General features: G+C 41.1%; 1 protein-coding gene across 2 annotated transcripts; it reads left to right on the forward strand.

Annotated features, from left to right (window-relative positions):
* The first annotated feature begins 8,366 nt into the window (after positions 1-8,366).
* Positions 8,367-71,634, forward strand: mlnr (motilin receptor). 2 transcript variants are annotated; one of them, XM_039746512.1, is made up of 4 exons: positions 8,367-8,567; positions 8,675-9,422; positions 32,269-32,440; positions 71,404-71,634. In XM_039746512.1, the coding sequence occupies exons 2-4, from the start codon at positions 8,696-8,698 to the stop codon at positions 71,420-71,422; spliced, it is 918 nt and encodes a 305-aa protein (XP_039602446.1). In that variant the 5' UTR covers positions 8,367-8,567; positions 8,675-8,695; the 3' UTR covers positions 71,423-71,634. The 2 variants fall into 2 exon arrangements, with proteins under 2 accessions (XP_039602446.1, XP_039602445.1); XM_039746511.1 differs by lacking the exon at positions 71,404-71,634 and having other exon boundaries at positions 32,269-32,586.
* Positions 71,635-144,179: the final 72,545 nt, after the last annotated feature.

Below are 144,179 nucleotides of genomic sequence, written 5' to 3' on the forward strand. Positions count from 1 at the left end.
GCCAGTCTCGACCACCATATGTATGGGTTTTGTTTTTTATATATCTGCATGTTTTCTCTGAGCACTTTGGTTGAGTACCACCTGATGTGAAGGTTACATTGATTGGCTGGTCTAAATTGTCCAACTTCGACTGTATCCTGGGGGTCAGCTGCCATCCTGTCCATGGTTGAGTCCTTCGATTCTCGTATGCAGCTAAACATGAACTAATTGAGTTCAGTAATTGAATGGTGAGAAGAAATCCAGGACAATTGTGTTCATAAGAATAACTTGGGAATGCTTTGAAGTCACTTTGGTTGTTTTGTTCAACGCCTCCTAACTCACCAGCTTGAGAAAATCCCCACATATGATATGCTGTCTGACTAGTTATCTATGACATCAAGCTTTTTGGAGTTCACCTCTATTTTTGGCCCTCTAGATCCGAAAACCCTCATTTTTAGACCATCTTTGGACCACATTTTCTGCTGGAAATGACACCCTTATGACAAAGAATAACCCAATATGAGTCTTCAGCAAAGCAGAAGAACTTGACGTTGTGTATGTCACATCAACCAACTCCAGGGGTTTACCCCCTAATGGGAGTGATGCTGGGGTTGCCTGCAGCTGGCATTGCTTCCTTGAACATGGGTCATCGATAATCATCTACCAAGATGGACTGGTGCATAACAAAGGCTGGTGTGAAAGCAGTGCATTGTTGCGTGGATTTACTTCACAATTAAGTGTCCAACAAAAAGAAGTGATGTGCAACATCTCCATACAAAAAGTCAAGAAATAATCCATGATAAAAAAACAAGTGTTCCATGAGAGTTAATATCAGTCTTCAATAAACCGATTCCTCAAACGTTAAAACCAGAAGGATAAAACTGTGTGCTTCCCTTTTACTTGAGCCTCGTTCTCTCTACACCCCTGCTCACCCACCTGGTACACTCAGTGAGAGCCAAGACCCCAGCAGGCTTGGTTATCCTTTAATATGATTGTTCTCCAGCCACCTCAGTCAGTCACCGAACAGGACACCCAATCTGTCTCCACCATCCTTCAGTGTCTGTAGGGTGATCTTCTTCAAAGCCCTTTTGGAATACCTGCTCCCAGAGCACCATCTTCTCGCTTCCCATGCATCCAACTCCTGACCACCATGCCTCCTATCCTCTGCACTGGCTCACTGCCAATCTCTGCTCTTCGAACCTTCAAGCTTGGCTTTTTCTACTTTGTGGGTGCAGATGCCTTGATGATGAGCCGCTGAACATTAATGAGGAAACTGGCTGAACTGATCGCATCCGCACATGAATGTACAATCAGCCAACTTCCCCGGTCAACACCTTAAGGCTGCTCAGTTTTGCTTCCCCACATATCCATATCCACACCCAGGAAACTTAAGCTGCTGCAGCGTTTTTTACTTTTAAAACCCTTCACTGCCACAGACCCCTTACTCACTTCACCACAATGGGAACGTGGGCGGTTAACATTATAGGCATGTGGAGTGTCATTGTATGCTATTTTGAGGTTACTGATCACAAATACAATAACAAATTTGATATTTGATTCCTTACTGGTGGTTCTAGCCCTCTAAGAATCACTCCTAGAAGATTAAAAATGATAAATGTCAAACATAACCTTGTGGGATATCGTTTGAGACTATTTCAAGGTCAACAATTACAAATTTAATGTTAGTTTTGGCATTTTTTCTATTGCAATTGAGGATATTTATACTTTCTTCTTTCGGCAGTTCCCATTAGCGGTCACCGCAGCGGATGATCTTCTTCCATATCTTCCTGTCCTCTATTTCTTGTTCTGTCACACCCATCACCTGCATGTCCTCTCTCATCACATCCATAAACCTCCTCTTAGGCCTTCCTCTTTTTCTCTTGCCTGGCAGCTCAATCCTTAACATCCTCCTCCCAGTATACCCAGCATCTCTCCTCTGCACATGTCCAAACCAACGCAATCTTGCCTCTCTGACTTTGTCTCCCAACTGTCCAACTTGAGCTGACCCTCTAATGTCCTCATTTCTAATCCTGACCATCCTTGTCACACCCAATGCAAATCTGAGCATCTCTAACTCTTCCACCTCCAGCTCTGTCTCCTGCTTTCTGGTCAGTGCCACCGTCTCCAACCCATATAACATAGCTGGTTTTACTACTGTCCTGTAGACCTTCCCTTTCACTCTTGCTGATATCAGTCTGTCACAAATTACTCCTGACACTCTTCTCCACCCATTCCACCCTGCCTGCACTCTCTTTTTCACCTCTCTTCCACACTCCATTATTCTGTACTGTTGATCCCAAGTATTTAAACTTCTCCACCTTCACCAACTCAACTCTCCACCTCCACCTTGAATGCATCCATCGCTCCTACCGCAGACCTCACCACCGTCACACTTCCCTCGTAGATATCCTGTACAACTCTTATGCACTTCTCTGCCACTCCCGACTTCCTCATACAACACCAAGCTCCTCTCTCCTCCCTCTGTCATATGCTTTCTCCAGGTCCACAAAGACGCAATGCAACTCCTTCTGGCCTTCTCTAAACATCTCCATTAACATCCACAGAGCAAACATTGCATCTGTGGTGCTCTTTCTTGGGATGAAACCATACTGCTGCTCACTAATCATCACCTCACTTCTTAACCTAGCTTCCACTACTCTTTCCCATAACTTCATACTGTGGCTCATCAGTTTTATTCCCCTGTAGTTACTGCAGTCCTGCACATCCCCCTTATTCTTAAAAATCAGCACCAGTACACTTCTTCTCCACTCCTCGGGCATCCTCTCAGTTTCCAAGATTCCATTAAACAATCTGGTTAAAAACACCACAGCCATCTCTGCTAAACATCTCCATGCTTCCACAGGTATGTCATCTGGACCAGCGGCCTTTCCATTTTTCATCCTTTCCATAGCTGTCCTTACTTCCTCCTTCCTGATTTACTATCTCCACATCATCCAACCTCTTCTCTCTCTCGCATTCTCTTTATTCATCAGCCTCTCAACGTACTTTGCACAACACACTCTCCTCACTTGTGAGTATGTTTCCATCTTTATCCTTTATCACCCTAACCTGCTGCACATCTTTCCCAGCTCGGTCCCTCTGTCTAGCCCACCGGTCCTTTTCTCCCTCCTTGGTGTCCAACCTCTCATTCAACTCATCATACTCCTTTTCTTTAGCCTTCGCCACCTCTCTCTTCACCTTGCACCTTATCTCCTTGTACTCTTGTCTACTTTCTGCATCTCTCTGACTATCCCATTTCTTCTTTGCCATCCTCTTCCTCTGTATACTCTCCTGTATTTCCTCATTCCACCACCAGGTTTCCTTTTCCTCCTTCCTCTTTCCAGATGTCATGTCAAGAACCCTTCTTGCTGTTACCCATACTACATCTGCTGTAGTTTCCCAGCTGCCTGGTAATTCTTCACTGTCACCCAGTGCCTGTCTCACCTCCTCCCTAAACCTTGCAGTCTTCCTTTTTCAGCTTCCACCATTTGATCTTTGGCTCTGCTCTCTCCTCCACTTCTTGACCATCCTACAGACCACCATCCTATGCTGTCTAACTTCACTTTTCCCTACCCTGAGCTTTTTCATTCCTATCCTTGACACCATACCTACCCATCACCTCCTCATCTCCTCTGTTCCCTTCACCAACATGCCCATTAAAATCCGCTCCAATCACCACTTTCTGTCCTTCGGGTACACTGTTCATCACTTCATCCAACTCACTCCAAAAATCTTCTTTCTCATCCATTGCACACCCAACTTGTGGTGCATATGCACTAACAACATTCATCATCACACCTCCAATTCTTAGCTTCATAATCATTACTCTGCCTGACACTCTTTTCACCTCTTGACATACTGTTCCTTCAGAATAACTTCTACCCCATTTCTCCTCTCATCCACACCATGATAGAACAATTTGAATCCACATCCAATCCACCTGGCCTTACTCCCCTTCCATTTAGCCTCTTGCACGCACAATATATAAACCTTCCTTCTCTCCATCATATCTGCTAACTCTCTTCCCTTACCAGTCATACTGCCAACATTTAGTTCATTTCAGTTCCACTCTCTTTACCTTCCTCCTCTCCTCCTACTTCCAGACACGTCTCCCCGTCTTCTTCTTCTCCTTCTTCGGCCAACAGTAGCCCAATTTGTGCCAGCTCCCTGTTGGCTAACAGTACTGGTCATTGTTAGTCCAGGGTGCGACCAATCCAGTTTGGAAATTTGTATTATTGTCCATATATTAATTTGGCAAAATTTTACACTTTACACGGATGCCCTTCCTGATGTAACTCACCCCATTTATCTGGGCTTGGGACCGGCGTGAAGAAACACACTGCCTTGTGCATCCCCTGTGGCTGGGCTGAGGATATTTAGACTTTAAAAAGTTAAGTAGAAATACAGGGGAGTAAAACCTGTGCCCACCCATGTTGTGAATCTTATCGTGTTAATAGAGACCGCACTAGGGGTTAAACCAGAGGTACGAGTCCACAACAGATGGGACATCAGTCTCTACCAGTACTCAGATTTCAAATATTTCAGGTGAAATTTGGGTCAATCCAGGTCTTCAACTCGATATGATTAAACAGCTTGTTTAAAACTGTACTGGCAGCTTTAGACTCTGGGCACAAACCAACTGTGGCAGTGGTGAGGTCCCTGAGCCCTATTGTTATGAAGTGCTTTGAATGACTTGTCCTCAGACACATTAAGAGCAACATCCCCACCTCCCTGGACCAATACCAGTTCACTTACAGGGCAAACCGGTCAACGGAGGACGCTGTCTCACTTGCCCTTTCACCCCTGGAGCAGAGGGACAGCTATGTGCGAATGCTGTTCATCGACTACAGCTCTGCTTCAACACCATCCCTTATCAACTTAAGCAACTTGGTGTGACAATGTGGGTTCTACTCCATGGCTCCCACATCCCTTTTGGGAGCCATCTTGAACCCGACCACGTCGGTAATGTAACCGGATAAGCTGGACAATGAGGACACCAAACAAAAGCAAGGGGAATGGTGCAAAAGTGCTTTTATTACAAAAACGAACAAAACAAATCCAAACAAAATCCCAAAATAAGTGCAGTGCTTCAAGATGTCAATAAATAATCCTTTAAAAACAGTGAAAATGTGGAGGTTAAAATCCAATAAATCCATAAAGACGAAGTTAAAACAATGGCTGGAAGCAGTCCTTTAAAAACAAAACCCGGTGTCTTCTTCAGCTGGCGGCTCCCCTGCTTCTTCCATCCGGTCTAGGCACCAGGGGAGTCACCCTACCTGCAGCGGACCTTCTTCTACTGGTCTGGTCCCCTTTCGGTCCCTGGCTCTGTAGGGCTCTGCCAGACCAGGACGCTCACGCTGGCACTTTCACCTCCCGAGCTTTTGACTCCCACGGCCTTACGCGGCAAGCTGTCCTCGATCGTGGTCACTCCTGCTCCTCCTCTGCAAAACTCAGTAGGAGTGACCCAATCCATCTGAACCAACCTCGGGTGCTGGCCAAACACCCTGCTATGGCTCAATTCCCAGCATGCCTTCCTTCTTACAGCGAACCTGCTCTCGCTCACTCGCTTACACCCACACTGGCTCTCAGCTTCCAGGTTCCCTTTCTTCCTCCTCTAACCTCTGTTCTTTCAATCTTTTTTTCTTCCCCCTGCACTCGCGCTTCTCCTATTTATAATGGGGACGTGGCACAGGTGTGGCGATTAGCAGCTCCCAGCATCAATTACGGATACGAACAATTCCCCACTTGTGCACTTAAGCGAGGAAACACCTGCACCAGGTTGCATCCAAGAACCGCTCCGGCCACACTACCACGCACCCTCTTTAAGCCACGAGTGCGGCGATTATTTATTTAAAAACTGTCCTTTTCTTTTAAGCCGCAGACCCGCTATACCATACTTGGGTCTCAACTCACACCTGTGTAACTTAATTTTAGATTTTGTCACTAACAGACCACAAACTGTGTACATGGGTAAGCATTTCTCTTCTTCAGTAACACTGAACACTGGGGTACCGCAGGGCTGTGTGCTGAGCCCTCTCCTTTACTCCCTCTTCACAAACGACTGCAAACCTACCCGTGATACTAGCATCATAATAAAGTTTGCAGATGACACCACAGTGTCAGGCAGTAAAGAAAACAAAGGAACTGATTCTGGACTTCATGAGACTGAACTACAGTGGTCATTATCCCATAAATATTAACGGTGAGAGGGTGGAGACAGTCCAGAGTTTTAGATTCTTGGGAGTCCACATCAGGCAGGAACTGTCATGGACAACAAACATGACAGCAATGGCCAGAAAGGTCTTCAGAGGCTTCACTTTCTGAGGAGCCTGAAGAAATCACAACTATCACAAGAGCTGCTGGTTAACTTCTAGAGGTGCACAGTAGAGTCTGTCATCATGTACTGCATTACAGTAGTGTGGTACTCTGGCTTCACCTCTGAGAACAAGAAGTCCTTCCAGTATCAGTATCATCAAAATGGCTCACACAATTACTGGTGCTCAGCTGGAAGATACGTATCTTCACCACCCACTGCAGCAAAAAAGTGAAGAACATTTGTAGGGATTTAAACCCACCCTGGCCATAGTAGGCAGGCGCTTCAGAGCCCTGCATGCCCGCACTACCAGGCTGAAGAACAGCTTTCACCCCAAAGCAATCAGCCTATTAAATGCACAGCCATTACTGCCCCTTCCTATTGTGGAAACCAGGGGCACTCCGGCTGCCCCAACCCAACACAACAGGCACATACCAAAGTGCAACCCGACACAAACGTTTGTTATTAGAGTGGGAAACGCTTTTCAGTCATCCCCACCTGCAGTGCTCAGTACACAGCCCAGTGAAACGCAGTCCGACGCACACAGTATTTTGTCTTCCCTCTCGCTCGCTCGCTCGTTCTCTCCTTCTGTCTTTACTCCTCCCGCCAAGCTTCCTGAATGGAGTGAGGCGGCTCCTGTTAAGCTGGTCCTGGGAGTGTTCCGAGTGGCTCGTTACTCAAACCTGAAATCACTCCCGGGTGGGATGAAAGCCCAACGTAGGGCTCTGCAGCTCCCCCTGGCGGCCCCCACGGAACGATGCAAAACTCCAATTCCCAGAGTGCTTTGCGGGAATCGGTGGTGCCACAGCTGCCCTCTGGCGTCCCGGGGAAGGTAGTGCCTTGTAGATACTCTCTTCCCCGATCCTTCCATCCATGTTGGTGTCCCAGCCAGGTAATGGCAGAGGACGCCACTGATTGAATTGAACTTGTGCATCTACCACACACAGTCACACACTTAGATGCGACCCATCTGGAACTCATGACCATCACATTGACGGTAACCTTCACTCTGACTTCATTTATTATTTATCTACTCGTATTTATTCCTACATGTACTCTTTGTATATCTGGCACTGTTCATAGTATCTGTGCTTCTCGTAGTTTAATGTTTGCTTAGTTTATTATCTACTCTTATATACTTTTATCCAAGGCATCGATAGGCTCGCTCCAATTGATATTTCATTGTACTGTTCAGGGACAATAAAGGCATCTTAACTAGGAAAATAAAAAAAAGAATTTGAAATATTTGATGCAACTAATTCTTGTTTATTATGTACATCCTCCACACTGGACTCCTTGCTCCATATACTCTCAGAATTACATAATATTACATAACACTGTATATATATTCTTCATTTTTTTGATTTTTTTTTCTTTTCTTTTTTCTCTTTTTTTTTCTTTCGTCCCACTGTGTACTGTAAGTAGATTGTTAGGATGACAATAAAGCTCTAATTGACTTGACGTACACCTCATGAAGTAAATCCGCACATTTCCTGCAGACTCCCCTAATTAGGCCGGCATACTGTACACTAATTCAGACTTTTTTCATTAGGGGGTCGAGAGAATAGAAGGGACTTGAAGCCCACCCAGGGGTTGGTTCCTGCTTCTCACCCAGTGCTGTCTACCTGGGATGTTAATACTGGACGTGGCAGGTCCAGTAAGTGGATGAATGATTTATTAAATGTGTGTGTGTGCCCTGCAACGGACTGGCATCCCACCCAGAGTTGGCTCCAGCTTTGTGCTCAGTGCCGCTGCGCTTTAAAAGATTTCTGATTTCAGTTCCAGTTGCTCTTCCTAGAAGTAAATCTTTTCTTGACAGCTCCTGACAAGTTAATCAGATCAAATTCGCCATCCGCTGAACGTGCTGCCCACTCAGGTCCTCAGGTAAGCTCTTGGTTCACGCCAGGCCGTCCCTCTTCATTAGTGCCCCTTTGTGCCAATTCCTTTCCTTCACACGGCAGATGAATTGCTGCTGTGAACAGTTAAGACAGCTCCGCTCCGCTCCGTTTCCTGTAAGTGTTTAATGAGTCGGCAGCGTCTTTTGGAAAGGAGACCCTCTATGCCCCCCCTCCCTCCACCCCCACCCCTCCAAAAGGGACGCCTGGTCTCTCTGAGCTTTTGAAAGCGCAGCTCTGTCTTTTGTTATCTCGCAGCGCGCAGGCGGGCACCGCAGACGAGGGGAGAGCAGCAGAGAGTCTCCGGCCGCTCACAAGCATGGATGTGTCGGCCAGCTGCGAATGAAGGGGTGATTCTTGGACCAGACAGGATATTAAAGGTGACCCCTGTAATTTCTTCTGTACTCTTCTTTTATGAAATTTCATGCAGTACTTCTTGCACTTTTTTCAGTTTTGGTTTAATCGTAAAACTAACCTTTTCTTTCAGATCTCCACCTAACCTCAGGCCATGGAGGAACACCAGGAGATGGCCAGCTGGGTCTCCTTGTTCCCCCTTTCAGCACTGATCCCCATCACCATCATCTGCATTCTGCTCTTCTGTGTTGGTGTCTGCGGGAACACCATGACGATTCTGATCATTCGGAGGTACAAGGACATGAAGACCACCACCAACCTCTACCTGTCGAGCATGGCCGTCTCTGACCTGATCATCCTGCTCTGCCTCCCCTTTGACCTCTACCGTCTCTGGAAGTATTACCCCTGGATTTTCGGCGAGGTTATTTGTCGACTCTTCCATTACATCAATGAGGGGTGCACGTATGCCACCATCCTGCACATCACGGCCCTGAGCATCGAGAGGTACCTGGCCATTTGCTTTCCTCTTAAGGCCAAAGTATTTGTAACCAGGCGGCGAGTGAAGTACGCCATAGTACTGCTGTGGACCTTGGCGCTCTCCTCTGCTGCTCCCATGCTTTTCCTTTTTGGAGTTCAGTTTGAAAATAGCACTCACCCAGATGCTGAACACAGAGAGTGCAAGTACACTGCGCACGCCCTCAGCTCCGGGCTCCTCGACACCATGATTTGGATGTCTACTCTCTACTTCATCATCCCCATGACCTGCTTAACTTTCTTGTATGGATCCATAGGCTGGAAACTGTGGAGGAGCAAGACTCAGGTTCAGGGTCCGCATGCTGCTAACCGGGAAAGATACCACAAGCAAACAGTCAAAATCCTGGGTAGGTAGATTTGCTTTATCTATTGGTGCTCAGCAAAAATGACCGTTGCAGGTAACGTAGCCACCTTCTTACTACGACAGTCACACAAAGCCCTGCTGGCAGTCGTCCATCCGGTCATGGAGCCCACTGGCTTAGAACCAAATAGAGTGAAGGGCAGACATGACCTGTGTTTGTAGCTCCAACCGGGAGCACGTCAGACCCCAGCTGGTGAAGTGAGGGCCAGCGGTCCGAGAGATCAAAATCAAATACACTCATGGGGGTCCTTCCATAACCTGAAGAGTAGACTGCACTGGGACGGGGCATCAGAACATCAGTGGGCCCAAAATAAAGTTAATTCAGAAAGAAATCTGCATCCGGGTCATCTGAAACTATGCTGACTAATACTGGCAGAACTGAATACAGTCATTTGAGATGATACCAGATCGGGCATAAGGTGCCAACCAACCCCAGGTGCCAGTGCACCACACTAGACCCAGTTAATTTGTGCAATGCCAGTTCATCACACTGGCAGCCACCACACTAGGAAAATAATTAGAAATGAATGGAAGTAAAAACTGTGTCTCTCCACACTCTGAATTGAATACAGTCATTTGAGATGATACTGGCAGCACTGGGCATAAGGTGCCAACCAACCCCAGGTGGGACGCCAGTGCACCACACTAGACAGATAGATTGAACCATTTCAGATAGATAGAATTACAGTATATAGGTGATAATACTGGCATCATTGGGCATAAGGTGCCAACCAACTCCAAGTGGCATCTCGGGCCACCACACTAGGAAAATAATTAGAAATGTGTGGCAATAAAAACTGTGCTTGTCCACACACTGAGCTGAATACAATCATTTGAGATGATATTGGCAGCATTGGGCATTAGGTGGCAACTGACTCCGGGTAGTACACCAATCCACCACACTAGAAAAATAATTAGAAATGTGTTGAAATGAAAGTTGTGTCTGTCAACACTGTGAACCTTATCGGTTAATCTGAGATAATACAGGCAGTATCGGGCTTAAGGTGCCAACCTACCCTGGGTTAGACGTCAGTCATGCATAGTGAGATAATACTTGCAGCACTGGGCATTATGTACCAGGAATACAGGGAAGTTAAAACTGTGCCCACCCATGTTGTTTTATTAGAGACTACACCCGGGGTGGGGAGGGGACAGATTTGTCAAAATCAAGGCACAAATCAGCAACAGAATGCATGTCAGTCTGTCCCACCCCTCAAAATTCATATAGTTTTGTCAAAATCTGTGCAAATCCATGTCTTGAGCCCAATATGATCAGAGTTATTTAAAACTTTACTGGCAGCATCTGACATTGGGGCACAAGCCGACTGTTGACTAGAAAAAAAAAACAATGAGAAATGCATGCAAATAACAGCTGTGCCCGTCTGTAGAGAGTCATTTAAGGGAAAACTGGCAGCATCGGCCATAAGGTGCAAACTGACTGACCGCGGATGGAACGCCAGCCAGTCATAATAATATAACAATAAAATAAAAAGAAATGCAAAGAAGTAAAAACTGTGTCCAACCATATTATTGTATTAATAGAGACTATACTTGGGGAGGGTCAGACCCAGATACCAGTCCAGAGCAGATGGACATCAGTTTCTCCCAGTGCTCGAATTTAAAATAATTTAGTTGAGATCGTGTCCATCCATGTTTTGAACCCGATGTGATTAAACACATTTTTAAAACGATACTGGCAGTTTTAGACACTGGGCACAAGATGAGGAAAAGTAATCACAGAAAACAAAAGAAATAAAAGCTCTCTAACCGTATTGGCAAATATTGAGGTAATGCTGGCAACAAGGGGCATTTGGTACCAACTAACCAGGGATGAGATGCCAGTCATATTGCATAAAATCAAATAAGCAGAACTACAGAGAAGTAAAAACAATGGCCCCCCATGTTGTGAACCTTATTGTGTTTCCATTTACTTATTTGACTGACGCCTTTCTCTGAGGTGACTTACAACGTTTCTGATACGATTGGTGACATTTCTTTTGGTTCTCCAATTGGACCGACAGGTGAAGTGACTTTCTCAGGGTCTCAAAGTGTCAGCAGTGGGGGGATTTGAAATGACAGCCTCAGGGTTTGAAGTCCAAAGTCTTAACCACTTAATAGAAAGTACACGGAGGTTGAGTACAAGGTACAAGTCAATAACAGATGGGGCACTTGGTGGCAGGATTGGCACTCCAGCCACCATGAAAACCTCCTACTGTTCCACTCCATAAAAATTAGTGTGGTGCTGAGGTGTCACCCATTGTACGAATGTGCTAGTATTATTATTTAAAATAATTTAGACCAAAAAAATAGTGTAAACGTGTTTGGAACCTGATATGATCAAGGAGTTATAACTTCAGACATCAGGAAACAATGACTCTGGACTAGGAAAAGTAAAAGAATTAGTAATGTGCAGAAATAAAAACTGTCCGTCCATAGCATTAGGTGCCAGCCGACTGTAAGTGGGATGCCAGTTCATCTAAGTGGACGGCAATGAAATTACAGTTATAGGGAAATGTGTCCATCCATTTACTGAACTCTTACATTTCATTAGGGTATTGTGTGCTGGCTGTGAGATGGATAAGCCTGGGTAAGGATGCCAGTCTATTGTAAGGGGAACACACACACCTCAAACAAACCTAAGGCCTTGATAAACCTAATATGTGTTTGGGATGTGGCATTGGCCTGGGTGACATTTAAAACCATCTCTCTAAAGTTGTGAGGCGGTAGCGTTTATCGTATATACTCACATATAAGTCGGGTCTTGAAGTCTGAAAAATCGATCATAAAATCAGACCCCGACTTAAAAGCCCGTTCAAAAATTCGACACTTAAATTTTTTTTTTTTTTACTTACATCTTCTTGCCTCCTCCAATCTCGCACTCGTTTCTCAGAGGCATTGAATTTTGCAGCAGCAGCACAGTTACCAATTTTTTTCGCCACTTCAATGACTTTTAATTTAAAACCAGCTTCGTATTTTCTTCTGATCGAACACTCCATCATAGATAAGGGATGCTCTTACGATAAAGGTGTATGAGGGTGTGAGATACAAAAAAACACAAAACAGTGCAAACGTCACTTCGGAAAAGTTTGGGTATTATGGTGTGGTCACGTAGATATAATACATAGTTAAAAAAAAAAAGGCAGTGTGCTCCGTGGTTACTGTCTCAGGTGGTCGTTAGCATATCATATTCTCTTGGACCAATAACGTGAGTTTTCTGCATTCGACTTATACGACTGACATAAAATATCTGAAATTATACGGTAAAGTCAAGCCCTGACTTATCCATGGGAGAACGTAAACGTGCGTATATAAGGTAAGTTTGACAAATGAGAGGAGACCATTCAACCCTTCAGGGTTATTGGTTTAGCTAATAGCTAAGCTGTCTCAATATCTCATCCAGATTCTTCTTAAGGCTTCTGCTTCAACTCCATAGCTCGGTCATTTGTTCCAGATTCCTACAACTCTTTGCGTAAAGAAGTGCTTCCTGGCTTCAGTAATAAATGTACTTCCCCTTAATTTCTGCAATGATTCACCAATAAGAATTCTGCTGCATCTACTTTGAGGATTTTGAAGGCCTGAATGAAGTCCCCACACATGAGGTCTCCTCTGCTTGAGACTAAACAGGCTTAACTCTGAATCTGTCACAGGAGGACACGTCCTTAAGTGCTGGGATGCTCCTCATTGTTCTCCTCTGCACTGCTTCAAGTGCTGCTATGTCTTTTTTGTATTATGTTGACCAGAACTGCACACAATAGTGCAGATGTGTCCTCACATGTGCATTATATAGTCCGAGCGTAACGTCCATCTGCTGTGACTCTATCTAAAGTCAGTAAAGCACAAAAACATCAGCATAAAACTTTAAATAATATGTTCATTATAACATGAAAAATTTGACAAAAGAGAGTCCATCAAGTCCGTTTGTTTAGCTAATAGCTAAGCTGTCCTGATATCTCCTCCAGATTCTTCTGAAAGGTTCTCAAGATTTCTGCTTCACCTCCATGTCTCGGTCATTTGTTCCAGACTCCCACAATTCTTTGTGTAAAGAAGAGCTTCCAGGCTTCAGTTCTAGATGTGCTTTCCCTCCATTTCCACTGGGGTCCTCAAGTACGTGATTCACTGTTAAATTGAAAAAACTTCTGTTATTCCATCAGTGGCAGACCTGTATGCATCTCGTGTCACTAACCATGTCAAAAGGATCACTATGCACTCATCTCACCCTGCTTGTCACTTATTCCACAAACTCCCGGTGCATACACACTATACTCTCACACTTTCACTTGCACATCATCATTTGCACATCTCCTCTATAATTGTTCTATTCTGCAACTTTGTTTGAAGTTTTTCTTTTTAACTTATGCTATTAATGTTATTTGTATGTAATGTTGTGTTCTGTTATAGGCAGCTCCAAATCTACCAAGTCAAATTCCTCTACATTAAGTTCTGATGAACTGGAAAAGGCTCTTCCTAACATTACAGTATTGCAAGGAAGTAGAGCTTAGTGACAACACGTGCCAGACTGTCACAGGGCACACTCATGATCACACCCAAAACTGAGTGTACTTATGACCACCAATTTGCCTTAAGTGTACATCTTTCCGATATGGGATCTATCCGACGTGGAAATGTATGTTAAGGAAGTGATTTAATTAGAGGTTGAATCCTGGTCTTTTGACACCTGTGAGACTTCTGCATTTTTCACTATGACTCTGTTATTATATCCACTAACCTCCATTTTTAGTGTCATAGTTTAGAATCATAAGGTGCAGAACAAAAGCAAACTCCGAATGGTAGGCCATCAGGGCACACTTACACACCCAAACTGGGCCATTTCATGCTACCCATCGACCAAACCTCCACCTCTTTAGGATGTCCAGCAGGAAACTGACAAGCACAGAGGGAGAACATGCAAACCCGACAGGCATGGTATCTAGTCCAGGGCATTGCAAGTTGTCAGGCTGCAGTACTAACTGAGGCCAGCCAAAGTGTAATAACCAGCTTAGCATTAGACCCGAGCATCACTTGGGCTGTAAAAATAGTACTAAAAGCATTAGTTCCAAGTGTCACTCAGGCAGCGGTATTGTCGCGTCTCATGCAAGACCGAGGTTTACTCGGGCTGTAAATGTGCCAACAGCGTTAGTCCTGAATGTTATTATGGGCAACAGTATAGGCGTGTCTTGTGTAAGTGTCAGACCTGAGAGTTACCTAGGCAAAGGTGTAGATGCGTCTTCTCCTAGCCTCATAATGGCATCTCATAAGAAGCAATGATGATGACGTGACTTTGCCTTCAGGCAGTGAAATTGAAACAGTCAGTGAAATCGAAAGTGATTCTGGGAATCCAAAAGTGACACTCACGTCACTCACACATGTGCAGTGTGCTCTTTATATTATAATAATAATATTATTATTATTATATTTTCTACAATACTGACTTTATACTTTTAGTGTTTTTCACATTTTACAGTAGAAAGGTGAGATTTAATAAAAATTTTATTTTTCAAGTCAAGAATATGCAATACTTTTTACATATCTTTTTGAGAAAGGATGTAATACTAAGGAGGTTAATACTTACAACATAAATAAGTGAATATAATGTTTTTCATGTGTTAAACATTCCCTACACTTTAAAGACATTTATCAACCTTACTGGCCTGCGGTCTTAAACTATGTTACCTCATAAGTTAACCTATTAATTCGTGCCGAGCACTCCATTTATTATGTTTTGGTCATCAAGTGCTTTAGTAGAAGCAGCCAGGCAAACAAACAAAGCAAAGTGAGAGCAAAGATGAGGGCTACCAAACCACATGAGCTGATTTAGTGATCCATGGCTCAGGAGACCAACAGACTTTATTGTCACCGTTGAACACTTTGGCCGTCCTCGGAGTGCTGGGGTCGCCGGCTCTGTGGGCCTTTCACTCTGTCCCTGTGTCTTCTTGGAATTAATTCTGAATCTGAAGTCTGTACACCTCTTAGGTCTACAAATGCGACCTCTGATGGGTGGTCCAGCTGGTGTGGACTCAAACCTACCCTCACTCTGGGTTAAGAAAATAAATGAAAGAATGGATACTAATAGGATGGTAGACATGTAAAAACTGGCATCCTGTCCATGGTTTATTCTTGCCCGCCCAAGATACTGCAGAATAGGCTTTCACTCCACGTGATCCTAAAATTGGTTTAGAATGTTTTTATTAGAAGGTTTTCCTGCTCATAAAGAACCAAAGACATATGAAATAAATGATCAAGTAGTGTGGCAGGAACCTTTAGATCTCTCCTTGATGATATTTTCAAGAAATTTGATGAATCAGATCGTCACTTTTGTTAGGCTGTGTGGCCTGTTCTTGTCCAAATTGTTCTTATGGTCTACTTAAGGAGAAGGGGAGGTTGAGAGCACGCACTGCTACAGCACGTTGCTGCACCCACCACATGACAAACCCCCTCAGGATCCCAAACTAGGGCCCAAAGACAATTATACAATGGGTGACACCTCAGCATCACACAAATTTTTATGGAGTGGAACAGTGGGAGGTTTTCATGGTGGCCGGAGTGCCAATCCTGCCACCAACTGCCAAGTTTTCCCTTTATGTTGGAGGCCCTGCTTGCAGGGCTGGATGAAGGTTAACGTCCTAAACAGGATGGAGCAACTGCAGGTTAAAGGCCTTACTCAAGGGCCCAATGGAGTGAAATCACTTCTAGCGTTTATGGGATTCGAACCGGCAACCTTCTGATTGCAGATCCCTAGCCTCAGAGCCACCTAATTAAGGATGTTGGTTAAATAGACGGACTGTTACAAATTTTAACACCCTGTTAAAATTCTTCAATTTTTTAAATACATTTTTCTTGTTGCTTTATTGTGGGTCTTTGAAAAACTTTTAACTTTAGGACTACTAATTCATCAGTGCTTTGTATTAATGATGAAGTTATGAACCAGTGGAATTTCTTTTATCATTCAATTTTGAGTGTGTCACATTGCCATTTTGTTACTGTGTTGCTAAGATGCGTGGCACTGTTGCCAGCGGTTGTCACCTAGAAGGTACCACATGCCATGTCATGCTTTATAACCCTACACTAAACTCAGTGCAGCGGCAGAGTCTAACCTCGTCCAAGTGCGCGTGAGAGTCCTCAGTGAGTAACGTAGTGTGATCATCAACTCTTAGCTCCTCTCTCGACTTCGTTTATTGTCTTGCTTTTGGTGGCATTGTGTTTCCTGCTGACTACATCCCACCAATCCCTCTTTTGTCTTTGTTCAGGGTTTAGCGGGTTCAGTTTAGGCTTTGTCTTCTGTGCCCACTGCTATGAACCATTGCTACAGTTTCTTTGACACACGTGCATCCCTCGACGCAAGTTAACCCTGTGCTAGTGGGTGACCACATCCCCTCGGCCAGCAGACAGTTCAGGAGGGTCTGCTTCAGCTAAAAAAGTAAGATGGGTGTTCCACATGCTGCAGTTGAACAGATTATCCTGGAGAATGTGTCTGGCACAATATGGACCGATGGATGAATAATAACTTCTGGATGCTTTATGGTTTGTTCTTGGCCTGAGAATTAATTTTGCAGGTGACGCTCTACAATGACGTGGAATAAGTAGAGTGGTGCTCTGTGAGGGGCTGGCATCCATTCAGTGTTGGTTCTGATGCTGTCTGCTTGTTCATACAAAATGTGATCAAACTGTGATGGAATAAATGGAACAAAACCATACGCATCAGTCATAAAAGCTTTATTTAGTAAATTGCTCAAGCAAGCTGAATACATGATAATTATAACAAATGAGACCTCACTTGGTCCATTGTAGCATCACTGAGGGCTGGGGGTCCATCATGGGATCGGTGGGCACAACCCTGGGGTGAATATTGGCCAATGATGGAGTTTAAGAGCACCACAGAGAAAACTATCAGATATCAGAGGTGGAAAATAATGAAGTACCATTACTTTGTTACTTTACGTATGTTTTAAGCTATTTGTACTTTACTTGAGTACTTTTACTTTTAACCCTTCTTCATTTTTAGATCTAATAGTATATTTTTTACTTCATTACAATTAAATAGTAAGTCCATGTTACTCGTTACACAGACCAAACAATTATAAATTCATAAAAGAGACCAATCAGGTATACAGTCGTGGCCAAAAGGTTTGAAAATGACACAAGTGTTGGTGTACTGAAGTAGAATTCCAAGCATTTCAGAAGTTTCAAAGGCTTTTATTGACAATTAAATGAAGTTTACGCAAAGAGTCAATATTTGCAGTGTTGGCCCTTCTTTCTTGTTCAAGACCTCTGCAATTTGCCGTGGCAGGTTGGCAATCAACTTCTGGGCCAAATCCTGATTGATGGCAGCCCATTCTTGTGTAATCAATGCTTGACGTTTATCAGAATTGGTGTTTTTTTTTTTGTTCACCCACTTCTTGAGGACTGACCACAAGTTCTCAATTACATTAAGGTCTGAGGAGTGTCCTGGCTGTGGGCCCAAAATGTGTTTCCCGAGCCGATTACTTATCATTTTTGCCCTATGGCTGGGTGCTCCATCATGCTGGAAAAGGCATTGTGGTTCACCAAACTGTTCTTGGATGGTTGGGAGAAGTTGCTCTTGGAGGATGGTTTGGTACCATCTCTCTCTCTTACTCTCTCTCTCTCTCTTTATATAAAATTTACGTCATCTTCAGTGAAGTATAATAAACACAATCTGTTTTGATTTTTTTACACGAATAAATAGAACTTTGTTTATCCTCAGGGGCATGTTTGGCTTTTTTTACATAAGCTCTTTAAATAAATACATAGAAAGATAGATATGAAAGGCACTATACAAGTGATACATAGATATAAAATGCACATTATAATAGATAGAAAGAAAAGCACTCGACAGTATAACAGATAGAAAAGACACTATATAACAGATAGATATGAAAGGCACTGTATGATAGATAGATAGATAGATATGTAAGGCACTATATAATAGATAGATATGTAAGGCACTGTATAGATAGATAGATATAGTAGGGCACTATACAGTATAACAGATAGAAAGGCACTATATAATAGATAGATATGTAAGGCACTGTATGATAGATAGATAGATATGTAAGGCACTATATAATAGATAGATATGTAAGGCACTGTATGATAGATAGATAGATATGAAAGGCACTATATGATAGATAGATATGTAAGGCACTGTATGATAGATAGATAGATGATGTAAGGCACTATATTAATATGATAAATAGATAGACATGAAAGGCTATATAATATAGATAGATGATAGATAGATAGACATGAAAGACACTATATAATAGATATGAGAGGCACTGTATGATAGATAGATAGATAGATAGAAGGGCACTATACAGTATAATAGATAGAAAGACACTATATGATAGATAGATAAATAGATAGAAAGACACTATATGATAGATAGATATGAGAGGCACTGTATGATAGACTGATAGATGAATACACACCAGAGTGACTAAAATGGAAGAAAATTAAAAGGAAAGAAAACTTCTGACTTGTGAATCCCAGTCACATTGAGGCATTATGCAATCGTATTGCTTGTTGGTATGAAGGAGCCCCCCCACTGTGTTTCTTGACTCACTTCTACTAAATAATTCAGCTGAAAGTCCTCAGTGTTGTGTCAGATGGAGGATGTGCAGCTTTGTTCATAATGACACTCAGTTTTGTTTTCATTCTCTTCTTTTCTACGACCTCCAGGGGGTCCAGAGTGTGTCCCTTAAAGGTGCCTGCCTTTTTAATTATCCTGCTGATTCGGTGGGCCTCTCCTTGATATGATGTTACGAGCCCAGCACACCACAGTGTTGAAGATCACACTGACCATCACAGAGTTGTAGAAGATGTGAAGGATGTCACTTCCCATACTAAAGGATCTCAGTCTTTTAAGGAAGAAGAGCCTGCTGTGCCATTTCTTCTATAATTCCTCTTTATTCTGAGACCCTTCCAACCTGTCACTGATATGGACCCCTAAGTACATGTAGGAGTTCACCACCTCTACATCCTCTTCCTGAACAGTGACCGGATTTATTGGCTGTCTGGTGTGGCGGAAGTCAATAGCCAGTTGTTACACTGTTTATGGCAAACTCGTCTCAGTCATCATAATCAAACATTTCCAATTTTTCTTTATTTGCTCGATGCAATTTCTTATGTAAGCAAAAAAAAAAAAATAGGAAAATGTCTTTTTGGACTATGTGATATTGTCTTTTGGCCCAGTGTTGCTAGACTGTTTCCGGGTAGCTTGGTCAGGCCCTTGAACTTCGCTCCTTTCTCTCCAGACCTTTGCACAGGTGCAGATCTTGCAAGTTCTGCTCTTTAAGTGCTTCAGTGGCTGCACCAGTGATGGTGTGGGGGTGTCGTATTGCAGGGGGTCACTGTTAATGCTATCAGTTATTTTATGTTTTACACGGAACACATTTCTTATCTCAGTGACTTAGCAGACTCTTTGACCATCCACTCTGAGTGAGGGAAAAAAAACAAACCTGTGGTTTAGCATTAAGTAGGCCAGGTGGGGTCCGAATTGTTCACCCCAAAAACTTCAGAAGCATAGCTTGACTGGCCAGTCCCAACATGACTGGGGTCTCCTGAAGCTCAGTGGAGTAACAGATTGCATTTGCACATGACGTCAGAAGAAAAGGTTTGTGGAGAGTGACTTGGATGGTGAGTGGGTTTAAACAAATAAAAAGTTGGCAGCTATTGTGTACAGCCCATGATAGAGTAAAAGATGAGAATAGCAACCTGGTAATCAAATGGATGTTTATTTGGGTTTTGAATTTTGAGATCAGAGGAAGCCTGTCGGGATCAGGCTTAAGATTTTTATTTATTTATTAATTTTCTTTCTACTATTTGTTCCTTGATCTTTAAAAATGATTTACATATAGAGTGGTCCAGATCTAATTGTGCAATTTTCATTACGCTATAACTTATTAAGTTTATTACATAGAAAATCACCCGAAAAAAATCCCGGACTATCGAGAAGTATGCGAACTGACGACATGAAGAATCGTCTTTGTGCCGAACTGGAATCGTCCCCACATAAACGAAAGTCATCCAGATGATCTGGGTCTGCATAATTAGATCTGGACCACCCTGTACAGTCCCTGGTATTTTGAAGGTCAAGGAAACTACTGATAATTATGGATGTTTTGCTTCCATGTATGAGTCACGTTCTTCCACTGCTCTGTGTTGTTTTACTTATGAGTGCCTCCATTTTGGGTTAGTTTGGATAACGGCCGCTATGCCATTGCTAGGCTTGATGACCAGGAGTGTGTGATGTGTGACGCCAAAGATCAGCGTCTTACACTTCCTTGTCGTCCAAGATTAGGATTCACAAATGAATAGCCTTTAGCATCTTCCTTATTGTTTATTTCGGAGTCTGAGTACCCTCTGTCTATGAATCACATATCCCATTTTTTTTGCTGAGGCTCACAACTTACTGCTCTGTCCTTTGACAAGGATTCTGGCTGCATGTCATGATCTTTGCTTATTTAAATTTAGTCTTCCCGTTTACAAACCCTACTTAATTTCAGATCTGTCTGTGTCATTTCCTGAATCCATTCTCTCTCTTTCTCAGATCTGTTGTGCAAGCAGTACAGAGATATCCGGAAAGTGTCTGCCTAAAGTATGTAGGTCATGTGCAGTTACAACATGTTATGGTCATTAAAACTCAGGAAATCTCAAAAGTGACGGCCAGGTGATGGGCATGTTGTTTCAATCTAACGAAAATGGTGTGAGACCTCCAAAACTAACCGTACGGGAGGCCAGGATTTTCACTGGTTAGCCCAGAAGAGACTCTCTCTACACCAAGATTCTGCCTACAGGCCCACAGTGGGGAAAACTGGATTATCAGTTTCAAAATATAAAGAGATATAACAAATATAAACAGATATTTCAAAATGTAGTGAGAAGCCCACCAAGGAGGAGGATGACCATAAACCCCAAGCTTGTGCACAAAAGATTTTATTTAACAAAATCAAAGAATACAGCAACATGCAAAAAAGGAGTGAATCTTAAGAGAAAAATTCCAAAAAATACATTCCGAATGGAAAATCCAAGAACAAGAGGAGAAAGTAATCAAAAACTAGAGAATCCAGCAGAAATGCAATGATTTCCTACTCCTGAGCCTCACCTCAGCAAACTTAAATAGCCATAAGGAGGGCTCAAGAGTGGTTTCCATCAAGGTGGGCCAAACACAATTACAAAATCATAGACAAACATAAGAGAAATTACATAAAAAAATGAAAAATAATCATTTATTCATTAATTGTCCACCGCGTATCTGAAGCCAGGTCGTGGAGAAGCAATGAGGCCCACATGTCCCCTTCCCCAGCCACACTTGCCAACTCATGCTGTATGAGGTAATATTGAAACTGATTTATTACTTATTTTTCATTAATAGATATTCAATTGCTAATTATTGAATACTACTCTATTTGATATACTTAAAAAATATTATGTTTAGGAAAATTTAACAACAGTTAGTCACAGACCCTCCGTCACTAATACACATCAGTCAACGCCATTTTCACATCAGTTGACTTTCAATGTGGTCTGTTTTTAACTCTTAGTGCTGTTAAAAACACATATTTTATGTCATTTAACTAACATATAATAAAAATAATAATAATACGTTTTATTTAAAATGTCTTAACACTCAAGTTCACCTTACAATTAAATTAAGCAACAGTAATGAGATATAAAAACAAAGAAGGCAGTAAAATCAAATAGCAATAAGGTACAAAGGTAATAGCAGGCAGTAACAGTGTTAAATTCACAATTGGTTTGCCAGTTTGATGGCAGTTTTAAAATGTGTTATTGAGTCGAGTTGACGGATTTGAGAGGGAAGAGAATTCCAGAGTTGAGGAGCACAACGAGAGGACGCTCGAGCTCCCATAGAACAGAGTTTGACGTGTCGGACAGAAAGTAGAGCTGCAGATGAGGATCTGAGTGAGTGAGAGGAGTGCAAGTCTGGAGGAGATCAGTGAGGTTTAGGGACGAGGGAGTTTGTGGAGAGCTTTAAATGTTAAGAGCGGTATTTAGTATTGTATTCTGTAGTTAACAGGGAGCCAGTGAAGTTGAGAGAGAATCAGTGTAATATGTTCAGTGGATTTAGAACAGCAGGTTATTATCCTGGCAGCAGAATTTTGAAGAAGTTGTAAGCGATGGATACGTTTTTGTGGGATGGCAGATAGAATATCCATCCATCCATTATCCAACCCGCTATATCCTAACCACAGGGGTTTGCTGGAGCCAATCCCAGCCAACACAGGGCACAAGGCAGGAAACAAACCCCAGGGCCAGAGAGAATAGCATTACATCAATCAATGCATGAGGTGACTACGCCAATAACCAATACTTCAGTACTGAGCTGTGTAAGAACAGGACGAAGTCTAGAAATGTTTTGGAGATGGAAGAAGGCAGTCCGAGAAACATTACTTATATAGGAAGAAAAGGAGAGGTTACTGTCTAGAATAACCTGGGAAGAAATGTTTGTGTTAATATTGTTAATTAAAATGGAAGGATGATTAACCTTAACAAGTATAGATTTAGAACCAAAGAGGAGCACCTCAGTTTTATTGCTATTTAATTGGAGAAAATTGTGAGTCATCCATGTCTTTATCTCTTGGAGATATGCCATAAGAGTATTTGGAGGGAAACCTGAAGTGGATTTAGTAGTTAGATCTAGCTGTATGTCATCAGCGTAACAATGAAATTTAATACCATGGTGTCAAAAGATATGACCTATTGGGAAGACATAAATGAGAAAAAGAAGCAGCCCCAAAACAGAACCCTGTGGAACTCCCTGAGTAACGACTGGATTCTCAGACTTAAAACTCTTTACTCAAACAAATTGCATCCTATCAGTGAGGTAGGAAGAAAACCACTGGAGATCAAGGCCACACACTCCAAAACTAGCTAGTCATTTCAAAAGTATCTGATAAGATATGGTGTCAAATGCGGAGCTGAGTTCAAGAAGTACAACAATTGATAAAAGTCCCATGTCAGCTGCCTGGAGAAGATCATTTGTGATTTTGACCAGGGCAGTTTCTGAGCTGTGTTTACATATGGAATTGCCTTTTGTTATCGCTGTTACTTTTGAATATGACTCATTGTTACAAAACTTTCATTTCTAAAAACATAACAACTTCCTCTTGGATGCAGTAAATTAAAAACGTGAAATGCTCCAAATTTCAAATCAGTCAGTCGCCAAACACACCTGAATATTACACCATGTCTACATTGTCAGTCTTGTTAGTAACTGAAAATCACATGATTGCACAGACTCTGAACAAGACAGCAGAGATTTTAAAAGAACATGAATAAGAGATGAGATGTGGTCGAAAAAACAGGCAACAGTCGTAGCCAGAAAAGACTGACGGTCAGGCGTCAAATTTTGAAAGCAAACCAAAAGCAAAGTCTACAAAACTAGAAAAATATTTGTCTGTAAAGAGGAAAAGAAACAATAGAATAAAGCAACACTTACCACACAGGAATGCTAATGTTGAATGTTCCAGAATAGAAAGTGCTACCCAGAGCTCCAGATAACATCACACATCACGTACTCTCGAGCAATTCTGAGAAGGAACGCTAGAAAACGGTGATGCCTGACTTATATATTGTGATGGATGTCCGGCAAGAGTTGCCGGCCCTCACCCCCAGGCCGCCAGGAGGAGCTCTCCGGACACCATGGACGTGCCCCGAGTTCCAGCAGGGCCTCATGGACTTTGTAGTTTTTATACACAGCCCTGCTGGATACCTTGGGGACCACAAGGAGTCGCTGTAGCGAGGCTCGTAGACTCTTATGTGCCCAATAACCTGAAAGTGCGTCCTGGTCACGTGAACGGGAGGAATGACGTACTTCCACGTTGAAGAGAAAGACTTTTACCCTGACCCGGAAGTGGTAAGGACTTGTGGACTGTAGGGCAGGAACACCTCCGGGTCATGGGGTATTAAAGGACTCTGGGAAAGCCCAGACACTGAGCTAAGTTGGGAGGCAGGCTGGCTAAGCGTCTAGGAGTTTGGAGGATTGGATTATTGTGTATTTAATTATTGGAGTATTTGGGAGTGGAGGGTGCTTTGTGCACTTATTATTATAATAAATCAATTATTTGGACTTTTATCTGGTATCTGATGTGTGGTCTGAGGGTACAAGGCTGCTAGAAAACCCTAATCTGTCACAATATATATATATATATAGTGGCGAGGGCTTACGCCTCCTCCAGACTACAAGGGGGTGACTGCCCTGGTGGATATGGGGACCACGGGATCAGAGCTGAGAAGCTCATCCCTATAGGGGCCTGTGGCCAAAGCCTGAGGAGCCCTGGCCCTCAGCACTTCTGCCACATCCAGAAGTGCTGGGGGGGAAGAAGACCAGGGACACCTGGAGTGCTTCCGGGTACGCAGCCGGTACTTCCGCCACACTTGGGATTGCCGGCGGAAGCTAATCGGGAGGCACCTGGAGCACGTCTGGGTGTGTTTAAAAGGGGCCGCCTCCCTCCATTCGATGGCTGGAGTCGGGAAGAAAGCAAGACGGAGCTCGGGAGGAGAGGAGTGGAGGCGGACCAGAGAAAGAGAGGCGTTGTGAGGCCTGGACTTTGGGGGTGTTTTGTGGTTGTGTGCTTCACCTTGTAAATAAACGTGTTGTGGTGCTTAAAAGATGTCTGCCTGTCTGTGTCCAGGCTGTGTTCCACAATATATATATTGATTAAAAATGACACTACAGTAAGTCCTACTTATTAAATATTGAATAAAGCAAGAAATAGACATGGAAATTATATTTCTCGAGGTCCAAAACCCAATATTCCTCATAAACATGTAATCATATTTCGTGAGGAAGCCAAAAAAAGTTTAAAAAATAGCTTATTATAACATACAATCATAGTTTGATTGTTTTGCACTGTTTCTGTTGATTTATGTTTTTAGGAGAATGTGCTTCGTCTAATTTAAACTTTAATAACTTAAAGGATAAACAATTTGGTCCCAGTGAGCAGTCGCTCAGGACTCTGCCTCCGTCTCTTTCACGTCTGCATAAAGACAAGATGGCTGCAAACCAAACCCTCCAAGTCGGTAAGAAATTTCCAATCAAGCAATTAGTGAAACAATTCATGTGATATGAAATATGCAGAGTTTTGTTTTGCAAAAAAGTTTTTGTCAAAAAAATGGTATTTCTCAAATAATGAAATTCATGCCATTCCTTGTCTGGGAGCGTTCGTCTTCCTGTGCTATTTCTGTATTACCTGCCTGTCAGTTAGTGTTTTAGTTCTCTCTGACTCATTTTCTGTCTTGTGTAGATATGCAGTTGGGCTGCTAAGCCCGCGTTGTGGTTGTTCTAGTAGTGTGATGCCCGCTTTGCCAATTATGATGACATTCTTGGCAGTCACAATCCTTAAGATGTGTTGGAGACAGGAGCAACACTTGGAGCGTGGATATCGTCACCCTTATCTGCAGAAATCAAGAGACACTAGGTGCTGGGTGCATGTTCCATTTGTTCACTTTCCCTGCAGAGTGGCAAAGTGTGCAGAAAACACAGTTTATTGTGGCTGGAAACAGATTGTCATAGGCAGGCTAAACGTCAGAGCACCAGTTGGGTGACCCCATTTAATATTAACAGAAATACAGCCGCATAGCTGCCAAATGAACACAAAACTATGGCTGTGTTTAGTTACAGAATCTTGTGGCTTGGGATTCACATGTCCTGTCCACCTCTTCCATCAGTCCCGGTCTGCTGCTTGGGTCCCTGGTTGCTTGGTTTTTATAGCACTAGCTCCAAAAGGGGTGGAGACTTCTACATGGCACGGGGAGGAGCTATTCATCTTCCTTCAATGCTACGGGGGAAACAGGTGATACTTTTAGTGTCAGCACCCCCTCTCGTCCCAGGATGGAATTACTTACCTCACCAGGGCCAGGAAGGTTCCCAGGTGTACAGGCACCAGTAATACATGGCTTGGTGTGCTTTTTGTGGAAATTATGTAGCTTGCCATATTTTTAAAATAAAGCACTGCATTCTTCTGCGGTGACGTGAATGAGGGTGATAAAATAGGATTGATTTGACGGAGTTGCAGTCGATTACTTGTGTAGCTGCCAATGAAATGGAGATAAACACAGAGGTGTGACCAGGGCTTTAGGGAGCAATATTCCATGCTTTATGATCCCCCAAAAAACAGAAAAAGTCTTAAAATTATTTTTTTAATTGCAGTTTCACAAATGTAATTTGATTCCTTTGCTCATTGCTATTCAGGTTCTCCATGTGAGGATGTGAAATTGAGGGGCGAAGCCATGAGTGACTTCTCACCAGCAAACATTTGGGAGCGTGTATGGGATTGGTCAGGGGAGAGAGTGACAGAGCCTGTGGCTGTGTAATATGAGGCCCACCCAGCTCACAAAGTTAGAGGGCCAGTAACTTATATAGATTTGACCGGTTCAGCCCAATAGGCCCCACTGGTTGGGGGGATTTCTTAACTACATGTCCAAATCCTGAGAAGCACCAGGGTCTTCTTGTATTTCGTCATTTATCATGGAGAGTGAGACCAGCAACCTTGCACAGGAACTTCATCTTGTACTCGTGATCTCAATGTTTTGGTCCCAGAGTTCAAGACCATAAGTGAAGATGGAAGCATAGACTGACCAGTAGATTTAGATGTACATTCCAAAGTGTTTGGTCTTCTATAACATTTACAAAGCCTCATGATTATTTTCGAACAAGCTTAGAGTTCACATCTATACTAGGCTGATTCCAGGATTACAGGCCTTTACAGTTTAAGTACAAGGAGACATGACTGAGTTGTTTCAAATTAATGAAGGGAATTAGCCCAGTGGATCAAGACGGTGACTTTAAAATGAGTTTATCAAGAACACAGGGACACAGTTGGAAACTTGTTAAGGGTAAATTTTACAAAACATTAGGAAGTTTTTCTTTACACAGAGAACCACAGACACATGGAATAAGTGACCAAGTAGTGTGCTAGACAGTAGGACTTTACGGACCTTCAAAACTCAACTTGATGTTATTTTGGAAGAATTAAGTGGATAGGACTGGCGAGCTTTGTTGGGCTGAATGGCCTGTTCTCGTCTAAATCTTTCTCATCTTTTAATGTTCAGACATTGCAAGTACTGTATGTGAGGAGCCAATGGCAAACCTGACAGCATCAGATACAGAGCGGGAGCCAGTCCTGAATGGGATGGCACCAACCCACAACCACTGATACCAGAGGCAGCTTAGAGTAAACTAGGCTGATTCTAGGACTACAGGCCTTCTCAGTTTGACACCTTCGAGGCAGATGTCAACATATCATAGAACGACATGTATGAGTGTCTTCACACAGCTGCTGTCCAATACACAAACGCATTCAGTGCTTCAGTCAGCTTATGCTGGTACACCACTTTTGTTTTTGATCTCCAGATCGCTTTCATCAATATCAGAGTCCGATTAAGCAATAATATACAAAACGTTGTCTACAGAGTATATTGCTTTGCACCTTCATTTTGCTCTTTCACCAGATCTGCCTTTAGCTCGGGCGGCCGGCAGCTTCTGTGCTGTGCATTCCTGCTGGCATCCGAATAAAATATTCAACCCTCAAAGAGTTAAGCAAAAGACATGATTGAGCTTTTTTAAATTATGAATTAGTGGAATTAGTCCACTGGATTGAGACGGTGACCTTAAAATGAGTTCATCCAGAACACGGTGACACAATTTCACACAAACATTACTTGTGCGTGACAGAGCACGTGTAAACACGCAGGTGTGGATTGCGGCCTTCAAAATGAGGAAGTTTTTATTCATACAGGGAACCATAGACACTTGGAATAAGCGACCAAGTAGCTAAACGGAAGGACTTTAGGGACTGTCAAAACTTGACTTGATGTTATTTTAGAAGAATTAAGTGGACAGGACTGGCGAGATTTCTATGAATAGCAGAAATAGTTCAGCCAAACATCCCAGTAAAAGAGAGCAATTACAATTTGATTAACAGAAACTATTCATAACAACAGAAGAACATGATCATTTAAATTAAGATAAGGTCAGTTGACAAAGGAGGCAAGGCAAACAATAAAAAAGCACTCTGTACTCCTCCTCGGTGAGATGAGCGACAGACATGCGTCAAATAGCATTCATTTTACGTGTGTTTATATGACAGTTGAAGAAAAGAGCACGTGTGAACACGCCGCTGTGGTTTAGTCTTTAGGGAGTAGTATTCCTGGCTTTTCAGACAAAAAATATCCTTAGACCCTCCAGAAATCTTTTCTAGTGAGACTGGGGGCTTTGTCCGCTGCTCGCTTCGCTCGCCAACCCCTGGCCCTGCGCTATGTGCTAGCCTCTTTGGATACAATACCTCTTCTTTAATTGGGAACTTGAAGTGAGGAATTTATAAGAGCTGAGAGAGCAGGAACTGTGTCTGTCAAAAGCGTTCACATGAATAAGATGTGAGTGGACCGTGGTCTTGTTTGAAAATGGTTGAGAGGAGGGTGTGACTTGAAGAAAATCTCATGGCCAAAGTCTCGTCTCGTGGGACTTGAAATTATCTCTTCAAAAAGTCTTGTCTCGTCGCAGGATTTTTTTTTTATATAATAGAGAGATTTCTGTTTCATGATTGCTGTCTTCGAAATGAATTTTTCATAAAACTGTACGTGAACTGAGACTTGCCTGTTTCGATCCTCACTACTGCCTGGCAGTGCAAAAGTGTCACTAAAGCTAGAAGACAACCAGAAGAACAGACAAGGCTCAGTGAGAGTTTCGATAGGCCGGGGATGGGCTCTTCAGCTTGGATTCAAACCCTGGGCAGATCTTTCTACAGCTTTAGTAAGCTGATTGTGAAATCGTGAAGCCACAGGTTTAATATTTACTGATTCATTGTGTGACCCTGAGTGAGCCTCTTAACAGGTCTGTGATCACTTTTCATTATTTTAAGGGGAGGTTGACTCTCTGGGAAGATAAAAAATGTCCTTCTTTTAGCTCTGGATCTCATAACGCTTGCCTTCCCGAGTCATGCGCCATTCAATTTAAAACAAACCAATAAAGAAGATCATTTTGCACTTTCAATTCCAGTGAGCCTTTTAGCATAAAGAGTACAGTAAGCAGATGAAAAATTAAGCTTACTGTACATTTGCTTAACGTCTTGTGATTTCAGGACTGGATGTTTGGATTTTTTATTTTAAACAGTGCTGCTCAACATCCGCCTTTTGCATTCATCATCCGAGATTATTACAGAGAGTTCCACCGTCCGGTTGTGTTCAGGAGCGGGAATGTTTTATTTCAGGATGTGCCGCACCGTACCAGAGGCAGTCTGCTTTGTTTTAGAGACCTGAGACCTCCAGTAGACACCCAGCACTTCATCTCAGGGTTACTGCGGCTCAGACATTCACGCTTTTCACATTCTGTACTGTTCTGCTGGGGTTGAAGTGATAATGGGGTGGCACAGGACTTGTGGGAGAAGTGATAAAACTCATGTCTGTATGGAAAGACGAAAACTTCTAAAGTGACCTTGTGCCCTGGGAAAGCATCCTGCATGAAGGTTTGGCTGTGTGACGAGTGTTACATCAAACATTAAAAGGGCTCTGGTCACCCGATGCAGGGTACAAGGCCATGCTGTCTTCTTTGTCATGGAAATGCTACTAAATATTAATGAGCATTCACTAGACTGCCAGGTTTTAAAAATGTGCTTTTTTATAAGTACTGTCTACACAGTAGTAGTAGTAGTAGTAGTTGTTACATTGTCACGCGTACAGAGAAATTATAACCTGCCTGTCTGACTGACATGAAACACATCACCACCTCGAGAAACAAGAATGTGTTAAAATACACAATTTAATGGAAAACACACATCTGCTTACCTGAGGTACTACTTACTCCTGATTCTCTATCACTTGTGCTATTTGATTCGGGTCCCTGTAGCCGTGTAGAAAAACTGAGCAGGTGTCCGCTAACTTTATAATGGCACCACCAGTCAGCTAGAAGTAGTCCTAGAAGTGCCTGGCATGTGGGCCACATGGGCATCATGTTGTGCTTGAACTGCTGGACTGCATCTGGAGGGTGCAAAAGGTTCATATGGAGCCCCAAACATGGATTTGATTAATAGATAAATATGGGAGGCACTTTATGACAGCTTGACAGATATGATAGGCACTGTAAAAAAGACAGATACTGTAGATATGAGAGACACTACTAGATAGACAGATACTGTAGATGGATATGAAAGGCACTATGTAACAGAGAGATAGGAAAGGTGCTATATAATAGATAGTTATGAAAATCACTATATGACAGACAGACAGATATGAAAATCACTACATAATAAACAGATAGATAGGAAAGGCATTAATTAATAGTTAGATACGATAAATACCATATGATAGATAGATAGATGGATATGAAAGGCATTATGTAACAGAGAGATAGGAAAGGTGCTATATAATAGATAGATAGTTATGAAAATCACTATATGAAAATCACTACATAATAGACAGATAGATATGAGAGAGAGAGAGAGAAAGGCTCTATATAATAGATATATATGAGAGACAGACAGACAGACAGACAGACAGACAGACAGACAGACAGACAGATAGATAGATAGATAGATGTGAAAATCACTACATAATAGACAGATAGATATGAGAGACACTACTAGTTAGATATGATGGATATGAAAGGCTCTATATAATAGATATATATATGAGAGATACAATATGATAGATAGATAAATAGGAAAGGCACTATATAATAGATAGACAGATATGAAAATCACTGTACAACAGATAGATAGCTACTGTAGATAGATAGATAGGAAAATCACTATGCAATAGACAGCTATGAGGGGAACTATATAAATGGTAGATAAACAGATACAAGAGGCACTCTATAATAGATTGATAGATCTAAAAGGCGCTGTATAATAGATAGATTAATAGATATGGAAGAAAGTAAATAATAGATATGAGAGCTACTATATAATAGACTGATGTGAAAGGCACTAAATAACACATATATAGAAGGAGAGATATGAAAGGCACCAACTAATGGATGTATAGATGGACAGATAGACAGACAGATAAATATATATGAGAGGCAATATATAACAGATTGGTATGAACAGCAAAATATATTAGACAGTAACGAAAGGGACTAAATATTAGATATATGGTGTAAGAGAAGAACAGGACAAATGTCAAGGGTTGGTATCCAGAGGTGAACCCCCTTTAACTGGCAGATCTAGCACCAAAAGGAAAAAAAACAAAAACGATGCTGTTTTCCAACACTGCCATGATGAATTGTGTGTTTTCGGACTGACTGGCTTCTTCTGCTGTAGTTGGCTCTTATACGTGTCCCTGGGCAGAAGAGGCAGAATTTGCGGGGGACTGGTGGGAGTGACATCAGATGTTTCTGGCATTGTTTCCTTCCTGATGTCATCCTACTTTTTATGACACATAAGTAGGATGAGGCCACATTCTAATGGCAGGTCGCAGGGGTTGATTTGCGCACACACACACCAACCTAATTAGGAATCTGCCAGCTGAGCTAAAGTGCACACATTTGGAGTACAGAGTAGCAGGAGGACATGCAGACTCCATTTGAACTTGTGGGTTCAAACCCTGGTACCGACACGCTGTGACCATGAGCAAGTCACTTCACCTTGTGAAAGAAATTTAACTTATTGTATCTCAAATTTTGTAAGTTACCTTTGATGTGGGCAACAGCCAAATAAGTATATGTAAATCTGCAATGACTGGACACAGGGGTCTCGCCAAGGGGGCTGCATGTGTGAGGCAGCAGTGCTAACCGCAGCACTCGACTCAGTCTAGTAAAATGGATGACGCTGTACTCATGTGCTCTTTTTGCCTTACAGCTGTTGTCGTCTTGGCCTTTGCCATCTGCTGGCTGCCCTTCCACATCGGCAGATACCTCTTCATGCACGTTCAGAGCTACTACGAGATGACACTGAGCCAGTATTTCAACATGGTGTCAATGCACCTCTTCTACCTGAGTGCTTCTATCAACCCTGTCCTTTACAACCTCATGTCCAAGAAATACCGAGCGGCCGCCTACCGGCTCCTTCTGCACAAGAAGTCCAGCAAGAGGGCTTTGTTTGGCACCCGGGAAGATCCTGAGGGTTTCACAGAGACCAGCACAGGGATATGAAGAAAAAAAAATAATAAAGTTAAAATTCTGTGAACACTTGTAAGATAAAAAAAGGACAAAAAAAAAATAATTTTAGACTTTGTGACTTTTTGACTTCTTTTTCTTATTGTTACTGACGTACTACTGAATTTAAAACATGAAGATCTAGCGGAAGGAGGACCTCAGGAAATGGGATGTGCTGCTGCAGGTAAGGGTCACCTCGTCCGGGGTTTTGTCACCTCATTGAAGTATTCATTTGTGGACGTACGTGAGGAATATTTAAAAGTAGATCTTCAGCCACCTCTAGGGCCTCAACTGGAGTCTGGTTGTGGCACAAACTTCTTTAACTTTATCAAAACCAGCGGACCACGCAGACCTACCGTCCTCAAATTAAAACCAAGTTCAAGATAAGGAGGTGTTGGCACTTGTTGTTTTCTTATAGATACTTGATCCTCTAGAAGTTGTAATGCATTTTATTACTTTCTCTTGAGAGCGCGAATTCTGAACACGTATTACCCAATCTTCTCGATTGTCGGTATATATTTTTCCATCTCTGTTCGGTGTCCTTGCTACTTCTTTCATTTCCTCCAGAAGTTACAATATGGTGGCTCATGTGAAGCTACCTGAAGTTGGGCTTGCGGGGAGCCTGCAAGTTAAGCGTAAAGGAGCTGTTTTGGCGGTTAGCTCTTTGTTTTGTGACACGCTTTGCCATAAACACATGAGCACAGGTCATTAATAAAATTGGATTTCCGATGACCAATAAATGTAATAATAGAAAGTTGCTTTTATAAACATGTTTTAGAAGGTAACGGAAGGAATCTTTCGAGTAGGGATTGTGTGACACAACACAACACAATCAACACAACACCTTCCGTAGAAAGAAAACTACACTCTCCGTCCGCGTAAGAACTCGCACACAATTCTCAGTTCTGATCAACTCTTTGACGATCTTCTCAGTTACTGGCATGCATTTCTCTGTCTTAATCTGTATTCCAGACTTGACGTTCAGCGGGTGACACTGCTCTTCTTCTTCTTAAAATTGTGTGTTCGTTGTCACGTCATCAGCCCCTGTGATTTGCTTGACACTCCACAGATGTGGCGGCTCCTCTTAAAACCAAACGACATGGAGGAAAGTAGATCACTTTGCCGTTATAAATATCACGACCACTAGTCATTTTGCTGAAGATGCTGCTACCTCAGATTTTTTACATTTTTAGAATATATCAAGTCCAAAGCTTTCATTGAAGTCTAAAGGCTCATTTATAGGCTACTTCTGCGTTAAGGCTATGCCTGCTATGTCGTCGAAAGCAGTTTATGTTTCGTTTCTACATCGCGCTCTGCTGCAGGCACCTGCTCGGACGTTAGTTATTGCTGTTTGTAGCACGCATGAAAAGTGAGTGATCCATTTCTTCATGCTTCACAGGAGAGAAAAACATAAAATACGAGCAGCCATTGCCCCGCAGAATTACCATTCCTCTTGCCAAACATTTTCCTCCGTAGGTGAACATATTTTTCCCTCACATTTTTCGACTTTTTCATACATTCACTGCCATCCAAATCATTGTTATCTGACGTTTTGCACCACAAATTGATTGCCATCTGATTGTCTATGTCAGTGGTGCCCAATGCGTCGATCGTGATCGACCGGTAGATCGTAAAGGTAATGCAGGTAGATCGTGTTGCATTAAAAAAATAAAAAATAAACGTTAGTCTATCGTATATCCTCCCTATTTGCCACTTGATTGACATACAGGACGGCCAGTCTGAGATCTCTTTTCTTGTAACACGATCAAACGCGCGAGCTACTGCAAAACACGGCCTGTGATCTCGTTAGCCTTCCAATTTATATCGACTAAAGAAAGGATTAAAAAAAATGTTTGGGAAGGGTATGGGCTGGATGAGGAATTGGAAGAGGATTTTTTTTTCTCACAATGTCGAAATCGAAGTGCGTTTGTCTGATCTGTCAGTCTATCATTGCTGTTCCAAAGAAGGAAAATGTGGAAAGGCACTTTCGAACTGTTCATAAAAACTACGAAACTGACGTCCTTCTGAAAAGCGATCAGAGAAAGAGAAGGGAGAGGGAACTAAAATCGCAGTTAATCAGACAGCCGTCATTTTTCACTCGGCTGAATTCAAAAGCTCCTTGACTGCATTATTTGACTTTACTTATTTATGCGAGTCAGCCTTTTCCCACATGAAGATTATTTAATCCAAATACTGTAGTGACCATAAATGTATTGAATTGTTATTGTGCCATAAAGGTTATTCAGTTATGCAAGGTACAACAACATACATTTTATGTATAAAGTATACTCAGTATGTGTATATATATATATATATATATATATATATATATATATATATATATATATATATATATATATATATATATATAAAATTTTTAATGTAGGTACTGTAGATCATTTCGACCTGGTCATTTTAAAAGCAGCTCGCAAGCCAAAAAAGTGTGGGCATCCCTGGTCTATGTAGTGTTGTGATGAGCCATCATAAAAATGTGTTGCAGTCGGGTGCAGGAATGTCAGTTCTGAGACATGAAGAAATTTTGGGGCACCAACCGGGTCGTCCCTTTAAGGATAAGGCAAAACCAAAAAAAAGATCCGTAAAATGCTCTTCAGCTTATGTCCCGTATGCAGGAAAACACAGAAAACTAAATGATAGGGTGGGCTGGATAGTCTCGTCACTTCTAGCAGAGCTCCGCCTGGCAGGTCGCTTGAGCCAGTAATGGCACCACCTTCAGAGACGCCCAGGGTTTAATGGCAGCTGGAACAGAAGGGGCGACTTCTCGGCCCTGTGGAGACAGAACGAGATGACAGTGTTAGTAGCAGCGCCCCCTCTTGTCTCAGCGGGTTATTACATATCTCGACTGAGCCTGCGAGGAGGTTCTTCAACAAGCATGTGTGGCAGGGCATATTTTCTAACTTGTTCAACAAAGTTTTCCTTGCAGAATTGCAGAAGACAAGTTGAAATGCATTACCCAGTTCCACCTAAGGAGCTATATTTCTTGATTCGCATTCTGAAACAAAATTTTAGTAACCCCAAAAATTTTGTCAAAAGTTAAATTGTGTGAGAAAAAAATTTCCACTATCTCATTCCACAATCATTCATCCAACCCGCTATATCCTAACTACAGGGTCACGGGGGTCTGCTGGAGCCAATCCCAGCCAACACAGGGCACAAAGCTGGAAACAAACTCCGGGCAGGGTGCCAGCCCACCTCAGGGCACACACACACACACACACCAAGCACACACGGTACAATTTAGAATCGCCAATGCACCTAACCTGCACGTCTTTGGACTGTGAGAGGAAATCCACGCAGACATGCAAACTCCACGCAGGGAGGACCCAGGAAGCGAACCCGGGTCTCCTAACTGCGAGGCAGCAGCGCTACCCACTGCGCCACCATGCCGCTTCCACAATGATGGCATACCACAAAAAATTGTCAGCTTAAGTGAAGTTTGTTTTTAACAATTTTAAAAAGTACTGTGCCTGCTTGTATGGTTCGAAATGGTCCAAACGTGAAAGTAAAAGCCACTTTGAAATGCCAAAAATTTAATCTAAACAAATCTGCTGAATTTCTGACATAAAAAGACACTCAGAAGTGATTTGTTTTATTTCACATTCTTCACACTATTTTTACAGAGGTAAGCGCTGATTCCAATTAAATCGTGGTTGACGTTTTGTGTAAATTAGGAAGTAAAATAACATGAAACCACACACATGTCTGAAGTGTTTAGTACGAGATATTGCCCTGCGGTTGGATATTTCATTAGTATAAAAGGACAGCTTTTTTAATCTAAATACTGAACTCCAGAATCACTCACAGAAGAAAAACAGCAATTGCGGCATTTTTAGTCATCAATGATGGGTTCTTGGCCACAGTCAACAACAATATTTATTTCTAAAGCACATTTTCATACAAACAATGTAGCTCAAAGTGCTTTACATGATGAAGAAAGAGAAAAAAGACAAAATAAATAATTAAATTTAGGGAAAACTAATTAACATAGAATAAAAGAAAGGTCCAATGGCCAGGGAGGACAGAAAAAAGAAAAAAACTGGAGAAAAAAAAAGAAAATCTGTAGGGGTTCTGAGGCCACGAGACCACCCAGCCAACTCTAGGCATTCTACCTAACATTAATGACCTCAATCAGTCCTCATGGTATTCAGGGTTCACATGGAAGAACTTGATGATGGCGGTCATGTGGACCTCTGGTCTTTAATCCATCATGTAGGGACGTCACGGTGCTTTGATCAGGTTGTGGGGACGCAGATCAACCACCATAGAAAACCAGAAAAAGAACAGAAGAGAAAGTAGGGGTTAGTACGGATTTTAGAGCCACCATAAATAATAATGATAATTAATTGAACATACAGAGCATCAGGATTAAACTAAGATGAAGCTAAGAGAAAGCCATGTTAAAGTAATGAGTTTTTATCAGTTTTTAAAGTGCTCCACTGTATTAGCCTGATGAATTTCTATCGGTCAGCTATTCCATATTTTAGGTGCATAACAGCAGATGGCCGCCCGCCTCACCACTTCTTTTAAGTTTAGCTCTTGGAATTCTAAGTAGACCCTCATTTGAAGATCTAAGGTTAGGATCTGGAGTGTAAGGTGAAAGACATTCGGAGATATAAGATGGAGCAGATTATTGAAGGCTTTGTAAGCCATAAGCAGTATTTTGAAGTCAGTTCTGAATGACACAGGTAACCAGTGTAGTGACATTAAAACTGAAGGGATGTGCTCGGATTTTCTTTTCCTAGTTAGGATTCTAGCAGCTCCATTCTGCACTTGTTTTTTTTGGGGGGTCCTGAGAGGAGTGCGTTACAGTAATCTAGTCACCTAAAAACAAACGTGTGAACTCATTTTTCAGGATCTTGCAAAGTTATAAGGGGTCTAATTTTTTGTTATATTTCTTAAGTGGAAAAAATGCTGTCCTAGTAATCTGATTAATATGTGATTTAAAATTCAGGTCAGAGTCAATAATTACCCCTAAATTCTTTACTTCCATCTTGACTTTTAATCCTAATAGATCAAGTTTATTTCTAATTCCCTCATTATGTCCATTTTTGCCAATTACTACAATTTCTGTTAGCTGTTAAATGATCATTTTCTTTCTTCGGTTTGAGCAGCACTTTAGAGCAACGCAACGCACATTCTGATTGGTCAGGTTTATCAGCTCCATGGGTCATACTGGAGGTCAGTCCAGTTACTTCTGGGTCAAACACGGCCACATTACTGATAACTAGAATATCTCGGTGAATAATTCCAAACAAAAGAGAATGTCTCCTTGTTTTATACTTGGTGGCGAAAATTGGTTATGCTTTGGGTCTTTAATTTCTGCTTTTTTACGCTGCCGTCGTGTTAACGTCTCCCAGTGTTTTAGTGCTCACAATAATCATTGGGAATTTGTCCTTATCATACATAGAATAATGAAAGTCACACTTGCATGAAATGAGCTACAGGAAACCACAACCTCGGGGTGAAAAGTTGCCACGGAAGGAGACAGGCAATGAAGTAAAGAGAGCGGCAGGTCATTTGTTGAAATGGCAGAATCTTACAAAAAATAGGCTGTTTTTTTATTTTTTTGTGAAAACGGTATCGATATTCAGTTTATTTATGCAATCTCTGTATGTGGATCAATACAAAAGAATATTCTGGGATTAAAAATGGACACATTTGGTGACTTTTAAGGCTTTTGTTTTCATATTTTTCACAACATTTTAAGCCCTTTGAACAGGTGTGGTATTTTTGAAAATATATAAAAGGTACTAAAAACACATTAATGCACTCCAAGATAAAATATAACAAGTTTGACTTGAAAAAATACAAAATTTATTGTTTAAGCCAGATTTTCGATCGACAGACATGGCAGTGCTGCTCTAATAGAGGCTCATCTTGCAGACGGCCTGCTGCAGCAGCTAAAGAACTCGACCTCAAAACCCCAAGGTCGCCAGTTCAATTCCGCCCTTCACTGTGACGCTAAGCAAATCGTGTCACCTGCCTGTGTCACCCTGCATGTAATGAATACCAGGCCAACCTTAGAAATCTCCTTGGGTAAAGGTGTCAGCCTGATGTAGACTAATACAGGTCAAGTAGAACATTTTAATTCTGCCATTAGCCATGGCTGTCCTCCACTGTCACATTCTTGATTTATGCTGTGGGGCACAGTGGGATCTTCTGAAGGTAAATTTAAATATGCTGGAAAAAAATATGGCATTATGACATTGAACCTTAAATATAGGGTGGCATGGTGGCGCAGTGGTAGCGCTGCTGCCTTGCAGTTAGGAGAATTGGGTTTGATTCCCGGGTCCTCCCTGCGTGAAGTTTGCATGTTCTCCCCGTGTCTGCATGGGTTTCCTCCCACAGTCCAAAGACTAAATTGTCCCTAGTGTGTGCTTGGTTTGTGTGTGTGTGCCCTGTGGTGGGCTGGCGCTCTGCCCTGGGATTTGATCCTGCCTTGTGCCCTGTGCTGAATGGGATTGGCTCCAGCAGACCCCCGTGATATAGCGGGTTGGACAATGACTGGCTGACTGACCTTAAACACACTGCCCGGTCCACCTGCAGATGCGAGGAGATCAGCTGATTATGATCTCAATCTTATGAACACAATTCAATGGCTGGAAATTCATTATACGGAAAAAGGTCTCAAAATACCTGGATTGAAAAGAAAAGAGCAGGTGCATTTATTTTATAGTGCCTTTCTGCACAGCATAGTCTGTCCATAGATGGGGAGCCATTGTGAATGCTACTTTATGTCAACAATCTGGTGAAGGCAGTTCAAATAAATGACATACGGTTGGAAATTCCAGACAGAGGTAGCCAGAGGCTGAGCTGATAAGGAAGCAGCAGGTGCACATTTGTGCCAAACAAGAAAGATGCAGTGGGTTTTGGTGCCTTCTGTAGTGAGAAGTACTGCAGGATGGTTCACGATTTACAGCATAACTAGAGCATCATTGTTTGCAAAAGGAACCACGCAGGTGGTGACTGAACCATCAGCAGATAGTGTAGTGTCTTAGGCATCAGGTCACATGATCAGCCACAACTTTGTAACAAAGTGCCTTAAACAGCTCGCCACTACTATATACCATCCTGTCACCTTCCATTTATATACAGTGATCCCTCGCTACATCGCGCTTTGACTTTCGCAGCTTCACTCTATCGCAGATTTTAAACGTAAGCATATCTAAATATATATCATGGGTTTTTCGCTGGTTCGCGGATTTCTGCGGACAGTGGGTCTTTTAATTTAGGTTACATGCTTCCTCAGTTTGTTTGCCCAGTTGATTTCATACAAGGGACGCTATTGGCGGATGGCTTAGAAGCTCCCCAATCAGAGCATGTATTACATATTAACTAAAACTCCTCAATGATATACGATGTGCTTCCCACGCGGTGCTTGATTGTTTGCTTTTCTCTGTCTCTCTAACTCTCTCTGACATTCTCTGTGCCTGACGGAGGGGCTGTGAGCAGAGGGGCTGTTTGCACAGAGGATATGGACGCTCCTCTAAAAAATGCTGCTTTATCGTGGTGCTTCGGCATACTTAAAAGCTCAAAAGCACGTATTGATTTTTTGATTGTTTGCTTTTCTCTCTCTCTCTCTCTCTGACATTCTCTGCTCCTGACGCCGCTCCTTTGAAGAGAAGATATGTTTGCATTCTTTTAATTGTGAGAAAGAACTGTCATCTCTGTCTTGTCATGGAGCACAGTTGAAACTTTTGACTAAAGGGTGTTATTTCATGTCTAGAGGGCTCTAATAATGTTAACAGTGTGGGAGAGTTTATAAGGGCTTAAAATATATAAAAATAACCATACAAACATATGGTTTCTACTTCGCGGATTTTCATCTATCGCGGGGGGTTCTGGAACGCAACCCCCGCAATCGAGGAGGGATTACTGTATAACATTCTTAAACCTGTTAAATCCGGTTCAAGCTTGCTGAGCACAATTTATATCCTGGTACCACAGGTGTCGATCCAGGATCACTCATGTAAACACACTTCCAGAACCGTTTTAGAGTCCACACACATGTGACAATAGAAGAACGTCACCAAATGGAAAGAACATGCAGACTCCACAAAGGATTCAAACCCAGGATGCTTGGTCCACGACGCAGCAGCACCAGCCACTGGCCCCTGTATAAATGCAGATGAAACACCGTCACGTGAAGCGGCTCAATCAGTGAGTTTAAGATGTGGACTGGGCCGGCAGCTTTCTCGATTATATACTTTGTGGGTGGAGCCCACCTAGGAGGCGGAGTCATCCTAACATTACGGCTACTAACTCCTCCTTCTGCCTTTATATTCAGTCAGGAAAGAGAGACCCGGCAGTGGAAGATTAAGCTTGTAAATTGGAGTTGTAAGTCTCGTTAGTTCTTTGAATTGTTTTTTTGTGATTTTCTCACTTTTTATTTCTTGGATTCTGCCTACTAATTCTGCACTGGGACTTTTAAGAAAATCATTTTCCCTTTTTTTTTTTTTTTTTCGCTCTATCAAGCATTCTGGCCTTATTTGCAGTTTTATGTACAGGCAAGTTAAACATACTGTCAAACAAAATGAATTTCTAAGATTACCATAAACAAATTGCAGCAGTATAAAATGGCCAATTAAAGAAGGACAATCCAGCAATGACCTGTCACCTCTTCCAGACCTGCGTCTGTCGACTCACAGACAGTCTGTGTCACTCGGCCGCTCGATCAGGATAAAGCAGTCATAGAAAACAGACGGGCAGAAATAAAATCTGACAGGACACAACAAGGTGACGTTGTAAGTGCTACGCCAGTGATGAGCCGGTAAGCCACAACTGTTATTCCAGCACGCGTTCTTAAGGCTCCAAATACTACGTCTCCGCCTCATTCATCTCTCAGTAAATCACATCAAACTCCACTTTCTTTTCTAGGAAGTACACAAAGTGAAGTGTGGACATTGTAAGGAGCTGGTGATTAACTGATCCTTCATTTTGTAAATGTTTATGTGGCATTCATGAGTTTAGCCAGTGCAGCACTGACACAGTAGACAGATTCATGTGTACGTCCAGAGATTGCACAATGTACACAGTACGGGTAAAACTTTAATAAGCTAGTTTCAGAACATTTTAAGTTTAAAATACTGCAGAAATCAATTGAAATAAAAGATGTTTTAGTGCACAAATATGCAAGATATTCAAAGAATTCTACCACTGTGAAAGATGTGATCTGACATATGTCTTCTAAGCGTATGCATTCATGAAGAGCAGCAATGTAAAGGGCGGTTTTTACAGTAAACTAAGTGCAGTGCCGCTGTGTGATGCTTAATTTTGTATAAATTTTAAACGTTTAGATTTATTACAAATGGCCTGGTTCTAATATAAAGTGTTGTTATAAGCTGCATCAGCCACCAACAGAATGAGATGGTATTCCATCATTCAAATGAGCAGCATCAGGGAAGCCTAGAAAAGCAGTGTTGTGTTATCATAGGGTCTTAGATTGACCCTATTCTCCAATTTATACTTAAATTATGTAGACCCTAAAAGAATTCCTCAAATCCCATACTCTAAACACACTGTCAGAGTTGCCTACTGTTGTAGTTCAGCACTTCCACTTCCTTTTACATCGGTAACACCAAAAAATGAGAGAGAGTGGCAGAACAGGCAGGGCAGAAAATTACACATTTATGTATGTGTTATAAATAATATGCCCAAAATAATAATAATAATAAATAATACAATCTGATAGTAGGCTATCAGGTGGCTCCATGTCCTGTTGATTAGTCTCTGGCCTGATCCAGCATGACCAGCCTTAGTATGGCCACTGAGAAAGGTGGTCTTCTCCTCCATGGATGGAAAATGTCAGACAGATTGAGCTTCTTTGTCTTTATCTTCATTCATCGAAGTCAAGTTTTGAAAGTTACTGTCTACCACACTACTTGGTGGCAGCATGATGGTGCAGTGGTAGCACTGCTGCCTCTCAGTTAGGAGACCTTTAGGTTCGCTTCCCGGTCCTCCCTGCGTTAAGTTTGCATGTTCTCCCGTGTTTGCGTGGCTTTCCTCCGGTACTCCGGTTTCCTCCCACAGTCCAAAGACATGCAGGTCAGGTGCATTGGTGATCCTAAATTGTCCCTGGTGTGTGCTTGGTGTGTGGGTGTGTGTGCCCTGCGGTGGGCTGGCTCCTGACCATGGTTTTTCCTGCCTTGCACCCTGTGTTGGCTGGGATTGGCTCCAGCAGATCCCCGTGACCCTGTAGTTAGGATATAGCGGGTTGGAAATGACTGACTGACTGACTGACACTACTTGGTCGCTTATTCCAGGTGTCTGTGGTTCTCTGTCTAAGGAAAGTTCCTAATGTTTGTATGAAATTTACTCTTAACAAGATGCCATCTGTGTCCCCGTGTTCTTGATGAACTCATTTTAAAGTCACAGTCTCAATCCACTGGACTAATTCCCTACATAATTTTAAGCACTTCAGTCATGTCACCTCTTAATTTTATTTTGTTTAAACTGAAAAGGCTCAGCTCTTTAAATCTTTCCTAATAATTAGTTCCCTTTGCCCTGGACTCAGCCTAGTTGCTCTTCTCTGGACCTTTTCTAGCACAGCTATGTCCTTTTTGTAGCCTGGAGACCAAAACCAAAAGTACTCCAGATAAGGCCTCACCAGTGTGTTATAAAGCTTCAGCAGAACCTCCTTGAACTTGTAGTCCAGACATCAGGCGCTATATAACCTGACATTCTGTTAGCCTTCTTAATGGCTTCTGAACATTTTATGAAAATAATAGCATCAAGTCCACTGCAACTCCTAAATCCTCCTCATTAGGTGTACTCTTGTTTTTCAGACCTCCCATTGTGTATTCAAACCTAACAAGTCCTTCTGTAATGATATACCAGATTCCAAATGATCTGCTAATCCACCTAGCTTGGTATCAAATGCAAACTAAATAAGCTTGTTACTTACATTCCTAACTAAATCATATATATATATATATATTAAAAATAGCAGCGGCCCTAACACTGACCCCTGCTGGTCACCACTCTTAACATCAGCCAGTTCTGATGGGGTTCCTCGCACCATCACCCTCTTCTTCCTGTGTCTAAGCCAATTCTGCACCCATCTAAAACAACACCCTGAACTCCCACTTCTTTTATTTTTATGCCTCATGTCACATCTTATCAAATGTTTTCTAAGAGTCAAGATAAATAATATCATAAGCTCCACTTTGATTGTATCCTTTTGTTGCTTCCTCATAGAACTCCAGCATGTTAGTAAAACACGACCACCGCCTTCTTAACCCACGCTGACTGTACTTGCCAGGTGTTGCTCAATTTTATACTTTAACTCTGCAGTCTGACATTCTCTTGCTCTTGTTCTGGCTTTTCTCTCTCTCTCTCTCTCTGACATTCTCTGCTCCTGACGCTCCTTTGAAGAGAAAGATATGTTTGCATTCTTTTAATTGTGAGAAAGAACTGTCATCTCTGTCTTGTCATGGAGCACAGTTGAAACTTTTGACTAAAGGGTGTTATTTCATGTCTAGAGGGCTCTAATAATGTTAACAGTGTGGGAGAGTTTATAAGGGCTTAAAATATATAAAAATAACCATACAAACATATGGTTTCTACTTCGCGGATTTTCATCTATCGCGGGGGGTTCTGGAACGCAACCCCCGCAATCGAGGAGGGATTACTGTATAACATTCTTAAACCTGTTAAATCCGGTTCAAGCTTGCTGAGCACAATTTATATCCTGGTACCACAGGTGTCGATCCATCTCAGGATCACTCATGTAAACACACTTCCAGAACCGTTTTAGAGTCCACACACATGTGACAATGGAAGAACGTCACCAAATGGAAAGAACATGCAGACTCCACAAAGGATTCAAACCCAGGATGCTTGGTCCACGACGCAGCAGCACCAGCCACTGGCCCCTGTATAAATGCAGATGAAACACCGTCACGTGAAGCGGCTCAATCAGTGAGTTTAAGATGTGGACTGGGCCGGCAGCTTTCTCGATTATATACTTTGTGGGTGGAGCCCACCTAGGAGGCGGAGTCATCCTAACATTACGGCTACTAACTCCTCCTTCTGCCTTTATATTCAGTCAGGAAAGAGAGACCCGGCAGTGGAAGATTAAGCTTGTAAATTGGAGTTGTAAGTCTCGTTAGTTCTTTGAATTGTTTTTTTGTGATTTTCTCACTTTTTATTTCTTGGATTCTGCCTACTAATTCTGCACTGGGACTTTTAAGAAAATCATTTTCCCTTTTTTTTTTTTTTTTTTCGCTCTATCAAGCATTCTGGCCTTATTTGCAGTTTTATGTACAGGCAAGTTAAACATACTGTCAAACAAAATGAATTTCTAAGATTACCATAAACAAATTGCAGCAGTATAAAATGGCCAATTAAAGAAGGACAATCCAGCAATGACCTGTCACCTCTTCCAGACCTCGCCTGTCGACTCACAGACAGTCTGTGTCACTCGCCGCTCGATCAGGATAAAGCAGTCATAGAAAACAGACGGGCAGAAATAAAATCTGACAGGACACAACAAGGTGACGTTGTAAGTGCTACGCCAGTGATGAGCCGGTAAGCCACAACTGTTATTCCAGCAGCGTTCTTAAGGCTCCAAATACTACGTCTCGCCTCATTCATCTCTCAGTAAATCACATCAAACTCCACTTTCTTTCTAGGAAGTACACAAAGTGAAGTGTGGACATTGTAAGGAGCTGGTGATTAACTGATCCTTCATTTTGTAAATGTTTATGTGGCATTCATGAGTTTAGCCAGTGCAGCACTGACACAGTAGACAGATTCATGTGTACGTCCAGAGATTGCACAATGTACACAGTACGGGTAAAACTTTAATAAGCTAGTTTCAGAACATTTTAAGTTTAAAATACTGCAGAAATCAATTGAAATAAAAGATGTTTTAGTGCACAAATATGCAAGATATTCAAAGAATTCTACCACTGTGAAAGATGTGATCTGACATATGTCTTCTAAGCGTATGCATTCATGAAGAGCAGCAATGTAAAGGGCGGTTTTTACAGTAAACTAAGTGCAGTGCCGCTGTGTGATGCTTAATTTTGTATAAATTTTAAACGTTTAGATTTATTACAAATGGCCTGGTTCTAATATAAAGTGTTGTTATAAGCTGCATCAGCCACCAACAGAATGAGATGGTATTCCATCATTCAAATGAGCAGCATCAGGGAAGCCTAGAAAAGCAGTGTTGTGTTATCATAGGGTCTTAGATTGACCCTATTCTCCAATTTATACTTAAATTATGTAGACCCTAAAAGAATTCCTCAAATCCCATACTCTAAACACACTGTCAGAGTTGCCTACTGTTGTAGTTCAGCACTTCCACTTCCTTTTACATCGGTAACACCAAAAAATGAGAGAGAGTGGCAGAACAGGCAGGGCAGAAAATTACACATTTATGTATGTGTTATAAATAATATGCCCAAAATAATAATAATAATAATAATACAATCTGATAGTAGGCTATCAGGTGGCTCCATGTCCTGTTGATTAGTCTCTGGCCTGATCCAGCATGACCAGCCTTAGTATGGCCACTGAGAAAGGTGGTCTTCTCCTCCATGGATGGAAAATGTCAGACAGATTGAGCTTCTTTGTCTTTATCTTCATTCATCTACATTGATGTGCCTCCTAGACCAAAGGGATAAAATTAGAACTTTAGAACAATCTATATGAGAACAGGCCATTCAGCCCAACAAAGCTCGCCAGTCCTATCCACTGAATTCTTCTAAAATAACATGAAGTCAAGTTTTGAAAGTTACTGTCTACCACACTACTTGGTGGCAGCATGATGGTGCAGTGGTAGCACTGCTGCCTCTCAGTTAGGAGACCTTTTAGGTTCGCTTCCCGGTCCTCCCTGCGTTAAGTTTGCATGTTCTCCCGTGTTTGCGTGGCTTTCCTCCGGTACTCCGGTTTCCTCCCACAGTCCAAAGACATGCAGGTCAGGTGCATTGGTGATCCTAAATTGTCCCTGGTGTGTGCTTGGTGTGTGGGTGTGTGTGCCCTGCGGTGGGCTGGCTCCCTGACCATGGTTTTTCCTGCCTTGCACCCTGTGTTGGCTGGGATTGGCTCCAGCAGACCCCGTGACCCTGTAGTTAGGATATAGCGGGTTGGAAATGACTGACTGACTGACTGACACTACTTGGTCGCTTATTCCAGGTGTCTGTGGTTCTCTGTCTAAGGAAAGTTCCTAATGTTTGTATGAAATTTACTCTTAACAAGATGCCATCTGTGTCCCCGTGTTCTTGATGAACTCATTTTAAAGTCACAGTCTCAATCCACTGGACTAATTCCCTACATAATTTTAAGCACTTCAGTCATGTCACCTCTTAATTTTATTTTGTTTAAACTGAAAAGGCTCAGCTCTTTAAATCTTTCCTAATAATTAGTTCCCTTTGCCCTGGACTCAGCCTAGTTGCTCTTCTCTGGACCTTTTCTAGCACAGCTATGTCCTTTTTGTAGCCTGGAGACCAAAACCAAAAGTACTCCAGATAAGGCCTCACCAGTGTGTTATAAAGCTTCAGCAGAACCTCCTTGAACTTGTAGTCCAGACATCAGGCTATATAACCTGACATTCTGTTAGCCTTCTTAATGGCTTCTGAACATTTTATGAAAATAATAGCATCAAGTCCACTGCAACTCCTAAATCCTCCTCATTAGGTGTACTCTTGTTTTTCAGACCTCCCATTGTGTATTCAAACCTAACAAGTCCTTCTGTAATGATATACCAGATTCCAAATGATCTGCTAATCCACCTAGCTTGGTATCAAATGCAAACTAAATAAGCTTGTTACTTACATTCCTAACTAAATCATATATATATATATATATTAAAAATAGCAGCGGCCCTAACACTGACCCCTGCTGGTCACCACTCTTAACATCAGCCAGTTCTGATGGGGTTCCTCGCACCATCACCCTCTTCTTCCTGTGTCTAAGCCAATTCTGCACCCATCTAAAAACAACACCCTGAACTCCCACTTCTTTTTTTTTTTATGCCTCATGTCACATCTTATCAAATGTTTTCTAAGAGTCAAGATAAATAATATCATAAGCTCCACTTTGATTGTATCCTTTTGTTGCTTCCTCATAGAACTCCAGCATGTTAGTAAAACACGACCACCGCCTTCTTAACCCACGCTGACTGTACTTGCCAGGTGTTGCTCAATTTTATACTTAGTAAGTCCTTCCATTCATTTTCCTGGGATGCATATTAAGCTTTCTGGCCTATAGTTGCTTTTTCCAGTCCTTCAGAGTCTCTCCAGTGCGCTGTGACTTCCTAAAAATATGCAACTAGGGTTTATATCTGTACCTGCTAGCCTCCTTAAGAATTCAAGGGTAAAAATGATCTGGTCCCGGTGATTTATTTGATTTCAGCCTATATAATCAGAGCAGCACTTCTTCCTCTACAATTTTCAAATCTTTCAGCACCTCCTTTTTTATTTCCTATTAATTCCAAAGTTAGGTACGTATCTGTCCTGCATTACATGTAAAACATTTTTAAACCTGTTCCACTGCTCCTCGACTGTCTCCACACTTAAAAGCTTATCCCAGTGTATCCTACTTAGACTTTGCCGCATCTGCTCAAAATTTGCCCTACCAAAGTTAACAATTTTAATCTTTGCATCCGCACACTTGAAAAACATTGAAAACAATATTATACCATTACATTATACATATACATTATCATGCAATGAATACACTTGACTTGGCCATTCCTAGTTTTCATCCTCTTTCTCTGTAAGTTTAGCATTCATTTGCTCAGAGGTTGATGCACTTGCTGCTTCCCGAGCAGCTCTTCTTTTCTCCATCCTAGTGGCCCTCTTCTTCCTTTTGACATCTTTTCACGTTCAAACTGATTAAGTCAGTGTTTGTGTTGCAAGTACTTAGTACGTTCTTTTTAATTTTTCACTTAAGCTTTCACTTAAGTCTTCCATCTGCCTCAAGAATGATTTAAGATATGAAGAAGTAGGGGAAGTGACGGCGAAGGTGTTGGGGATGAGAACGGCGCCCTGCTGCACGCTGCAGAGAGTTGATTCTACAATAAAATAAAAATAAAAAGTCCAATGAAAATCATCACCCCAAAAGCGACGAAAGTAGACGTAACGTAGTATATGTGTACCAAATTTCAGGCCAAGTGGTCAAATGGTTTGTGAGCGACAGGTGATTTAAAATATTGGACAGACAAACAGACAGCCACGATAGTGTATTATATATAAAGATTATGCTCATTCAGCCAGTCTAACCATCGCCATCCTGGCAAGACTAAAGCAAGCTCCCCTATTAAGGACAGTGAGTGACCTAAAAGAGCAAAGAAATAAGTAACAGTCCATTGAGCCAGCGCTGGCAAGTACCTTGCGGCCCAACAGTACTTTACCTGTTCAGTTGTAAAAATGGCCACTGTGTCGTACCTTGTTAAATACAATAGGGTGGGCTGCATTCAGATTATTTATACATTTAATTGACTCATTAACTCTCCCCTTGTAGTTAAACATCGTAATGTCTAATTTGCTGTGTTAGCAATATATAAAATAAATGACTCCATTTTGTGTCATTTTAAATCAGAAGAATTTTTATTGTTCTATGTAATACTATCTCTGTAAAGATATTATGTATATTATTTAACGAAACACAACTCATAATGTTAAATTGAAAGAGTTTTCATTGTTCTTTCCACTTCCTTGGCTATAAACATATACATTAAAGGGAACCAAAGCATATAAACATGTCAACTGCACCAAAACAAAATCAACAAAGCCTTGATTTTAAAATTAAAGTAACACGTGTATAATAACTACTGACACTGCAAAATCTAGTCAGTCCTTATGGATAGAAAGATAATATGAAGGCACTACAGCATATTATAGGGAGATAGATATAGGAGGCACTGTATGATAGATAGATAAGGGAAGCACTATATTATAGGGATTGATAGATATAGGAGGCACTGTATGATAGATAGATAGATAGATAAAAGACTCACTATATAATAGATAGATAGATAGATAGATAGCTCCCATATACACACCTGCAGGGCATGATGGGATTTGGAGTTCCAATGGGCAGTCCTGCTAGGTCTCATGGGAGCCACCAGAGGAAGCTTGGAGGAGGAGGTTTCCCCTGACCTGAATGCTTCCTGGATGCAGAGTGGTGGCACAGGAAGTACTCCTTAGTCAATTATAAAGAAAGCCACTCGGAGTCGGGTGAAAGAAGACAAAGGACACTGAGGAGAACTGGAGGAGAAGAAAGAGGCAGAGAGAAGGAAGAAGATGTTTATTTGGAATTGTGCTTATGCAAGCTGTGGAGAAGTCTGTGAGAGGTATTTGTGCAACAAAAAACCATTTGTTTGAACTTGGAACTTGTGTGGTTGTTTTTGGGTTTGGGGTGTTTTGCCCACTACTGGTCACCATAGATAGATAGATAATATGAAGGCACTATATCATACATAGATAGATTGAATTTTATTTGTCCCCAGGGTTAGAAATGTGGCTTTTTACAGAAGTTCTTTAAATAAATAAATAGATATATAAATATTTAAATATTTATACACAAACACACACACAATATGGTCTCAACACACACCAGAATGATTAAAAAGGAAGAAAATTAAAAAGAAAGGAAGACACCTGACTCGGCAGTTCTAGTCCCAGTAAGGCATTATGCAAATATATTACTGTTAGTATAAAGGAGCCCCCCAGAGCATTTCTTGACCCACTTCTGCTGAATAAATCATGGGCCGAAAGTCCTCAGTATTTGCATGTCAGAGAGGATGTGCAGCATTGTTTATTATGGCACTCCATTTTGTTTAAATTCTCTCCTTTGCTACGACCTCCAGGGGGGTCCAGAGTGTGTCCTCTAACCACAACATTTAATTCTATAGCACATTTTCACACAAATGATGTAGCACAAAGTGCTTTACAAGATGAAGAGAGATAAAAGAAAAAATACAAAATAAAATTAGGCAATACAAAGTAACAAAGAGTAAAGTAAGGTCTGATGGCCAGGAAAGACAAAAAAATAAAAAAAAAAACTCCAGAGGGCTGAAGAAAAAGAAAAAAAAAAAATCTGCAGGCGTTCCAAAGCCACAAGACCCCCCAGCCCCCTCTTGGCATTCTACCTAACATCAATGACCTCAATCAGTCCTCATGGTTTTCAGGCTTCACGTGGAAGAATTTGGTGATGATGGTCATGGGGAGCTCTGACCTTCAATCCATCAGGTGGTGGTGGAAAACCACAGAAAACCAGAAAAAGAACAGCAGTGAAAGTAGGGGTTAGCACGGATTTCGGAATCATGAACTAAATGTTCATTAAATGCTGTAACTGAGCCTGTCCTTTGAATTAGCTTGTTAATTTGCTGGGCCTCTTTTGTTACCAGCCCAGCACACTACAGTGTAGAAAATTGTGCTGATCACGATGGAGTTGTTGAAGATGTGAAGGATGTCACTTCCCCGTACCCACATTACATTAAAAGAACACAGTCTTCTAAGAATAAAGAGCCTGCTCTGCCCTTTCTTCTCTAGTTCCTCTGTGTTACGAGATCAGTCCAACCTGTCGTTGATTTGGACCCCCAAGTACTTGTAAGAGCAGCACCACCTCCACATCCACTCCTTGAATAATGGCCGGACATAAAGGCTCTTTGGTGTGACGAAATTAAATAACTTATATGAAACAAATGACAACTTGTACAGAAACTGCTCATCCATCTCTTTGTTTTCTAAACCCACTTTTTGCAGGTCTAAGTCCTCTCCCCCATTATGGGCATGAGGTGGGACAGCAGTCCATCACAGGGCACATTCACATACAGGCATGTAGTTCAACTTGATTTCTTTTGGTATTGTGCTCTTCAGTGAGTGCAGGCACAGAGCGCTGTGACAAGTTCTCAGGTAAAGTGCAAAAGCAAACTTCACAAATCACTGATTACTTAATGAGTGTACGTCAAGACACCGATATGTTTAAACAAACAGGATAACAACGTAGTTAAAAACTGATTAACATATAATGAGCTCCATTAATTAACTGTTGAATTATGATAGCCATATTTACTAATGCTGGTCAGCTTCAGACTTGCTGATTGACTTAATCTGCAGGTCTTTGGGATGTGAGGAGAAAACTGCAGTACCTGGAAAAAGCAAATGTGGATGAGGAGAGAGCATACAAACTCGTCATATACACTGGCTTGGCCGGAAATTGAGCCCAGGACTCCGGAGCTGTGAGACAACCGTGTTTACTAAGGTACCACAACATGGCCCCCGGTCAATCTTATCTACGATGTGTTTCACTGATATGATGGAATTCTATGAGAAAGCAACAAAAGCATACGATAAGAAAAGGTGAATATGAGATTCTTTATTTTGATTTTCAGAAGGCCGTTGATAAGATATCATGCCAAAAGGTTAATAATCAAACTAAAAGGAAAGAAAATTCAGGGTGCGGTGTGTAGGTGGGTAGAAAACTGGCTCAGACACAGGAAGCAAAGGGTAAATGTGAGGGGAACTTTTACAGAATTAGCGGGTGTTAAAAGTGATGATCTTCAGGGACCAGTGGGGGGGTCGCTGCTCTTTTTAAAATCTGGAATACAATATAATCAATGTGCTGGTAAAGTCTGCAGATGATACCAATTTAAGTGGAAACACAGACGATGTAGAATCAGCTAAATTGTTACAGACAGACTTGGTCAGCATTCAGGCTTGGGCAGATTTGTGGAAAAGGGAAATTTAATGTAAGTAAATGTAAATTAGCAATCCATCCATCTTCCAAACCCACTTTATCCTGAGTAGGATCACGGGGAAGCTGGAACCGATCCCACCAAGCACAGGATATAAGGCAGGAGCAATCGGCAGACAGGGCGCCAGTCCATAACAGAGTGAACACATAAACACTGTCACAAGAACGAGACATGGACAGATAAAAGTTTGGGGCAGCCACCCGTATAATGTGGTATCCTGGCTGCAAAAGTCGTTTTAACAAATAATCAGCACTGAAGAGTCCAAAACAAGACTGAGGAAACAAAGGAAAAGGGGCAGGTTTTAAAGGGGGAGACAGGAAGTGAGGTCACATGGATCCGGCACGTGATCTTCCACCATTGGTTCATAGCCGGACGTGACATCAGAGGGACTGGAGCTGGTGTGGCCGACTTCCATTGGCTCAGTCCCGGAAGTGATGTCAGGAGAGCCAGGTGAAATCCCCCGGGAATGGTCTACAGGCAAGGGAGAAAAAGAGTCAGTGCACTCTGCCACACCCCGGCATGCCTCCGAACTGCCTTCACTCAAGCCCTTTAGCTGCCTCCCATGCGCACGTGTGACAACACACACATTCGAACAATCTGGACGAGAACAGGCCATTCAGCCCAACAAAGCTCGCCAGTCCTATCCACTTAATTACATCAAGTCGAGTTTTAAAAGTCCCTAAAGTCTTACTGTCTACCACACTACTTGGTCACTTATTCCAGGTGTCTGTGGTTCTCTTTGTAAAGAAAAACCTCCTAATGTTTCTGTCCCCCGATGTTCTTGATGAACTCATTTTAAAGTAATAGTCTTGATCCACTGAAGTAATTCCCTTCATAATTTTAAACATTTTAGTCATGTCTCCTCTTAATCTTCTTTTGCTTAATCTGTACAGGCTCAGCTCTTTTAGTCTTTCACCATAACGTCCCCAGTAGCCCTGGAATCAGCCTTGTCGCTCTACTCGGGACCTTTTCTAGCTCTGCTATGTCCTTTTTGTAGCCTGAAGACCAAAACTGCACACAGGACTCCAGATGAGGCCTCACCAGTGTGTTATAAAGCTTGAGCAGAAGTTAGATGTGAATACACAACAAGGGGTCTGAGATTTGAAGAAAGACCTGGGAGTTGTGGTGGACTCATCAACCGTCTACATCCAGACAGTTTACAGAACCAATCAAGAAGGTTAATTGAAGTTTTTATTACAAAGCGTGAAGTACCAGTCAAGGTCGGTTACACTTACATTATACAACACACTGGTGAGGTCTCACCTGGAGTACTGTGTTCAGTTTTACTCTGTCATGTCATGTCACTGCACAATCGTTGCCTCACAATGGTTGGCTGCACAGATGGGCCAGTGCCTTCCAACGCCTTCTTTCTCAGCTAGCTATTAGCAGGCCGTGATGTTGTCATACCAGCATATTTTTGGTCTTCCATATCCTCTGACCCCTTCCACAAGACCTGTCATCACACTAAACCTTCAATGGGAACCCGTGGTTGTCTCAACACATACCCAAAGTATAGTTTTAGTGTCCAGATTTTAATGAGACTCAGCAGTGTGCTTTCTGGTCCAGCTAGCTTGTAGAGTTGCTCAGAGTTGTTCTTAAAAACCTTGATGCTTTGCTCTTATTCTTTCTTCACCGTCCATGCCTCACTTTTTCATGTGTAGCTCTCAGCCAGACGAAAGCTTTCACCAAGCATGGCTTTGTGGTGGTGCTGGCTGATTTGTTTTTTCATATCCTTTTCAACTTTACCATCACTGCCATTCCCATGGCCAGCATTGACTTCACTTCACCCACAAAGTTAGTATCACTTGTTGCTCTAATCACATAATACACGAAAGAGTCGACCTGCCCCATTCCTCCTTCCTCCATCCACCATGAACCTGCATAACCCCACCAGTGTTTGTTGCCATTAGTTTCATTTTTGTTTTATTGCTCAGCATGTTGTACTCCTTTGCAGGCCTCTCAACTACATCAGCTTCTGTGGACCCTGTGTGGTAGCATAGCCTATCAAGCAATGTCATCTGATCTTCCCAACATTCCTGAGTCCTTCAGAGAAACCTCACAATGCTTTCAGACACAGAGTGAAGTTATGTCTGGCCTGACTATCCAGAAGGCACCAGTTAGCCTTACTTGTCACCTCACATATTCTTTCACATTACAGTTAATTGGCTAAAACACAGGAAGCAAAGGGTCAGCGCTGAAGAACTGTATCAGAATTAGGTGATGTTAATATTGGTCTCCCTCAGGGTTCAGTGCTGGGCCTGCTGCTATTTTGAATATACATGAACGATATGGATGAGAATATAATCGGTTAGCTGGTTAAGTCTGCAGATGATACAAGACTGGGTGGGATGGCAGATAATCTTGAATGAGCAGAATCATCACTGAGGGACTTGGACAGCATTCAGGCTTGAGCAAATGTGTGGAAAATGAAATTTAATATTAGTAAATGTAAAGTATTTCATGTAGGAAGTTAACGTGTGAGGGTTACACAAATGGAGGTCTGAAAATTCAAAGCACCCCTTATGAGTGGGAGTAATAGTGGACTCATCACTTCACCTTCCAGGCAGTGATCAGAATGTTGGGTTAGATAGCACAATATGTAAAAAAATAAGGCAAGGATAGGTATACATAAGTTATATAAGGCCGCACCTGGAGTACTCCATGCAGTTTTAATGTCTGTATTACAAAAAAGACACAGCAGCAAGAGAAAGTCCAGAGACAAGTGACTAGGCTAAGCAAAAAACTAAAAGGTCTGAACTATGAGGAGAAATTTAAGGGATGAACCATTTCATTTTAAGCATATGGAGTTTAAGAGGGGTGACATGATTAAAGTGTTTAAAAATATGAAAGGACTTAGTACTGCTGCTTTGCAGTAAGGAGACTGTGGAAGATTGTGGGTTCGCTTCCCGGTTCCTCTCTATGTGGATGGCGCTTTGAGTACTGAGAAAAGCGCTATACAGTATAAATGTAATGAATTATTATTATTATTATTATTACAGTGGATCCGAGCTGTTAGTTTAACAAAAACACAGGGACACAGTCCATTAGGTGACATAGATGGGCGCCCAGTGCACTTTTTATGAAAGTAAAGGGGAGTGCTTTGGATAGTTAGAGGCTCAGTTGATGTAACTCAACTGTGTACTTTCCATTATGTCCGCACTATAAACACCGAGGGGTGCTGTTTATGACAATACACTCTGGACAGCATGGGTTGTCATTTAGGTAACTTATGGGTTGCATGCTCCATACCTTTCCATTATGTATGAACTATGAAAACTGAGGGGTGCTGTTTTGAGAAATCAGGGAGAGTACACTAAGGACACCAAGGGGGATGAAGTCCTCAAGATCTGATAATAGGGAAAGTGTGCCACACCAGGAGTCACCATTTATGTAACTCAAGTGACGCACACTCAAGACACCAAGGAGGACCAACACCAAATTCCTGGCCCATGAAGTCTAATAATACTAAAAGCGTGTTCTGGACACTGAGGGGCACTGCTTAGGTAACTAAAGGGGCACCCACTCCGGACACTGAGTGGGGTGAAGTCCTCAAAATCTTGTTATACTGAAAGCACACTACAAACACCAAGGGGTGTCATTTATGTAACTCAAGTGGCACATGCTCCAGACACCTAGGGGGACCACCAAACCCCCAGTCCACTTTGGTAACTAAAGGGGCGCCCACTCTGGACACTGAGGGGGGATGAAGTCCTCAAAGTCTTATTACACTGAAAGCACACTATGAACACTGAGGGATGCCATTTATGTAACACAAGCAGTACATGCTCCAAGTCAACAAGGGGGAACAACTGTCTCAAGGTCCGCAAAGTCTAATAATACTGAAAGTGCACTATGGACACTGAGGGTCGCCATTTATGCAACTCAAATAAGGAGCACTCAGTGCACCAAGGGTGGGGTGAAGTTGGCAAAGTCTAATAATACTGAAACTATGCTATGGATACTGAAGGGGAACCATTTTGGTAACTAAAGGGGCAGCGGCATACTGGGGGCCCCATATGGGCATCAACCACCACTGTTTCACACAAATGTTAGAAGGTTTTTCTTCAGGGAAAGGACCAGCAACCCATGGAATCAATCAATTACCAAGTAGTGGATTGGAAAATAGGACTTTAGGGAGCTTTAAGTCTTGACTTGATATGTTTTTAAACAATCTTGGTGAATAGGATGCGAAACTTTTGGGCTGTATGACCAGTTCTCGTTACATTTGTTCTGATGTTAAACACTGAGATAGTAAATGCAAATATAAAACAATGGGCTTATTGTATCAATGAGGAAATTAAACAGCTTTAACTAATCATGCTTGGGTTGTATCGATCAGTTAGGTAATCAGTTGATGAATCCATCATTCTGCAGTTTGGTAGTGAAGGAACTGTGATGGGCTTGAGTTTGAGTTGATTCATAAGAGAGGCTGACATTGTACCCTGTAACTGATGACAAGGTGGTCAACCAGACAAATTTTCCTTCTGTAGTAAATTGGAATTGTATTGTCGGTCCAGAGGATGGGAGACAAGTGAGAATTTGTTAAGATCTCAAATTACGCAAAAAGGCAGCCATCTTCTTTTTCCTATGCCAATAGGAAGTAAACCTCAGAAAGCGTCTCACACATTCACCCAAACCACTACTGGAGAACGTGGCAAGTGACAGAGACCTTGCTATTCAATCTTTTTCATGCTTCTTTGTACTCAATCTTCACTCAGCTAAATAAAAAAAGACAATGATTAATGTAACTTACACATAAAGCTGTATTCCAACATAAGAATGCACTTATGAAAGAAAGGCTTGTCATCAACAGATCTGCTCAGTGAATGTTTGACAAGGTCCTCACATTGCTGCATGACATAAACACGCGAGACGTTCGGCAGCCGGATTGTTAGGAAGTCTCAGACTCCTTTGTCTGCTCACTGTCAAGAGTTTCTTTGTGACACAACTAAAAAAGGTTGAATAAAGTACAATGAACTTCAGTTTTTATGTAGTGTTTTTACAGAGTTGCTGCTGCTTCATGGATCTAGTGTCCTGGGATCAAATCATACAGCAGAATGTTGTCTACGTGAAGTCTGCACTTCCTCCCATCTCTCTGTGTGCGTGTGGGTTTGCGTCCTCAAATATCCTGAAAAATGTGCAGATCAGATTACTTGGTGTCAGTCTGAGTGCATGTGTGTGTTTGTATGTGCATGACTGGGCCCTGCACATGGCTGTCTCCTGCCTTACACACAGCACTGTCTGGACAGGCCCCAGCCCATGTGGACCCTGCCTTGGGTTAAGCAGGTTCAAGAATGAGTGACTGATGTATAGTTTCTTAAACTTCACACTCAAACTAATGAGAAGTCAAGTAAAATGACACCTTTTATTGGCTAACTAAAAAGATTGCAATATGCAAGCTTTCGAGGCAACTCAGGCCCATTTTCAGGCAGGTGAGTTGCCTCGAATTCTTGCATATTAGTTAGCCAATAAAAGGTGTCATTTTGCTTGACTTCTCTTTACATCCATGATGACTAAAACGGAACAACACCCTAGTACTACACTCAAACTACTCACTCGAAAGAGGCCCTGAATATTCTGCAATAACTCTTGCTAGGATGAAGCAATCTGAACGAAACAACATGCATTGTGGTCCTCAGTATATGGAGCTTCGAACAAGCCGGGATGCCCCTGCGTCTGAGTGATGAGGTAGGCGCCGGACAGCCGTCGCGACGTTTCACCTCCGTTTGCAACTTCTGGGTGCATACCACCCGTACCCCTTCACCCAGTCACTCGTGCTGTGCGTCTTCATGGTGTGAACCTGTTGGGTCACCAATTCGTTTAAGCGATGTCAGAATCAAGTGGATGATTTTGAGTTAACGGAAGGTCACTTCCTGCAAGATGGAGCAACGTGTCACACTTCGGCAAGGAGCACATGGCAGAAATTGAGTCCTTATTCGGCAACAGGGTAATTTCAAAGGGGCTTTGGCCACCACAGTCGCCGGATCTGACACCACCAGACTTCTTCCTTTGGAGTTTGCTCAAATGAAAAGTCTGTCGGAACAGGCCTCGCACTGTGGAGGATTTGAAGGAAAACATCCAACGTGAAATTCTTGGTATTCCCCCTGAGACGTTTGCTAAGGATCATGGAGCACCGCGTCAAACTGAGTCTGGCAGAAAAACGGAAACCACTTCCAGCATTGCATGTAACGCAATCGATTACACATACGTCAAGGTACAGAGTGTATTTTGTTTGGTTCAGATTGGTTAATTTTAATGGGAGTAACAACAGAATATTCAGGGCCTATTTAAAGTGAACCTCCCAGTAAAAGAAGTTCAGGATGTTATTTGTAGATGGGTGAAGAATTGGCTTCGATGCAGGCAGGGCTGTGGAGTCGGCAGATAAATGCTCCGACTCCGACTCCTCAGTTTCTAAATCTTCCGACTCCGACTCCTCTGTATGTATATACTATGCTAATGTATTTTCTACATCCATTGAAGGAAAGGAAGGCAACATACATGTCATTTCACCACAGAACTACTGGCTAGGAAGCCAACACTCTACTATAATGCCAGATTAAAGACAAACACAATTGATTGGCGGCGCGATTGCGGGTGTCCACATGGACGGGCAGATCCAGCTTGCCGAAAATCTCGACCACCGCCCCCATCCAAAGTAATGTGATGCCTCTGTCTGCTGCAGTGACTGTCTCCTCTGTCAGCCAGCCGGAAGTTTAGTGCATGGTGTCACTTTGTGAACGAGCCTCTGCTGGAGACAGGTAGGGAGATCTGTGTTCTCGGCTCCTTCGGCCCCCTTCACTAGCGCATAGCGAAGGGGAGCCGACGGAGCTGAGAACACACCAGATGATTTTTCAGGCGTTTGACGCGTGATGACTCATTGAACGGCCGAAAAATCGGCAGTGCATCTGTAAATGTATGGGGGGCTTTAGGCTAGGTTCACAGTTCCCTGTAACAGTGGAACACGACACAATGGAAAGCGGTGCCACACCTTACCTGTGCATTACATCCCATATAGTTACGCATACAGTCAATGAAAAGCATGCTTTATGGTTACCTGACATGTTCGTTTTGTGATAACATTATGCACTGCATGCATTGGGCTTTATTCTTACAGCAGAGAAGTAGTTCATTATGACTGTTTGTGAATTGGGACAGTTCAACTTACTTTTTTAATTCCCATTTAAATTTAGTAGGAGTCGGAGTCGGTTAACTTTTTGCCGACTCCGACTCCAGGTACCCAAAATTGTCTCCGACTCCACAGCCCTGGATGCAGGAAGCAGAGGGTCATGGTGCGATGATGTTAAGAGTCTTGTTCCACAAGGGTCAGTGCTAAGGCTGCTGCTGATTTTAATACATATAAATGATTTAGATAGGAATATAAATAACAAGCTGGTTAAGTTGGCTGATGATACCAAAACAGGTGGATTGGCAGATAATCTGGAATCCGTTAACTCATTACTGGGGGACTTGGATAGCAGACAGGCTTGGGTAGATTTATGGCAGATGGAATTTAATGTCAGTAAATTAAAATATTACATGTAGGAAGTAAAAATGTAAGGTTTGAATACACAATGGGCAGAATGAAAATCAAGAATCCACCTTATGAGAAGGATATAGGAGTCGTAGTGGGCTCAGCACTATCAACTGTCTGAATGAAGTCATTAAGAAGGCTAACAGAATGTCAGCTTATATAGCGCCCTGATGTGTGGAGTACAAGTCACAGGAGGTACTGCTGAAGCTTTATAACGCACTGGTGAGGCCTCATCTGGAGTCCTGGGTGCAGTTTGGGTCTCCAGGCTACAAAAAGGACACAGCAGCGCTAGATAAGGTCCAGAGAAGAGCAACTAGGCTGAGTCCAGGGTACTGGGGATGAGTTATGAGGAAAGATTAAAAGAGCTGAGCCTTTACAGTTTAAGCACAAGAAGATTAAGAGGTGACCTGACTGAAGTGTTTAAAATTCTGAAGGGAATTAGTCCAGTGGATCAAGACGGTGACTTTAAAATGAGTCCATCAAGAACACAGGGACACAGGTCGAAATTTGTTAAAGATCAATTTTGTACAAACGTTAGGAAATTTTCTTTACACAGAGAACCATAGACACTGGGCATAAGTGATCAAGTAGTGTGGTAGACAGTAGGACTTTATGGACTTTCAAAACTCAACTTGATGTTATTTTAGAGGAATTAAGTGAATACGACTCATAACCTTTGTTGGGCTGAATGGCCTGTTCTCATCTAAATCTATCTAATCTTCTAACGTTCATACATTGCAAGTTTGTGAGGAGCTGCAGCCAAACCTGGCAGCATCAGGTACACAGCAGGAGCCAATCCTGAATGGGATGGCATCAACCCACGACCACTGATACCAGAAACAGTTTGGAGTAAGCTAATGTGTATGTCTCTGGAAGATGGGAAGATATATACATTTATTATAATTACTAGCCATGTTACCTGTTCAAGACATGACAAGTAACAGACTAAACTTTAAAATATCTCCTATCTCTTGCTGTATGTGTACCATAACCCAGAGCTGGCCCTAGACAATTTCGGGCCCGAAGCAAACTGATACCGAGACCACTGTAGCTAGGGGGTCTGGCCACCAAGCGATTTCCTGCATTCTGAGCTGCAGAAATGCGTTTTCCCGGCATCTACAACCATCACTTTTTGACGATTTCTGTTTGACACTGACAAACATAACCGTAACACAAACCTGGATCTCCCCAACTAAAGGAATCGAAATCATTATCAGCCTCGTCGTGATCTTCATCTTTCTGGTTAGAAACCGAAAAGGCTGGCAATGTTGCTGAACCTGACGAAAAACCCATGTCCATGTCATTCTTAACGTCATCGGCTTCTGACTCCTCGGAGTCGGATACAGGTTTGTGGGGCCTGGCCGGCATTGCGGTATCTTCAACTAATGGAAGTTCAGTCCTGGTGCTAGTGCTGCTGCTGCTAGAGCTATCCATTTTCATTAGGAAGCGTTGCAAAGCGCCTTTTTGGGTAGCGAAGAATTCATCTTTCGCTGCTTTTTCTTTACATTTTTGAGCAGCTGATTTATATTTCTTTGGCAGTGGAACTGAAGACATTTGGAATACAATCATTTCAAATTGTGGAAATTCGGCAGGGCCTAACTACTATCTACAATGGAAATATATTGATATGAAGGAAAGTGATGGCTTTACGAAGAGAAGGACCCTTTTGATGCTCTGTCGAAAATGCAGTGCAGCGGAGCGGCCCTGACTGAAGTGTAAGTGGCCGCCTACTGAAGACAGAGGCACAGATGAGCCATGGAGGCGACAACAGGCGTGCGGGCCTGAGTGAAGCGTAATGAAGATTGGAGTGCCGAGTGGAGATGTCCACGTGGAGTAATTAGGTGATGGAATATGTTGCCCGTGAATTATATATATAAAAAAATTAGTAATAGAGGTTGGAGTGAAGGAGTCTGTTGCTCCATTGGGCCCTCCGCAGCAGCGTCACATCACAGGAAAAAAAAACAAAAAAAAACCTGTGGGCCCGAAGCCGACACTTCATTCGCTTCGCCCTAAGGCTGGCTCTGCATAACCACCTTTCCTTGGTACCTGCATGTGTCTGAACTTCTCTTGACCAGCGCGTTCCCATAATGCCTGCCACTCAGACTCTTGGTTGCCTCCTGTCAGGATACTTCCTGTCAGCATGCCTCCTACACCTTTCCTGCTCCTTGTGAGACTCACACTTGCACTTCCTCTTTCGATTGTGCCACCAATCAGTACTAACCAATCAGATTGCTCAAAGGGACCAGACACATGCACACACACGCACACAGACCTTAGTGTTTTATTATAAAGTAGATTTTTATTACTATTGTACATTTGGCTGATTATCTTAAGTGGTTTACCAAAGATTCACAGTGGGATTATTGTCACATTTGCATAGTACGGTGAAATTCTTACATGTGCTAATTGACATGCAGCAGAATTATTATAAAAAGTTACATGATATAGTTATTTTACAGTGTAACCCTGAGCCTGCCACTTAACAAGCCTGTGAGGTAGACTGGCTGAAACGGAGGCTGGCGTGTGAGTCAGGAGGGCCCCATCCCTCTCCCCTCGGACCGCAGCTTCTCTTTCGGATTTGCGCAAATAAATCAGTACTGCAACAAAACTATGATACTTAGTGCAATGAGAGAAGTCACAAAATCAACCGGAATTGTCAAGCAAATCATAGAAAAAAAAACAGATCTAAATCTGTTAAATAGTTCTCTTGTGAAAAGCAGACAGACATATAGACAGATTTTGGATTTTATATATATATATATATATATATATATATATATATATTAGGAGAACAGGATTTTAAAGTAAGGTAGTAAAACTCATTGATCATGATGTATGGTGCCACTCGACCACTAACTCTCTGTCTGGCCACCCTGCCTCCCTGCCCCTTGACCTCTTGCACCAGCTGACCTCGTTATTCCAAGCTCCATTGGCCGCTGGCACCCATCGGCCTTTAAGCATCACAACCCACAGGATGACTGGCAAGCTGTTGGAAAGATGATGGTCTCAGCAGCACTCTATTAATCAGATGTTCTTGGTCGAGCGGCTACAAGTAACCAAATAAACAAATGACAAGTTAAAGGATAATGAAAGCCTGAGGATGAAAGATTCTCTGATCTGATGAGACAAAAACTGAACTCTTTGGACAGAACCATTTCTGACGAAGACCAGGTAGTACTTATCACCTGCCTAATACCATCCCTATGGTAAAGCATGGTGGTGGCAGCATCATATTATGGAGGGCTTCTCATGGCAGGAACAGGGAGACTGGACAGAAGTGGGATTAGGATGAGTGCAGTCAAATACAGAGAGGACCTTGTAGAAAACCTGCTCCAGAATGTACATAACCTCAGACTGGGATGACCTTTTGGCATGACAATGACCTGTAGTATACAGTAAGACATGCTGGATTGTCTCCAGGAGAAGTCTCTGACTGTTGTGGCCTAGGAGGAGGAGAGGAGGGCTTGTGCCTCCTCCAGACTGCGAGGGGGCGTCCGTCCTGGTTATATTGGGGACCACGGGCACAGGGCTTGGAAGCCCAGCCCTGTAGGGACCCGTGGTCACCGCCAGGCGGCGCCCCGATGCCGGTTTACCCCGTGTGGTCTTTGGCCGGGGATGGAGCCCGGCCGGGACGCCTTGGAAGACCGGAGGAGGGCGTGTGCCTCCTCCAGACCGAGAGAGGGCCGTCCTGGTTATGCAGGAGGCCTCGGGTAGGGGGCTTGGAAGCCCAGCCCTGTAGGGACCCGTGGCTACCGCCAGGCAGCGCCCCAGTGCCTATTGATCCCGGGAGCCCGGCACTTCTGCCACACCAGGAAGTGCCGGGGGGAAGACGAAAGGGGATACACGGACGGCTTCCGGGTGCGCAGCCGGCACTTCCGCCACACAAGGGCGTGGCCAGGACTAAGTGCCGGGAAGCAGCTGGAGCCCATCCGGGTTCCCATAAAAGGGGCCGCCTCCCTCCAGTCATTGGTGGACGTCGGGAGGTAGCAGGACCGAACTGGAGAGAGAGGACGGGAGGCGGCCAGGAAGGCACAAAGACTGTGGGCCCTGGACTTTGGGGAATCGGTGCAAGAGGCACTGGGGTTGTGAGAGCACGTATTTCATGTACATAGACTTTGTAAATAAACAGTATGTGGTGAAAATATGTTGTCCGTCTGTGTGTGTCCGGGCCAGCGTTCACACTGTCCTTAAGTGTCCCAGACTTAAACCTCATAGAATGTCTGTGGAGAGACCAGAGGCTCCCCATTAAATTTAACATAACTTGAAAGGATCTGCCAGGAAGAATGGAATAAACTGCCCAAATGTAAGTGTGCAAACCCTGTAGAGACTTACACATGAAGAGCAGAAGCTGGAATTGCTGTCAAAGGGGCTTCTACAAAGTACTAAATGAAGGGTCTGAATATTTATATGAATGAGAAATTTCAGTCTTGAATTTGATCAGATTTGCAAACCTTTCTGAAAGCGGGCTTTCCCTTTGTCATTAAGGGGGCAGCACAGTGGCACAGTGGTAGGGCTGCTGCCTCACAGTAAGGGGACTCGGGTTTGCATCATGGGGCCTCCCTGTGTGGAGTTTGCATGTTCTCCCCATGGGTTTCCTGCAGGTGCTCCGGCTCCCTCCCACAGTCCAAAGACATGCAGGTTAGCAGATTGGAAACACTAAATTGGCCCGTGTGTGTGTGTGTGTGTGTGTTACTGTGTTCCAACACCCTGCGTTGGACTGTTACCCTATACAGGGTTTGTTCCTGCTTTGCTCCCTATGCTAGCTGGGTTAGGCTGTATTACCCCCCACATGACTCTGGTCTGGATTAGCCAAGTTAGAAAGTGACATGACTTTGTCATTATGGGTTATTGAGTGTACATTAATGGGCAAAAATGACAACGATATCTATTTAAAATGAAATCTACAACACCATAGAAAATGAAGTAGTCTGAATACTTTCAGAATCCACTGTATCCCAGATCCTGAAATACTCACAATTGTTTTAAGGATTTCTATGAGAAGTCTCACGTCAGCGAAAATGAAAGATCAATTTGAAGGCTTTGCGATAGTGTGTATGAAAAAGTACAATTTGCAAAAAGCCGCAAGCCTTCTAGTATCTGTCAATCAAACTGATTCAATCTTGAAATCAAACAAGTGGAGGAACAATTCCACACACACGTCACAGCACAGCAAACATCAAGTGGTGTCAGTGATTCACCTTGCATTCTGTGCAGCTCAAGCACACATTTTTCAAAGACAGATTGTAGTCGTTTTTATCTGGCATTTATTATCTGAGCCAACTCAGTATTGCAGTGATATTTAAAAGTCAATGGAGCCTAATCTATGACATATAATAAAGCTAGGCCTTATTTCAATAATAAATCTGCCAGTGCAGCGTAATCATTGAAACTGATCCATTGGCACTCCATATGCACAGGAAATCCATAGAAAGTTCTTATTTAGTCATGTTTACACAAAAAATCATAAAATTTGCCTTTACAGCTGTTTCCAAAAGCTGAGTAAAATTAAAAAAAACCAAAACAGACACACAAAGGATAATGTCATGATGGTGTAGTCTTAATAAGAATGAATGTGAGGCCTTAGAAAACAAGCTATCTGGCCTGTCAAGCCCCAAATACTACCCTGCTGACTTTAGCCAAAGTAGGGCCTAAAATGGGGAGCAGGCAGAACAACACCAAATATACACAAGTCTTTCTCTGTATACGAGGTGAGACACAAAAATAGCAGGATTGGTAAAAAAATGATGAATTACAGCATTCTAAACGTTGTCTCCTTCTATATACACCCCCTCCCGATCACTACACCTCTCCATACGTATCTTCCATTGATTGAAACAGTGCTGGAAGTCTTCTTGCTTGAGGCCCTTCAACAGGCTTGCTGTTTTTGTCTGCACTTCATCCATTGAAGAAAAATGTGTTCTCTTCAGGTCACTTTTGATTTTCAGGAACAAGTAAAAATCACAGGGAGCTAAATCGGGTGAATAGGGAAGATGATCGAGGACAGGAATGTCTCAAACTGAATCTGTCAAACTGCTTTACGGAAAAAGAGAGAAAATTCATGAGAAATTTGATGTTGATTCGCTGTTCGACTCTTTCACCTGACATTATCGCGGCAACTTGTGTAGAGATTGTTGTGCAAATACTGACTGGGCTATTCACAGGGTATACCTAGTCAGTTGGCGGTTTGAGAGGGTGTGTAGGAGGTGATATACTGTAGCTCTATGATTCACGTCCAGCTGACCTTCAGATGGTTTTTCAGGAAAGCCCCAAGCCCAGTCCGGTTATCTTTGTGTCTCACCTTGTATATAAAATGCTATGGTCTGTCCGTCTGTCACGTGATAACTCGTGAATTTCTAGGGCCAGATCCTTGATTTTGGTGTTGATCGAAAACTTATTGTTATATTTCAACTGGGATTTGTGGTATAGGGGGTCCGTGGCTCAGAAACAGGTGGCCGATTTTTAATAAATAAATAATGGAATGGCTGACTCGATCTCCATGGGTGTGCGTGCTCACGCAGCTGCAGGAAGTTGGTAAGGTAATTGAGGAGTGACACACCTGCACGTGAGGCTGCGGTCTGTCTCAGTTGCTTCATTGACTTTCCGCAGTTTGCGATCAAAGCACTGCACTGACAGAGGCAGATAAAAAGGGAGCCGGTACAGTAAGAAGGGGGTAGCAAAGAATCCGAAAAAGGGTCAGAACCAGGTGAACAACTATCAGTAAGCAAAGCCAAGAAAGTCAAGGCAAATTAAAGTGAGGAGAACTGCGGAAAGTTCAAAAGCCAGAGAAACAAAGAAAATCATCAAAAAGGTTTGAAGGTTTTAGAAATCTGTGTATTTGGAAGAGGAACCATACCCTTGACGACCTTTTATTCCATGGTGTTGTGTTGTGATCTCTAAAGACGCACCCACTCAGGGTTGGTCCTAACAACAAGCATTAACAATAATGCCATCAAGATGGTGGTGAAATGATGGGCCAAATCAAAAATCAAAGCCCAAATTAAAATTCAAAAATATGTGAAACCAGTGGATTCCTTAGGGCAGGGGTCTCCAACTTCGGGCTTGGAGTGCTACTGTGGCTGCAGGTTTTCATTGTTACCCTTTTTCTTAATTAGTAACAATTTTTGCTGCTAATTAACTTCATTTTAACTGCTTTGTTTTTTTTAAGATTTAGTCCTCTGAATTGCTGGATTTTTTCTTTAGTGGCACCCAAACAGAAATGAAATGTCAACAGATCATCAGCATGGATGGGAGCTTAAACTCCAACCAGTTTCTTATTTAGAGTAATTTCTTTTTATTAATTAATTATTCCCATTATTTAATTCCATGGCTTGTTGGTACCCTCATTCTGCCACAGCATTGTTGATTTCCTTTATTCTAAGAACACCATCAAATGTTTTGCAGACCTGAGCAGTTCAACATTACTGAGACCTTCAGATATTGTATGATGGACACAAGTTAGCCAGTCATGTTTTGGCCCATTTTGTATTTGTTTGGCTGCTAATAAACAATTAAAGGGCTCTAGTCTCAAATAGGGCGCCATGGTGGCGCTGCTGCCTCGCAGTTAGGAGACCCGGGTTCGCTTCCCGGGTCCTCCCTGCGTGGAGTTTGCATGTTCTCCCGTGTCTGCGTGGGTTTCCTCCGGTGCTCGGTTTCCTCCCACAATCCAAAGACATGCAGGTTAGGTGGATTGGCGATTCTAAATTGGCCCTAGTGTGTGCTTGGGGTGTTTGTGCGTGTCCTGCGGTGGGTTGGCACCCTGCCCAGGATTGGTTCCTGCCTTGTGCCCTGTGTTGGCTGGAGTTGGGTTTATTTTTGTATAGCCCAAAATCACACAGCAGACCCCGTGACCCTGTGTTCAAAGAGAGATTCCAGGTAGGTTTAGGAAATGGATGAATGGATGGATAGTTTCAAATAGTAATCAATTAAAATGAAGGCAAATTCCTGTGATCCTCCATCAGGGTCAATGAGCAAACAACTTGGGTCGTCGCTAAGTGAGAAAAGGGTAGAATGAAAACCTGCAGCTACAGTAGCACTCCAGGACATGGCCTTAATTTCCTAATAGACAAAATATTGCTGTGATCAGCGTCATTCCCTCCAACAATTAACATCTCTGTTTTATCTGTATTTAAAGGTTCTCATTCATCCATTCCTTTAATTCACTAACACAACTAATTAAAGACAACATCGGAGAAACTTCATTTGATTTAAATGAAAGGTATAACTGGGTGTCATCTGCATACGAGTGAAAATTAACATTATGTTTCCTAATGAGAGATCCCAGTGGAAGCATGTAAAGTGAAAACAGTAAAGGTCCCAGTACTGAGCCCTGGGACACCATATTCAACTTCTGTGTATAATGATGGAGTACTGTCAGCACATTTCTGTACATACTGGAATTGAACTGAACCAAGCGAGCACGGGCCTGTAAGCCCAACATCGCTTTCTAGCCTGTGCAGTAAAATAGAATGGTCAATGGTGTCAAACGCTGCACTTAAGTCCAACAACATAATTACAGTGGAATTTCCTTCATCAGAGGATATCAGAATGTCATTTACAACCCGTGTTAGTGCCGTTTCTGTACTATGACCAGTGCGAAAGCCAGACTGGAATTTCTCAAATAAATTGTAATGCATAAGGTGTGACTGAAGCTGACTGGCGACTACTTTTCTAGTATTTTAGAGAGAAATGGTAAAGAAATAGGCCTATAGTTATTTAGTATGTGTGGGCTAGGTCTGACTTTTAAGTAAAGGTTTAATGACTGACACTTTTAGTGCATCAGGTACTGTGCCATGCAATAATGAACTATTGATAATGTTTAGAATTGGTGCTACAAGAACATCCATTGCACTTTTACTAGTTTTGTTGGCCCTATTAAAGTTAAATCCTGCTCAGTTACCTGAATGCAATGTGAGCAGGGTCTGCTAAGCTAGTATTTGGTTTGTACTGTATGCTGAGATCTGGGATCTTATATTTTTAATTTTCTCATTGAAGAAGTTCATAAAGTCTGTACTGCTAATATCTGTTGGTATTTTGCACTGTTGACACTACTTACATTTTCCAAATGCTGTCGTGACAAAATAAAAAGTTCAACTTCCTTTAGATTAACTCTCTATTTAAGGACCGGAAGTCCTTGTGTTTCCTAGTCTATTAAAATAAGCCCCAGAAGAGGAAGGATAACTGTCAACCCCCAACTTGTGAAAGAAAAGGGCAACAAAGGATTTTTTATTTGAAAAAAATAAGAAGAATGCCCATAAGAGCAAAAAAAAAACCAAAAAGAGTTGCCTAAAAAGCCAGTGTGCAACAAACAAGTTCAAAAACACAATCCAAAAATCAGAATAAATAATTAGAAACAAGACAATCACCAAAAACAGTAAATATAATATGCTACCGTGGTTGTCCGTTTGTCTGTCTAGAATTTTAAATCACCTGTAGCTCGCAAACCATTTGCCCTATTTACCTGACATTTGGTACACATATACTACATGACGTCTACTATTCGCTTTCGGGGTGATGATTGACCTCCAAGGTTATTCTTCTTTTATTTTTATTTTATTTTATTGTAGAATCAACTCTAGGCAGCGGCCAGCAGGGCGACCATGCGACGCATGTGTACGGGCGCCGTTCTCATCCCTACCACCTTCGCTGTCACTTCCTCTACCTCTTCATATCTTAAATCATTCTTGAGGCAGATTGAAGACTTAAGTGGCAACTTAAGTGAAAAATTAAGGAAAACATACTAAGTAATTGCAGCACAAACACTGACTTAATCAGTTTTAACGTGAAAAGATGCTGATGAGAGAAGAGAAGAAGCGGGCTGCTAGAGTAGAAAAAAGAAGAGCTGCTCAGGAATCAGCAAGCACATCAACCTCTGAGCAAACGAATGGTAAACGTACAGAGAAAGAGGATGAAAACTTGGAATGGTCAAGTCAAGTGCATTCACGGCACGTTAATGTGCAGTGTGCCATTCCTGTTAATACAATACAGTTTATTTTTGTATAGCCCAAAATCACACAAGAAGTGCCGCAATGGGCTTTAACATGCCCTGCCTCTTGACAGCCCCCCAGCCTTGACTCTCTGAGAAGACAAGGAAAAACTCCCCCAAAAAAAACCTTGTAGGGAAAAGAAAAAAAAAAAAAAATATATTAATAATAATAAACATACGCACAGAACTCCACTATAATCAAATCATCTGTGGCTTCTGAGACTTTGAAGCTGACTTAAACTGTAAGAGGGAGGGTTCAGAAGTGGTGACATCAAGGGTGGCCCCGCCTCCATAGGCTCCACCCACAAGGAACAGAAGTAAATGTAAATAGACAAAACACAGCCAATAAAAAACAAAATCTGCAGAAATAACATAAAAATATGAAAAATAATAATAGAATGACAAAAAACAACAGCAATACACATAAGCAAAGATTAATACATAACAGTTAAAAGTCATGAATCCATGATGTGAAAAATAGATTAACAGTCATACTGTTCTGCTTCTCTGTCTGTATGTAAGGCTGGATTGTAGAGAATGCTGAAGACAAATCCAGAAATTGTGCAGCAGAGCATCTTCTACACTTTTGTTGACACAGGAAGCAAATTGGTGGTAATCTTTACAGGACATTGGCTCCAGCTCAGTGCAAGAATGCCTTGGATAAGCATCTTAGGAAGATGGTTGGATGGATGATAGAGGAACTAAGCCTCTGTCATTCAAATGTTTTTTCACCAAAAATTCAAAGCATTTCATTGGAATAGAATGGAGCACCACTGGCTTATGGTCATTCAGTCTTCATGGCCTTGAAACCTTGGGAACTGGGATAATGATTGACTCAGGTTCAGTGCCAAAGCTGGAATACCAGCTCAAATGAAACACTGTAAAGAGTTGCTTGAATTAGAACTTCAGCAGCCCACCTGACTGACTCCTGGCCCAACTGCTTCAAAGATTTCCCTATGTTAGTTACGCTGACCCCTATTGCAGCAAAATGTCTGGTAATTTTACAGAGCTCCTCCCTTAGTTGTACATTCTGGATGCTGAAGTCATTGATTATTTAATCTTATAAAATGGTTGTTGAGTTCATCAGTTAAGAGCTTGTGGTCTTTTCTATTGAGAATGTCACATATTTTTTAGAGCACCGTCTTCTGATATTTTTCAGACCCTTCTAGATCTGCTTTTTATCAATCTCATTAAGCCACCTCTAACTTTTTCCTTGCACAAGATCTTACTTTGTTTAATTGACCTGTTAAACCTTTGTTTCTTCTACCTCATTTTACTAAAAATCATATCTTTGATGATCCATGGCTTCCTATTTCAGGAAACTTTGGCAGTTCTTGTCTTAACGGTGATCGTACCTTCTAATTAAAAGCTGTGTTTGTGTGTGTCCAGAACATGAAAGTGTACGTGCAGTATATTAAATACGGTGAGTGTATGAATTCTTGACATAGTTTGCACTACCGTCTATTGATGGAACCTCCAGACGCAATTAGAAAACACATTTGGGTAAAGATGTAAGTTCCCTGGAAGTCTCAGAACCTGTTCTTCTCTTTTTTTGCCAGGAACAAGCCATATGTATATCACTCAGGTCATGACTCTTGAGGTCCAACAGAAGAACCTGAATTACAATCACGAGTCCAAGAAGAACTGCTCCTGCTGGTTGCAACACTCTGAAGAGGCACACAATGGTATACACACTCAAAGAGGATCCTCGGTTTTGTAGTGAGCCACCATAGGTGCAAAAACTCAATCCTGAGAGGCCATTCTGGTCAACTGGGCAAAGACAGCCAGATCTGAAACTGAACCTCTAACAGTGTAGCTCTTGAGACCTTAATCTTTGTTGGCTATAACTAAAATGAAAATTAAAATTACTTCATTAAGGCTGGAATTTATCAAAAAAAATGTTCCTGTGTGTTGTTGGGATTTGCTGAATGCTTCCTGGAAGTTCCTGACTCAGATCCTTTCTTGGTCTATAGTAGAATTTTGGTGATGTAAGTTTTTTTTTTTTATTTGTTGATTGATGGGAAATTACGTAATTTCAGTTGTATCCAATGACCTTTGCTTTCTGGGACGCCATCATTTTGTGCTTATTGTTTATGATCACACCATTGTTTTTGTTGCAGTCAGTTGGTGAAATATGTCACCTATTTAAGATGGTGGTGCACAGCCTCTATCATCCTCACTTTGAATCTCTTCTGTCATAAAGACTATTTTTATTGGCAGTTAGGGGCAATTAAAACAAAATAGTTTTAAGATTTTGGTTGACTAAGGCTACCTCCACTACATTTTCATTTAAAAACTGTCATTATTCTCTGTTTTAGACTTTAATCTACACTACTCCAATGTTTTGAACCCCTGAAAACAAAGACTTTTGAAAACATTCTCCAGAGATATACTCTTCTGAAAATGTTGGCTTGGCACTGCAGTGTGAATTGATGAAACGTGGAGTTTTCAAAATGCAAACTGTCTGTGTTCCAATTTGTTTGCACTTATTATGAAGCCTTTTCCTGACTGGATCCTGCTCATTACAACGTCTCATTCCCTGATTGGTCACAAGCTAATGTAGCAGATGCAGAGATTTTAGCTTTCATTGTGCTTGTTGTGTTGCTTAGTTTTGTGCTACACTTTCGTGGTCAGTGGCATTACAAACCCTTTAAGGATTCTTCTACCAATGTGTGCATGCCCAGTGTAGCAGAAAGGCTATATTATACGAGTTTCTGGTTGTTCTAGTGTACTTTTGTAAAGGATATAAAAGTGCTATTGTGGACGGATATTGTTTTAATTTAAAATGTCGTTGTTAAATGAAAATGTACTGGTGTGTATATAGCCTAAGACTTTGGTTTTGTGTATTTGATTTGACAATCAGTTTTTCCTATGGTCATTAATCCTTACTTGTCACCCTTTTGCACCGTGTTCATAACAATCAGAGAAATTACAGATTATTTATTATCATCTTAAATCGTTTTGACAAACATACAGTATCTGCAACCTGGAAAAAAAATGGAACTATTCATATCTATTCTGTATATTTACATCCAGTGCACTCTGGCAACGGAGGTAAGGTTGGCTTGGAACTGCTCATAATCCAGGTGCTTAATTAAATTATGATGAAATATTTTTCTAAAATTATTAAACTGCTCAGTAATAAATTTAGTCAAATATATGGTAAAAGAGAGATACAGTAGATGAACCCAAAGGACTTAATTGCAAGACAAGCACCAAATCTGGATGGAATAATACGCCATCACTGTGTACATTTAGCTATGCACTCTTACTGGCCAAGTTTAGAGTTACCAGTCAACCGAGTCTGCATCTATCTGGGATGTGAAAGAAAATGGAAGTATCCGGTGAAAACCAAAAACAAAACTTGGAAGAAAGTGGCAACGTCTCACTGACCAGGCCAGGATTTGAACACAAAAGTATGGAGCTTTTGGGCTGCAACACTGACGTCTGTGCTCTCATGTAAGGTCCATCATCTGAACCTAATCATTCCATTTCAGGATTAGAGTGTGATGGGAACTATCGGGGGAATTAGGCTAAGAGGGGATGGTCAAGACATAAAAAATAATTTTTTTAGAATGACACCATGTTACTACATATTTACTGTGCATTATATGCTATGTTATTTATAATTAACTGTTTGTAATATAAAGCTACAATATAAACCAAATCTCACCTTGAAATTAACAAAAAACTAAACCACAACTGTTAATGAAACTGAAATGACAGAAAGCATTATTTATGATTAATAATTTGTTTCCCTTCTAACTATAATTTTGGTAAAATACACCAATCAGCCCCAACATTAACAAAGAAAGGAAAGCACTCCACAGGGTCGTCGGGACAGCGGAGAGAACAATTGGTTGTACCCTCCCCACTCTGAAACAAACCTACACCTCCCGATGCCACAAAAAAGCAATAATCATTTCACTGGATTCATCACATCCCGGTCATTGCTTATTCCAGCTTTTGCCACCGGGAAAGAGATACAGAGCAATGAAAACCAGGACAAACCACCTTAAAAACAGCTTTTATCCAAAAGCAATCATGGCCCTGAACTCAAATAATACTGCTCCATATCATTCTCCCAATGTGCAATATAGACCTTAAGTCAAGGTTGAAACCAGAAAACATAAAGGAAGTTGACAAAACCAGAACACCCAAAAATCAGAAGAGTTTAGAGCTAAATATCAAAAAGAGTATTACAAAAATGACTTTGTTTATCTAATTTTGGATGAATTGGGGCTGCATCAGATGACCTTTATATACTCTCGCGTTGGTGACAGCATTATTGCACATACAGAGTGCATCATGGGAAGAATTACCATGCCAACATACAGCGCGAACCCCACAAAATGGTGGCACCCAATTAAAAAAAAAAAAAAACCCACATTTTTAAAAAAAAAAAAACCCCACATTTTTAAAAATGAAGGCTCTAAGCAAGAAGGATATGTAAGGAACAGATTTTATAAGTTACAAAAAAAACAGAAAAGGTGTCAAAATGATCTTTTGGGCTAAAGGGAAAAATAAAATAAAACTTCAGTCATAACAGGTGATGTGCAAGAGAGAGCTGTTTAGGGTAGGTTGGATTTAATTATCACATTCATTGATTGTTAATACACACTAACTGATCAAATTATTAGGAACACCTGTTTAACCATACAATTATCTAACCAGCCAATCATGTGGCAGCAGCACAAAACCTAAAATAATGCAGGAGTTTCAGTTAATGTTCACATCAAACACCTCAATGAGGGAAAGATTTGACCTCAGTGATTTTAAACGTTGGTGCCAGACGGGCTGGTTTGAAAACTTCTGTAACCACTGATCTTCTGGGATTTGTCACACACAACAGTCTCTAGAGCAGGGGTCTCCAGCTCTGGTCCTGAAGCGCTACTCTGGCCGCAGGTTTTCATTATAACCCTTTTCTTATTTAGTGATCAGTTTTTGCTCCTAATTAACTTTTTTTTCCTTCATTGTAGTTGAATTCTTTTTTAAATTTCAGTACTCTGAATTGATTAATTTTTTTTCCCATAAATGGCACTCAAACAGAAATGAGATTTGGAGTGAGCCAGCTAAGTTAGGCAAGCAATTTCACTCCAACTGGCTTCTTAATTAGAAGTCGATTCTTGTTGTTAATTAAACCTGTCATTTAATTCCATGGCTTGCTGGTGTTGTTATTCTGCTAAGCAGACGTTTCCAACAGTGTTGATTTTCTTTTTTCTAAAAACAAAATTGAAATGTTATGTGGACCTGAGCAGACTGACATTACCGAGACCGTCAGTATTCTTTATTTTCAGATACTGTGGTTAGCTGGTCATGTGGTGGCTCCCTATGTGTCTCATCATTGTTTTTTTAAGATTAAGGTAAAATAGAACTTTATTTATTGTTTAGAAATGTATTGCCCCAGTGGGAAATTTGGCTTTTTAAAGAAGCTCTTTAATTATATAAATGTATAAATAGATAAGTAAATATACACACACACACACACACACACTATGGTCTGAACACATACCAGAATGACTAAAAAGGAAGAAAATTTTAACTTTTGATTAGGCAGTTTCAGTCACAGGAAGGCATTACGCAGATGTATTCCTGTTGGTATAAAGGAGCCCCCCCAGTGGTGTTTCTTGACACACTTCTGCTGAAAAATGTGTTGAATGGAAGTCCTCTGTGTTTGTGTGTCATGGAGAGGATGTGCAACATTGTTCATAATTGTACTCAGTTTTCTTTTCATTCTCTCCTTTGCTGCGACCTTCAGGGGGTCCAGAGTGTATCCCATAACTGAGTCTACTGTTTTAATAAGCGTGTTGATTCGGTGGGCCTCTCTCGAAGTGATGTTACCAGCCCAGCACACCACACAGGCCATCACAGAGTTGTAGAAGATATGAAGGATGTTCCTTCCCACATTAAAGGAACGCAGTCTCTTAAGGAAGAAGAACCTGCTCTGCCCTTTCTTTATATAGTTCCTCTGTGTTCTGAGACCATTCCAACATGTCATTAATGTGGACCCACCCCCTCAAGTACTTGTAGGAGTGGACCACCTATCCAGCCACTTCCTGAGTAGTGACCGGACATGGAGGCTCTTAGATGTGGTCAAAGTCAATAACGAGTTCCTTTGTTTTTTCTGATGTTCAGATGCAAACAATTCTCTTTGCACCAAGAAACAAATTTCTCCACCTGACTTGTCTCCTCCTCTGTCTCATCTCCTTTATCAATACACTCCATAAGTGCAGAATCATCTGAGAATTTCTGCAGGTGACATGATATGCTGTTATATTTGTAGTCTGAGGTGTACAGAGTGAAGAGAAAAGGAGACAGGCCTGTTTGGCTGCTAATTTAGGAAATCGAAGTCTTAAATAACAAGTCAGTTAAAACGAAGGCAAAAGAAGTTAATTGGTAGAAAAAGCTGGTCACTAATTAAGAAAAGGGTTTGAATGGAAACCTGCAGCCAGAGTAGCGCTTCAGGACCAGAGTTGGAGACCCTTGCTCTAAGGTTTACTCAGAATGGTGAGTAACAAATAAATAACATCCAGTGAGTGTCAGTTCTGTGGATGAAAGCACCTTGTTGATGAGACGTCAGAGGAGAAAGGCCAGACTGGTTAAGGTTGACAGAAAGGCTACTGTAACTAAGATAACCTCTCGGTGGTGAACAAAAAAGCATCTCAGACTGTACAACATGTCAAACCTGGAGCAAATGGGCTACAGCATCAGAAAGTCACAGCTGGTTACACTCCTGTCAGCAGAGAACAGAAAACTGAGACTGTAGTGGGGTAGGATTAGGATTAGGTTAGGGTTAGAAGAGAAGTAGAAGACTGGATAAACATAGTCTGATGAAATGATGGTAAGTTCAGAATTTGGAACCAAGAGCGAGAATCCACGCACCCAACTAGACTTCTTTTAACAGTCCAGGCTGGTGATAGTGATGATGTAACGGTGTGGGGAATGTTTCCTTGTCACACGTTACGGCTGTTAATACCAATCACTCATCACTTGAATGCCATGCCTGTGTGAGTATTGTTGCTGATCATGCGTTATCCCTTTATTGCCACACTTTGCCTTCTAATGGCTACTTCCAGCATAATAACGTGCTATCTCTTCTCAAACTGGGTTCACAAACATGGCAATTTGTTCTTTAGAGGGCTTCCCAGTCATCAGATCTGATTCCAATAGAACACCTTTGGGATGTGGTACAACAGGAGATTTGTAGCATGACAAACTGCGTGATGCAATCATGTTAACATAGATCAGAATCTGTAAAGAATAGTTCCAATATCTTGTGGAATCCATGCCATGAAGAACTGAAGCTGTTTTGAGTTCAACCCAATATAAGGATAGTGGTCTTAAGAATTTGCCCGGAGATTATTTTTTTCACTTTAATGACCTCTTGGGCACAGCCATCAGCAGAGTGTCTGTTTGCGGAGAGAGTGTCGACCTTGTCGAGAGGTTTACTTATCTCAGTAGTGACATTCATGTCTGTGGTGACTCTTTCTATGAAGTCAGTAGACGGATTGGGAGAGAATGGTGGGGTCATGAGGTCGCAGGAAAGGGGTGTTTGGCACTCCCGATATCTTTGTAGAAGGACGACGGTCCAAGTCTTTAGAGACCTGCTGCTTCCTGTCTTGCTATATGACTGCAAGACATGGACGCCATCCAGTGACCTGAGACGAAGATTGGACTCCTTTGGAGTCTCCTTCTTCTTTGGAGAATCCTTGGGTACCGCCAGTATGACTTTGTGTCGATTGAGTGGTTGCTCATGGAGTCCCAAATGAGGCACATTATCTGTATTGTGAGGAAGCGTCAGTTACGGCACTATGGCCATCTGGCGCGATTCCCCTGAGGGTGATCCGCCACTCAGGATCTTCATTGTTGGGGAACTGATTGGCTAGACCAGGCCAAGGAGATGCCCATGTAACTTTGGCTGTGGCAGAAAGAGGGTCATTTTTGAAGGTGGGACTGGACCGTGTGTCTGCCTGGGAGGTGGCCAACCAGGATTCAAAGCTGCTTTGTCGTGTGTTGAGTGTGGCAACACGCTGTACCAGTGCATGCTCCCCAAACTGACCTGACCTGACCCGTCATTAAATTACATTTGAGGAAAACAGAGTACCCTTTACTGGAGATTATTTTAGTAATATAGTGGAGGATCAGCCATTTGCTTGTCTTATTTTGGAGGTGCCAGGTAGCCTGCAGGCATCTTTTTATGTGGAATGAAACCCACATGAAAAATAGGAGGCCATGCGAACAACTCCCGGGAGTCCTCATTCCAGAAGCGGTGAGACAACAGCAGCAACCACATATTGTTGAACATTTCAAACGCTGTTACCATTTAACAAATTCAATGTTTTACTCTTTTGCTGGACTAAAGTAAACATTTACTTTATGAAAATCCACCCTAACGTGTTTGACAGGTACAGTATTACCAAAAAGGGATAGATTGATTTAGGAGAATGGCTGGTTTTGAACAGCCTAGATATCACACTTTGATTACAGCAGCCATGCACCTGCTTTCCAGTCGAATCTATAGTAAGTGATTTATTAAATTTAAAGCTTAGGTGAAGAATATACATGCAGTATTGTTTGCTATTTTTAGTTGATTACCATAATGATCACGGCCAATTTTGTAAAAGAACACGTATTAATTTTGGCCTCTTTGTCTCTCTCTCTCTCTCCCTCTCCCTCTGCCTCTCCTTCTCAGAAACCTTTGGAAATTTGCTGCAAATATTTACCCTAGAAGCACAACAGAACTATGAATGGAAAAAGCCGGTGTCTGTTTGCCTTTTATTTGTACCATGTATAATAGCAACTTAATCATCTACCCCCATGACAAAACAAAAACACAAATGAAAATGCTTTCTTTCAAACTGTAGCCAAGCAACTGCTTTGGAGACAATCATTCTGGATTTTGCTGCCCTTTTTCTTCATTAATTCAGATGCATTCAGCTTGAAAGGAGCGTGCCGCAAGCCTGTTTTACGAGAGAAACGAGCTGACAAGGTGTAAATTTGGGGACGAGATTAATCAAGAAATGATGGTCTGTGTTAGGAGTTGTGCAATGAAGTGGAATTAGGACTGATGAAAGAAGGTGCATTACATGACCTACGTAGAACTCGATATTACATTTTTAACATCATCAGATTTGGCATTGTCACGCTAATGCTGGAAAACCAGCAAGGTAATGTCCACTTTTATGGGAAGGCAGAGGAAACACTCCATTGTAAACAGACTGTGATGTCCTGACACCCGCAGTTATGGGCTTCACTAATGTCGGGACATCTAGTACTTCATAAGCGAGGATGGATTAGGTCAACAATAGAATTAAGGTGCCAAACGTGCATATTTATTTAGAAACAAGTGTCACTGTACTAATCAGACATTCGTAAACACAGAGTCATCAGGAGTGCACTTTAGAACAAGTCTTCCACCGGAAGCTAAGCATCTTCAGGCCCAGCCAGTACTTGGATGGGAAACCATCTGATAAAAACTTGAGTTGCTGTTGGAAGAGGTGTTGGTGAGGCCAGCAGGGGGCACTTACCCTGTCATCTGAATTAGATCTCAGAGCAGCGACGGAGACACTGTGCTCTAAATATGGCGTCGTCCTTCGGATGAGACATAAAACTGAGGTCCTGACTCTCTCTGGTCATTAAAGATCCCTGGGCATCCTTCATAAGGAGCAGGGTGTTTCCCAATGCTCTGGCTAAATTGCCCACCACAGCCTGGTCATTCTGACGCCCTAATCACCCCCTGTTTCTAATTGGCTAACTGTCTCTCACCCCGTCACCACCTAACAGCTAATGTATGTTGAGCATACTGGAGTAAAAATGGCTGCCGTTGCATCGTGCTGGTGGATGTTATACATTAGTGGCTTCCCACTCACTGAAGTGCTTTGAGTAATGAGAGATGTGCTACATAAATGTAAGAAATTATTATTAAAAAGCATTTGGAAAAACAGATATTCACATCCTTTCCCCAGAGCAGCCATCATCCCTGAAACATACCTCAACCTTCAGTACATGAACAGAGCCTCATCGCCTCCATCACCCCCCATCAGACAATAACGCCAGGGACTCTTTGTTCACTCTGCTCAGTCCATCCTAACGCCGTATTGCCTACAGATCTTTGAGTCCACAGTTCCCCCTGAAGACCTCATGTCTTCTCTGCTCTGCTTACCACTGAACTTGAACTCCTGGGATCTGTGTGTCTCTTTCTGCCACCTTCAGTTGGCACCGGTAGCAAGCTCCCTATAGCCAACCATCTCCCCTGATCCATGCTGCAGTGAAGTAGGTTTGACTCTGCTCTCTTGGAAGGCATGCCATACATAAGGAGATGTGGCCCATATGGCCCATTCCATTCCATTTCTCCTTCCACTTCTGATCTTCCTTCTAATTCAATTTCCCTGTAAGGTTTGTTTTTGTTTCTTTTCTTCCCCTCTCTATCACTTATCCCTTAAGCTTTATATATTCCACATTAACCTGATGACCACCACTGCAGCTAATGCCCGTCAATTAGTGGACCTCAACTTGGCAAATGCTGGTTCAGTATGTCTGCATGTGCATGCTAATGTACAAATCACTAGCTATGCCAGCCCTGATTAATACTGTATGTCTGCTAAGCACTAAAACTTTTTAAAGACTGTTAAAATCTATCTGACTGCAAGCATGTATTTGATAATTTGTTAAAGGCCATGTCACATTAGATAACTTTTCCAGCGATTTTCAGCTCACGCCTTCATTTACATAACCTTAGCAAGTAGTAAGCAGTCAGCGGCATGATCCTGTGAATGTAGTCCGCGTAGTCTGACAGTCCCAGTAACTCATTCCAGCTAGTCCATAGCACTTTGGAATAGGAGCTACCTAATGGTCAGCTACAGCTCAACAACAAGGTCTGAACTACCACTTAGTGTGATCTGAGTAATTAAGACTTAAAAAGTACCAGTGATAGCACTTTGAAATGGGGGCTACTCGTAATGAATTTGGGGGTTTCTTGCTGTGATATAACAGGACCTTAGCAAAAGCTTTGTTTGTCAGGAGAGAGGCTACCTATTAGACTACATGTTCTAAAACGAAAACGATCTCCATCCAAATTAGTGTTTTCACATCGTTCACAAAAGTATCTCTGTCCACACTAAAACAAATGAAAATGTATATGATTTAGATGTCCGCCTAAACTGGGCATGTGCATGTTGGGAAAACAAAATCTTTGAAAAGATGGTAACATCACCAAGGAAATCGTCACAAAATGGTATTGACCTGTAAATTATTTGCCTTTTGAACATGTACGTGGAGTTCAAAATGCAATTTAGATGCAGGCAGGTAAGCAACACTACAAGTGCCATGGACTCCTCTGTGTTTGCCATGTTAGAATACGGTTTTCTTGATGGTGACCAGTCAGGGAATGCGATTCTGTAATGCGTATAGTCCAATCAGGGGAGGGTTATGTAATAAGCAGAAACAAATCATAAAGTGTTTTCAAAAGTAAACATTTCACCTGACCGCAGTGAAACCTCCAGCCATTGTTTTCAGAAGTACACAGCCCTGGAGAACGTTTCTAAGCGTCTCAGTTTTCAGGAGTCCAAAACTCTTGAGTAGTGTGGATGAAAGGTGAAAATGGAGGCTTGTCTGCGTTTTTAAACAAAAATATGAAGCTTAAAATAGGTGTTAAGGTAGTACTGGGATGCACCAGGAGAGGAGCCGTTAAAACAGGCAAGAGAACCAGAAGACCGAGAGTGAGAGATCGCCAAAATCAAACTATACCCAAGGACCATAACTGGAGACAGAAACAATAAGTCAGGAGCCATGATGTCAATTAAAAAGAAAAGAAAGATAGCAAACAACAACATTATTAATTTCTATAGCAGACATTCAAACAAAGGATGCAGCTCAAAGTGCTTTACAAAATGACAAAGAAAAAATAACAAGAATAGAACACAAAAATAAAAATAAGAATGAATAAATGACATACCAAAAATATTAGTTAAGAATAAAATAAACACATTAACACAGATATGCAGGTAGTAGAAAATAAGTAGAGTTGTTAAATATACTAGTTTTTATATCTGTAATAATAAGTCTGATGCTATGGCCACATGGGTGGGGAGAACTGAAATAATAGAAAAGCTCCAGGGATGAGATGCTGGAGAAAAACACAAAAATCTTCTGGGGATCCAAGGCAAAATGACCACCCAGCTCCAACCGGGCATTTTACTTAACATTATTGTGCTTAAATATAGCTCCTTATTGGTATTTACACTTCGCAGTAGATTTAATGCAGATGCACTTATGTTTCAACATCAAAACACACAGTTTTTATTTGGAATCCGTCAAATCGTTATACCGACACACCAATGACTTCATTCTTCCGACTTCCGGGACTGTTCTCAAAGGCAACCACAGTTACAAAATGTCGACTGTGAAGAAAAATAAAGATGATCCTTTTAAAACATAAATACTATAAAAACACATCTAAATAAGACATAAATACAAGGAGGAAAAACACAAGTCAAGGAAGGAATCATGCCAAAAGGGCTACCTAGTGCGTTGCTTACTATGATGTAAGGAAATAAGCCTTCCAAAGTTCCAAAAGCACTATGTGGTCTATGTCTACTTTAGTCATTTACTGTTGTGTTGTCAGGCCTAAACAAAGTTGCTATTTGGATTAAAAAAGGAATAAATAACTAATAGATCGCACTTCATTTGTCCCATAGACAGAATTTTGCTTTGAACAGAAGCTCAAGAAATATTATAACAAACATTCTAGAAAGTTGATTCTGTTCATCTGGACATACTGTAGTTTTTTTCCGATACGTTTCATCACTCATCCAAGTGACTTCCTCAGTCTCAGTTGACTGCAGATTTCTCCAACCTTATAAACAGTACCTTGGCCTATCAACCGAACTAGCACCATTGACTAACAATGGGCCGTGTGATCAATGATATGCAAATTTTCCATTGATCAATGGCCATGAGTACCATTCACAGAGAGTTGGGGAATTGTACGATGGTGAAAGATGTACCCGTAGGCCCCCTCCTCGGTTCAGAGATGTTTTTTTCTTTTTCACATAAATGGCCTCTTTGACTCCACACTCAAACCAGTGTTCCTCCCTGTCCAGGATGTGCACATCTTCATCACTGAAAGAGTGACCACTGTCCTGTAGATGTAAATAGACTGCGAAGTCCTGGCCTGACGAAGAAGCTCTTCTGTGTTGTGCCATCTGCGTCGCCAGTGGTTGTTTGGTTTCCCCGATGTATCCCAGCATGGTGAATCTTGTGTGAGGTTTTTTCTATATAATCTTTTGAGTAATTAAATTTAATTCTACATCCCAGAGGCATGCAGCATCAGGATGATTGATGAGTTTATATTGACATGGTGTGTGTCCTCTGATTGATTCATCCCAAGTCAAGCAATTCTTCCAGCTTTGCACTCAGTAATACTGAGATTGGCTCTGCTCTCCACAAGCCTTTACTGGATATAATTCAATTCAAGCAGTATCATTAAAATGCTAGCTATCCTACAAAGTCACATTTCTCCTCTACTGTTCAGAACTATTAGTACTTGTATTGTTCGATTTAGGGTCCAGTTCTATCTTTGGGTTATTTGGGTACTCAAAAGCCAGTTGTTCATACTACTGCATGATTGTTTTTCGAATCTATCCTAATGTATTGTATTCATTGACTAGTTTTAGTTTTGTACTACCATCACTACCTTATGGGAGACAAGCAATTAACAATTTCCTTTTGCTGTCTGTAGGACAATAAATTTCATTAGATCCAGAAAATGAATGAATGGATTAATTTTCTTTCTTCTCTTTTGCTTCTCAAAGTTCCATCTATGAGGTGGAACCCAAAATTTCCAGAACTGTTAAAAACAAAACTTTATTATACAACTCACAGCAATTCCCTTTTAGTCACCTCCTTATGAGATACAATGCAAGTGTCCCAGAGCCTCTTCCATTCCTGTACTCATCTTTTGTTACTGTGTCTAGTGCCTCCAGTGTTATTTTTTTCCTGGATTTCTAACATGGTAGCAAAATTGTCTCCTCTTCAGTCCAAATTTTCATTTCAGGAACAAAAATAAGTCACAGGGAGTGAAATGTAGTGAATACGGCAGGTGTGAAGCAACAGCCACATTGTGCTTGGTCAAAAACTCTTTGATTGATAATGTGGTGTGTGGAAGTGCGCTGTCAATGTGCAACATGCAGTTCTCCATGCGGCACTGCTAAGGATGACTTTTTTCACAATGCTTTCCCACAGACAGCTAAGCATTACTAATAAGTCCATTATTGTTGAAAAACGTGATTATTGTGCTGATGTTCAATATACTCTGATGTCCTCTTTTAGCTTTTAGGAAAAAATAACCAATATCACACACACGATTGTAGATAACATGTCAGAAATATGTATGTTGATCAACTCAACCCAATGCCGCTTAGCAGGCTGATTAACAAGACTGTAGGCATGTGATACCTAGTGGCCCAGTCGATAACTATACACCACTCCCCTTCTATCTATCTATCTATCTATCTATCTATCTATCTATCTATCTATCTATCTATCTATCTATCTATCTATCTATCTATCTATCTATCTATCTATCTATCTATCTATCTATCTATCTATCTATCTATCTATCTATCTATCTATCTATCTATCTATCTATCTATTCAAATATAGTGTCTTATCTATGTATGATGTCAAAGTATTTCCCAAAATGCGGCTGCCAAAATGACCAATGTGTTTAGCATAATGCACAGTGTGTTTTTCTAATACACATTAAGTATTCCACATAATGTCAAATAAAAGATTAAGATATACAAACAGTTAATCAGCCGAGGCATATTTAAAAGAGAAGCATCTACTCGGCCAAGGTGGGCAGCCTTATCCTCACTGTGGATTGAGCCTGGTGGTGAATCACACAGTGATCAATCAGTCCTAGGTTTAGAAAGCTTCTTTAAAAGCCAGGACCTTTGCAAACAGTTTTTGTACAGGGTGTAATATTTTTTCATTTTTAACATGTTAAATTTATCAAGGTGGCAACCCGTTTTAAACTATTTACATTGGGGGATTTGTTTTTGCCAGTAAGAAAAAGCAAGAGTGCTTGTGTAATGACTTTTAAATACATTTTTCTAGCAGTAGCAGATTCCTTGCTTTGATTGCAAATTGAATACAGTATACACATACATATAATAGTAATAATAATAACTTTGTTTATATAGCACCTTTTCATACATTTACATACCACTGTGGTTAGCAATTCTGCCTCACAGCTCCAGGGCCCTCAATTCAATGTTCTGCAGGTTGACTTTTTTTTGGCTTTTTTCAGGTACTCTGGTGTCCTCCTAAGTTCAAGAAATGTGAATTTTGGATCTGATTATTCTTGCTTAGTCTTGACCAGAGAGACTGCATGGGGAGCTAATTCAGGTTTTCAAGGTCTCAAAGGCCTCAATAAAGCAGACTCAACTAAATTCTTTCAACTAAATGGCAAATGGCATATTTGAGGACATCAGTGGAAATTAAGGACAATTGCATTTAGGACTGCAGCCAGAAAGGACTTCTTTACTCAGAATTGTGGGAATCTGGAAGAAAGTACTGAATCACATAGTTGAAGAGGAAACCTTGACAACCTTAAAGAAGTCTGGATGAGAAACTGAGTATGTGAGCTACGCTATATGGCCAAAAGTATGTGGACAACCCTCCAAATGATTGAGATTAGATGTTTCATTGTAAACAGGTGCATGAAATAAGCTCATAGTCATCCAATGCCCATTGACAAATATTGGCATGACATTGACTTTAAATGTGACACTGTCGAAGGATGCCACATTTTCTATAAGTCTGTAAGTGAAATTTACTGCTCTGTTAGATCTGTCCTGGCCAACATTAAGTGCTGTTATTGTGAAGCAGAAATATCAAAGTGTAACAACAGCTCAGCCACAAAGTGGTGAATCGGTGGGGCCACTGAGTGCTGAAGCACATGGTGGGTGCATAAACATCACCTATCCCCGGTGCTATCTCTCACAACAGATTTCAAACTGCCTCTGGATGCACCATCAGCACAAGAGCAGTCCATCAGCAGATTCAGAAAAAATGATCTCCATGGCCGAGCAACTGCACACCTAAGAGCAATATGCTCAATGCCATGCATAACCTAAAATGGTGTAAAGCCGTCCGCCATTGGAGCCAGGAGCAGTAGAAACGTGTTCTCTGAAATAAAGAACATGCTTCACTATCTGGTAGTCTGATGGGCAAATCTGGGTTTGGTGGATACCAGAAAAACACTACATCCTGGACGGCATAGTGCCAACTGTAAAGTTTTACGGAGTAGGACTAATGGTTTGGGGCCGTTTCTTTTGGTTTGAACAAGGCCCCTTGGCTCCAGTGAAGGCTACTGTTAATAATAAAGCACACAAAGGCATTTAGACCACAATATCTTGGGGAAGGCCTTTATCTGTTCCAATGTGACTATACCTGCATGCACAAAGCCAGTTCAATAAAGATGCGGAAGAGCTTGAGTGACCTGCATAGAACACTGACCTCAACACGATCGAACACCATTGGGATGAACTGAGCACTGATTACAAACCTGGGGCCTCATGTATAACGCCGTGCATAGAACTCGCACTATAACATGGCGTAAGCACAAAAGCCGAAATGTGCTTACGCACAGAAAAATCCAGATGCAGGAATCTGTGCGTACTCCAACTTCCACGTTATTCCGCTACATCAATCCAGATCAGCGTGAAAAGTAACGCTTGTGCATGCGCTTTATGTAACGCCCCAACTCCACCCAGAATTACGCCTCTTTGAATATGCAAATCAATATAAATCGCCCTTAAGCTCAGCCTTCTGTGAAAAGACGATGGGAAAAGCACGGGGAAAATATAAGAATTTCAGCGAATACCAAGTGGAGGCAAAGGAAAAACATACTATTTGTTCAAATAAACCGTGGTATAATCAACAAAAGGAAGTTGATCGAGTGACATAGCGTGTTGGAGAAACTTGAAAGCTCACGTTCACAAAATCGCACAGTGCCGGAAATAAAAAAGAAATCACGTATCAAAGTCTCAGTGAAAAGGCGAGTTGTAGCCCACTGTCTGAGTGTCATATGAAAGCTTATTAGGGTACAGAGAAAAAAAGGCACACAGTGGGGAAAAAGCACGAAATGTCAACTTCAATCTCGACATTTCCACTTTAATCACGTAGTTTATTTTGTCATTAAAGTAGAACATCATAAACTTCATCTTAAAATCGTTTAATTAACCTGTTTCTCAAATCACATCGCAATTAAGTAGCACGTTAAATGCTTTGTTTTGTATTTGATCTTCTATGTGCCTATGTGTGTGAATCACTACTTGCTTCTTAAACCGGCTCTCTTCCTCCAACTGGACACAGAATCCATTACATTCGTAATATTACAGTTCTCTGAATAACTAAAATACTGAGATGTATACGTGATATCATTTTCATGATGATAGGAGTTAAAGCACGTTATTAAACATGTGTTTCACTTCGATGAAATAATTTATTGCAGCAGTACTCAGGGGCGGCTCTAGGCTTGTGGTGGCACTGGGCAGAGGAAGAATTGGTGGCTCCTTCGCCCGCCAATGTCAGTAATGTAGCTTATGCACAGTGGATGGCCTCGTCCGTTGCGGACACTGCATAGCCACCTCATGCTCATGACACAAGCATTTAACTTTTGCCGAAATTTGTCGCTGCGTTCTTAGCTGTGTTGTTATTTTCTCTTTCTGTTTTATATTCAATATATATTGGCGTAGCCGTCACTGCAGTCAGTGCTTTTCTTTCCCCAAGTAACCGATCGCCATACAATCAGCTCTGTAATAGACGTTAAACCATCTGTAAGCTTAGCGCCGATTCTTCAAAATGTTTGAGGAACATTCAAATATCTTCGTAGTACATGTTTAATTATTCTATCCTTAACGACACTCCCAGTGAAGAATACAGATTATTTAAATGAAGTTAAAGTTTTATCTGTATAATTTAATAAACATATTTTGCTGCATTTCACCTTAAAAATGATATCGTCATCATATGTAAATACGTGCTTTATAAAGTGGCTCAGGTTGTGAGATATTATAACTGTAGTGCAAGTTTACAGTGAGGTGATTGTACTTATAAGTGCAAACAGTTCTACAAGGAGCAATTGATTGCGTGCGTTTAAAGTTCTTGGGATTAAACTGTTTCTGAACCTTGAGGTCCGTACAGGAAAGGCTTTGAAACGTTTTTCAGTGGCTGAGACAGCGTGTCCTTAATGCCGTATACCGATAATTCTCTTTCCGATCAGCTGCTGCTGTGATTCACACTCAGATACAGTGATATAAATACTCCGAGTCGTGCAGTGAGAGAAATATGGAAAAAGATGATCCGCTGTGGCAAATCCTAACGGGAGGAGCTGAAAGAAGAAGAAGAAGAAGAAGAAGTGAGAGTAACAACACTAAAGAAGTTATGGTATTTGGAATACTATGGCTGTTCCCTGGAACATTATATTGTTACAAGTTAATTACAATCAGATGCGTTACACTAATAAACAATATGCGGTTAGTTTCAGTGTATTTATAAAGCCGCGTTATGAAAATAATGAGTAACCACACAGGAACAGTAGCATTGCTTTGACGCTGGGTGCCGCCAGTCTGCAAAACCGAGCAGAGAACTTGCGTACGACAAGGCATGAGGAACCGTGGAAAAGTGTGTGGCTTTACGCCAAGTGTAGGTTTTATACATCACGATTTGAACGTGGAAAAGTTCTTATGCAACATTTCTGTGCGTACGCACCTTTTATACATGAGGCCCCAGGTCTTTTTCTTCAACATATCTGCCGTTCACAATTGCTCTTTGGATGAACGGGCACAAATTCCCATAAACACACTTCAAAAGTCTTGCAGAAATAAAAGTGGATGCTTTTATAGCCGCAAAGGGGGTGGGGTGGCAACAGCAGCAGTTTTGGAATTGGATGTCTAAACATCTCATGAAGATGTGATGGTCAGATGTCCACACACTTTTGGCCATAAAGTATTATCTAAACAAACAAGCTTGATGGAATAGATGGTCTCATCTTTTCTGCCATATTTCTTATGGTCTTATGTTCTTATCTGATGACGCTTATTGATCATGGGGTTGGTTTTGTGTAAGTGAGGTCAAACATGGACTGGTGTCCAATTGAGAAGTGCCCAGAACATGTGCATTTACCTAAAATACATCAATAACATTTATTTATATAGCACATTTTCATACAAATGATGTAGCTCAAAGTGCTTTACAGGATGATGAAATAGAAAAAAAGACAAAATAAATAAAATAATAAAATTAGCCAAATATAATTAACATACAATAAAAGTAAGCTTTTTTTTTGGCCAGGAAGGACAGAAAAAAAAAAATCTGCAGGGGTTCCAAGGCTGCGAGACCACCCAGCCCCCTCTAGGCATTCTACCTAACATAAATGACCTCAATCAGTCCTCATGGTATTCAGGGTTCATATGGAAGAACCTGATGATGACGGTCATGAGGACTTCTGGCCTTTAATCCATCAATGTAGGGACATCATGGTGCTCTGATCAGGTGTTGGAGGCACAGATCACCACCACAGAAAACTAGAAATCGAACAGCAGAGAATATAAGGGTTGGTACGGATTGCAGAGTCACCATGAATGATAATGATAATTCAATGCGAGTACCAGAAGCTATGAGAAAGCCATGTTAAAGTAATATAATGTAATGTTTTCAGCAGTGTTTTAAAGTGCTCCACTGTATTAGCCTGGCGAATTCCTATTGGCAGGCTATTCCAGATTTTAGGTGCATAACAGCAGAAGGCCGCCTCACCACTTCTTTTAAGTTTAGCTCTTGGAATTCTAAGGAGACCCGCATTTGAAGATCTGAGGTTACTATTGGGAGTGTAAGGTGAAAGGCATTCTGAAATATAAGATGGATCGAGTTTATATAAAGCTTTGTAAACCATAAGCAGTATTTTAAAGTCAGTTGCAATCGATTGATGTCTTTTTTTGGTAGTCCTGAGAGGAGTGCGTTACAGTAATCTAGCCGACTGAAAACAAAAGCGTGAGCTAATTTCTCAGCATCTTGCAATGTTATAAGAGGTCTAACTTTTTCTATATTTCTTAAGTGAAAAAATGCTGTCCTAGTAATCCGATTAATATGTGATTTAAATAAAATAAAAGAACTCACAAAGTACATGCACCGAGCATGCAATTGACATAGTGGATCAAAAGAAATTAAAGTTATTTCCTATCTTCTTGTGTTTTTTTTAAGAACAAGTCAAAATCCCCAAGATGTACCGGTCACCAATTGACAAGTTCATTTTGGCTATTTGCCTAATGTTTTTGGCATAGGCAAGCATTTAGTCAGGTCAGGTCAGGTTGGGGGATCATGCACTGGTACAGCACATTTCCGCACCCACCACACGATGAAACAGCTCGGGATCCTGGTTGGTATCGCCCCAGGCAGACAGGCAGTCCAGTTCCACCCTCCGAAAATGACCCTCTATCTACCGCAGCCAGGCATTACGTGGGTGTCCTCTTGGCCTTTTCCAGCCGCTCGGGTACTCAAAAATAAGAATCTTGTGATCACTCCCGGGGAATCGCACCACATGACCGTAGTACCGTAACTGACATGCCCTCACAATGCAAGTAATGTGCCTCATTTGTGACTCCATGAGCAACCACTCGTTTGACACAAAGTTGAAACAAAGAGAAACAGCACTGAAGGAGTCCGGTCTTCAGCAGTGCAGGATATGTATGTGGTCAGTGTGGCTGCGGTGAGATGTGTGTTAGGAATGACAGCTTGGTTCAAATTAAGAGTGGGATTACATCATGGATCAACTGTTAGAACTTTGCTGTTTGCAATGGTGATGGACAGGTTGACAGATGAGGTCAGAGAGGAGTCTTCATGAACTACAATGTTCGCAGATGACATTGTGACCTGTAGTGAGGTACGCACTGAAAAGAAGGGGAATGAGAGTCAGTAAGAGTAAGATGGAGTAAATGTGAATAATGAGAGCGAAGGTGGTAGAAGAGTGTGACTGCAAGGAGCTGAGGTAGTGGAGGGAGTCACATTTAAATACTTGGGTTCAGTCCAAAGCAATGGAGAGTGTAGCAGGGAGGTGAAGAAGAGAGTGCAGGCAGGGTGAAATGGGTGGAGAAGAGTGTTAGGAGTGATTTGTGATAGAAGAGTATCTGCAAGACTGAAAGGGAAGGCCTATAAAACAGCAGTGAGACCAGCTATGTTGTATGGTTTGGAGACAGTGGCACTTATGAAAAGAGAGGAGACACAGCTTGAAGTGGAAGAGCTGAAGATGCTTCAATTTTCATTTGGAGTAATGAGGGTAGATAGCATTAGGAATGAGTATATTAGAGGGACAACACACATATGACAGGTTGGTGACAATGTGAGAGAGGGGCTAGATCGAGATTGTTTGGGCACATGCTGAGGAGAGATGAGGGGTACATCAGAAAAGGAATGTTGAGGATGGAACCACCAAGCAAGTGGAAAAGAGGATTATGAATGTGGTGAGGAAGGACATGAAGGCAGATGATGTGGCAGAAAATAATGTAAAAGACAGGAATAGATGGCGACGGATGATCCACTGTGGCAACCCCTAAATGGGAGCAGCCGAAGCAAGAAGAAGAAGAAGAAGAATTAACATTTTCATTATTCTTGATTGCTAAAATCTTAACAGACATTGTCAGCCCTAGCATCTTAACACATCTGGAGTGCACCACACTATATTTACTTTCAAAACTTCTAAAAGGGTGTAAAAAGGTGTAACATGATTTTTCTGCATATCTCATCTTTCTCTCTCTCTCCATTTATGAAAATGTTAAGCCAGTCCTTTATGTTGTATTGATTGTGTACACAATTAATTAAGAAACTGTACAATATTCCTAATGAAGTGCCATCTAAGAACTTAAGAACATGCGATATTTGACAAACAAGAGGAGACCATTAATTCCATCAGTCCCATTTCTTTAGTAAATAGCTACATTTTCTCAGTGTCTCATCCTGATCCTTCCTTTAAAGGTTGTCGAGGTTTCTGATTCAACTCCATGTCTCAGTAGTTTGTTCCAGAGTCCCACAACTCTTTGCACAAAGAAGTGCTTCCTGGCTTCAGCTTGAAATGCACTTCCACACTTTTAACAAAGGAAGCAGTCATCACAAGGCTGGGGAAATCAACAGAACAGGGGGATTTAGCGTCTGACACTGCACAAGAATGAGGGACACAGAAATCGCCTGGTCATTTCAAGCTGCGTACAGCAGACACTTTTATAAATTGCATATTTGAACTTGAGGCAATGGATAAAAGATAAGGATGTTAAAAAAGAGCCTTTATGAACTGGTGTTTATTATCAATTTAATGTAAAAGTCCCTCACAAATATTTAACATAGGATGGTGACAAAGAGGAGCTTTGTGCTGATTTCTGTTTGATTTGCACATGAAGGCGTCAGCATAAAATGTGAGCAAAGAGAAAAGCACACTATACGAGATACGGGGGGCAGGCTGAAACATTTTTAAAGAAGTTGTGTTCTAGGATTTCTTTTAATACCAAGTTTATCAGTGACCATCAGAGTCCAATCAAATATAATGGCTTGTTCAGTTAAATGAACAAATAAGAACATGTGTAGCGTATTGTAGTATGAGACAGATAGGAGAAATAATGCTGTAAGCAAGTAAAGCTGCAGTAAATCACAGGAGCGCTAAAAAGTCAAACATTAGCAGGAATTTTTATTGTAGTAGAGCAAATTACAGTAAATAATTCAACTTTTAATCGTGTAATTAATTATCAGTTAACACCCAGAGTACTAGGTAGGGGCAATATTTAAACAGTGATAAAATCGAAAATGTGCATCTATTAGATTGCATGCCGAATACACACTTTCCGCACTCTTTATTGAGTTGTAGATTTAATCTTAAATGGAGAAATTTGCCATTTTTTGCATATCAATATACACTCAATCTACTCTCTACATATAAAATCCTAAGCCTAAAAGTTCAACGATTTTTTACAATGATTTTATGTGACTTTTTTGTCACGCTTTAAATCTGGCTTATTTTAAAACCTGCATATATATGTTTGGTATCATTCTTTTCAGAATTTATTGAACTTTAATGTTATGTTATTAGATTTTCATATTCTTATTCCATTTTTAAATTATAAACTAAAAAATATCAAGAACTCACGTCCCACGAGACAAGACTTTCTGCCAAAAGATTTAACCACACCCGGGGCCGGAAATAAAAGACAAAGAGTAGAACAGCTGCTGTACAGGCTTTTAAATGTGGAGCAGCAAGCCAGTAGCTGATCAAGCAAAGAGGAGGTAAAAATACGGTATTTGTTTCCCATTGTATCACCATTTCGGAGGAGCTTTGAGACTTCTTGGGGTAAGTGGTGATTCTGAGCCTAAGGATCTGTGCTGGTATCTGGAAGGTTGCCGGTTTAAATTCCATTCCTGCCACAAGGGATCCTACTCTGTTGGGCCCTTGAGCAAGGCCCTTCACCTGAACATTGCTCCAGGGGCGCAGTACAATGGCTGACCCACAAAGGTCATGCGAAAAGACAATTTCCCCTCAGGGATTAACAAATTATATAAAAAAAGTGTATATTAACGGTCTCATTACTTCTGCAATACTCATTACTTCTGTGAATGGTAGTTTTCAGATTTTAATTTTGAATAAGTTTGAACAAAAATGTGTCTGTCTTTAAGTTTCATGTTATAACTGAAATATATAACTTGGAAAATAAACATTGTTTGATTTACATGACGGAGTGGGGAAATGTGAAATTCCAAGGACTGGACATACTGATAAGCTATAGCAGCAGCCAGACATTGCTTTGCACCTACAGTGACATTTTCCTCAGGTCATGGCAGAGTGTCACAGGGGACGGAAATATCTGTCAGCCCCGTGAACAGCAGGTAAAGGATGAGGCACTTTGCTAAACCCCATCAGCCAATATGTGAAGCCACCAGCGGACCTTGGAGCTCACTGAGCTGGGAAACAGAGGAGCATGTAGGATATCTCCAACTCCAAGTTGGTGGAGTAAGACAGAGCTGGCATGGCATACATGTATGAGAGGACAAAGGAATGAAGAAGCTGGGAATGCAAAGTGCCATTAAACACCAGGAAAGCTTGGTGGAGGCGCACTGAAGAAACCACATAGGTCCAGGACACGCAATCAGCGTAAAGAGGCTATTTCTATTCTTTACATCTCTTGCAGGTTATTACAATACTAGCAAAATACCCGCGCTTCACAGCGGCGAAGTACTGCCTTAAAATTTTTATTAAGAAGAAAATTAAACCTTTTTAAACTGAGGGAAAATATACCAATAATTATTTGTTAAGGATCTCTTTGTATGCCACGTTGTCAGTACGGCCTTCCGGTTGTAATATGACCAAGCTGTGCACTGAGCTTACTCTTGAGCATGCAACTTACAGCTGGCCATGTGAACAGTAATCTTGTTTCAGATCTCACAGCTTGGATTGCTGCTGTCATAATCGGTTTGAGTTTCAAGGTTTGTTTCAATTACGACAGTATTTGTAGGACTTGTGTTGAAGAGACATTCGGCATCTGTCAAGTGTTGTAAGCATACAACCGGTTTCATCGATAACTTCACATCCAGCTTTTGAGAGTTTAAACATTCATAAACATCAAAGTGTCCACTACTGAAATCGTCACCTGTGAATCTAAGATGTTTAAGAGGCATTGGCGGTTGTCCAAAGGTGTAAAATATTTGGCCATTTCGGTACACTTGAAAGTGACAACCTAACAATTCAGCGGCAGCCATCAACTCACATGCAGATCCATAGGTGAAGGGCTGAAGCATTTCACTCTTCTAGTGCTCCTGTGTAGTATAATTATCTCCTGTACCATCATCAGTCCACACCTTGAACCTGTCCAAGTCATTTAATACATAAGACACAATGTTCCTCCAGATATCAAGAGTGAGCCTGATATGGCCGTGCAATATGTAACAAAGAGAATGGAAAAGGCAAGTGACAGTTCTTTGATCGATGGTGATTACCTTGATAGACATGTTAATGGGGGTACGGTTGGAACAATAAAGGAAATGGGTACCTGAACAATGTAAAGTAAGTCTAAAATACCTACAGAATAACTATAATCGTAATAAATGAACAATAAAACAGCGGAGAAGCCTTGGATTAAATTTAAAAGTCTGTAGTTATCAGCAGGGAGACGTGAATCCCGTGGTGTAGCAAGGAAGGGAATGTAGAGACTGGAGCGATGGACGGTCTTATATAGGCAGGCAGCCAACAACATGGGAGGCGTTGGGATGGGGACCCAACGCCTCACACGGTGACCGAGCTGCAGGCTATGAACGTATATATGTACGTAAGTAGGAATCAGTTAGCGTTGGGAGCCCTCGTACCAAATTTCTTGAAGATGGGTCCATAAGTATCAAAGACCGTTGAAAAGTTCAATATGGCAGCTGACAGTGGCATCATACCACCAAAATAAGTACGTACATTGGTTTCGGTTAGTGCAGGGAAGCCGCCTACCAAATTTCGTGAAGATGGGGCCATAAATAAGAAAGTTCAACATGGCGGACGTTGTCAGCCGTTATCGACTGTTATGACCATTACGTGTAGAATTTCGAAATGAAACCTGCTTAACTTTTGTAAGTAAGCTGTAAGGAATAAGCCTGCCAAATTTCAGCCTTCTACCTACACGGGAAGTTGGAGAATTAGTGATGAGTCAGTGAGTGAGTGAGTGAGGGCTTTGCCTTTTATTAGTATAGATTTTGCGATTGGTTGACTTCCATTTCTTTCTCCAAAATTTGATTCAAAAGATTCCTTTCCCATCATTCCCTAAGATCACGAAGAGTAAATTTGCTAGTATACTCTAAGAAGTCAAGTGAAATAACACCTTTTATTGGCTAACTAAAAAGATTACAATAAGCACACTTTTGAGGCAGCTCAGGCCCCTTCTTAGGATTACATCTCACCTGAAGCCAGGGCCCGAGTTGCCTTGAAAGCTTGCATATTGTTATCTAATGTTGAAATATGTAATATTTGATCATTTTCCTCAATAAATAAATGACCAAGTATAATATTTTTGTCTAATTTGTTTAGCTGGTTTCTCTTTATTTACTTTTAGGACTTGAGTGAAAATCTGATGATGTTTTAGGTCATATTTATGCAGAAATATAGAAAATTCTAAAGAGTTCACAAACTTTCAAGCACCACTGTATTTTTGGTATCATTCTTTTCAGAATTCACCAAACTTTAATGTGATGTTATTAGATTAGATTAGATTAGGTTATCAGATTCTTATTCCTTTTTTAAATTTTAAACTAGAAAATATCAAGAACTCATGTCCTGCGAGACAAGACTTAACCAAGAGTGCCAAGAGATTTACCCATGCCTGGGGCAAGAAATAAAAGACAAAGAGTTTGAAAATGTTTGAAGTGCTGTGTGAGATGCAGATCACACAGCACAGCAGCAGCAGCAGCAACCAGCAGCTGATCGAGCAAAGAGGAGGCAAAAAAAATGTATTTGTTTCCCATTGTATCACTGTTTAAGAGGGGGTTTCGGAGGAGCAACCGCGTCTCCTTGGAGTGTTTAGCCCCCCTCTTAACAACGTGAGCAGCAGACTGGCTGCAACTGGGGGTATTGTGGAAGATCAGCCTCAACACAGACAGGCAGACACCAATGTCCAACTTACCACACGTATATTTACAATATTTACAGTGGGTAAAGTCCTGCACACAACCCAGTGCCCCTGCACCAAGCACTGTCAGTCCAGGCCTCTCAATAATACTGTCCTCCTTCACCACCTCCACTCCTCTCCTCCGAGCTTCGTCCTCTTCCACCCGACTCCAGCTGATGACGTGCTCCAGGTGCCCCCTGATGAGTTTCCTGCGGCACTTCCTGGTGTTGAGGAAGTTCACATGAGCAGCTGGAAGCACTCCGGGTGTCACTGGTAATACTTCCACCAGCTCCTCGGGGTATGGCGAAGTGCTGACGTCCAGGGCTTCAAAGTCTTCAGGGCACCCCCTGGTGGTGGCCACGGGCCCCTATAGGGTTTAGCTTCCATGCTCAGTTCCTGTGGCGGCTACCCTCTCATTGTCCCTCTCCCAGTCCTTCTCGGTGTCCCGGCTGGGCACAGCCCCCAGCCGCCCGGCACAATATATATACTGTATATATATAGTATGTGTTATCCCATTTTAACTCCTCCTTTCAAAACTGAAATGTGTTACACTATAAATGAATCTTATGCATTTTTGTAAATCATAAAAAGTTACAATCCTAGCATAGATCACTGAGAGAAAGGGTACAAGATTCTCCATATTTCCCATATCAAGTGAAGTGGCTATAAGATTCCCCTTTCAATGATCAGTCTTTTAAACAAATTAATTTGTATCTGTATATATAAAATTCTTTTTGCGTGTGAAACAGAAATTACATATGACCAGAGAACATATTATAATACAAGAACTAATCACTTCATTTGTGGATGACATTTTTATATTGTCTTTATGAATTGTTATTTGTGTGAGAGTTATTTTACTGATATTGAAAAGAAGTAAACACAAGCATACCGATCTATCCCATAGAAGTCCACCCCGTGTCGTCCTCTTCCAGGCCTCCTCTCTGGACTCCAGCGCTGAGCCGTCCGCTGCCAGGCACGTTCTGACAGAGAAGTTTTATTTATTCGTCCACTTGACTGTCGCAGAAACTGCCACATTATAACTTTTTTTTTAATTGGCAGTACTTGATAGTAGAAGAGATGAGGAAAACAGCTTTGCGTCTTTCTACTTTTTAACTGCGCCGAACTGTAAACAATGTAAAGACAAGGGGTCGTGAGAACAAAGTGGACGCTCAGAGGTACGGAATATCGGGCTGCTCCGCCGGGTTGAGAGCTTTGCAGTTTCGGGCAGCGTCCTTGCTTCTCGCACTGTTTGTGACACTTCGAGTGCCCCGTCGGCTCCTGAGAGAGTGGAAATCTTTGCAAATGAGTGTGATCAGCACTATCGAAGCAAAACTCTCTTTGTAAACTGCGCTGCATGACTACTTACTGCCCTTATGGTGAGTTCAGGTCACTAAAACCCTGCAACATTCAAGGTTGCTTTTGTGATTAATTCTTTTAAAGTCTTCAGGGCACTCTCTGTCCACTCTCCTGCTGGTCGGTCACCTTACCGATCCCTGGCTCTACGAACAGTGACTTGGGATTCCCCAACGACCAAGGCTCTCACGCTGGGGACACCACGTCCCAAGTCTCGACTCCCGCTGCCTTCCATGGCCTTACGCGGAGAGTCATCCGCCTTCTGGTCACTCCCGTCCTTCATAAAAACAAACTCTGCGGGAGCGACCACAACTACTATGCCACGGGTGTCGGCCAAACATCCAAGATGCCTGCACAGTTGCATGCAAGGCTTCACTCTCTCTCCCGCACCGGCTTTCTCTCTCTCTGCACTGCTTCCTGCTTTTTCCTCCTGCAACCCATCCGTCCGTTCTTTCTTTCCTTTCTTTTCCTTCCGCTCTATCCGACTCACGCTTCTATTTATCAAGAGGGCACGGCAGCTGTGCCAAATCAGCGGCCCCAGGAACAATCACGGATATGGACAGTTTCTCACCTGTGCATTTAGGTGAGAAATGCCCACATTGCGAATCGCCCCGACAACCACTTCAGTCACGCCCTCTCGCTAAGCCGCAAGCGCGCGGATTATTGATTTAAAAATGGACCTTTTGTTGTGCGCTGTGGACCCGCTACACCACAAGTTTATATTTAAGAAGATGTACTGACCTCTTCATGTTAAGTTCTGGACTTGGGAATTGTTTGGACCTTCTGCCTGTTAAGCATGGAAGGGCAGCGTCCACAATTTCTCAGATTTTTTTCTTAAATCACAGGCACGTAGTGCAAGGTTGTCAGGCAGAAATTTCAAAGATTGCATAGAAAATGTAATTTCTATACCACAACAGTCGTGTAGCGCCTTTCACAAGGGATCTGCTACCGAGAGATGATCCAAATACATTTAAGCTGCTGTTAGTGCCACTTACCTGTTGTGTCATAACGCCTTTAAAATGTGCTTTTCACGAAACGCTCTCCAGTACTGCTCAATGTATCTTTACTCGTACATGTTAATGTTTTACTGTTTAATAATTTATATACTACATTTTATTTTTATCAGCTGGTATATCTATAAAATGATAAGGTCTGTCAATCCATTATGCAAATACTTGTAACCTACTGGAAGTAGAACCTTGATCTTGGCCTGAATGGAAAGTTTATGACCTGATATATCTTGGAAATTCCAAAAACTAGTGGCAGTCAGGGCAAACTGACATGTGGTTGTGGGATTATTAAAGCAAAGAGATTGTAAAACTAAATGACATGGCGGAAAGAAAAAAGAAAAGCAGTGGCACCTGCTGAGCAGCAAGCAAAACCACAGAGACTGATGACGTGACGAAGAATACCATAATTGGAAGAAAAAGAAGAAGAGCAGTGACATCCACTGGGCATCAACTGTGGGACAATTCAAGAATAATAAAGATAGAGAAATGTATGCAGATTGTCAAGCAGAATATGTGTTCACAATTCAGAATCAAGTGTAAGTTCTCACATGTGTAAATAACTAGCGGAGAGTTTACTGTTCTTTACATGCAGCCCCCTCCCTAACTCAGAAAACTCCTAACTTATTAAAACAATGTGCTTATAAAAAAACATCTTTTTTTTTTTTAATTTATTGCATTATTTTGATTGAACATCAAACTGCATAAAGGACTGCAAAGTGATCTATGAGTGTGTGTTTATGGCAAAGGAATACGAAAAACAAACTGCTAACCACCATAATGGCAGGAAGAACAAGAACAAGAAGAGCAAGGACATCTGCTGAGTGTCATGCAAACTGTAGAAGACTCTTAAGTGAAGAAAAACAGGAAAGAATAAGAATACAAGACAGTGAAGCACATAGCCAAGCAAAAACTAATCCTGATTACAGAGCATCAGGCAAACATGATGGCTCATAGGCGTGCAAGACAAAGTCCAGGATACAGAGTGCAAAAAGAGAAAAAAGGGAAAAGCGCATGTAACAAGAAGATTGTCAAACCCTCGGAACTTCCAACCATTGTTGTTACATCTATTGATCAATGTTTGTTTGAACAGAACTACTTACTGTAGGAAAGTTGGATTGCTAATGTCATCAATGTGAAACTTTATTTTTTATTAATAATAAAAGTAACTCTTTACATTTCTATAGCGACTTTCCCACTACTAGAAGCGCTTTGCATAGTGAGTGGGGAGACACTTCAACCACCACCAATGTGCAGCAGCATCCTGGATGATGAAACGGCAGACATTTTGCGCCAGTACACTCACCACACATTAGCTGTTAGGTGGAAAAGTGGTGAGAAAGACAGCCAATTAGAGACAGAAAATGATTAGGGGGTTAGAATGACATAATGGAGAAAACATAAAGAATGTGTTGCCAAAATGGAATAAGTTCATGTTGCTCTATATCAGCGTTTCTCAACCTTTAAGTATTTATGACCAGAGTTTCCATAACAGTTTTAATCGCACCACCCTAATATTTTTTTGAAAGGAGCCCACTAATACCAATTTGTTCTTTTTTAACTAATGATATATCGTAGATGCATATTTTATTATACCTACTTAACTTTTATCGACATTTATCTAACTCTATATTTATTTTTCTAGTATCAGAATGTAGTTTAAGTTAATTTGTTTTGGTTTCAGTAAATGTATTTTTCATACTTTTGATTCTTGTCTTCTTTTTTTTCACATCTTCGTGCCCCCCTTTTTCTTACTTCGCACCCCCCTAGGGGGGTCTGCCCCTCTGTTTGAGAACCACTGCTCTATATGGTCTCTGCAAGCACCTATTAAGCTGACTCTGCATGAGCCACCAGAAGGAATAAAATGAGTTACGACTTAAGGTTTAAGGTTTCTTTATTTAGATATGTTTACACAAGAAAACATGAAATTTGCCTTCTCAGTTTCATCTAATAACAGACAGAATGAGATAAAACAGACAAATAGAAACAATACAGGTTAAGGTAAGGCAGTTAGATAATACATAATTACATACACACACAAAAATAAAGGTTACAGGATATCAAAACCTTAATCATTATCTCCGATATTTCTTATTGAAATGTCGTATGGCACTAGGAAGAAAGGAGTTTGTAGAGCAATTTGTGTGGGTTTTCAAAGCGACTATCCTCCCTGATTTACTGAACTTTAATTCTGCATGTAATGGATGATTGTCATCATTTGAGATGATTTCCAGTTTCTTTAACATTGCCTGCCCTCTCCATCCATCCATCCGTCCTCTTCCGCTTATCCGAGGTCAGGTCGCGGGGGCAGCAGCTTAAGCAGAGAGGCCCAGACTTCCCTCTCCCCGGCCACTTCTTCCAGCTCTTCCGGGAGAATCCCATGCTCCCAGGCCAGCCAGGAGACATAGTCCCTCCAGCGTGTCCTGGGTCTTCCCCGGGGCCTCCTCCCGGTTGGACGTGCTTGGAACACCTCACCAGGGAGGCGTCCAGGAGGCATCCTGATCAGATGCCCGAGCCACCTCATCTGACTCCTCTCGATGCGGAGGAGCAGCGGCTCTACTCTGAGCCCCTCCCGGATGACTGAGCTTCTCACCCTATCTTTAAGGGAAAGCCCAGACACCCCTGCGGAGGAAACTCATTTCAGCCGCTTGTATTCGCGATCTCGTTCTTTCGGTCACTACCCATAGCTCATGACCATAGGTGAGGGTAGGAGCATAGATCGACTGGTAAATTGAGAGCTTTGCCTTACGGCTCAGCTCCTTTTTCACCACGACAGACCGATGCAGAGCCCGCATCACTGCCTGCCCTCTGCCATACTCTAGTCAAATCATCTACAGTACATCAGCCCCAATAACTTTAGTCTGCTGGAGCTTTTTTGAGTTTTGGTTTGTCAGACTATTAAACCAGACAATGAAACTGAAAGTGATGACAGACTGGATCAGACTGCGATAAAAGGACAACATGAGGTCCTTGTCTACTTTAAATAGTTTGAGTTTATGGAGGAGAAATAAGCGCTGGTTGTATTTAGAGAATAATTTTTTTGTATTTGTATTCCAGTTAAGATTGTTATCTAGGTAAGTTCCTAAGTATTTATATTCAGTCACTATTTCTACCTCCTCTCCCAGAACTACACTAGGTGAACATACAGATTTCTGTCTCTTAAAATCAAATATCATTTCTTTGGTCTTTTTTACATTCAGAGTGAGAGAGTTTTTATTGCACCAGTTGACCATCCAGTCCACTTGATTTAGATGGTGGCTTTCATCCTCCCCAGATATGCGTCCTATGAGCATGGTGTCATCTGCATACTAGATAATGGAGCAGTGGTCGTTGTTCTGTCTCAGGTCATTTGTGTACAGAATAAACAGTAATGGTGATAAGACTTCTTGAGGAAGTGAAAGATGTAACCTTCTATAAAACATAAGAAGTATCAACAGCTCCTTACCTTTAAGGAGCTTTTTATTTGCATTTCATTTTAGGACCGTAGGTCTGCATGTTTCAATACCATAAAATAAAATGACTGAAAGCTGTTATTAATAATGTACAGTATATAATAACCATAATAAATTTGTCCTCTCACAGAAATGAAAATGTAAAAATAGTTAAAAACGTTGAGAAATGAATTGCTCTGTCTGGTAATGAGCCCCTCTGTGGTTGTGACCCTATAAACCTAAAAAAGATTTTCAGGATTTTGTGGGATGCTGCTGCCCTCTTGTGGTAAAAGGAAAATTCTGCTGCTTCAGTGATATTTTCTAAATGCCTTTGTGTTTGTGTGTGCTTTTTGTTTTGTATGGTACACTTTGAAAAATATGTAAAATAATGAAAATTTCCTTTCTATTCAATTTAGTGACAAAAAAAAGCATCTTGGACCAACGGGCAAACCAGGCTGATGTTCAATGACTTCAAAGAATATGCTAAGAATATACAAGCAAATGATCTGTGATTTAATAATAATAATTCTTTACATTTATACAGCACTTTTCTCACTCCTTAAAGCACTTTTACATAGTAGGGAGCCACTTCAACCTCCACCTGGCTATTTTTGTGCCAGTACATTCACCACACGTTCGCTGTCAGGTGGTAAAGCAGTGAAAGACTGTTAACCATTTAGGGACAGGGGATGATTAGGGGGCAGAATGACTAGGCCATTGAGGGCAGTTTAGCAAGGACATCGAGAAACACCCTGCTCTTTACGAAGGATACCCAGGTATCTTTAACGATCACAGAGTCAGGACTTCAGTTTTATGTCTCTTCTGAAGGACGGTGCCATTTTAATTGCACAGTGTCTGCGTCACTGCACTGGGATCCACAAACAGGTTAAGTGCCCCCTGCTGGCCTCACCAACACCAGACCCAAGCTTTTCCTGGTTTGTCTCCCATCTAAGTTCTGGCCAGGCCTGAACATGCTTAGCTTGTGGCATGTGGTATGACTCCTGTTGTAACCATGTCAGAGCATTAATAGCACAATACAATATGCAGTGGTGTTTCAGCATTTGTTCCTTTTTGAGTTCTAATTCAATTGCAATTTCCTTTCAGTTAACTGACAGACTTTTTTTGGTTAACCAGGCTCCAGTATCCTGGGTTTTGCTCCTGTTCAGGGGCACAAATAGTCGGAGAGCAGGGGGATGCACAGGATGTGTTGCATGAGGGCCCATGATGGTAAGGGTCCATAAATAGTATTGCCTCCCCACAATCGTGGTTGCTTATCTTCACAGGAGATCTCCATTCTCCTTGATTGCTTTGGACATTGCCAAGGAGACAAAGTAAAAATATATATATTCTTACATTCAAACGTCAAAACAGTTTTTTTTATGCCAGATCCTGCTCCATTCATTATTTGTGTAAAATTTGCATGTTCTCCCTACGCCAGTGTTTCTTGCAAATGCCCACAACTTTTGTGTTTTAGAAACACTTCTAATTCTAAATGGGCCTGGCGCTGAGATTAGACATGGCAGCAGTGAATGTTCAAGAGGGTTTTATTCAACATCAGCACTGAGCACAGCATCCCATGGGAATCACTCTGAGGTTAGAGAATTAGGGTGGTGGTGTTCACACTATTATTGCGTACACAATTATTATATAGCCTGCAGCCATACCACATGAAGCTAAGCATGTTCAGGCCTGGCCTGGATTGCTGCTGGAAGAGGAGTTGGACAGGCCTACAGGGGGTGCTTACCCTGTGGTCTGTGTGTGGATCCCAGTGCCCCAGTGCACTGACGGGGACGCTGTGCTGTAAAAATGTCACCGTCCACCAGATGAGACATAAAAATGAAGTCCCGATTCTCTGTGGTCATTAAAGAATCCTGGGCATCCTTTGTAAAGAGCAGGGTGTATCCCAACGACCAGGCTAAATTGCCCTCCATGGCCTACTCATTCTGAACCCCTAATCATACCTCATCTCTAATTGGCTATCTCTGTCTTACCACTTCATGACCTAACAGCCAACGTGTGGTGAGCGTACTGGCACAAAAAGGTGGGTGCTGCACAGTAATGGTGGTTGATTTAGCTCCCTACTCACTATGAAAAGTCCTTTGGGGAGTGAGAAAAGCTCTATATAAATGTAAAGAATTATTATTATTAATATTATTGGGCAAATTGAACGAATGCAATGTTCTCAGTCAATCCAAAATTTTATTTTATCTCAAACTTAAATGATTATGAAAGGAAAAATTAGTTTTGTCTTTCTCAAGGGAAAATGTAAGTGTGCGCGTTTATTAGGTAACTGTTAGCAGGAGGAATTTTTAGGCAACTGAGTTACAAATCATTTTTCCGCCCACTCGCTTATTCTGAGGTTTTACAGTAAGTGTAAGAATGGGTAATATAAAATGACATATAGCAATTAACAAATAACATTTTTGCGTTTTCAAAAATATTCAGTAACCCCCCCACCTCACCCTCGGTTTTCAGTAACTGCCATGAGTCTGTCAGTTTCTTGATGATGAATTTTCACAGCCTTTCAAATGCTGGGATTGTCCTCCCTCACTGTAAATCTCATATCTGAGAAGGTCTCACAGGTTCTCAATGGGTTTCAGGTCAGGTGAGGAATGGGGCCTGCTCATTTTTCATGGGTCTCTCTTCAAATTGCCTTTTCTGAGATTTCTTCAATTTTTTTTCCTAAAAAAGGTTTTTTGGGAGGTTTTTTTTTTCGTATCTTCTTAGAGAGTTAAGGCTGGGGGGGCTGACAAAAAACTGGGGCCTGTTAAAGCTCATTGCATCACTCCTTGTGTGATTGTGTGCTATACAAAAAAATAAATTGTATTACAGTCGATTCCGGTTAATTGGACCACCTGTTAATCGGACCAGCCGCTTATTCGGACCGAATCCAAAAGAACCGAAACAGATCATATTACATAAGCCTAATATTGTTTGCTTATTTGGACCAAAATTCCATTTAATCCGACCAAAGAATGTGACAGAGAATAAGAAAAAGAAGCCACAAGTCACCCGCGGAAAACGGATGTAAAGCGGGTCAGCGACATCGGGAGGATCCCTGGGCTCCCCAGGAGAATTTATGCTGTTATCAAAGGTCAGGAAGCCGGAAAATTTGTACCAAGTGCAAACCAGTGGGGGTGAACATGCCTGCCATTTCCTTACTAAAACGGACCGCCCAGTAGCCGGAGACATGAAGTCGAGCGTAAACAAGTGCAGTGCGTAAACAGAATGCGTCAGATCACACTAGACAAGTTCTTCAAACGCTGACTGGAATTAGATAATGTAGCATGCTGAATGTTGTGTAGATCATTTAGAAGAATTTGTAGATTTCTTTTTCAATAAACAAAGTTGTAAGCAACTGTACATGTACATGTACGTAGTTCTTGTTTGTACGTTCGCCATACGCGTGTGCAGCACAATAGAAGTCCTAATGACATTTTAAATGTTACTTATAGCACGTCCCGTCTTGGTTGCACATGTATAGGGTACGTTAGTGTAATCGGACCAGCCGGTTATTAGGACCAAAATGATTGCGTCCCGATGTGGTCCGATTAACAGGAATCAACTGTATACTGTATTGTATTATTCACTCATCTTTGAGACCTTGGCTTGGCTAGCCAAGCAGTGGAATTCTTAGAATCATGTGAAAGAGAATTGTCCTACTTAAAGATTATGACCGTCTTCAATTCTGCTAATTTCTTTCCTGTACCACTGCTTGAAGAAATGATCTTTGAACTGGTAGTAGGGTTGGGAATTAAATTTTCAGTCCAGCTTCAACCCAAAAAAGGTCCAACTAGCTCATCCTTAATGACAACAGCCAACACCAGTGCCCTTCCTATACCCTGATGGCACCTGACTCACACTGGTGCGCTTTTAGTGATCCAGCCAGTGAGCCAAATGTCTGGTCCATCAAGAGTCACACTCATTTCACCTGTCCATAAAAACCTTTGAAAACCCAATCTTTAGGTATTGCTTGGCCCAATCTTAAAGATTCAACTTGTGAACCATATTCAGTGATGGACATACAGTATTTCAGCCTTTTTTAAACCTTAGCCATGTCTCTGAGCACTTGACCCCTTGTACTTGTGGGCACAGCAGATATGATAAATAAAAGGAGACCATTCAGTCCATCAAGACTGCTTCTTCAGCTAATCGCTAAGCTGTCCCAATCACGCCAAGTAGGTTGCAGTTCTAGAATATGGTGGCACTGGAGGCCAGGGAGTTTCTGGTAGCTTCATGTTTAATTATTCCCAAGTCTTTTGCAGTTAATTCCCTGCATTTGTTTTGACCTTGCTGACTATTTGCAACAAAACATTTGAGTTTCTGATGGTCACGCCTCAGTAGTTTAGCAATTTCCAGAGTGTTGCATCTATCTGAAAGGCATAGTTTTTGAGTTTTCAGTGTCAGTTAAATTTCTTTTTTAGTCCATCCTACCTGAGGTAATGAAGCTGCCTAATGATTGCGCACACCTTAATATATGATTATAATCACTTTAAGCAACACCCTCCCTCATTAAACAATTACATTTCACCTGAAAACGATAACATCCAGTAAGCATTCAGGTTTATATGGTTTAGAGTAGGAGAATGTGTTGTGAGAAAATGATAAGGTCAGAATAAGGACTAGCATTGTAATTGCTTACACGGTGTATAAAGTGCACAACACAGGAATTTTATTCGTTAGGTCAATATACAATACAGTTTATTTTTGTATAGCCCATAATCAAACAAGGAGTGGCACAATGGGCTTTAACTGGCCCTGTTTTTGGATAGACCGCCCTCCCTCAGCCTTGACTCTCTCTATGAAGACAAGGACGAAGACAAGGACCAAAAAAAAAAAACATTGAAGGAAAAAATTGGATGAAATCATTGAAAAGGCAATTCAGAGAGAGACTGGGCTGGAGGAAGGCTGGGCATTCACTGAATGTCAAAAAATGGGGTAAATACAATACAATACACGGAAGAGTCCTCAATGCAATAGTACAATAGTAAAAGTACAAGTACAGAGCAAAATGCAAGAGTAGATTATATCAAATAATAGGATTCCAATTTGTTCAGAGTCCTGGAGACCTCAGCCAACAAGCTGCCTTCCCCTATTGGCCTTTCCACTGCTGAGTCAGTGCTGGGCTGGTCAATCTAATGAATGGACCCTTCTACCCAATGATTCCAGTGCTCCTCTGTCCAACAACAGGTTTCCATCCAAGGAGTTTTTTGTGAAAAAATATTTAGCGCTTGAAATTTTAGCTGATGGAAATGCTAATTATCGATAAAATGTTGTACATGTCGACATAATATTTTTCCATTTAACTTTAGCGCATAAATTCCATATCGATACTTCAGATGTCGCAAAAACTACATTGGAAACACTTTTTGTCAGAAAAAAAGGGCTTTAATGCAAATAAATGTGTCACATGATACATTGTCATCACGTGCAATCAAAACGAGAATGGCGGAGCGGTCCGCATGGTCTGATGAAGAGACTTGTTATTTCTCGTGATGAGCCAATGCAGTAGCGGATAGGCTGGGTCTCCTGCTACTAAAAGGGGTACCTGAACTCCCTCCACATCAACTGTAGCCTGAAGGTGTCTCTCAGGATGTCTAAATAATACAAAAACCGCAAAGGTAATTTACTGTGCCAGTCAAAATATTGAATAAACCGTGTGTTTCATTATCTAAACATTTTTTTCTTATTATTAAATGGCAGATGTTTTAGCATATATGAGAAATTCTCTCATTAATATTAACTTTAGTTTTTTTTTTTGATTAAATGTTATTTTGTGTTAATTCAAATTTCAGTTTTAATTAAAAACCTTAAGGGAAGCAGGTTACAGTACTAATTCAGTTGTTATCGCACAGAGAAGGGATGTTGAAAGGTAGGCTCACCTGTACAGATCCGATGCTGCAAACACAGCTGCATCATGGGCACTTCCAGGAGTGCCAACGCAAATGTCTCGTATCATGCACCTGTTATCAACAAGGGCCTCATCAACAATAGATGGCCATCCTTTGCGATTAATGTAATCGCGGTAGCCTTCCTTCGGGGGAAGAATAGGCACATGCGTGCCATCCAGCGCACCGTAAATCTGTGGCACAAGATGCACCAAGGAATTGTAGTATGCAATTTCATTGGCCTCCGCTACAGTCGGAAGTCTGATATAACGCTGCATTAATTTTTCTTTAATAGCGGTGCACACAGCATATACACATCGATGGATGGTAGTTTTACTAACCCCGAAAGTTTCTCCAACTAATCTATACTCGGCGCAGGTTGCCAGCTTGTAAAGGGTGATGGCAATCCGCTTTTGGGTTGGAACCGGTGGTCGGTGGGCGCACAACATCAGGACTGATGAATCCACACAACATCTCAAACATCAGCCGTGTCATTCTAAAATGCTGCAGCCAGAGATTTTCTGTGAAGTGTCTCTCCACCACCTCCTCCCAGAAGGTCTTATGCCGTCGTCTCTCCCATACCCGTGGGTTTCGTCGCACTGGGGTACTTTCTTCGAGCTCAAGGGCTGTTGGACAAGCAACTGCTTCATTCTGCTGTCGTCTTTGGATATTATGTACAATTCCAATTATTTGTGAAACTTAAATAACAGTAAGCTGGCAAAATAAAAAAAAACTGAATAATCTCTTCATTTCTTTGTTTCTTTGTTTAGTGGAGGGGGTGTAACGTGGAAAACAAAAGGTAGATAATTTGCGACATACACAAAATTATGTATGGAAACGGCTCAAGGGCAGATTTTTTTTCGCGATACAACAAAATTTATGCGACAGTTCGTTTCGGGGGGATGACGTCATCACGCACACTATTTTATCGATAAAAAGTCAGTTGGATGGAAACAGGCTGGAGACAGCAAAATTCGCACATTTTTTTTATGCATATTCTGTTTGTCGATAACAAAACGTTGCAAAAAAATGGATGGAAACTTGGCTATAGATGACTTTTCCATAGGCAGGCAAACAACTTAGCAGGTGGGCCGTGGCAGCAAAAGGTTCACTACAATTTGGATTTGAGCAGCATAGTTCAGAATAATATCACTCAAGAATGAAAAAGGTAAAATTCTCTGATTTTCATCCACAAATGCTTCAAAAATAATTTTCAGACTGTCCTTCTGTGACGGCATCAGATACAGCAGTTGAAATTTATTAGGTGTCATAAAAATGAGTCCAAGACATTATAAAAGTTTGGGGCAGCCACCCGTATATTGTTTTTTCCCAGCTGCAAAAGGGTTTTCTTGAATCAAATACACGATGTGCATATCACAGAGTCCAAAACAGAACTGGCTATAGTAGCCTAAGATGGAGACTTTAAAGGTCTTGAGAGGAACTGATGTCATCAAAGGGGCCAGAACCAGAAGTGACATCATCAAAGGGGCCGGCTTCGGAAGTGACGTCTTCAGAGGCGCCGGAACCTTGCAGGATTTCCCGGGAAAGGTCTGTAGGAAACTGAGAAAGACAGTAGCGACTCCGCCGACCCTGGTCGGATGTTTTATTACAATTACTCGAGCCCTTCAGCTGCCTCCTACTCGCACGTGTGTGACATAGGCAATAACCAAAATAAACATAAACATTACACCGATAATAATTTCTAGGAAGATAAACAACTAATTTACAATTTATAATTTAATTTTGTTATGAATCCGAATGTGTTCTTGCTCTGTGCAGATAACATCTCCACCTATCACTTGTACACTACACTATTTCTGGTTTTCGCAGCATAAATCTATTAAACTAATAATTAGAACATGGCTTATCAGTGCTTCTATACTATATTCTTGTCTAGTTGATGCTTATAAATAATTATATGTGAAAAATGATTGCTGTTTCTCTATATATGAATAAATCGATGCAAAATATATCTTATTTTTTCTCTATATGTCATTTTCATTTTCTATGTTAACATATTCATACTGTATATATTGGAGGGTGGTAAATTGAAGCACCGCCCTGCCCCACTCAAGCAGCACAAACTCTAACTACGCCACTGCCAATAAGCCCTGACAAGCAAAAAAGACAAAATTGCACATAGAAAATAGGTGACAACTTTTCAGACTCGAATCCATGAATCCCCCTGACTTGTTTTGCTGGACACATTGATTCCTGCAATTTTAAACCAGAAAACAAATATGCTACACAAATACACACCCACTGCTTTGCTCAGCCAATTATATAAAATACAGGCTGACTTGACTTTTCCAATGTCTGCCATTACAAGTACTGTATGTCTCACTTTAGACTGCAGAATGGGGCGGGGCTGGATGTTGAGGGCGGGGCTAGACACTAATGATGCGTAATCCCAGTCACCATTACTGTCAGAGCTGATGCTGTGTACAGACAGTCTATTCACAGCAGCCTCTGAATGGGGTGCTATTGGATGTTTAGGGCGGGGCTGGATGTTGGTGATGCGCGATCTCACTCACAGTTATTTCCACAGCTAATACTGCTGTGTTTGGACATTATGAAGGAGGTGGGGCCGATTTGCAGGCTGCAGCGAGGTGTACTTGTGCATTCACGGGCTCTGGTTCACTCACCTTGTCATGTGTGTTGCTCATTTGTCTTGTCACAGATCATGAACTACTTGGAAAAGCCCAAGAAAAACCGAAAGGCCATTCCCTTGAATGTGAAGTTAGAAGTGATAATGTCTAGGTAAAACACTTTATTAAATGTTATTTAATGAAGGGCAATGCCTTATTAGGGTTTGTTTTGATGGCAAAGGTTATTATTAAACTAGTCCTGCCAATTTTAACGCAGTTACACATTATTCCAATAAATAAGGGGGTATTTTTGAATTAATTGTTTAAGTTATGAAAATGTACTTTTTGAAGGGGTTTTCAAGAAGGGATTAGCTCCTTCTTCATGCAGAGGAAGCCTGTACACATCTCCTATTAGCATCTACTCCAATGAATTAAGATTCAATCATTAAGATGTCCGGCTCATGCTGAATGTCACTGCTTCAAGCTGCAGTTACGTTGCTCATACTAATGATTGCAATACAACCCATCCACAAATATGAAGGTTGTCTGAATTATTGTAAGTTTGTTAGAATTTTCTGGCTATACAGTATATAAAACAGGAGAGATCCTACATTTACTTGTACTTTTGATGCTCAAGTACCCTTAATATCAGATACTTTCAAATTTCTACTTAAATACTTTTCTCGTGGTGCAGATTTGACTTTTGCTTCAGTCACTTTTCAGAAATGTGTCTCTATTTTTACTCAAGTATGGCTTTTGGGTACAATATATCACATTTTTATTATGGCATTATTCAGATGATATTTTCACATCATGAAATTAACTCTTCACAAAGTCAGAATGGGTTTGAGGCTTTCGAAAATAAACCAAGAAGAAGGTTCAAATCTTCAATAACTTGTCCAGAAGATGCTCACCATAACTCAGCGAGCCAACAAATGCCATATGCTGGCTTCATTCTGGACAGGTCCCAAATATTGGGACCTGGAAAACAATACAAAGTGTTCACAAATCTATTAAAAAGTCCCACAAGAGAGAGGATAACCATCAACCCCTAACTTGTGAACAAAAATGGCAACCAAGAATCTACACGAATGTAAGATTTATTAGCAGAAATAGAAAATTTGTGAAAAATGTTCAGCAGAGTAGAAAAAAAAGCTAAAAGGACTTACCTACAAAGTAATTTACAGTCAGTTATCACTTATTGTGAATCTCGTTGGAACAGATGGTTTGGGAATCACTGCTCTAGAGGAACTGGAAACCATGTTAGCTTTGGTGCACCACTCACTTAATTCCCCCTGAAATCACCCAAACCATTACTGGTGAGACATTCGCCAGGCTCACCGGTCTGAAATTATGCTTAACTTGTTGTATGAAAGTATTTTTTGTTTTATTATTCTCTTTTGCCATTATCTTCTATTTATGCACTTAAAGTGTGTACTCCTATGATACATACGTTTTGTGGGTGGAACACCAGGAAGTGGGGCCACCCATACATGGCTGTTAATGGACTGCCCCCCAGCCTTTAAAGGCAGGCCAAGAAGCGAGTCCCTTTGTGGTGCATTAAATTTGCTTGGTGGTATCTTGTTAGAATTCTGTTTTTTCGTTTCATCTGATTTTGATCTCCTGGCTTGTGCTTATTTTTGACACTGTTTTTTGGATATTCTCTTGACCATGAATTGGGATTTGGTTACGTTGGGTTGCCTTTTTTGTTTCTTGCATTTATATTAACCTAGCCATCCACAGCGTTTCTGCCCGCATAGTAGTGAAACAGGACAGTGAGGAGGGCCCTACTCAGCTCCCCACTCATGATGTCACACATCCCACTCCCCTCCACCCGTAGCCTCTTTCTCGGATTAGCGCAAATATATCACTCCTGCAAGCGAACTATGATTCTTAGTGCGACGAGAGAAGTTGCAAAATCAAGCGGAATGTTCAAGCAAATTCTAGAAAAAAACTTGATCTAAATCCACGAAGTAGTTCTCTCATTTGCTAGGTAAGTGGAGGAGAGGAACACCTCGAGGCTTGAGCGTGAGTGAGGCTTGCCAGGGTGAGGCCCACAGTGGATTCAGAAAGTATTCAGACCCCTTCACTTTCTGCACATTTTATTGTGTTGCAGATTTAATTGTATATTCATATATGTGCCTTTTTTGTCCATACCCAACAATTTATGCTCAATAACCCATAATGACGAAATAAAAATATGTTTTCAGAAAGGTTTGCAAATTTATTAAAATTCAGGAGCTGAAGTCTTCCATACACACAAGTATGCAGACCCTTGGCTATGGCACTCCACATTGGGTTCAGGTGCATCCTGTTTGATGAAATTCTCATCGAGATGTGTCTAGAACTTGATTGAGGACCTCCTGTGAGAAACTGAACTGATTGGACATTGTGTGTACGTGTATATAGAAGGTCTTAAAATTCACTCATTATGTCTGGACAAAAACCAAGCTGTGAAGTCCAAGGAACTCTCTGTGATCAAACTATTGTGAGGCATAGATAAGGGCAAGGGGATCACATTATTTCTGAAGTTCTGTGTGTTCCCAGGAGCACAGTGGTCTTGATAAGAATGCAATGGAAGAAGTTTGGAGCCACCAGTACTCTTTCTGGCCAAGCTAAGAAACCAGGCTAAAAGAGCCTTGGTCAGGAAAGTGATCAGATAACAAGTGGTCACTCTGACAGAGCTTTAGAAGTCCTCTGCTTAGATGGGAGAGCCTCCCAGAAGGGTGACCATCTCAGCAGCACTCTTGAGTAAAAGGCATATGACAGCCCCCTTGGAGTTTGGCAAATGACATTTAAAGAACTCTAAGAGACTGGGCAGAGACACAAATTGAACTGTTTGGGCAGAACTCCTGGCACAATGTCTGGTAAAGACCAGGCACTGCTCATCCTCTACCAAAAACTATCCTTACGGTGAAGCATGGTGATAGCAGTATCATGCCTTTTTTGGGCTGGGGTTTCTCAGCAGCAGGGACAGGGAGACTGGTTAGAATTGGTGGAAAGATGGATGCAGCCAAATACAGAGAGGTCCTTGAAGAAAACCTGCTCCAGAGTGCCTGTCACCTCAGACTTCGACTTTATCATGACAATCACTTGATGCATACCACCAAGACAACGCTGGAGTGGCTTTGGGACAAGTCTCTGATCGTCTCTGAGAGGCCCAGACTTAAACCTCAGAGAACATCTTTGGACAGACCTTAAGATGGCAGTTTACAGATCCAATCTAATGGAGGTTGAGAGGATCTGCCAGGAAATATGGAATAAACTGCCCAAACTGAAAGCTTGAAGAGACTTACATTAAATGACAGATTTTAGTTTTGATGTTTAATAAATTTGTAGACTTGTCTGAAAATATGCTTTCATTTTGTCATTCAGGGTCATTGAGTGTAGATTGATCGGCAAATTTATCCATTGAAAATTGAAATCTACAACAAAGTAAACTGTTCAGAAAGTAAAGGGGTCTGAATAGTTTCTGAATCTACTATATGCTGGCATAGGCCAGTGTGGATTCCAGCCTGTTTTGGTGGGGCTTTACCCATTTTGCTATTTTGTGGTGCCAGAATCACAACAGACGGTGTCACCACATTCTCAGTCCCCCGATTTCCTACCTGCACAGAGCCTGTAAAGCTCCCTTGCAAAGTGCTTCTTTTTTGTGTTACACAGATCAGATGCAGTTATTTTTGAATACACTTGTTTAGTTTTAGATTTCATTATTTTTTTGTTTGTCTTTATGTACAAAGGTCTTCCTTTTTTTTTGTTCTGTTGTTATTTATGCCGTGGGCTGGCACCCTGCCCAGGGTTTGTTTCCTGCCTTGTGCCCTGTGTTGGCTGGTATTGGCTCCAGCAGACCCCCGTGACCCTGTGTTAGGATATAGCGGGTTGGATAATGGATGGATGGATGTTATTTATGCCATAATGGCGGTTTGGTTTTAATTCCACCTTGAGCTTGAAATGCAGTAATAATTCATGAATGTCAGCTTTAGCCAAAAGTACTGTTACAACATTTTGGGTATATTTATTTCTCACATTAAAAACTTGGACTGAATATTATGAGGGATGAACTGGCATCCCAGCCAATGTGGCCAGTATGACATGATAATGGAAGATCAGGGAATATAATGACAAAATCTACCATATATACTCACATATAAGTCGGGTCTTGAACCCCAAAAAATCAATCATAAAATCAGACCTCGACTTATACACCAGTTCAAAAATACGACTCATTTTTTTCTTTTTACATCTTCTTGCTTCCTCGAATCTGACATCAGTTTCTCAGACACATCGAATTTTGTTGCAGCAGCACAGTTACCAATTTCTTTTGCCACTTCAACGACTTTTAATTTAAAAGCAGCTTCATATTTTCTTTTGATCGAACGCTCCATTGTAGATAAGGGTTGCTCTTACGACAAAGGTGTATGAGGATGTGAGATACAAAAAACACAAAACAGTGCAAACATCGCTTCAGAATAGTTTGGGTATTACCGTGTGGTCACGTAGACACAATACATAAAAAAAAAAGACAGTATGATCCGTGATTACCCTCTCAGGTGGGCGTTAGCATATCATAATCTCTTGGATCAATAGCATGAATTTTCCGCATTAGAACATTTGAACACTCTAGACGAGAACAGGCCATTCAGCCCAACAAAGCTCACCAGTCCTATCCACTAATTTCTTCCAAAAAAACATTGAGTCGAGTTTTGAAAGTCCCTAGCGTCTTACTGTCTACCACACTACTTGGTTGCTTATTCCAAGTGTCTATCATTCTTTGTGTAAAGAAAAACTTCCTAATGTGTGTGTGAAATTTACACTTCACAAGTTTCCAACTGTGTCCCCGTGTTCTTGATGAGCTCATTTTAAAATACAAGTCTCGATCCACTGTACTAATTCCCTTCATAATTTTAAACACTTCAATCATGTCACCTCTTTATCTTCTTTTGCTTAAACTGTAAAGGCTCAGCTCTTTTAATCTTTCCTCATCACTCATCCCCTGTAGCCCTGAATCAGCCTAGTCGCTCTTCTCTGGACCTTTTCTAGTGCTGTTATGTCCTTTTTATAGCCTGAAGACCAAAACTGCACACAGGACTCCAGATGAGGCTTCACCAGTGTGTAATAAAGTTTGAGCAGAACCTCCTGTGACTTGTACTCCACACATCAAGGTGCTATACAGTATAACATGACATTCTGTTAGCCTTCTTAATGGCTTCTGAACACTGTCTGGTAGTCGATATCTTAGAGTCCACTATGACACCTAAATCCTTCTCATAAGGTGTACTCTCGATTTTCCAACCGGCCATTGTGTATTCAAACCTAACATTTTTACTGCCTATGTGTAATACTTTACATTTACTGACATTAAATTTTATCTGCCACAAATCTCCCCAAACCTGTATGCTTTTGACTAATACAACCGATATTATAAAATACTGGAAATTATACGGTAAAATCAAGTCCCGATTTATCCGCGGGAGAACTTAAATGCAAGTATATACGATAATTTCTCTTCCAGGATTCAGATGTGGAAGGACATTACAGTGGCTATAGTAGGGCTGAAGTCCTAACAGCCACTGAGTGACAACTAGGGAGGGCTTGGGAACTGGGAAGAACAGCACAGTGGGTGACTTCCCACTATGGCCAGAGTGTCCTCCTGCACGCTGGGTGGCAGCATCCCGTCTAGTTAGCTCCATTATGGATACCTTCAGGACAGAATGGCAGTTGCGCCCTGTCAGAATCTGTGGGAGCTTCCAGCTATTGGATAGTGACGATTCAAGGACCGCAGTAATCATACCTGACCTGGGAGTGCTTCCTGGAATCAATCGATTAAGCACCAGAAGTACACCTGGGTCCAGAGTTAAAAGAGAGTCCTCCATTTGGATCAGGAGTTGGGACTAAGGAGATAACAATTGCCTGGAGGAGTAAAAGAGGGGTTACAGAGGGAAGGAAGGAAGGAAGGATTGTATTGTTGTGATTGGGGAAACAACACCTGTGGAAAGCTACATTATTGTAATACTGGACAGGTTCCATCCAATACGTTCAGATAAAGTGTAAAAAGGAAGAAAAAGGACTGGGAAATATTGCATGAATGTGCAATGGTAAAAAAATGAGCACATTATAATAAAACTAAACATGTAATTCACACCCGCCTGGTTGATCAGAAACACTTAAGATTCTTCTTGCTCTTTCCGTAGCGGTTATGAGGTTTGCAAGGACAGGTTTCTAGCCTGACACCAAACCTTCCTCCCGCAAGACCTGAAGGCACTGAACACCACATGGGATGACGCTGAAGCACTCGCCCAAGTTTGGAACCGTTGGGGATCCCTTGCTGCCCGTTGTGCCACATAGCTTGGGAGGATCTAAGTCTAAGTAAGTCAATGTGATCCAGACGTTGAAATGCTGGCTGAATTTCTCCATGTTTCTGTCTAGGGAGATAAGTTACATCATCTTGTTAAAGTTTATGAACTTTATAGTTGCAATGTAATTAATATTCTAATAATAGAAAGGTACTTTATTCATTAAAAATACCTTCACTTTGAACCCAGACTATCTGTGTGTAGTTATGTCAGGAGTTTTGGAGCTCAGTGACGCCACCTACAGGCCACAATATGAAAAAAAAAACATAGCTAGGCCTACTATGAGCTCACAATAACAAATGTATTATACATAAAAGCAATAAAATGTGTTTCCGATAATGTGGTACTGTCTACCTTTAATAGTTGAACAACATTTTAAAACCAGAATGTTTATGAAACCGTAACAATTTTCTTATTTCCTTTTTTCTTCTTTTTGTTCTAATAATATTTGTCAAAAGCACGAGGAGTGCTACATGAATAAAATGATCAGACTTGAAAATATACATAGATTACGGTTTGCGTTGAACAAACAAACTGTGCAGGCACTCAGTTTCCTCATCCACACACAATTTTGTAATATTAGAAAGACGACTAAACATGGCTAGCTTGCAATCTGATGAAAACACTTTTTATTAGATGCTTTTCCGAGGAATTTGTGATCATGGAGCTGTAATGACAATGAAAGATTATAATGAAAAGAACTGGGGGGATAACGCAGATGCTTAATACATCATTAGAGAAAGTGTTTTGTTGTGCTGTGTTTGGAAATTCGAAAAAATTAAGGGGTATGAAAGAAAATATCACGGGCAAAATTGCTTCTCTAGTCATCTCTGACCGATTTGAATAGGAGACTGACACGAAAGAGATTATTCTACTGTTTAGCATTTTTTCCATCGGAGAGTAGTTGAATGAATGTTGAATTACAATGAATGTTTTTGCAGACCTATGAAGAACTCCCCATAAGCACTGAAGGGCATACGTGAAAACGCACAACATCCAAAGTAATAGAACCTTTGCTATAGTCTGCTCTTTGGGGAATTTGGCAGTCTCACGGCCGTGCCTTCCTTAATGAACTCATTAAGATTACAGAATGGATTTAAATTTTTATTGAAATTAACTTGAGTCAAAGGGGGTTTACAATATTTTTTTGATAAATAAGATCTTATTAAAAAAAAAAGGACTAAGATTGCATTGTACGAGGTTGCCACATGAATATTAAAAAACTTGTGGAAGATCAGTGGTGGAAAAATAGTCTGGATAGTAATTGTATTTTCAACTGGAATATTTTTCTTCTTTAATAATTCAATTTAGAAACATATCAAATAAATACTTGGAACTATTTAATGTGCAAATCCACCTTGGGATTTACGCGCACAGCTGAAAGCAGGACTGCGGCTCTTGGGTTTTTTGTTTTCTCTTTCAAGCGTTTTTTTTCTTTCTTTTTTATTAATTTGATTCCTGGCTGACAAAGACGAATACAATCAAGCCTGGAAGTTATAAACTATGCATTTGGAACCATTTTAAATATTACAGTGCTATGGTCTGTTGAAAAATGTACAAACTCTGAGCAACACCTTCTCTTAGTATGAAGCTGCCCTTATATAAAAAAAAAAAATACAAAATCGCATCTTAATTCTTGTAGGATTGCAGTTTCAGACATGTCTGAAATTAGATTAGATCAACTTTATTAATCCCATGGGGAACTCCAGATGCATACAGTTGCAGAAATATAAAAAACAAGGATACAGACTCACAAATAAATACAGCCAATCAATCAATCAATTAATAAATAAATAAGTTAATGAATATTGTTCAGAACACGGCGGTGGGTTGGCGCCCTGCCCGAGGTTTGTTTCCTGCCTTGCGTCCTGTGTTGGCTGGGATTGGCTCCAGCAGACCCCCGTGACCCTGTAGTTGGGATATAGCGGGTTGAATACTGGAAGGATGTACAGATATTTCAAAATTAACTTAAAGAACATAGTTGTGAACAAAAGGTTTGAGAATGACACAGGTATTTGCTGCTTCAGTGTTTTTAGATCTTTTTGTCAGGTGTTTCTATGGTGTACTGAAGTAGAATTACAAGCATTTCATAAGTTTCAAAGGCTTTTATTGACAATTACATTAAGTTTATGCAAAGAGTCGGTATTTGCAGTGTTGGCTCGTCTTTCTTTTTCAAGACCTCTGCAATTCGCCCTGGCAGGCTGGCAATCAACTTCTGGGCCAAATCCTGACTGATGACAGCCCATTTTTGCAGAATCAAAGCTTGGAGTTTGTCAGAAGTGGTGTTTTTTTTTTTATTGTCCGCCCGCCTCTTGAGGATTGACCACAAGTTCTCAATGAGATTAAGGTCTGGGGAGTTCCCTGGCCATGGACTCAAACGTTTGATGTTTTCTTTCCCTAACCACTTAGTCCTCACTTTTGCCTTACAGCCTGGTGCTCCATCATGCTGGAAAAGGCATTATGGGTCACCAAACTGTTCTTGGATGGTTGGGAGCCATTAGAATTAGAATTAGTTGGTCCGATACAAACACACAATATGAATTTGCACCTTCGCTATGTCCTTGGGGCAAACAGCACATACTGCAGTGTCAGTTGTTAATCCTTCAAGTTCTGGAAGCAGGGGTACAACAAGCTGTTTTGGAGATTCATATTTTGGGTTCGCATTTTGCATGCATTTTATAAAGCCCCATTTCACATAAATATGTTGGGGGGAGTTAAACAAAAAAAAAAGTAGAGACAGTAACAACAACAGTAATAATTACAAAGATATACATTGAAAAGTAATTCAATTGTTCTTATGGTTTTTATATACTTTTGGGTGCTGAATTAAAAATTGAAAACCATTTTTCTCCATCACGTAAAATTTTTTCACAAAACACATTTTTTAGCTGTCAAAATTTTTTATGTTGTTTCTACACAATATTTAATCAAATATCAGTGGTTCTTTTCAATGATAATTTGTTTGAATTTAATATCTCCTAATATCAAAAGCTATACTTTTAATCAATAATTCTTCTTTTTCTTCTTTCGGCTGCTCCCATTATGGGTTGTCACAGTGGATCATCTTCTTCCATCTCTTCCTGTCCTCTGCATGTTGCTCTGATACACCTGCATGTCCCCTCTCACCACATCCATAAACCTTCCCTTAGGCCACGTATTGATCTGGAAAGATTTTTTTTTTTTTTTTTTTTTAATTTTATTACACTCCATACAAAGCAATCAAGTTTTTACAAAAAGAAAAATAGAGTTAAGAACAGATCGATCCCCACCCTTGAGAGAGAGAGCAAGCCAAACGCATAAAATTTAAGGCTTTTAAACATACCTAAATTAATAAATTCTCTGTGCTTTATGAACTTATTTTAAAATATTACTGATTAGATCCTGCCATGTTTTGAAAAACGTCTGTACAGATCCTCTAACTGAGTATTTGATTTTTTCCAATTTCAAATAATATAACACATCAGTTTCCCACTGACTTAAAGAGGAGAGTTTGGGTTCTTCCAGTTTATCAGAATAAGTCTGTGCCAACAGTGTAGTGAATGCAATCACAATTTGTTTGTCTTTCTCCACTTTAAGCCCTCTGGAAGAACCCCAAACACAGCTGTTAATGGGTTAGGAGGGATTGTGAGTCCAAGGCTGTCTGAGAGGTAATTAAAATTTTTGTCCAGAATAATGTTAATTTGGTGCAGGCCCAGAACATGTGACCCAGTGAGGCTGGGGCTTGGTTGCAACGCTCGCAGGTTGGATCATGCCCTGGATACATTTTGGAGAGTTTTTGTCGAGACAGATGTGCTCGATAAATAATTTTGAGTTGTATAATTGTATGCTTTGCATATGGAGCTCGAGTGAATTCTCTGCATTGCTACTTTCCACTCCTTTCTGATATATTAATTGAGAGATCTTTTCCCAGTGTCCTCTTGGATCTTTGAAAGGAGGGATTGTAAAATGATTTTATATATTGTAGAGATGGAGTCTAAGTCCTTGAGATTGAGCAATATTTTTCCAGCATGGATGAGGGTGCAAGATGAGGAAAATCTGGAAGGTTCTGTTTAACAAAGTTCCTGATTTGAAGATAGTGAAAGAAATGTGTAGCTGGAATGTTAAATTTGGAATGTAATTGTTCATAGGATGCAAAGACGTTGTCTATATAAAGATCTCTAAGCAAGTTAATTCCAAATTTTTCCAGATATTAAAACTGCATATGTTTGTGAAGGTTGAAAGAGGTGGTTCTCTTGCAGAGGTGCCACAGATAGAAGCTTCTCCGTCTTAAAATGCTTTCTACATTGGTTCCAGATTCTAAGTGAGTGGAGCACAATTGGGTTATTAGTGTATTGCCGATAACGTGTGTTTATTGGAGCACAGAGCAAGGAATACAAAGAAGTACTGCAGGATTTTACTTCTATTGTGGTCCAAGCCTGTGTATGTTCTTCTATTTGTGTCCAGGTTCTTATCGCCTGTATATTTGCTGCCCAGTAATAAAACTGGAAGTTAGGTAGAGCCATGCCACCTTCTGCCTTTTGTCTTTGTAGGGTCGCTCTTTTGATGCGTGGATGTTTTGAATTCCAAATAAATGAGGTTATTGTTGAATCTAATTGCTTAAAGAATGATTTATTAATGTATATTGGGATGTTTTGAAATAAAAAGGAGCTTAGGAAGAATATTCATCTTAACAGTGTTAATTCTTCCAGCTAGTGTGAGATGAAGGGTTGACCATCTATGCAAGTCTTGTTTAATTTTTTCCATGCAGACGCGAAATTTTGTTGATAAAGAGCTTTATGTTTACTTGTGATGTTTACCCAGGTATTTAAACTGTTCTGCAATGATAAAAGGTAGGGTGTCTAATCTAATATTATATGCTTGAGAATTCACTGGAAAGAGTACACTTTTATTCAGATTAATTCTGAGACCAGAGATCTTTTGAAATTCTGTGAGTGCTGCTAAGACTGCAGGCACAGAATTTTCTGGGTCTGATATATACAGTACCATGTCATCTGCATATAATGAGATTTTCTGTTCCAGTCCTTCTCTGCTAATCCCCTTTATCTGATCAGTATTTCGACAATGTATTGCCAGTGGTTCAATGGCAATGCAAACAGCAGCGGTGACAAGGGCATCCTTGTCTAGTGCCACGCTCTAGTTTAAAGTAGTCTGAGCAAATGTTATTGATACAAACTGAAGCTTCTGGGTTAGTATACAGTAATTTAATCCATGCACAAATGTTCGGGCCAAACCCAAACTTCTCCAATGTAGTAAAAAGGTATTTCCATTCAATCATGTCGAATGCTTTTTCTGCATCCAATGATAATAATATTTCTGGGGTGTTTGATTTAGTTGGTGAGTATATTACATTAAACAGGCGTCGAAGATTTGAAGATAAGTGCCGGCCCCTAATAAATCCAGTTTGGTCTTGTGATATTACGAGGGAGCACTTTCTCCATCCTTCTAGCTATGATTTTAGAGAGTATTTTAACGTCGTTATTCAGAAGTGAAATTGGTCTGTATGATGCACATTGTAATAAGTCCTTATTTTGTTTTGGAAAAACAGTGATTAGTGCTTGGCAGTAGTATATAGGGAAAGGTTTGTGGAAGAGATTGGTTATCTCTGGCTTCTGTAAATGTTGCTAATAGGAGGGGAGCTAGCTGAGCGGAGAATTTCTTGTAAAATTCTGCAGGGTAGCCATCAGGGCCTGCTGCTTTCCACCTTGGAGTGACTTTATAGCATCTAGTAATTCTGATAATGCCAGAGGTTTATCAAGTTCCTCCACACTAAAAGCGTCTATTTGTGGTATCTGTAATGTATCTAGAAATGTATTAGAGTGTGTGTTGTCTTCTTTAAACTCAGTATATAAGAATTCCCACCCCTCTAGTTTTCTTTGTAAAACTAGAATGGAACATTTGGCCAGTCCAGTCTTTTTCCAGCTGGAACTGATCCTTGCTTAGTAAGTGGGTCTCCTGTAAAAATACTATTTTAGCGTTTAGACCTGTTAGGTGAGAGAGTACTTTCTTTCTCTTTAATTCGTGATTCAGGCCTTTAACATTCCAACTTACGAAGTTAACTGTCCCGTGATGGAGACATTGATTCTGAGTTTTTGATGTCATTTTATAGTCTTAACTGGAAGTGAGACAGCTTCGGCCTTAATTTCCTATTTCCCCTAGAGTTGTTGCCATGCAGCTTATTATTACGTTGGTAGTTATAATTATTAAGATTAATAGGATAGATTAGGTATAGATCAAGCCTGCTCTCTTTCTCTCCCCCTTAACCCCCCACCCTCCCTTTTTGCCTCCCCAAGTGAGGCTAAAACCCACTTCACATAGTCCCAGTCCTCTGACATACCCAGAGACAGAGTACATTCAAAGCAAAAGAAGCCCCAATGCAGCGGCGCTTTAGGATTAAGATAGAGATATCTGTTGCCAATATAGTCTTTTTAAAAAAAAGAAAAAAAAGGGGGAAAAAAAGAATTTTGCACTTAAAATGTATATATAGTCTTCAGCAATTTTAGTGCATTAAAATGATACACCCAGATAATAAACCCGGGTGATGGTGTTAAAGATGTGTCCAAAATAAGCATAACAAGTCTTAATGCAGTAATAGCAATAACAATAAACCAAGGGTATGATATTGAACAGTCTTGTTTAGGGTAGAGATGAAGTAATTAGAAAAAAAAAAAAAAAAGAAAGAAAAAGTAATTAAGCACAATAAAACATAAACAGATAGCTCCCTAGTAATACTAAGTAATAATGAGAACAAATGAGAATATGTGCTGATAAAAACCCTTATTTTAAAACGAATAGATCAGACAGTAGATTATTAACCACCATGACTCACTATTATGTATCAGAATTGTCCCGGGATCAGCTTTCTTAATCCCTTTTCTGCTTCTTCCTTGCTAGAGAAGACATAGAAATGACCTTGCCATTCCACTTTCAGTTTTGCGGATACAAGAGGCTGTATTTGACGCTGGCTTGCCGTAACCGCTGTTTGATGTTGTAGAAGGCAGCGCGTTTAGTAGCTGTTGCTGGAGAGAAGTCAGGAAAGATACGAATGTGGTTATTTTCAAATGTAATATCTTCCTTGTTTCTGAGGAGTGCCATTACCTCTAGCTTAAATGATAATCGTTCAAAACGAACTATAAAAGACCTTGGTCTGGGTCTAACGGTGTTTGATCAGACGCTGTAAGCTGCTGCTACCTCAGATTCTGCTTTAAAGTCGCCCCCGATTATTTTAGAAAAAGTTCAGCAGCTTAATTTCACCAGGTTTGAACTTTCTCGATTCTCAGGCAGACCTTCAATTCTGACGTTGTACCTTCTACTTCCATCTTCCAAAGCAGCCAGTCTTTCTCCGAGTTTTTTACATTCGGAGCTGACATTTTCTGCTTTTTCTTCAGCACTGGTGGCAAAATTTTCGGCTAATTCAATCCTAGTCGTGAATGTCTCCTTGAGATCCTCCAATTGGTCAGTAAGCGTTTCAATTTTACCCAGCACCTGTCGGATTTCCACTTGCATTTCTTGTCGCAGCCTTTCATTTGCCTGTTGCAGCATCAGCCGCTATGCTTCGCTTGCTTGTTGCAACTCCTGCCGCTGCTTCGCGTTTGCTTGCTGCCATTCCTGTTTCAATTCCAGCAACTCTTGTTTCAGCCTCTCATGTGCCTTTGCCCTTGCTTTCTCATTTGCCTTCTCGGTTTTCTTTATATCTTGTACGATCTCAGCGAGCATCACCTCCAGTTTAGACATTTTAATTGTGCCTTCTTGTACCGTGGGTGAAGCGTCAGACTCTGCTGTAGCCAGTGCTCCCGCTATTCCCGGCTCGCGTGGAGTAATTGAGATCGCGGACTGTAAGGCCCCTTCCAGTTTCAGGTGTTCTCCGATCAGCGAGCTATCGAGATCTGCACTCCCGATCTTACATTTGCTCCCCTTTTCACTCTCAGCCGGCGACGATGTAGTGGACCTTGGTCCCGAAGAGTCTGTACTTTCGCCCAGCTGTTCCAGCTCTCTCTCTGAAAGGCCGTATCTTGAGCTAGGGCTTCCTGATCTTGGCTTGGGTGCAGCTTTAGTTTTCTTTTCTTCGAACCCCTTTCTTGCTGGCCATATTTATATATGCTTACATATATAATGTAGCAGTGTCCTTGGGTTGAATAAATGCAGGATATCTCAGGATAATAAGCAAATAATATGAAAAATAACACCGCTGCTAGCGGAGCTCCACTTCAGACGTCCATCTCTTGCATCGGACGAGACCAACTCTGGAAAGATTTTACACCGAATGCCCTTCCTGACGTAACGCTCCCCCCCATTTATCCGGCTTGGGACTGGCACAAAGAAACACACTGGTTTGTGCATTCCCTGTGGCCTGGTTAGCTTTTATTCAATAACCAGTAATGGCAGACTGCAAGATAACGTGCAGTGAATACACTTGACTTATAGTTTTTAGACTCTTTCTCTGCACCTTTAGCATTCGTTTGCTCAGAGGTTGTTGCGCTTTCTGCCTAATCAGCAGCTTTCCTTTTCTACACCCTAGCAGCTCACTTCTTCTTTTCTTCTGTTGGCATCTTTTTGCGTTAAAACTGATTAAGTCAGTTTTTGCGATGCAATTACTTAGTATGTTTTTCTTAATTTTTCACTTACGCTGGCACTTAAGTGTTCAATCTGCCTCAAGAATGATTTAAGATACAGTTGTGCTTGAAAGTTTGTGAACCCTTTTGAATTTTCTATATTTCTGCATAAATATGACCTAAAACATCATCAGATTTTCACTCAAGTCCTAAAAGTAGATAAAGAGAAACCAGTTAAACAAATGAGAGAAAAATATTATAATTGGTCAATCATTTATTAAGGAAAATGATCGAATATTACATATTTGTGAGTGGCAGAAGTATGTGAACCTTTGCTTTCAGTTTCTAGTGTGACCCCCCTTTGCAGCAATAACTGCAACTAAACATTTCTGGTAACTTTTGATCATTCCTGCACATCAGCTTGGAGTAATTTTAGCTCATTCCACCGTACAGAACAGCTTCAACTCTGGGATGTTGGTGGGTTTCCTCACATGAACTGCTCGCTTCAGGTCCTTCCACAACATTTCGATTGGATTAAGGTCAGGACTTTGACTTGGCCACTCCAAAACATTAACTTTATTCTTCTTTAACTATTCTTTGGTAGAACGACTTGTGTTTTTAGGGTCGTTGTCTTGCTGCATGACCCACCTTCTCATGAGATTCAGTTCATGGACAGATGTCCTGAGATTTTCCATTAAAATTCTCTGATATAATTCAGAATTCCTTGTTCCATTAATGAAGGCAAGCCATCCAGGCCCAGATGCAGCAAAACAGGCCAAAACCATGATACTACCACCACCATGTTTCACAGATGGGATAAGGTTCTTATGTTCTTATGCTGGAATGCAGTGTTTTCCTTTCTCCAAACACAATCCTTTTCATTTAAACCAAAAAGTTCTATTTTGGGCTCATCCGTCCACCAAACATTCTTCCAATAGCCTTCTGGTTTGTCCACGTGATCTTTATCAAACTGCAGACGAGAAGCAATGTTTTTGGAGAGCAGTGGCTTTCTCCTTGCAACCCTGCCATGCACACCATTGTTGTTCAGTGTTCTCCTGATGGTAGACTCATGAACATGAACATTAGCCAATGTGAGAGAGGCCTTCAGTTGCTTAGAAGTTACCCTGGGGTCCTTTGTGACCTCGCCGACTATTACACGCCTTGCTCTTGGAGTGATCTTTGTTGGTCGACCACTCCTGGGGAGGATAACAATGGTCTTGAATTTCCTCCATTTGTACACAATCTGTCTGACTGTGGATTGGTGGAGTCCAAACTCTTTAGAGATGGTTTTGTAACTTTTTCCAGCCTGATGAGCATCAACAACTCTTTTTGTGAGGTCCTCAGAAATCTCCGTTGTTCGTGTCATGATACACTTCCACAAACGTGTTGTGAAGAGCAGACTTTGATAGATCCTGTTCTTTAAATAACACAGGGTGCCCACTCACACCTGATTGGCATCCCATTGATTGAAAACACCTGACTCTAATTTCACTGCTAATCCTAGAGGTTCACATACTTTTGCCACTCACAAATATGTAATATTCGATCATTTTCCTGAATAAATAAATGACCAAGTATAATATTTTTGTCTCATTTGTTTAACTGGTTTCTCTTTATCTTCTTTTAGGACTTGAGTGAAAATCTGATGATGTTTTAGGTCATATTTATGCAGAAATATAGAAAATTCTAAAGGGTTCACAAACTTTCAAGCATAACTGTATGAAGAGATAGAGGAAATGAAGGTGAAGGTGGTAGCGATGAGAACGGTGCCCGTATGCATGCGGCACATGGTTGCGCTGCTGCCGAAAGTTGATTCTATAATAAAATAAAAATAAAAAGAATAATAAAAATAAAAATCAACACCACAAAAGCGGACAGTAGATGTCACGTACTATATACAGTATGTGTACCAAATTTCAGGTCAATAGGTCAAACTGTTTGCGAGTTACAGATGATTTTAAATCCTGGACAGACAAATGGACCACCCGTTGTTCCGTGCTTTTGTAAATGATCAGTGGAGGGTCTCTTTTTTTGCTATACTGTTAATTTATATCATTGCCCCTAGAGCAGGGGTCTCAAACATGTTGCTCGAGAGCTACCTGTAGCTCGCAACCCCATTCCAAGTAGCTCACCAAAGGATTAATGAATCCTACATAAATTTGAAAACTTGATTAGTCAAATTAGGGGTGGGCGATCTTTCCAAAAAATCACTTTTAACACAAAATCACAATCCACAATCTGAATTGCAATCTATCTTTTGAATGTGGCATACACTTAAGAGAATAGCCGGACACAAACTCATCAAGACCTAAGTAACACTTTATTTGAAATATCAAAGAAAGTTGAATTCAATTGTTCTCTCGTTCGCTAGCTAAGAGGAGTTAAGGAACACGACGCCCCGAAGCTGGCGAGTGAGGAAATTCACCCCCCTCCTCGGCCAGTTGTGTGCTTCTCGGATTTGCGCTAATAAATCGAACCCGTAAGCAAGGTTAGAACTTTTGGCTTATTTCCATTTTGTAATGGTTATTTTAAATGGCACTATTAACAGCATGTCCTGTTACTACTTTGCAGGCCTAGTCAGAGTATGGTACATGATGGCGTACGGGAAGGGAAAAGGGAAGCAAAAGAAAAAACACAGAGCAGTATGTTGTTGTTAGTCTTCAGTCAGCTAATAGACACGTTTATATTTTATATAGGATTGTTTAAAGCATGCTTTACAGACAAAATAAAACGGAAATACATTCTCAAATTGAAAAAATGCACCTTAAAATAGACTGGATTTGCACTTTTTTCAGATATTTTTAGCATTTGCAGCACTCCAGCTAATATACTGTAACATAATTGCTTGGGATGACTGGTTCAGTAGCTGGTAAGTCATTCAATTTAAATTTAAATGAGGCTATTAAAACATGACATGAAGGCACAGCATTTACTCACTTCAGCAACACAATCATTCATTTAGATCTAAATGCTAAAAACAATTGTTTTATAAATCCGTACTCACCATGCTTAGGTTCAGCACTGGCCCACGGTGTAAGAATCAGGATTTTCACTTGTTTCTCTAAGCGATGCTTTGTTAACTACAAAATTCAAACCCTTGCGAGTTGCTTCCTCTTCTGCAAAACATAATGTCTGTACAGAAAAATTCCCACATTTTGCGTTCATAATTACTTATGAATGATTTGAAATCAATTCAGTTGTTATTTTTGTCTGGCACCTCCTGGCTCATGAGAAATACTGTATGATGTACCATTTGATGCGCCTAAATGTCTAGTTATGTGAAACATCAAGCTATTTGGCGTGCCCCACCATTTTGGACATGCCAGACCTGAATAACCCTAATTTCTTTGGTCATGTTTTGTCCATATTTTGTGCAGGAAACCACGTCCTTATCATAAAGAGTAAACTAATGGACATCTTTGGCAAAAATGATCAGAGGGACTTGAAGTCATGAAGACCACATCAACAAATGCCAGGAATTCACCCCTTAAAGGGATACATGGGATACAGCTTTTCACAAAACTTCAAAAAACTGGGGAGTAGTAATACAGGCATGAGGAGTGGTGTTTTATGCTATTTTGAGGTTCTCTCTCTCTCATCCTGGCACTTTTAGTCAATTGGTAAGGGTTCTTCTTTTCCACTTGGCTCTGTCCTCAGTGTCTTTGGGTATGAGTTGTAATTCCTTCATATCTTGTTGCACCATATCCCTCCAGCTCTTCTTGTGCCATCCATGACTTCAATGTCCAAATACTTCTACTAATAATCGTTTAACACAGGCAGTGTCCTCTCTCTGCTGCACGTGTCTGTACCATCACAGACATACTTCCCACTGTTTCTCTCAAATGCCTCATTTGTCCTCTATTGTTAACATTCATGTCCGTCATCTCTTAGTGTGTATTGAAATTGTGTGGCAATACAGTGTATTCAGAAAACATTTAGACCCATTCACTTTCTTTCGATTAATTTGTTCATCAATCTACACTCAATAACATATAATGACAAAGTGAAAACATGTTTTCAGAAAAGCTTTAAGGTTTATTAAAAATAAAAAACTGAAATCTCACATTTATAAAAGTATTCAGACTATTATATAGTCCCTTTATCTATCTATCTATCTATCTTATAGTGCCTTTCATATCTATCTATCTATCGATCATAACAAAAGGCGCTATATAGGCACCTGACCCGACACAGATGAACATGGAGGCATGTGTAAAATAAAAGACTTTTTATTTTCTATTCAGCCATGGGGCACGTCTTCCCCATGTCCCACAGGCCCAACACAGTCCCAAAATTACAAGCAAAGACACACAACACACTTCTCTCTTCCACCACCACTCCTCCTCAAGCTTTGTCCTCCTCCTCTTGACTCTTGCCATTGAGTGGTGGTCACTGGCTCATTTTATTGGGTTCCAGGAAATGCTTCAGGTGGTTGATTGCCGACATCCGGCTGCACTTCCGAGTGTGGCGTAACCAGTGCCCAAAAGGGGCCAGCAGCTCCTGCTACAGCACCTCCTGGTGGCACCTGCAGAACCCAACAGGGCTGTGGAGAACTCCATCCCCCATGTAGCCCTGCAGGAGGCAGAGGCACCGCTCCAAACCAGGAGGGCGGCCATCCAGCGTCCAGGGTGAGGTATTGCACTGTCCAGGGCTGCTCCCCCTGAATATATAGTGAAGGGGCGTTATCAGCTGGGCATGGAACCTGGACATCTATCTATCTATCTATCTATCTATCTATCTATCTATCTATCTATCTATCTATCTATCTATCTATCTATTATATAGTCCCTATACATATCTATTATATAGTGCCTTACATATCTATCTATCTATCTATCTATCTATCCTGACCCAAATACAACTTGCATGTAATAATTCATATAATGGATTCAGTCATAGGACCTGATTTCCTTTCCCAGTTCATACCCCTCTCTGTTTAGGCAGACTGGCTACTCTAAACTGGCCCTCTATAGGTGTGTTTGCTGGTGGGCTTGCATTCGGTTTACCTCAGGGCTGATTACTTATGCAGTAGCAATAGACCCGGCACCATGTAAAGAGCAAAGCAGGTGCAGAAAATGGAAGAATCATTGTGTCATGCAGACCTGTGTTATTGACTAGTGTCATGGCGGTGAATGCATGCTGAGAAAGGAAAATAATGTCTTGATTATTTGTCTTTTCCAAAATAAGCAGAAAGAGACATTGGCTCTTGGCTTTCTGATTTTGAAGAGTATACATGGATCAAAGGTAATTTTAACCTTATTTTCTTCTCACAGCATGTTGCGAATAATAGTTTTAGCTTTGGTGCCTTTCATTTGGTCATCTTTTTGTTGTACTTTCACTCCATGCTCAGACAGATACTGACTTTGTGCAAAGTTTGTATGTATAGGAGACTTTGGAGTCTGTGATGCTTAGTAACTTAGGCTCATCCAGATGTTTTTAAATGCAAAGGCTGCCATGATAATAGCCACACAAGTTGGATGTTTTGGCCCTATATGTTTCAGTAATAAAGTAAAAGTGTTAATAAACAGAGAGATGGAACTCCATATAAAATCAAAACTGTTGGTTACATTTTTCATTCTGTGTTTCTTATCATAGCATATAGATAGATAGATAGATAGATAGATAGATAGATAGATAGATAGATAGATAGATAGTCAAATCAAATTAATTTATAAAGCACATTTAAAATAGCAAATTTTTGTCATTTTTGCTCTGTGTGTATGTCATTAGGACTGGATTGTTATTTAATGACACCGTCTTACTTTGATTTGGGAATTTTGAATTTGCACCTTTTTTTGTTTGAAGCACCTGTAAATTAAGAAGACTTTTGTAAACTTGTGTCTGAGTCTCTCTCCATCGATACGATCGGTCCATGAACTAAAGTGTAGCATAGTGCCATTTCCCACTACACAGGGTCCCACAGGGCCACAGTGTACAATTATCCAGAACACTGGGGGAACACTCTACAGCAGGGGTGTCAAACTCCAGGCCTGGAGGGCTGCAGTGGCTTCAGGCTTTCATTCTAACTCTTTTCCTAATCAGTGACCAGTTTTCACTGCTAATTGAATTCTTTTTCCCGTCATTTTAATAGCCCTGTTTTTAAGGATTCAGTCCTCTGAATTGATTGTTTTCTTCATTTAATGAGCAACCAAACAGAAATGAGATGTGAAACAAGCCAGCAGATGAGCAGCTAAACTGGGGCTTCAAACTCCAACCAGTTTCTTAATGAGAAGCCGATTCTTGCTGTTAATTAAACCCGTTATTTAATTCCACAGCTTGTTGCTGCTCTCATTCTGCCACAGCAGACATTTACAAAACTGTTGATTTTCAGTTTTTTCTAGAAACATCATCAAAGACCTGAGATATCAACCTAACTGAGACCTTCACCTTTCTTTATTTTCAGATATTGTGTGATGGGCACAGGTGAGCTGGTTGTGTGGTGGCTTGTATTGTATCCCATTATTATTTGGTTACTAATTAAGGAAAAAGCAACAACAAAGAGGCCTGCGTCAAGTTAATTAAAACTAAGGCAAAAGACGTTAATTAGCAGCAAAAACTGGTCACTAATTAAGAAGATTGTTAGAATGAAAGCCCGCAGCCACTGAGGCCCTCCAGGACTGGAGTTCGACACCTGTGCTCTACAGTTTTCTAAAAATGCCCAGGGATCTTTTATGACCAAAGAGAGTCAGGACCTTAGTTTTATGTCTCATTTAAAGAATGACACCAATATTTACGGCAGAGAGTCCCTTTCACTGCACTAGGGCATTGGCATCCATACACAGACACAGCATAAGTCCTCTGATGGACTCATCAACACCTCTTCCAGCAGCAACCTAAGGTTTTTTGAGATCGACGGACTCCCAACCAAGTACTAGCCTGGCCCAAACATGCTCAGCTTCAGGTGGGTTACTTGTTCTGAAGTGCAGATGGTATTGTTGCTGGCACAGTGCATCCAAGATTCTGGGTTAAACGTAATAAACATTGTAACCACAAGGTGGTGCCAGAGAGCCCCAAACCACAGACACAGCAATACAACTCACAATCTCTTATATATATTTCTCTTCTGGTTCATCCTGCTTCCACCTCAAAACCGGTCCCGCCCACACGCAGCCAACACGGCATTTCTCGATTCCTATTCGTCCTCTTCCAAACCCCTCCCCATGCTGCCAGCGGGTCCTCTTCAAAACCGGTCCCGCCCACATGCAGCCAACAAGGCATTTCTCGACAAGCTACTGTAGTACTCTTACAAAATAAAGCAAACTCTGCATGCAGCGAAAATTTACTTCTCCAGCTAGATTCCATGCTCAGAACCATCAACCCCTTCGCTAAATCATATAAAATCATGCATGAAATCGCTCAGTCCAATCCAACAGCATCTGTATGAATTGTTTTCAAGGGAAACCCAGGGCAGGATTTACGACGATACAATGCCCCGACATGTCACATCAATGTTGTAGCGATTTTCGTCGGAGAAGTTGGCGAACTGCCTGCCGAAAGGGACATTTGCAATACAATACAATTCAGTTTATTTTTGTATAGTCCAAAATCACACAGGAAGTGCCGCAATGGGCTTTAACAGGCCCTGCCTTTTGACAGCCCCCCAGCCTTGACTCTCTGAGAAGACAAGGAAAAACTCCCAATAAAACCTTGTAGGTAAAAATGGAAGAAACCTCGGGAAAGGCAGTTCAAAGAGAGACCCCTTTCCAGGTAGGTTGGGCATGCAGTGGGTGTCAAAAGTAGGGGGTCAATACAATACAATACACAGAACAGAACAATTCCTTAAAACAGCATAATAATAAAAATTTTAGAAGTATGGGTTAACAGAAGATGATATGACATAATTAGATTTGGATATTTTTAGAGTCCTGGAGACCTCATCCATCTAGCTGCCTCCCCATTTGGCCATGCCACGGCTGAAACGCTGTTCATGAAAGGACCCTCTTTCCCATGATTCCTGTGATCCTCCATCAGGGATGACTTTACCATAGGCAGGCAAACAACTTGGCAGGTGGGCTGTGGCACCAATTGCCACATTTGGGTACCGAGAAAAGAAACAGAATAGGTGAGGGTTAGTAACAAATTATAACCATCGTGTTACTTATGTTTTAGTGCTAATGACTAACAACAGAGATGCAGTATGTACAGTTAATCAGCAGCTCTAGTCAGGATATGCTAACTGAAGTAGTGAGTCTTCAGCCGGGATTTAAAGGCTGAGACTGAAGGGGCATCTCTTATGGAAGCAGGAAGACCATTCCACAGTTTAGGGGCCCTGTAACTAAAAGCTCGACCTCCCACTGTTATTTTATTAATCCTTGGAATCCTAAGCAGACCGGCATCTTGAGATCTTAATGTGCGCTCAGGTTTGTAAGTCATGATAAGTTCAGACAAGTAAGCCGGACCTTGGCCATTTAATGCTTTATATGTTAAAAGGAGGATTTTGAAATCTGCCCTAAACTTAACCGGTAGCCAGTGTAAGGATTTAAGAACTGGAGTTATGTGTTCATATTTTCTTGTTCTTGTAATAATTCTTGCAGCCGCATTTTGGATTAACTGGAGGCTGTATAAAGAACAGTTTGAACAGCCAGTGAACACCGCATTGCAGTAGTCAATCCTACTAGAGATAAATGCATGAATTAATTTCTCACAATCCTGTTTATTTAGAAAGCACCTTAATTTCCTAACATTTTTAAGATGGAAAAAACATGTTTTGGACGACTTTGTAATATGTGCTTTAAATGACATGCTAGAATCAAAGATAACTCCTAGATTGCGGGCTGATTCAGTAAAATTAATTGGGATTCCAACTGAGTTAAATGACGACAAAATATTGCTGTGATCAGTGTCATTCCCTCCAACAATTAACATCTCTGTTTGCATCCATCCCATAAGCAGCTCCTGTAAACAGATTTCCACGCTCAATATGAATTGTGATCCTATGGTTTATCCACTTTTATTCCCTTACAGAGACATTGGCTGGCACAAAGATTTACAACATGTTCCCGATAAAGAACCGGCAAGTGAATAAGGCTTACTCAATGCCAATTTTATAAGTACATATTAGCAATGAGGAATACATTTAGTATTTTGCACTCCAGCGGCAAACTATTCCAACAGTACGTCGTATATGCGTATGTTAAAAGGGCGCGTGTCTCAGCTATCTCAGATTTCATCAACAAGATCTGAGCGTGGAACAATACAAACGACTATCAGACGCACTGCAAGCAAATGCTGAAAATAACAACATACTTGTAGGCAAAATGATCATATTACCGTCCACATTTCCAGTAAATCTATGCAACAAAACTATCAGGATGCCATGGCCACAGTACATAAATTCGGAGAGCCTGATTTATTTATTACTTTCACATGTCATCCTGCTTGGCCGGAAATTCTACATACACTGTCCGATACCCAAAGACCAGAGCACAGACCTGATATTGTAGTACAAGTCTTTTGGATTAAGCTGCAGGAATTACTTAGAGACATTCTACAACAACATCTTTTTGGGGTTGTTATTGATTATATTTACGTAATCGAATTTCAGAAGCGTGGCCTTCCTCCTGCCCACATGCTGTTTACTCTTCACAATAATTCTAACAACCAGTCTTCAGCCACGATCAGTTGTACGTGGCTTTTTATAGGATTAGATCTTTTGATTCTATCTGTCGTCTCCACCAAAACACCTATTCACAACTGCATCTTTCAAGAAGTATTTATTTCTTCTTGATTTCTGAATTCCTTTCTCACCGTTTTCTGTTCCTATTCTTACACCGCTGTATGCTACGGCAGGCGTCGGCTAGTATATGAATAAAATAAAGGGTTTTTAATCCACAGAGCACCTTCCAATGAATATCTCTTCGAACAATTAGCCACAATTATACAATAAACCAATAATGAATCACCAATTCTTCCTCCTCTCCTCTGCTGTGTGTTGCCCGCTGCCTCCAGATTCTGACTTGATTCAAGTAAAGCAGTGGGTTTCCTTTTAGACAAGACCCGGGAACTGCTTCCAGTCTCCTGTTGAGGTCATTTCCAGTTATTGTGGAAACCAGGGAAGTCCTCCACGAGCAGCCCCCTCTGGTGGTCCCTAAAGACACTGGCAGGGCTGCATTTCCGGACACCAATTCCCATGCCACCCAGCGGGTGTCCTGATTGGGTTTAGGTCAGAGGGACACTGCCACCTGTCGTGTGGAGGAATGATCTGCTCCCGGTTAACACCATTCGCCTGTTCCTTCCATTATGGCCTCCTGGCCAGACATGAATCCTTCCTTGCATGATCTTCCTCTCTGGCACTTACAACATACACTTGTGGTCTTAGTATTAGCGAGAGAAAGGCTCATTAGGTATGGTTAGGGCCTCCTTAATTTTTGATTAATGTTTTGAGGTTTTGTCTGGCCTGTCTGGATGACTTGCTTCAGATCTCTGAACTTTCTTAATGACTTCCCTAAATCGCTTTGTCTACCAGTGCTTGATCAGATTTTTTTCTGTCTGTTCTACACCACTGACCATAACTGTGTTTTCTTTTTTTGAACATTCCCTATGCATTTTATTAAATAAATTCTGTTTCTTTGTATATGTATTGACATTTATTCTGGGTGTGATGGAGAAGTAGGCATGAGGCCCCAATTATTACAATATCCACCACAGTAATATATTATGACATCCAGTGGCATTACAGAGGGTGCAAATCCAGCTTTGGATGGTACCAATTATTAAACTGAAAGTATCATTCATTCAGTTTTTTGTATTTTAGGAAATGCTTTTCTGCATCACAATGCCCATAAGAGATTACAGCAGCTTATAATTCTCTGGAGCTATTGAAAGGAGAAGAGACACTGATCATAGGAAAAGAAAGTAAAGATGTTATGAAGAAAGAAGACTGCAAGCGACTTCATACCTAAGGGTGTGCAGTGAAATCAATTCTCTACGTGTAGAATATTTTTAAAGAAAGAAAAGCACAGCAGGGTGCAACTGTCACACGCTGGAAGCAAATCTTCCCTGTAGCAAGAATTCAGCATGAAATATAAAATAGCCAGAATTCTAAGAAGAATATATCAGAGGGAAGGTGATGTCTGCAATTGTACGGTTAGTATGGAAGTCTATTTCTACACATCAAAATGATTTAATCTCCATATTGATAAATTGAAGAGACTTTATTTTTTACTGAAAGTAAACAAGATGATTCACGATGAAGAGGTAGAAGTTGTCAGAAAAATAAATATTTGATATTTAGAAACAGTTCCATGCATCCAATCATCCATTTTCAGGCTCAGTTAATTTGGGTTTAGAGAGCCAAAGTTTATACTGGAATCGTGGAGTTTAAGACAGAAGGAGGAGGAGGAGGAGGAAGAGGTTGGGAATGTGTGCTGATTACAACGCATTGCCACACACACCACACAGCAGACCACCTGGATTGAGATCTGAGTGCAGCTGTGCAACGGGTGACACCTCAGCCCCACACTGAACAATGTGAGGTTTTTGACAGTGGCTGGAGTGCCAATCCTGCCACCACCTCCCAAATTTTTCCCGTAAGTTGAAATAGCAGCTGTGCAGGGCTGAATACAGATAAACATCATACTCAGGATGGAGCAACTGCAGGTTATTTGGCCTTGCTCAAGAACCCAACAGAGTAAAGTCACTTCTGGCATTTACGGGATTCAAACTGGCCACCTTGATTGCCAGCACAGATCCCTAGCCTCAGAGCCTCCACTCCGTCCAAGACTGAACCTTTATCAGGGATGGCAGTTTATAGCAAAGCACACTCATGAAAACATCCACACTTGATGTTCAAGAGAAAAAACACAGCATACACAGGGAGAACATTCAAACCCAACACAGTAAGTCACCAGGCTGGAATCTGCACCCTTTGAAATTGTGAGGCAGTAACACTAAACTGTTCACTGCACATTAAAACTTTGAATTTGTTAACTTTAATCATAACGTTTTTGCTCTTTATGACTAACATTCACATTGATGTGCCACTTCAGCTCACCAGACTGCAACTTGATGGTATTGGGAGGTAAGGACAATATGACCAAAAATAACAACCATGATAAATTAACAGGTTTACTGTAAATCAAAAATAATAAACAGTGAAGAACAACTCATAATCAAAGCAACTATCCAGCAAGGACAGCCAATGTCTTCTGCAATGACATGACTCAGGTCCAGTATACAGTAGAACCTCTGGTCACGAACGTTTCCGAACACCTACAAATCGGGTTACGATCAAAAAGTTTGCCAAAATTTTGCATTTGTTCACACTCTCTGGTGGCGAGCAAAAACACTGGCGGCCAGTTTCATTTCCGGTTCGTATGCGCCAATGATTTCCCATTCTCCGTTTCCCATTTTCTTTTGTTTGCGTATACAGGGCCTAACAAAGACAACACATGTGTTCAGTCCCTCCCTGTACATTGTTCTCGGTCAGATGTGCCTTCATTCGCTGTGAACTCTTTGTGCTCTATTTTGTGTGCTTTGGCATTAATTTGGCAATTAACCATGGCCTCTAAACAAGTGAAGAGTGGTAGTGTTGGTGAGATGAAAGGTTTGAAGAAAATTGAAATCCAATTAAAGGAAGAAATCATTGAAAAGTATGAGCATAGCGTTTGTGTTACGGACCTTGCTGCTGAGTACAAGAAGTCTAGTCCACCAGCTAAATGGCTAAAAACACCAGAAACCCATAAAATAGAAGAAATCACAAGAGAGAAAACACCTGAAGGAGAACATCCCTCTGTCGTGGAGCCAGACTCTCCCTCAAAACTGTAACCTCCTCTCCACCTAGCTTCCTCCTCACTTTCTTCATGCCAGAACTCGACTCATGCAAGGTTAGTTTTCTTGGTTGTTTAGGTTTAGTTTTTGTATAAATGAAGGATTTTTCAAACTTAATTTTTTTCCCTGTGCGTAAAACACATTAAAGTTTTTTTTACAACAAGCAGTTCGTAAGGGTCTAGCGCGAACTTGGTCTAGCACAAACTCTTGCAATGTTAGTTTTGTCTGTTGTTCAAGGTTTTCTCAGTGTTATTCAATGTTTTACATTTAGTTTACTATTACACTGTGCATTCAATGGTATAATTAACTATTTTTGTGCTTAAAAAGCTGAAAAAAAATATTTACATACAGTTCATACGGTCTGGAACGGATTAATCGTATTTACATACAATCTTATGGGGAAAATCTGTTCGGGTCACGACCAAATCGGGTCGTGTCCAGAGTTTTGGAATGAATTCATATTCATTCGCATGACATCTTGCGGTTGTAATCACTGACCACATGTTTTGCGTATTTTTTTTTCCCGATTTTGCCAGTCCCCACATTTTGGTGCATAGTGCTGTTTCTTTTGTACTCCAGGACATGCAGAGGAAAGAATAGTAAAGAGAGGTCAGTTCAGCACTATATGCAATCATCAGATTCAAATGTTAACAGTTCACACACACGCAAGGACCGTCCTTCCTACATTTACGACATGTGCACCTGTTGCAATGTACACACTTCTCTGTATGCTTTGGTTCCTATTACATTGAAAGGGTACCTGACACTGACTCAGTTTACTTTTCTGGGGAAAGTGGCTGTCTTGGAACAGAACATGTGCGTTGATCGCCACCATATAATGTTAATAATAAGACTAGCTCACCACTGAAAACGGTAAATATAGGAGGCAGTCGAGATCGAACTGAGGACTCTTGACTACAAGTCAGCAAATCTTACTGCTACACCACGGAAGCTGTTGTATCGTCCTTGAACCTTTTGTGAAAGTGTTTATTTGATCTTTGGACTTCAGGCTTCCCACATTATATAGTTTATACCTACATTTTGTCATTTACTACTAAAATATGAAAAACATTTCTGTTTTAACAATGTGTTTACACAGATTATTGTAGAAATGGAACACACATGAAATGCATGTGTTCCAAATAACAATCTATTATTTCCACTCTAAAACTCCAGCACTTCACTCCCAGATAATCAAGGCATGAGCTGGGAGAAGTTAGTGAACGTTCTGCGATGGTGGGGGATGGAATAGCAGGCTGCTTGCTGCTTGTCTTTATCAGCACATTTACAGGACAAAAGACACTGATGGAGAGGTGTGAACGGATTTAAGGTGGGCCGGATTTACAAGTTTTCTCGTAGGCTCTGGTAATTCTAGTGTTAAAGCTTCTTCTTCAAAAACAGTTTCAAGCATCACTGCAGTTTCAGCAGCTATTTTCCCCAAGAGAAAACAAAATTTAATGCAGACTTGCTGTTTTTTATGATCACCCATCACAAAACGCAGAACACATTTAATACGCACCAAGTAACACCGACACGGAATGTCGTATGAACAATACAGAGCAATGCCACTTGGCAGACTGCCACAGAATACTGTAAGTATGCTACACCTAGCAGCGAAATTCGCAACCAAGTCTAGATTGCGCCGCAGGTACAGATTCTGGTTATTTTTGGGTACCCCCCTCGTATGTAGCAGTTTTCAAGAACAAATGTTCATAAAGTGCTTTAGAAACAGTCATCACAGAGACACAAAAGTGAAGTAGTAAATAAAAATCAGGAATATAATGCACAAACTTAAACAAACTTAGTAATGCTCAAAAGTAAGCTTGAAAAAGTTCAGATCAGGAAAACAAAAACAGACAGATGTACACAGTAAAACACAGTAAAATTACACAAAGGTGATCTTGAATAAATGGATCTTCAGCTTCTTCTTAAAAATATCCATGGTGTCCACTGATCTCATGTGTACAAGAAGAGAGGAACGCAGCCACAGTGCAGTGCCCAGACTCCGGGCCATTTAATGCAGTGTGGCATCTCTTACAGTTGATTTGGCGACAAGACTTGATCGCTTCATCAAGTGGTGGGTTCCCCCCTGCGCATTTCAAGTCATGGAAACTGAATTATTTAATTGAGTGAGGGGGTTGGGAGGATCATTCCAGTGTGCAGATACATTTTTATTTTATCAAGCAGGGAGGCAGGGCCCCCTTGCTCATTTCAACCTGCAGATACTCAATTGTTTCTTCGAGTGAGGTTTTGGTGACCCCCAGAGCACCCTGATGGTAGAGTAGCCCCTGTGCAAAACTCTTCCATGAAAATACTTGGAAAACGCTTGAAAAACACTCAAAAAGAGCCTGCAGATTGTTTGTAAAAAGGTTTGAAAAACACTAAACAAACACTGGAAATGTACAACCCTTAACACTAGAATTACCAGAGCCTACGAAAAAACTCGTAAATCCGTCCCACCTTAAATCGCTTCTTAAAACCGTTCTCACCTCTCCGCCAGCATCTTTTGTTAATCTAAATGTGCTGATAAAAGAAAAGCTGCAAGTAGCCGGCTATTCCATCCCCCCACCGACTTAGAACGTGCACAAACTTCTCCCAGCTCATGCCTTGATTGAGTATCTGGGAGTGAAGTGGAGTTTTAGAGTGGAAATAATAGATTGTTGTTTGGAACACACGCATTTCATGTCTGTTCCGTTTCTACAGTAATCTGTGTAAACACATTGTTAAAACAGAAATGTTTTTTATATTCTAGTAGTAGATGACAAAATGTAGACATAAACTATATAATGTATGAAGCCTGAAGTCCAAATATCAAAGAAACATTTTCACAAGAGGTACAAATATAACACAACAATTGCTTTTATTCAAAAATATAACTGAAGAAACAAAAAGCCGCCTTAAAATGCGACATTGACACCTGACACCCATTTATTGTAACTTCCTCCGGGATGCAATATAATCAGTTCCCGCCTGGAAATCAAAAGGTCACGAGTTTGATCCTGCACCAGTCCGTTTTGAGAAGTAAACTGCTCTTAGTCTTACTATTTTAGAATAAAAGCATACATTTGATTTCAGTCTGTAACAGCCGGTGCAATTTATGATCCTTGTAAAGGATAGCTTTGTTTTTTTTTAATTCACTTTTTATTCTCTCAGTCTCGTTCAGAATCAATCCATACAACCCCATCCCACACGGCTGTTTTCACTAAAGACGCGCTATAGCTCTGCAGTGTACCACAATGCATACTAACGCCCCAAAGGGTTCTGACACACAAACGCTGGCAAAGCTGCCTTCTTCGTATCTCACCGTCACTTGATTTTCTTTTTATTCAGTTTTATTGAGTGTTCCTGCCAGTACCCGCATGTTGCTGTATGCTGTTTCTTTTGTACTCCGGGACATGCAGAGGAGAGAATGGTAAAGAGCAGCAACTTCGGCGCTATATGCAATACACAGATTACTGTAGAAACGGAACAGACATGAAATGCGTGTGTTCCAAATAACGATCTATTATTTCCACTCTAAAACTCCACTTCACTCCCAGATACTCAATCAAGGCATGAGCTGGGAGAAGTTTGTGCACGTTCTAAATTGGTGGGGGGATGGAATAGCCGGCTGCTCCTAGCTTCTCTTTATTAGCACATTTAGAAGACAAAGGACGCTGGAGAGGTGTGAAAGGATTTAAGAAGCGATTTAAGGTGGGACGGAATTACGAGTTTTTTAACATGACAGACTGGGTCTCAGCTTCAGGTTCTCAAAGAGAAGAGTTGGATTTGGCTCTAAAAGGAAGAACACCTCATAACATCTTAGGTTTCGGAAACCAGGTTTCAAAGGTCATTTTGCATATTTCCCCATCCCTGAGCGCTCCCTTGAACATCTCATAACTTGCGGTGTATGTGGTTTTAAAGGAAAGTTGAACCTTATCCTGAATGGAAAGGATTAAGATCACTTCCAGTTACGAAATCAGTGTCTTCTAATAGGTGAGTTCTTCTGCCCATCCTAGTTGTCATCTCTTGAATTATAGGTCTTAGTTTTAGCTCGAGTCCATCTCGCACCTTCAGTCTCAAGAAGTCTGCAAAGAGGTCTCTGGAAAGATGTCAGTTCAATTTTGATTAATACCTTTGTTATAAGATGAAGTCCAGATAGATCCTGATACAAGCTAGAGTTAAGTCACTTAGTTTGGAATGTAAATGTGGAAGGCATAGCTGGATGTCTGTATCTCTTTTAAATCTACAGTACTTTCTTAATAGGCCTGGTGTGTCACTAAAGCCTAGCAGAATGGGCAATGCCCATTTTGTCTTACACCATTTTGGCAAAGTATAAAGAGATATACAGCGTCTGACAACGCCAGAGCAACCTTCAGCAGTCATCTACGATGACCAGACAGCAACTCATGCCAATAGGTTCTGAGTAATTCTGTCCTTTAAGAGGTTGGAAGGGGCAAAGCGGAGAGAGCGGTGCTTGACCAGGGATGCCATTCTTCTTCCAGGTCATCGGCTTCCTGGCAGATGCGGGGAAAGAGAGGTATGTGAGCTAAGGTGTCTCTCCATATCCTTCACTTAATTATATTTTTAAAAAGTCCTAGTAAAGACAGATATGGCAAGATATGTCATTTTATATTGTGACACAAAAATGTAGAAAGTCTACTTTGTACTGTGGTGGTAAACAGCCATGAACATAGTAGAATGTTTTTGAGTTACAATTTGTCAGAAAAGGTACATTTCATTCAAAGAGAAATAAATGAAACTTCTTAATACTGCCAGGGCACTAAATCACACTAATACATAATTGATTTTTCTTTTTATCTGCCTAAGCATGAAAACTAACAACATTTTCTTCAGGGATTAACTTTTAGAGCACAACTGTTTATCCCAGATAGGCTTGATTAATGGGTTTAATTTGATCTTTTTTCTTTGTCTCGTTTTGAAAGAATTTTGGTTATCACAATAAAAAGTGCTCAGTGAGGCCCCTAGCAAAATAAAAGCAGTCCGTCAGTGTCAGTTTTATTTTTTTGTTTTTGTTGTTTAAATGCTGAACATTGTTTACCATCAAATTGCACAGAACATCAAATACATATTAGCTGGCAATAATTAATGGAAATGTACAAAGTTGTAATGTGTCTCTTTAATAAATGAGTTAAATTTAACAAATGAGTTACACTTATTTGTGAAACATGGATGTTGTTCTAGAAAATAAGAGGAAAAACGTTTAGCATCAAGTCATAATGGAAAAATAGCACCATATATGAGAATTAGGCAGAACTAAACTGAACATTTGCACACTGTTCAGAAAAGACAATGCGTGTGATGATACAAAGGAGCTCCAGGATAGAAGTATGGACATCTACTAAATTAGTACTTACAAATGAGAAAGCACAGAGTCTCTTTTGGTGGATAATGGAGAAGCCACTGAGTGCACAGAGATTGTGAAGGACACTGTCCATGATGAAGTTTCATAAGCAGCTGCTAAAAAAAATCATTCTGGAATGTAGGAAGGCTTACAAATTTGAGATTATTTACTTCATCAAGCTTATTTAGTTAACTTATTTTGGTATAATTTTGATAAAATTTACGGCTACCCTTGTCACATGGATAATAATGCATAGTTTAAGTAAAAGTGAGCATCTAGAAGTGACACATGCAGACCTTTTGGTGGGCAGTTGTCCAAAAGAGGCCACTACATGCTGCAGGAATTTTTTACATTAGTGTGCACTTTTATTTCTGTGTTTTCAATTTTACAGTATATTTGTGTAGCTGTGTCACT

This window comes from Polypterus senegalus, chromosome 2 (assembly GCF_016835505.1).
Source record: "Polypterus senegalus isolate Bchr_013 chromosome 2, ASM1683550v1, whole genome shotgun sequence".
Taxonomy (NCBI): domain Eukaryota; kingdom Metazoa; phylum Chordata; class Cladistia; order Polypteriformes; family Polypteridae; genus Polypterus; species Polypterus senegalus.

What these genes read in the sequence shown, in the direction of transcription:
- mlnr (XM_039746511.1), top strand. Translation starts at nt 8,696, where the DNA reads ATGGAGGAACACCAGGAGATGGCCAGCTGGGTCTCCTTGTTCCCCCTT. An exon ending in GCAAACAGTCAAAATCCTGG is followed by an intron (nt 9,423 to 32,268) that starts GTAGGTAGATTT and finishes TTTGCCTTACAG; the next exon opens with CTGTTGTCGTCTTGGCCTTT.